General features: G+C 46.7%; 3 protein-coding genes and 1 long non-coding RNA gene across 5 annotated transcripts; 2 read left to right on the plus strand and 2 right to left on the minus strand.

Moving 5' to 3' along the window:
* Positions 1 to 3,113: 3,113 nt before the first annotated feature.
* On the minus strand, positions 3,114 to 9,479 carry LOC119374359 (protein yippee-like 5). Of its 2 annotated transcripts, none has more exons than XM_037644442.2 (3): positions 9,408 to 9,479; positions 9,105 to 9,271; positions 3,114 to 4,275 (listed from the first exon to the last, which is right to left on the minus strand). In XM_037644442.2, exons 2-3 carry the CDS (start codon positions 9,263 to 9,265, stop codon positions 4,080 to 4,082), a joined length of 357 nt encoding a protein of 118 aa, XP_037500370.1. In that variant the 5' UTR covers positions 9,266 to 9,271; positions 9,408 to 9,479; the 3' UTR covers positions 3,114 to 4,079. The 2 variants fall into 2 exon arrangements, with proteins under 2 accessions (XP_037500370.1, XP_049266716.1); XM_049410759.1 differs by having other exon boundaries at positions 9,393 to 9,460.
* On the plus strand, positions 9,365 to 99,070 carry LOC119374357 (eukaryotic initiation factor 4A-III). The gene is made up of 11 exons (XM_037644439.2): positions 9,365 to 9,376; positions 9,685 to 9,880; positions 16,436 to 16,508; positions 17,983 to 18,245; positions 20,594 to 20,674; positions 27,666 to 27,807; positions 38,028 to 38,166; positions 55,831 to 55,946; positions 75,342 to 75,449; positions 98,760 to 98,887; positions 98,977 to 99,070. Exons 1-11 carry the CDS (start codon positions 9,365 to 9,367, stop codon positions 98,991 to 98,993), a joined length of 1,275 nt encoding a protein of 424 aa, XP_037500367.2. The 3' UTR covers positions 98,994 to 99,070.
* An 8,412-nt stretch (positions 99,071 to 107,482) lies between these two features.
* On the plus strand, positions 107,483 to 119,788 carry LOC119373600 (uncharacterized). Its single transcript, XM_049420296.1, has 9 exons — positions 107,483 to 107,528; positions 109,479 to 109,533; positions 109,920 to 109,973; positions 114,820 to 114,873; positions 115,703 to 115,756; positions 116,587 to 116,641; positions 118,234 to 118,288; positions 118,455 to 118,508; positions 118,675 to 119,788. The coding sequence occupies exons 2-9, from the start codon at positions 109,508 to 109,510 to the stop codon at positions 118,689 to 118,691; spliced, it is 369 nt and encodes a 122-aa protein (XP_049276253.1). The 5' UTR covers positions 107,483 to 107,528; positions 109,479 to 109,507; the 3' UTR covers positions 118,692 to 119,788.
* Positions 119,789 to 125,500: 5,712 nt separating this feature from the next.
* LOC125760344 (uncharacterized) lies at positions 125,501 to 131,070 on the minus strand. Its single transcript, XR_007417893.1, has 3 exons — positions 131,042 to 131,070; positions 128,861 to 128,892; positions 125,501 to 126,199 (listed from the first exon to the last, which is right to left on the minus strand). It is a non-coding gene; the product is annotated as an uncharacterized LOC125760344 (long non-coding RNA).
* Between the last annotated feature and the right edge of the window lie 13,109 nt (positions 131,071 to 144,179).

Genomic DNA, 144,179 nt, shown 5'->3' on the forward strand with positions numbered 1-144,179 from the left:
CTGCCATGTCACCGATGCGATCGATCGTGCGACAGAAAACTTCCCGGTGTGAACGGGGCTCTATAATGTCATCGTCCAGCTCTTTGGTTGCGACTGCCTGAGCATTGCAGGACGTAAGCTATTCTAGCTCTAGACATCACTTGCAGCATCTTTAATATATCACAGCATGTTCTTCGAGATTTGCTACTTTTAATCGGAACCAGTGTCGCAAAATATTTTTTGGGTTGCTGGAAGCTGCCTTCACAAGGCCTTCAAGATGAGCTTCTGGTACTTCGATGTGTGGACGGCCTCATGCCTCATGGCCGCGGTACAGGAACAGATACTTAGGCAAGTTTGTAGGGTTCCATGATGATACTCAGAAACTCAAAAAGACGAGAAACACAAGAAAGGATTACCAGACAGGACAAGAGGGCGCAGCGATGTTTTTGCGTGCACGACTTGAATGCACGAAGAATGCACGGCACTTGTTTTCTGCTGAAACGTTTCGTGTGAACAGATGTGTACAGGCGACTTCTGTTTCAGCTGACTTTCTTTAGATTTTTGATAAATCTGCTGGCCACAGAGACTGCAGGTACTTTTGAAATATTCAAAAGCTTTGTTGAATGAACACTGTGCGAGAAAATTACTTTGTTAAATAGTGGAAAAAACATGGTCATCACTGTAGCCATGGGTAAATAAAAATAGTTCGTCGCTTAGATGATTTTATCGAATTGAGGTTTGTTATATGGAGGTTTGACTGAAGGTAGAGGTGAGCACAATTTTATTGTAAATAAGCCTGACTCAGTGTGTGCCCTTGGTAATATATCGCTCATTGCTTAAAGTTTATCTCTTATCAACTGCAACTCGTTTATTTAAATGTTCACAGAAAATGTACAGATGCTTTTATTGCTAGTGCCAATGAGTCACTGAGGTTGACTGAAAAATGTCATATTATAGTCGCTGCCAGCAACAGAATCTTGCTTGCAATTTCTACACTGAATATTGAATCAATGTGAAGAGCCATTATAAAGATTTCATATGCTTGTGCAGTTAGGATACGTGGGGCACAGGCACCTTCACTTTGTGCAGCATTTTCTTGCTGACCGTGTGCAAAACTATGTTGTCGCGTTAAGTGCTGTACAAAGTCACCTCTGGTGCCTTCCAAGTGGGACAAGAGTTTCGCTATTGCTTATCAATAGAGATGCTATTTCACATCACGAGTTTGATCACCATTCGATAAAGAAGTTTTTAGATCGGAAGTACGCTCCTCCCAGTCACAAGGATTAAGCGCAGTGTAGAAGAAACAGAATTAATAAAAAATAATCGCTTGCTACAGAACCAAGTGAAGACGACGGGCCTTTGTCCTGTCCAGAGCACATTCCTTTCATAATGCACCAGCCAGCGGCAACAAGCAATTTTTTTGCATTCCCCGTGTTATTGAGTTATAAAATGGCAGGAGGTCAGGCTTCATATCGAGGAATACAGGCAACATTGGTAGGCAATATATTCACTACATCTTCGTTGCGACAAGCAGGTTTCTTTACAGAATGTAATCACAGTGCCCATTATTGTGGGCATTAGTAATAATATATGTCAAGTGCCAACATTTAGAATATAGGTATATTCATAAGCTGTTCTTGTAAATATCTTTGCTCATACAATGCAACTGAATGCAAATCACTTACAAAAGCATTGCAGTATCCTTAGTTCAGCATTCTGCCACTTGGTATGCTCTTTAGCCGCCTAAATGAAAATGGACCAGAAGTTCGTCAATGTGGTGTGCTAATACAGAAGTCTAAACTGGATGCAGTTTGTTCATTAAGAAAAAGGCACATCAGAAGCTCATTTGCGTGCGTGCCTTTATTTCTAGAATGGAATTGAACATTAATTAAGAAGGGACATAGTGAAGATGACATACTTGTATGCCTTTAAACGATCATTAATACCTGAAGACTGCAGGCATATGCCAAAAGAAAACTGGCATGTGTTTTTATTATCAATGTCATAGATGGCTCTAAATGAATGTTTTTAGAGTTAGCGCCATCATACTGGTATTTGTTATTATGTGAGGCGTGTACGTGTAAGGAACAAAATGTGTTGTGTCCCGCGACAGCTAGTAGCCCCTTCCCAATCTCGGTATGCTTTTCCACATGACAGCCCAGTACCTTAAGATGCCTTCTGCACGCGACAAATCAAAGTCGTTTTTCCTCCTCAATCAGCATGGGATTGTTAGTGCACACGTGTTGTGGCACGGACTAGCAAAAAGGTATGCATAAGCCTAATTAACGTGATGGAGCAGTTTGAATTAAGCGGCTTTAAAATATGTTGAAAACATACTGGTCCAACCAAAAGTTTAAAATTTGTTTGATTTAACCGAAAGCTTGGATTATTAGAGTTTGAATTATTGCGAGTCTACTGCAGCTTGAGCTTACGACAAATAGTACTACTCAAGAAATTCTTGATTGTGGCATGAAGCCACCTTTTCACCTGTCTCGCTTATGGCTGCAGGGTAGCCATAAGAACTGCTGAGAAGCATCACAAATGTGCACATACACACAAATTCAGGATAAGATTGAGGAAATTGCTTTAGGCTCTTGCACAGCTAGTGTTTCAGTGTGTGCTATTACAGTTTAATGTGACATTTACTACTTGCAATATGTAAGCGGATACGAGTTATGTGCAGTCTAGTGATGCCAGAAACGGAGTGTTGTGGCTACAACTTCACTTTCGGTGTAACTGCGCTGGCAGAATAAACGCATGGACCAACAGGTACCTTACGCTCCATAACCCGTTTCCTTGTTCGCAGGATATTCTTGCAGCATTGCTGGAGAATAAAACAGCAGAAGGGAATGGCTGCCTACTCACATTACCATCAGGCCGTTAAGATTTCAAAAGGCCATGAGAGATGCCATAGCGGGGGCTTCTTTATAGTGCAACCAAAACACAGTACATAAACTATTTTGTATTTCTCAAAACATCAGGATGTGTGATTGCCTAACACTCTCCTCGGGAACAAATTGTGATGGCAGCTTACATCGCATGCACCTGTTACACTGCCATGTGTCTTAAGCAGGCTTTTCCTGTTAGTCAAAGTGTGTGCGTCATTAAACACTCATGGAAAGAAACAAAAGGTGTCATCGAGTTGTTTACTATTTATTATATACACAGACAGCTTTTGCTCAAGAACAAAGCAAAATTCAATTTGCAACAATGTTCAAGGCAACTTTCAGGGAGCTACAAACTTGACCAAACCACAAAAATCAAGCGTACATTCTGATAATTTCACGGTAACTATGACTGACCTGGACTGATGTAGATGGTGACAATGAGAACTATGCAATGGTGTTTGAGAAAGTGAGAATGTCCACTGCTTCAGTTGGTGTACCAGTGGCTTTTTCCAGTTGAGCCAAAGAATAGGGGCTTCGAACAGTTACAACATAGGCTTTGACATTGCACAGATTAGCACCTGTGAACATGACGGTCCTAATCCGGCTGTGAACCAAGGCAAGTACATTCACATGTGACTAGCACTTTCTCTGCACTTCTACTTGTTTGTGCTACTTTATCCTCTACTCGCATCACCAATAGGGTTGGGAAATGCTAAATTGTGTAGCTGGGTTTTGTTTGCTTCTTCAGAAAGCTCCTAGACATTTTTATTCTACCCAGAAATTTCTAAGCTAGCACTTCTCTTCAGTAAAGGAATTTAGCTATAAAAAGATGCGAATATGCACAAAGTTTGTGTTGCTGCTCTATTCCAAGATGAAGTGTTCACAAAGTTACAGCCTCAACAAAATATCTGCATGGAGGCAATTTATGTACAGAGCAATACGCACGGTAAGTGATCCCCTTTTTATCATCGAAGTAGCCCATAACAAAATATGGCATTGCACACTTTCCTCTTTTTTCACCGGTCTCTGCTGCAAGTTGCCGGAATCGTCCAATGCACGAATGAAATGATGTCTGCAGATTTTTAGACCACAGTATGTACAATTTTCCTTTCTGCATATAAAACCTCATGGCCCTTCCAATTCAGAAACAGTGTTCACTGCAACCGAGGGTAGGGGCAATGTTGTGTGCATGACAAGTGGTGCCGAAGCGGGTCAGTTGGCCATGTGCTCCTCGATGCCATCGCTCTCGGTGACGAGAGCCCGCTCGAGAATGACGCGTCCCTCCTTGTACCGTTGGCCCTCCTCGGTGGCAAACTCGTACACCCAGCCCAGTTTGGTGTCGCAGTTCTTGCAGGACACGTCACGCACCATGTGGCGGCCGGTGAGCATCACCCGGTCCTGCACCTCACTGCACGACAATGGGTAGCCATTACACCACATTTACTGTACTCCGATTGGTCGAGGCAGTCATCTCCAGCGAGCCTTCACAAGGGGCACTGCAGTGAGCTAGTTTCATGTCGAAGCGAAGCGCGAGGAAAACAGGACACAGTAAAGAACACACAGGGCAGGTGCAAACTGGGGACTACAGTTTAATGGAAAAAATCCGCGTCTCATAGTTGGCAATGACAACAACGATCTGACATCACGTGACCGTCCTCGGAAAAAAAACAAACAAAAAAAACACTGAATTAAACAGTCTGTAACCACTTGTGCAAAACCAAAAAACATGGGTTATCTATAGAACTACGAACTGAAGTTATCTCACGTTTTTTTTAGGGGCGAAGCTCCTTAAGGAGGCACCCGTTCGTCCCTCGTCGTGGTCGTAGTAGTGAGTAACAAGTCTTACGCTTTGACCTCCAAGGTGGTGCCGGTGGGAGATTTCTCCTGTGCGTTGTTGAACAATAAAAAATTCGCAGCGTGCGCGTTAACTAAAAGCCGAATTCTTCTGTCTCTCATTCCCCATTAGCAGCCATTGGCATGTTCCAGTAGGAAACGTTAGTAGAAGTAGAAGTGTAAGTGTTAGCTAAAAGCCGACTTCTTCTGTCTCTCATTGCCATTAGCAGCCATTGTTTACCTCCAAGGTAGTGCCTGGTGAGATTTCTCCTGTGCGTGATTAAACAATAAAAATTTTGTTCAAAACGCCGTTGATTGATGAAATAAACCAACGAAAGACGCCAGATGTTTTGTAAAAGCAGAACGAAAGAACGCCAGATGTTTTTCTTAAAGTGTAGTAGTTCTATGTAGCCACCTCGCCCGATCGTCAACGGGCGAGGTGGACCGGCAACGGCGCGAGGACCCTGCCGTACGAGAGTTAAATCACACTAAAAGACATACTTTGCGGGCGATACACTCTAGTGAGCTTTCAACTTTTCGTCTTAGTGTACATGATAAAGAAATTATTTCTACGAAAAGCGCAAGGCACACCTTGAGCAATATGTTTGGTTTTGGGACGCTAAATGGAACCATGAGGCGATGCGAAGCCGGAGCACTTGCACGATCGCGTTCCGTTGGCTTTCGTTGGGCATGCTACCGACCTCGCGTCGTGGAACGCGCGTCCTGTCTTCCCTCTAGCCTTGCCTTTAATTCGCACAGGGCGAGCGGGGAATGCGGTCGCTCTTGGCGCTCTTTCGCTCGGGAGCGGACTTCTTCCTTGCATTTCACCGATCACAAGTGATAATGAAGGGACCACGTAAACCAACAGTACAATAAAAGTTTGATGTTTAATATATACACGATGTTTCACACTCTTTATATTATGTACTGGGCGCATTTCACGGAAGAGTTTCACGGTTTACAGATGATTCCCTCCGTAGCTTCGCCCCACTCATCATCATTCACCCCGTGGATATGCTGTGATTTTTTTTTAAGGTAAGCGTACTCCGATTCTATTACATGTATCGATGGGTGGTGAACACACGTGTCTTCTTCCTGTTTTATCGAGGCAGCCTCAACCATTTCCCTTGCCTGCTTGTGAGCGAACATCCATTACAACCTTTGCAATGCATCGCCAAGTGTGTGTACGGCGTGCCTTTTAAGGAGCTCAAGTGCTCTCAGGGATGTACATTCAGGCAGCGCCCCGTCTGACCAATGTATGAAGCACCACATGAGAAGGGCACACGGTGCACCACCCCCGACTGACACTCAATGAACTTCTTCCAATGATTCACGCCACACCCGTTTGTTGCTCATTTCCTTTTCCTTCACTTTTTTGTCAATGGCTGCACACACCTTACCAACCCTGTTTTTTGCTGAAAACAGCACGCGTACACCATATCTTGCCGCGACCTTTTTTAACCGGTGTGACACTCCATGCAAATATGGAATAACCAGAAACTTGTCGGTCACCTTCTGTCGCTCAACGACATGCGCACCACCAGCCAGCTCCATTTTTATATTGCCCAAGATTCTGCTTGACGCCTAAACTAGAACTTCATCCGGAAACCTGGCTTCACGTAGCCGGTTCACCTGCCTAACGAAACTGCACTCTACTTGGTGAAAGCATGATTTAGTGACAGCCGCGTGTAGACAATTAGTAGATATACCACTTTTTACCAAATGCGAATGAGCCGATGAAAACAGCAACAGCGATTTTCAACAGCGGCAAGATATGGTGTACGCGTGCTGTTTTCAGCAAAAAACAGGGTTGGTAAGGTGTGTGCAGCCACTGACAAAAAAGTGAAGGAAAAGGAAACCAGAGCAATAAACGGGTGTGGTGTGAATCATCGGGAGAAGTTCGTTGAGCGTCAGTCGGGGGTGGTGTACCACGTGCCCTTCTCATGTGGTGCTTCATACATAGGACAGACCAACGTTTTTAGAACCAATACAGTTTCGCAGCTCCACTCGCGTGCCGGCACAGGCGGCCGATGCGTGAACTTATGGTGCTGCTGCTCCATTTTGCTTCACTTGCTGTGGCCCCCGGGATCGGATACGGCAACGCACCGTTGCTCTCAATGGCGCGTTGGCCAAGCTAATCGCGGAGGTGATGCATCTGCCGCAGCGATCTCAGACGCGCGAGGAGTAGCCGCTGGCGACGCGTTGCGCGTTTCTCTCTGCTTGCTTTGTCCGTACTCCGTGCGTGATTGTTTGCGAACGGTGATCCCTTGGGAAGCAGTTCTTTCGATTTAGCACATGTGAAAGGGACAAAGCTGAAGAATGTCATCTTGATGCGCGTGTTGCACGAGCGGCTCGGAAACAAACACTGCTCATCACTTCTACAGAGTCAAGGCTTGCAAGAAATATCTTCTGGACGTCAATCCCACCAGAATCATGAAGACTAACTTCGCTGCAAGTCGCTAAACCCGGCTTAGGGAATAAAATCGGGTACCTTGATCAACCATAGTTCGCGTTGTATGCCTTTCTGAAGAAATCGTAATTAACTCGCACGAAAATTACCAACGGTCCTCTGTTTTATGACTTGCTTATTATGACAAATCTAAGTACATGAGCCAGTGTCATTTTCGCTTCTACAGAAAAAATGCGACCGCCTTAGTCGTGATCGATCCCGCAACCTTTGGGTCAGCAGCCGAGCCACTGTTCCACCGTGGCGGCTAAACACAGGTTGACGGCAATGGAATATTTGTGCGAGAGGACAGCTAGATGCGCGAGATTGTACCATTATTATAGGTCACGTTTGATTATCTTTTGATATTCCTGGAGCTTAGTTTGTGAAATAATCGCTTTTTAAAACAGCCGAGGTTATTGAAAAAGCTTAAATCTCGGCTGTCACGGCCGCCGAACGCTGCAGCGCCCATAAATCACATGGGTGTTGTAGCAGACGACGCGAGTGGCATGATGCAAGATGGAACTGCAGCGCCGCTAGTTCTTGCGTCGGCCGTCACGTCCACTTCGGAGAACAAGCGTCTATGGGGAGCTGCGAAACTGACCTGGTTCTAGAAACATTGGGACAGACGGGGCGCTGCCTGAATGTACATCTCGGAGAGCACCTGAGCTCATTAAAAGGCACGCCGTACACACGCTTGGTGATGCATTGCAAAGGTTGTAATGGATGTTCGCCACTTTTTGAGGCGACGCAGGTCTTGTTCGCTCACAAGCACCAGAGGGCAAGGGAAATGGTTGAGGCTGCCTCGATAAAACAGGAAGAAGACACGTGTGTTAGCCACCGATAACTTCGGTTCGTAGTTCTGTAGACAACCCATGTTTTCTGGTTTTGCGCAAGTGGTTACAGACTGTTTAATTCTGTTTTGGTTTTTCTGTGTTTTTTTTTGTTTTGCAATGACGGTCACGTGATGTCAGATCGGTGTTGTCATTGCCAACTATAAAATGCGGATTTTTTCCATTAAACTGTAGTTCCCAGTTAGCGCTTGTCCTGTGTGTTCTTTACTGTGTCCTGTTTTCCTCGTGCTTTGCTTCGACATGAATCTATACCAACTCGCCCAGTACTCTACGTTACTTGCGTTGAGCTAGTTGGTAATTATTCATCATGAAAGAAGGCGGGCGTCCACATGCGGACACAGCTGAAGAGAAAGAGGGCTGCCCCGTTCTCTTCCGCTGTGTCCGCATTTGCGCACCCACCTTCTTTAGTGATGAGTAGAACCTTGTTAAAGGGCTCCTAAACCACCTACGATATTTTTTTCAACATTTGAAATAAACGCGCGCATTTAGTTCAGAGTGTCATCACGATCAACAGTGTGAAACGAGGCAGCGTTACGCATCGTGCCGCAAAATAAGAGACCTTCCCCCACAGTCGGTAGTGACGTCACCAGTAGAATTTGGTCACGGCAACAGCAGAGCGAACCTGGTTGTGTGCCTGCCGGTACGCGCTCTCCCTGCTTATCCACACTCGGCCACGGAGCCAACAAACGGAGCGTAGCAAAGGAAATTCACGTTGCTACGTGTTTGTTGTAGATTCGTGCACACCACAACTAAATTTTCACCTCTGGGTGGTCCAGGGGCCCTTTAATACATGCTTGAAAAAAAAAAAAAAAAGCCCTAATATCTGGAAAAACGTACACTCTAGATTCACTAAAACATCGTTCAGTTTCGCTTGATAATTGCGGACCCTACTTCATGACAGTGCGATATATGTGTAAATAATTATCGCTCTACAAAAGCAAGGCGGCTGATGGCAAAACTTCGATTACGGACGCACGATCGCCTTGGACGAAGATCGAAAATAGCCACGTGACGCGGTGAACATTTTGCAAGCCGGAATGAGAACAATGCGTACGAGCAGGTACTCGAGACAGCGCCCATTCACGGGCACGCAAATGGGATCACCTGTAGTTGAGATTGACCACTTTGTTGAAGAGGAATGCCCTTCCCGTGGCGCCAGTGAATCTCGTACTGATGAGCTCGCTGCGATTCGTCAGAATGGTGTCGCAGCTGGCGCACGAGAACAGTCGAGAACCTCCGATGTGGTCGAGGAAGATGCGACCCATGTTGACCTGCGAAACGAGATGCAGCTGAGAAGATAGCGACGCAAATGAAGACATAGTGGTCACTCAAAAGCCAATTTCGCCTTGTAAAGATTAGAAAGCATGGCTAGAAAGGCACGCACCAGTTAACAGGTTACCAACTTACCAATGCCTTGTTCAACAGCTGTAGCGGATGAGTTGTCTGGCTGTCTGGCTTGACAACAAACCTGACGTTACGTCATTTGACATCATCAATGACGTCACTAAACGCTAGCAAACTTCTTATTCTCATTTATCTAACTAAATAATATAATGTTTTGCTCTAAGTACGTATATTATCAAAATGTGATATTGTTATGTGCCTTTCCATAATTTTTGTGAAAGAAAAAGCCATACAGAGTCAAGCAGGTGGCTATGTAGCCGTATGTTAGGCCGGTCTGCAGGTCAAGACTAGGGTGGCTAGTCAAGACAAGACAAAACGTACTACACAAACGAGCAAAATGGCAGCCCGTCGCCGTGTTGTGCAGGCAGAGGATTTATCGAATGTAGAGTTTGAAACCAGTGAAGATGTCGAAGTGATACCGACGTTCGACGCCATCGGCCTCAGAGAAGACCTTCTGCGAGGCATTTATGCATATGGTGAGCCCACATCCCGGCTGGCTAGAGTGTTCTGCTGTTGGGCCTAACGTGTGTTTGTGAGCTACATTGAAAGTTTTGTGTACTTAAGATTACTCGGTCTGCGTGGTTTTCTCTCGCTTGTTTGGCCCTGCGAAGCGGAGGAGCGTCAGTATAACGTGAATTCCACAAGCGCGTGTGCCTTCGCGCGCTGTTTTTACCATTTACAAATATCACGTGAATTGGTTCTACCTTTTGTTTGACATTTTCTACGTGATATTTCTGATTGCTGGTATTCGAATTTTTATAAGATGGTAGTGGGTATATTGCCGGCAACTGGCATCTTCTCGTTTGGGGATATTGTGCTGGTATTGTTGTCCAATTAATCCGGCTTCTCAAGTTTGGTGGCGCAGTAGGCTAACGCATCGCTGGTGTTGCGACTTGCTAAGACGTCGGTTCCAATCCCGCAATTGTTCTTTTTTGAGCGCTTTCAAATAGACAAAGCTGCTCAAACTAACTGAGCTTAGTGCATGATATATATGTCGATACGCTGTTGTAGTCTGCTAAGATGAAAAGTAGCCTGCAGCATTTTTAACCCTTATCACTCGAGCGTCGACCGTACGCAGTATGGGCACCGTACATACGTTAGGAGCCGCCACAGTCGCGCGCTGCCCGTTCTTTGGTGCTTCGCTTGAGGCGTTTTCTTTCCCGTTTGCTTCCAAAAGACGTCAAATTGTTAGCAGCTGACAGACAATGTAGCGTTAGCGCGTGTGCTTCGTTTCGCAGCAATTATTCGTGGAGTTCGGCATTCCTACGAACAGCGCAACCGACAGAAAACGAACTGCCCGCGAAAATACCTCGCGCCGTCACAGCGGCAGCGTGGAGCGAGCTGGGGTGCAAACGCGGAGCGATGTTTTATGCTATATTATTCTTATCGTCCACCATCTGCAGCTGACTGATCGCGTTGATAACGCGGACGGACCGTCGCTCTCTTCACTGGCGAAGCGCGAAAAGCACGAAAAGTATAGTCATCGTAAAAGGCATCGTTCCTCAATTTCACTCCATTGCGAGCGCTTGAGGGCATCCCGCCAAATCTGCGCTTCTTGCCGCTAGGGAAGCCTTTGCTCGGGCAGTGGAGTTACGTCTGCACGGAGCCTATCAGCGCCTTACAGCGGCGATAATCTGGTAGCACCAGTGCTGCTTTGTGCGGCTGCGTACAGGCCTAGTGCGCTGCAGCTTTGGATGGATGTATACGGCTGTGCCCTTTAGATCGGGCGGCGGCTCACGCCACCTAGCCATAAAGTTAAGTACTATCACTATGTATTGAAGGATTACATTTCACTCGTGCCTTGATTGTAGCCACCAATCGGTTAGCCTCCTCCTGGTTATTTCTACTCGTTTAAAGTCTATTTTGCCTTCACTGTCCCTAAACCCCAATGCTTTGAAAAATTCCGCGCCATTATCTTGGACTGTAGGGTGAAGCCCTTTACAGAACATTATCAAATGTTCAGCTGTTTCCTCCTCCTCTCCACACGCACTACGTAACGTGCCTGTGCCTTCGTATTTGGCTCGGTACGGCTTGGTCCGCAATACTCCCGTCCTGGTCTCAAACAGCAGAGAACTACCCCGAGAATTATCGTAGATCTTTTCTTTTGCAATTTCCTGCTTGAAAGTTCGGTAAGTCTCCAGTGATGATTTCGTAAGCATCCCCATTTTCCACATGTTCCTCTCTGTTTCCTTCACCTTCTTCTTAACCGATGTTTCCTTTTGGCTTGGTATTCTGCTGTTGTCTAAATACTTGCTTGACAGTTTTCCTCCATTTAGTATCAACATTCTTCATGTACAAGTAGCTGAAAACTTTCCTAGCCCAACGCTCCTCTCCCATTTTTCTCAATCGCTCCTCAAATTCTATCTTGCTGCTAGCTTCCCTGCCCTCGAACGATGTCCATCCCATGTCACCCTGTACCCCCTGATTTGGGGTATTCCCGTGTGCTACCTATGCCACGTTGTTTAATTTCCAATCTTGCTTGAACCTCTGATCTCATGCACAAGACCGCATTGCCGAACGTCAAACCTGAGACCATTACATTACCCCTTTCCAAATCCCTCTCACAACGTCATACCTATTGTAGTTCCACAGTGCCCTATTTTTCATTACAGCTGTATTCCTGTTGCCCTTAGTCATTACGTATCTTTCGTGCTCCCTTAGGTACTCAGCCCCATTGTTTATCCATACGCCCAGATATTTGTATTTATCCACTATCTCCAGCGTGACTTCCTGTATCTTATGCTCACTGCCTTCATTATCATTAAGAATCATGATTGCCAATTTTTCCCTACTGAACTTCAAATTTAACCTACCTCCCTCATGACCGCAGATGTCTATCAATCCCTGCAGATCTTCCTTGTTGTCGGCCATTAATACTATATCATCTGCATACATCACTGCCGGTAATGACTTAGAATAACAAAGAGCTGAGCTAGTTGGTAAGTATTCATTCTAAAAAGACAGGGCGTGCAACCGCGGACACAAGAAAGAAGTCAGGACACCACAAACGCCGACTAACAACTGAAGAGACGCACAACAGCTGAAAAGAAAGAAGGCACGAAAACTTATCTGCGCATGCCCATGCAACAGGCGAACATATCAATCCGGCACGCGTGGCGGTCTACGTGGAAGATAACTGTTAAGGCATTTGATTTCATCTTTATGCAAGTTAATCGACGGTTGGCTCACGCATGCGCTACCACTATTCTCGATATGCCATGCTTCAATCATCAGGCGCGTTTATGGCGTTAATGTTGTTTTCACGGCTGCCAATAAGCTAGGTGAGATTTGTGCCGCTGTGCAGAGGAAGAATGAGGGAGTAAAAGACAAGAAGCGGACCGATATTTGTTTCGTAAAACACACCAAAAAATTCACTGATTGCCGTACGAGTGTGGTATATAAGATCCCTTTCAGCTGCAGCCGCTTCTACGTAGGACAGACGGGCCGATGCATTAACCAGAGATTGTTGGAACATAAGAGATCGCTAACAGGAGGCTCACCTTCTAATCTATCTTTACATTGTTGAGATTGTAAGTGCACGCTAAAATTTGATGAATGCGCAGTATTGTACCGGCATAGAAATGAAGAAACGCGCCTGATGATTGAAGCATGGCATATCGAGAATAGTGGTAGTGCATGCGTGAGCCAACCGTCGATTAACTTGCATAAAGATGAAATCAAATGCCTTAACAGTTATCCTCCACGTAGACCGCCACGCGTGCCAGAGACCGCCACGCGTGTCGGCGGCTCCTGCGCTTGCAGCTGCGAATACAGTGTTCTTCATTCCTTTTAACACACTCGTCAAAATTTGATCGGAAAAAGGAAATCTTAGCACCAAATTATTGCCCGCAGAGAATCCTCAACTGGTTGGGCACTACAAAACGACGAAGCGTTTCACACGTACCTCACGTCGTCTGCTAGTTTTTGCAACCCTGTGCTTCACCACCAAAGCGAAGTACAAAAGTCACAATTAATATACTACGACACACCCAACTTGCCAGTTGAAAACAATCAGCTAAGGTTGACACGTTAGACGCAAGAAATCGTGTCATAAGGATGGCTCACGGCAATTTTGATCACAATCAAGTCCGACTCGGATTCTTCGCTGCTACACGTGAACATTCGCTGGCAAATTTACTCACAGCAGAGTGCTTTGAAGGGCCACTTGGTACGTCTCATTCTGTTGAAAACAGCACGAAGACGGGACGAAGGCTAAGGAAGAGTGCTTGTGTTCCTTAGCCTTCATCCCGTTTTTGCGCTGTTTTCAACGCAGCGATTTTACTCGAAGTCGATCCAGTCAACTGCAATTCGCACCTCTCAGCCGTGGTCATATTTTATTATATATTAGCAGCGCATACTCGGTATGATGCACCATCATGGACTTGCAGAGGGTATCGTGCGCCGAGGTAGTCGGATCAGTGGCTACGATAATTCTCAATTGCGATTAGATATTTGACCCGGAGCGGGTCGTCAGTAATCGCAAATTCCGTGTAACGCCAGTATTACACACATACACTAATATTTCTTGCAGACATTATGACACTAGCTTACGCACTTTCTTCGCTTTCACAGATGATGAATTCTGCTCACCCAGTGCTGCAGATATCAGCATAGGCCCCATACTTTCGGATCAGTTGTTTTGATGTTTCTGCAGTTCAGCTGTGCCTACTGCATTGTTGTACTACATGAGCAAGTCTGTAGTTAACAGAGCATTGTTTATACACAAATGTAGGGTCGGGTGGGGTCACTTTCACTGTTCTGCGTTTTCCAGCATGGCATCCATATTTTCTTGACCACATGCGATGAACGCAAGCCAATCTGAATAGGATTCACTACTCATGTATTTTATTTGAAAAGCACTGCTCACTTCACAAAAAAACATTACGAATGTGTCTGGAGCTTGAATTTCATTTTAACAGACGGAAAGGTAAGTGCAAAGAAACCGAACAGGGGTCATTAGTCAAGATCGACATCTCAGTTAGATAATTTCATGAGTCTGGCATTGTGATTGGCTGAAATATCGCCTGAAAAAATCAAGTGCAAGGCACCGTTGTGAATATGAGCTCTTGTTTTTAACTGTAATGAACTAACAGTTTAATGGGGGGAGAGACTTCCTTTGGTAAAAAAATTAATGTTGGGATTTCAAAATTACCTGATACAGCATTTCTTTATCTTTCAGAAAGTATATCACATTTGGGCACTCACTGTTTCAAAAAAGATTTTTGGGTCGTTCTTCTTTGACACATTGACGGGTAATGCGCGTGTACCCCTACGTTATTTCTGCGATTTTCGCAAAAGAACATTTTTTCTAATTTCTGTACCTTTTTTTTTCAGAACTAGTGGGCTTAGAAAACAAGAATTTCCACGTGTTAACTCATGGAATCTGCATAACTGGCCCTAGAACAAGCAGCCTATGCGCATTTGTATTTTTAGTGTAGAAAAATCAGTTATAAGTGGCAATTTTCATAAATTCACTGTAACTCTGAAGCTTCTTTCGACCTAGATATCCTCAAAATGTTTTTTGCAAACCACACACGTGAGAGTCAGCGGTCCTCTCTTTTTATGAGCCGCTCCCACTCGGCAAGTCGCGCAGCGTCCGACAGCACAGCGAACATTGACACCTTGTCTGGGTTTGAGCGATAGCCGCTCTGACACAGTGGCACGAAGCATGTTTTCTGCCTGCCCTGATGCTTCTCCCGTTGCATCATTACTCTTTGCAGTTCTCATTTACACGTGCGTACACAAACAACAGTGCAGACACGATACAAACAGCGCAGACATCACCAAGACAACTTTGGACACGAGGCACGGAGCACTTATAAAGCTGTGGAAGCAGCAGATGCACTAAGACACACCGGCCAAACTGGCGCGCGGGCTACACCTTTGCGACAAGCATTGCCGCCTGCCGGTGAAAGTCGGAAGGCATCACTGGCCCTGCCACCTCCTCCCATAGAAAACCCCCTCCGCTCAGCACACTAGCCAGTATATTCTAGGCACTATACTGCTGCCGGCCTCACAGATTATCGCCGCTGTATGGTGCTGCCACTGCGTATGGTCGATGCTGGAGTGATGTTAAAAATGCGGGAGAAACTTGGGCATGTTGTTAACTCGTGTCGAGAACAGAAGGAACACACACAGCGCTGCATGTCATGTCCCTGTGTTCTTATTTTTAATGTGGCTTTACTATTTACAGAAACACGCGAAGTTCTTACCCAGCGAATGCGCCAGCACAAATCGATACCGTACCACCACGATTTTTACATATGTTGTTGAAATATGCTGTCGCTTGCAAATTTTTAGGCATGAAGGCGCCTTTTCTGTTACAGTGAGCGATGCTACACTAATGCAGAGGACGTTGTTGATGTTTTCCTCCCAGATGGTGTGTTGCCCAGCTAAGAATCGTTGCCGAGCTGAAACACGTGTATTGCGGTGATGAACTCTTCTCAGCTACCAGTTTACTACCTGAGCCACGTGTTCATACACATCACTCCTATTTCACTTGCGAGGCGCACTTAAATAATAGCTTACAAAGTAGGGAAGCAGCTTTCTATGGCTTGGCTAAATTGCTCCATCGTCGGATGGTATTTCTGTCAGTGTTTTCTGCATCACCAGCAAATGTTTATGTGGCTGCAAGTTGGGCTATTACACGCAGGTTTAACTTAAGAACCAGACAGGGTGAATCAGAATTGAAAACTAAGTCATTCACTGTGGTGTTGCAGGTTTTAAAGTGTCTGCCAATGTATTGAAGTGCCCTACTGCCTCACAGAAATATTTGTGTTGTCTTCACCGTTGTTGAAGTCACGAGGCGTCTTAAAGAAAGGTAACTTACTTAAACATGAGAAATCACATGCCGCACGGGCAACACTACATGCAGGCAAACGCGCGAGTCTCTCTGCATCAATGCCTTCTTCTTCGACTGGCTATACTAGAGAACCACGTTCTTCATCGAGGCGCTAACGATGTGCTGGCATTTGTAATCATTTCCATTAACAGCCTGTATCGGTGTGCCTGTAACTGTGCTTTTGTTTCAGGTTTTGAGAAGCCATCTGCCATTCAGCAGCGCTCTATCAAGCCAGTCATTAAAGGCAGGGATGTGATTGCTCAGTGAGTGTGCCCAATGTTTTTATTCATTTTAAGACAATTCTTGCTGTGCATCTTTACCAACCATTGTGGAACATTTGCATGTAATGTTTCTCAGTATCATGGCTGTGTATTGGGACAGTGGCAGTGCATAAAAACGGGGTAGTATTTAGGGTGTTGGAGGAGCCGTGATATTTAGAGCCATTCATGTTCCTGTCGAAAAATTATTTTCAACATATCGAAGATTGCCTGTCCTCATAAGAAATGTTAAGCAGATCATGCTAAGCTTAGACGTTGGTGAGTTAGTACGGTTTCATTTTGATGATTTGGTAGCACAACACTAATGGAGAAGAATAAAGAACACACAAGGGCTAGAGCATACTCGCAACTGAAATTTTATTGAGAGGAAAAACAGATGAATAGACAAGTGCAGCGTCAACCATAGGTGCCTATTTGTGTTTTTCCTTTCAATAAAATTTCAGTTTCGAGTATGCTCTTGCCCTTGTGTGTTCTTTATTCTTCTCTGTTAGTGTTGCGCTACCAAATCATCAAAATGGGATCATACTAAGTTGTGATCAACCAGTGCAAGTTAGAAGGTACGGTAGTATTCTCTGCACCCTCTGGGGCTCTAAATAGCCGTCTTTCTTGCAAACATTGTTTAATGCTATACGATGCGTTTTCAGCATTAGATCAAAATGTTAGGTGTCTGAAAAAAGGGTGCCGCATGGAGCGGACACTGTTCTTTGCGTTTGTTCCTGCATGTGCTATAATTAGTTGAGAATTATGCTATTGTTTTGTGCTGCGGGTGGAGTTTAGCCTCTAAAATGCACTGAATGCCCAAGATCCACGGGAAAGTGAGCCGCTCAGCAGCAAGGGTGTGCGAACAGCAAGTGGTTGCAGCCAGTTTTTCAAAGGAGTAACTCTGCTGTAGGAGAGCTCATTCCAGTCCACAATAGTGATGGCCACCTATGCGGTCTCATTATGCAAACAAGCCAGCTGCATGCCTGCCGTGAAATTCCGAGCAAGTGCCCTCCCCCTCACTGGAGTCTGCAGTAATAACCAAGTTAAAGGCACTTGTTTTAACAAAAGTGTACTAATCTAACTAAGACAACTGAAGACTTGAGCAGCAAACCATGCTTCTTTAAGGCAGGCACTTGCTCGGGCTTGCCATAACATTTGAGATGGCATAGTAATATGGAATGTCCTGGTTTTAATTTGTTACCTGTTGCACGGAGATGCTGAAACGCTGCTTTCCACCTAGCACTGCAATGTGTTCAAGTGAGAAATTTTTTTTCTGGCTGCAGAATGAGAATGAGCCACTGCACTCTGACCTAGTGTCACATTTGTTTTGGAAGCACAACAACTTCCAGGTTTTTTTGCTATATGCACCAAACAAGGTGCGCAGAACTCACCAGTATGTGGCGTGAAATCAGTTGACTGTGCAATTGTTTCGGCAGGCACAGCACAGTGCTCTTGTATCGTTCTGAAATGCTTGCAGGGCCCAGTCGGGCACGGGCAAGACGGCCACCTTCTCCATCGGAGTGTTGCAGACCATCGACACGCAGGTACGGGAGACACAGGCACTGATTCTTTCACCCACCCGCGAGCTGGCCGTACAGATCCAGAAGGTGATTCTGGCATTGGGCGACTACATGAATGTCCAGTGCCACGCCTGCATTGGGGGAACCAACCTGGGTGAAGACATCCGCAAGCTCGACTATGGACAGCACATAGTGTCTGGCACTCCAGGACGTGTCTTTGGTCAGTACCTTTGGGATGGATCAAACTTGGATGGTAGTAGCCACAGGTGGAACCCCAATTGTACGACTTTGAGGGGACCACGGAAAACAGTGATCTGTAGTCGTACCCATTTATAACGGACTTGAAAGGGCGACAAAAAGTGGACGTTATATCCGTAGTTCATTGTGTATAAACTCTCCCTTTAACATGTGTGTAAATTGGCAACCAAATCGTTTTTCTAACAACCCTTCTGGTGGCAAGCTACGCCTTTTTGCTTCGTGAAGTGACGCCCGCTGCATGCTTATTGTGAACTAAACTGCCTTTGCAATGAATCACTGTGCCGCTACTGGGAGAATGCACAGTTCCCGTGAATAAATTCTCCCAGATGTCTTCAAAATCTCCACTGGCCGTAATGGCTTTTATAGCTACGCATCAGCCACACTAGGCTGATTGCTCCAGGAGCTGTGTCGCTTTGGTCGGAGAAGTATGATGTTTAAAAGATGGTGTAATGAGTAGTTTGTTGGACGAACGTGGCGACAACGAGCTTCATGTAAACGATGTGCACTCCTGTGTCCGCAATACTCTGGCGGTCCTACACGATGAGGCAAGGCACGTCTGAGTTGTAGCCTAATAAAAGCATGCACTACACTTGCTGTCGACGCAGCGAGGTGTTTTTGGTGCCAACGCCACTCAACTCGGCAACAGTGAGCTGAATTCGTTTCTATGATCGGATCTGCACTTAAAAGTGTCCTCACAGAACATGATGACGGCGCAGTTGCAAACGGCAGCGTGACATGCTTGGGTTGTCGCCCATTAAGGGGTACTGACATGAAAACTTTCAGTTGTCGTTTTCTTGCGTCTATTAAAAGGCCAAGCTCTCAAGAGTCTAGAAAATGTACTGCTGAGCATGAGTGCACCCTGAAAAAGTAATTACAGTATGCTTTTTAAAGCTAATTTTGGTTCCTACTGTACCCTGACATGCATGGTTTCGCTGCACACGCATGGAGTAGCCCGTGACGACGTGCAGCTTTTGTGATTTTTTTTAATGCCGACAACTGAGGAGGTGTCAGATTAGGCACTGGTGGAAACTGTTCACGGCCACGGTGACGACGACGGATCTTAGGAGGTCGACTCTTCACTGTCGTCACGCACTTTGCCGTTTTGCGCTGCACCATGGGTTCGCGAGACCGTGGCCTCCGAGATTGCCCCCAGCAATGTGCCGTTGTGTTGCCGGAGCCAGTCTTGGAGGCCACGGCTAGGCAATGACAGAGCAACGTTGTATTGATGTCCTCTGAACGTTCGGTATTGCCATCCCTCACAAACAAGCAATAGAGCAAAATATGCAGTTTTTTGCCACTAGATAAATGTTTTGGGTGTGCTCTGCCTTCAGTTCCCCTTGTGTTTAATTTGTGCGTTTATTTTCCGAATTTTCGTGCTAAAACTGGATATAACGAAAACCTGTTTATAACGAACTTTTTTGGGAATTTGTCAATTATCCAGGTTTAACTACTGGCATGTTTGTCAGTGGTCATCATCTTGCCTTCTTTCTTTTGTGGTGCTTATCCGTAAAGGCATCCCCTCAATTGCACGGAAGTCGCTATGGTTGATTGACCAGTTGCTCAAGTTACAGAAGAGCCGAATACCTTTTGCCGCACATTGTGGCATCAGCAAGTAGAGATTTCATGTGATAGAGCCAGACCGAACTGTTTTGGGTTTTTTTTGTTTCCATCCTCCCTCGGTGAGCATGTGATTGTTGGTGCGCACTTCTTGGCTTGTTTGGCCATTTTGTAGACAGGCAGTCGGCTTTATTTGTGACTCTTAGGGACAGAAATGCAAATGTTGAGCTAGAAGCAACAAAGGCAGCAGATACTTTTAGGCATGGACAAGCAAAAAGTTTGAATTAACCAAATTTGTGCAGTGGGGCAGTTTGAATTAAGCAGCTTTAAAATACATTAAAAAACGTAGCGGACCAGCGATTTGTTTGAATTAATTGAAAGTTTGAATTATCCATAGTCTACTATAGTATGTAGATTGCTGGCCCCAGTGAAAGCTTGTGATAATTTTCCACCTCAATTATTTTTTCTTACTCAACTCCATGCCATGTAGTGAAAGCTGGGACTCTCTTGTGAGCCAATCGGTAAGACAAATGAGCTGCATGTGATGTACCCTTTGTACACTAGTATACTTTCACTATTCAATTGGAATTGGTGGGGCACAATGAGAAGTGGGTAAGGTAATGTTCTCTGTTTCACTTGGCTAGTGTGACCCATAGTTTTTGCTGGACTGCATGGAAGTGGTGTAATAGAGTACAGCATGTGCAGAACAGAATCTGTTGTGTTATTCGATTCTCCATTTCTTTAATCGTGCAGACATGATCAAGAGGCGAAACCTGCGCACTCGCGCTATCAAGATGCTGGTCCTCGACGAAGCTGATGAAATGCTGAACAAAGGTCAGTGACAGCTGCTTGCTCCTCTCATTCTGTGTGAGATCCTGACTACAACATTGGTACAGTAAAAGCTCGTTAATTCGGATTTCTAGGGACCGGAAGAAATGTCCGAATTAACCGAATGTCCGAATTATCGAATGGTCGAAATAAACACAATAAATGCACTAGTTTTTTCAACATACCTTTACTTAACAAAGTAATCGCGGATGCTTGTCTGTTTTCGAGCAGATATTCGTGCGGACACAATTTTTCTGAGCCCTTCAAGGTGCTCAGCAGCTCGCATGATGTCAGCAGTGTCCGCAAAAGTTTCACCCGTCATCCACGCTTTCCGGTTGGCACGGTAATCCACAGGAAGATTGTTGATGTTCTTAAAGCAGCGTGGCTTTTGAACCTTTCCTATAATGAGAAGCAGCAAGCGCTCTGTTCCCGTCACGTTGGCGGCTAAAAGTACGGTTACTCGTTCCTTGCTTCTTTTGCCGCCGATACAAGGATCCCCTTTCATCACTCATCACTTCTTGTCGGAAGAGCCCATTATTCAGAGCACGCAAAATTTCTACTTTGGTGGTGAAGTCCTTGGCCTCGTACTTGGGCTGCTTCGTCGGCGTTGCCATCGGCGTGGAGTGCGGTCACACGAGAAGTCAGCACAAAAGCACCAGCAACGATCAAGCTAAAGGAGCCGTACTGAAACGTTCCTCGATAAATCGGCGATCAACGATGCAGCACACCAACGGGAACAAAGCAACAAAACCCACACGCGAAAAAAGGCGTTCAACCAGTCTCAATCCAAGCCAAGTCGATAATTGATGTCCATGGCGATGCTGCGTTTGAGCTTCACTTTTGTTCCGAATTGTTCTTTTTTCGTTTTCGAGCCTCGCCAGTGGCCCGAAAGTCGCCGAATTATCCGATTTGCGGTCAAATCTGTCCGAAATAACGAGCGCCCAGTCTCATAGAGTGATGCGTATATTTACAGGGACCAGGTGACGTGTCCGAATTAACCGATTTTCCGAATTAACGAGAGTCGAATTAAGAGCTTTTACTGTATTGCCCTGTGAGCTTTACCCCCACTGTTACATTCCTCACGTCTGTGTTTTCCCGGCTATGACGTAGTTTTCCACCGGTTCCATCATAACTCCCATAGGATCCATTGGTTTAGGAACCCCGCTGTTGCGTTGCAACTGTGGGACCATTCCCGTGTGGTCTGTTGTGAGGTGTGCTTCAAGCCAACCAAGCGACCACAAAAGAGGGCGGCCATGTTTACTCTTCAAGCAGGCTTGACCTTAATAAGGGGCAGACTCATCTCAGACATTTTTTATTTATCTCTTCAGCGATCATAACGAAACTGCAGTATTGTGCAATTTTTTCTGCTGGTTTCAAATATGCAATTACTTTTCCTGTAACTCATCTTGTTCCTGAGATAACTTTAGTTCAGCCCCCAATTGTTTAAGGCCTTGATAGAAAAAAAAGCTGCTTAATTAAAAGCTACATTTAAAATACGGCAACATAGACTAATGACTAAAGAGTGAAAATATGCAATAAGTTTTTCTTTTTTGCCTTTCTTAGTTTACAGCGGAATGAACTTTCCATTCTGAAAAGCATTGGCATCCTGTTGCAATTTTGATGAGTAATTAATTAAAAACGCTTGTGCTCTAAATTCTTCTCCCATACTTTGATTCTGTACACATACAGGTTTCCATTCTAAAAAGAATTATTGTTGTAGCTACCCTAGCAGAAAAATGGGAAAAACGAATAATATACTGTTTATTCAAAAAACGACTGGGATGTGCATATTTCGCAATGCAGGCGCCAACAGACACCTGAAGTATAATGTGACTGCTGCTTAGCATTGTAGTGACCCTTGTTTAGTGCCAGCTATGACACTCTGGGCTATGACATGCTTGGGATTTTGTCTGTCCTTCTCGCTCATCCATCTGATGCTTAGGAGGCTTGGTTTTGGATTGAGTTCCACTTAATGAGGTTCTCAAATTTTCACAATTGAACTTCGCTACTGCCTCGGCACCTGCAGTTTCAACCGTAAATAGTGAAGCATGCTGTTCCTTAGTTGCCAAAGTCCACATAAGTCAACAAAGGCCTTTAACCCCTTCAGGGTTTTCGCCGTACATGTACGGCAGAAGCTTCCTGGTACCAAAGGGTTTTCGTCGTACATGTACGGCATAGCGTTTATTTTTAAAACGCCCGCCTTTTTCGATCATTTCTCTTGTTTGGCCTGTGCTTCCACACTTCGGGAATACGTGGAATTTTTTTCATGCGCCGATGTCTCTCCGTTGTATTTTTTTTTTCGCTTCCCAAAACGGCGCGCCGCCTATCGCTTGCCCATCCGAGCGCGTTCGCGGTGCAGCTGGTTTAAAGTGCGCGCCTTTTTCGATGATTTCTCTTGCTTGGCATGTGCTGCCACGCTTCGGGAATACGTGGAATTTTTTTCATGCGCCGATGTCTCTCCGTTGTTGCTTTTTTTATGCTTCGCAAAATGGCGCGCCACGCGCCGGCTGTCGCTTGCGCAACCGAGAGCGCCCGCGGCGCGGTTTGGTTTCAAACGCGCGCCTTCTCCCATTTCTCTTGCTTAGAATGTGCTGCCACGCTTCGGGAATACGTGTAATTTTTTTAATGCGCCGATGTCTCTCCGTCTTTTTTTTTTTTTCTTTCCAAAGAGGCGCGGCGGCTTGTAGTCTCGCATCAGAACGCGCGCACGCGGTCCGGCTCGTTTCGGTTTCGTCCTTCGGCTGGTTTTCGCTTCTTGCGCCCGCAAAGCTGATGGCTGTTTGGTTTCTAATTTCTCAAAGGGTGACCGCTTGTTACTCTCTCATTTATTGCACCCCGGCGCGCGATTACATCAGTTTCCGTGCGGCGCTAAATTACACAAACGACGCCGCCGTGGTTGCGTTTCCTGTTTTGGGTTCTCGGAAAAACTAACTACGTCTTGTTGGCGATAAGACGAAGTGTTACTGTAGCTTTTTCACTCATTTTGCTTTCCGGACGGGCGCAGAACCACAGTTTTCTTCCGTGCGCTCACTGACGCAGTTCGCTCACGCTATGGAAGCGCGCGTCGGTTGCGCTGCTGCCGGTGAGTCGAGCAGCGATTCTTCCGATGCGGACTATTCCCCAATTGCCGATCAGAATCTGATTCATTGGATTTCAGTTCGCCAGACAAGGATTTTTTGACGAGTTCAGACTCCGATGATGATCAAGGAGCGACATCTGAAACGCGTGCGCGGGGAGCCATGCTTCAAAGACTATCACACGCTGAAAAGTTTTTAGTGTTAGAGCACGAGCGTTTTTAACCGGAAACGTACTCTGGTGCGCTTATTTTTGTATGTTTGTGAGCTATGTTCAATACAATGCATAATTTTTATTCATAAAAACTGTGAAGCTTTTTTTTTAGGATTCTGCTTGATTTTACTACGAATAAACCATACATATGTAACAACAAAACAGATTTTTTTTGTCACTTTACGGTCACGAAAAAAAATTTTAGACAATTTTTTTCCTAAATAGAATCGTCTGAAGAATTTATTTCAGCAATAAAAAAATTACACATTTTTGGACTGGATTTCGCGAAAAAATTCGACCCTCAAAGGGTTAATTATGTCATTGGCACATTTATAGAAGCTCTCTTTTTGACAAGGTGCTCTTAAATTGTTAGCAGAGTTTCGAACACAGGTGCTGACAAATTATAAAGATGTCTCAAAGTAGGCTCTCCATTTTTTGCTGATGCTGCATTTTGGCAGCACCAAGAATCAGGGCAATTACAGAAAAATTGTTGCTTCCTGGGGTGTGAAAGTTATCAGGCAGATAGAAAAATGATTGCATAAATCAAAAATGTCATTTAAAAAAAAGGAATTTATTGCCATTTTTTGGTCAGCCCCCTTAACATTAACCACATGAGTGGCGCAAGCGAACGAAAGCCAACCTTCAGTTGGATTATGGGAAAAAGAGTATAGCTACCAGTTCAGCAGAGGCGTAAGGTGAGGGCACGACACCTTAAAGCTTTCTGTGAAGAGTGTGCTAATATTGCGGTGCCACGTGTCAGCGATTGTGCCCTGGCTTTCCTTCTTCTTTTCTTCAGTTTTTGCTTTTTAAAATAAGCTTTGGTTGAGAGTCAGCGCCTGTTCTTGTTGTTTCTTCCTTCCTTTGACCTATTCATGAGCATTGCATGAAATGTGATTGTGAACACCAGCGAACTAGCTCAGCTTACCATCTTAAGTCAGTTTGATTTTAGAGACAATTTTACTGTTTGAAATACTCAAACATGGCAAAATATCTAGATGCGTCCAAAAGTTGTTTACACTCAAGCCTCGATATAACGAAAACGGATATAACGAATTATCGGTTATAACGAAGTAAATGAAAAATAGTCTTGTCATAGATGCAGTGTTACTATAAACGTTTATAACGAATTTTCGGATATAACGAAGTTATTTTCGTGGCAGATAAAATGAGGTTTGAGTGTATTAGAGTGCAGAAGTGCTCTAAAAAGCCTGTTTTATCCAGGGTGTCGGAACGAAATGTTTTTCGTTTCGGTTTTAGTTTCGTTCGACCGCAAAAAGTACCGTTGCGTTTCTGTTCCGGAACGAAAAAAAAAACGTTCCGTAACGGTTCGTAATGGTTTTTTTATGGAAAAATTTGAAGTTAAGGTAATCATAACGAACATTGGATTTGTGATGTAGTTACTTGCCTTACTCTTAGGAAAGTGGGACAAGGGTAAAATACGTTCTTCAGAGCAGCGGAAGTAACTGCACCACGAATTTCTACCAACTAGCACAAACCAGTATTAATTTCAAAGTCATAGTATTTATTTTCTCAAAAGACAAATACGAATTTTTTAGTGGGCTCAATGCTTTGTGTCAAGGGAGTGAGCATGATCTCAGAAGCAGCACGACATTGAGTGTACTCTCTGATGTGCGAGACCGCTGTTCTGATAAAGAGATCGCCAGGCGTGCGCGACACACGCAGCACAGTCACAACGAAAGCTGGAAGAGCGGACTTCGTAGAGCCCGCTGGAGAGTCTCTTGGGGCAATAATACAAGTACACATGCAAGGTACCCATTACGCCATAAATCATCCCAATTCTTCTGAAGTAGAGAAGTTCCCACTATGCCATTTTTCGTCATTCTTCGGAGTCTCGTGGTACACGCTACACATCTGTAAGGCATTATGTGCACTTTGCGCTGTGACTGATGATGATAAAGAATTATGGCGGAGCACTTTGCAGTGGGTGGGAAGCAGTGTGGCGGAATGGGCGCCTCCATTCCATTTCAATTCCATTGCGGGGAATTAGAACTTGCCGCAATTCCATTCCTTTCAATTCCTCGGAATGAAAAAACTTAGCCCATTCGCACTCCAGGAATGGCCGGGCAGTTCAATTCCATCAATGTAATTCCTCCACGTAAGAAAGGAATCTTGATAGTTTTATTGAGTTAAGAATCAACGCCCCATAAAGCTGATGTCATTAGATGCATTAAGAACTGCAAGAGTACGCAAAACAGGTTACCAAGGTCGAGGGATAGAAGCTTGGTTACATATCTCGTGCAGCACAACCACCCTACTAATTCCCATAGGGGCAGTTCTCCCGCTACCTATAGTATTTGCATGGTCAGCATGTTTGAACGAATGGTGGTGTTTTAATATTGTTTATGCTTAAATGTGTTAATGCTAAAATGACGACGTAACCTATTTTTATGCTGACAAAAGTAGTACTCAAGAAGACTAAGCAGTTTTGCCACGCGTCTGGAGCGGTTGTGAATATGGAGAAAAATAAGATTTGGTTAATGAGGAATAAGACCCTCTAGATCTGCTGGTATTAGTTGGAACAGTGCACCGCTCGGGCACCTTGTGCCTTTGTATCGAATACGGCACACTGGGCCGCACTGCTCGTCAGCACTCACGTTTGTCAAGCGCTCCTCGCAAGCATAGAAGCACTAGCGTGGCACTGTGGTGGAAGACCCGACTGCCACGCAGAGGGCGCGGGTTGAAATGCCATCCGATCCTAGAAATTTGTTTCTCATTAATTTTTTTTATATCACGCGATAGCGGTCACGGACACCGGCGGCGGTGGACAACTATGGCGCCAAAATCAGCCGTTATGATCTCATAACAGCTTTCGCTGTAACAAACTTCAGCGCCGACAATGCCCTCTCTACGCTGGCCTGCGTGACAGGCGCGCAAAAATCCACTTGCGTTAATATAAACATCTCTGGTTGCCACTGTTTTCGTTTTTCGCACAATTGCAACATATGTTTGCTTTGGAATTCCTGCCTGAGATACGCGCTAATACCGTACCCTGAGATATGCTCACATTGCATGAGCTCAGTTGCGCCGGATTGCGAAGTTTTCTCGTGAACCGAAAAACGATTGAAAAAATTTCGTTTTCACTCCGGAACGAAATAATAGATAAAGTTTCGGTTACGTTTTCGTTCCAGTCCAAAATATCGTTTTTTTCGTTTTTCGTTTTCGGTTTTCGTTCCGTTCCGACACCCTGGTTTTATCAGCCATTGTGGCAGAATGTTATGTGGAACTCCTGAAAAAAAATTTTTCCAGGTCGCGATATTTTCCAAGTGGCCCAACTAAACACCCCCATGTTGGCCTGGTGAGAAAGTGCATTTGTCAGTCTTTAAATTTGCCACTTTGGCTAGCCCCGCCCCACTGAAACAAAAGGTCTGTTCAATTCACCTCCGCCTCCTGCACTGGTTCACGGTGTAAGGCACTGCAGTCCTTGATTCAGTGGTGCAGAGAACTCCTGCACCCTCTTTATGGTGGTGCGTCCGCTTTGCAGCTTAAAAGCATGCAGACAACATGTTGAATGTGGCATCAATTGTGAATGTAGCGCTGACGGATTGGAAATGTGACATTGATCATTGAAATATAAGAACTTGACCAAGATGCACAGGAAATTCCATTGTGAGGGGCTGTGACTGGTAGCTTTCAGTTATTTGGACGGAAACATGCGAAGCACAAGGAATTATGCCTGGTCTCATTGCAGGGTTCAAGGAACAGATCTACGATGTGTACCGGTACCTGCCACCTTGCACTCAAGTGGTGCTCATCTCTGCTACTCTCCCCCATGAAATCCTGGAGATGACCAGCAAGTTCATGACAGAACCTGTACGAATTCTTGTCAAACGGTGAGTCCTCTTCGAGTGCAAAATGAGACACAAGAAGAGCTGCAAGCAAGCCATTGTGCCATACCTCTGTGCTTGCAAAATCTGATGAGTCAATGCCTTTGCAACATAAATTTTTAAAAAGTTCCGCTTTGTGGTACAGTCGTACAGTATAACCTCGTTACAATGGATCTGCCTACAACAGACATTTGGATACTACAGACCAATTTGTGGCGTTAAGCCAACCTCCCTCTCTGTTCTATTGATTGAGCTTCGTTTACAGAAGATTCTGGTACAACAGACATTCGGATGTAATTGACTAAAATGTGAGGCTAGCAAGGTGGTCGGGGAACCCCTTTACAACAGACTTTTCTACCACGGACATTCCAAATTCAATAACTTCCGACTTCAAACATCACTTGGCATACTTTCGGGACGGGAACAGCGCGCCGGATATTGACGTACCGATTTAAGAACAAAGGCCGCCGATCTCAAGTCTGTCAATGATCTGTTATGCCTAGCCGCAGCGACAAAAAATCTGTGTGCAGCATGCTTGGTCTTGCGTTCTGGGGCATCGACGCGCGAAATTGCTAGCCACTGCCACCGCTGCTCCGAGCAGTCGCTGCATGGTGAGCTTCGCCAGGGCGTACGCTGCTGACGCGTAAATTGCCCATCCGTGGTTCCGAGGAGCCAGCGGGCGATGTGATTCGTTGCTTGCGACGGAGCATATTGTGGCTTCTTCGTTTTCGCAAGTCCCCTAGCGTGGTGTTCTTGCTCGCATAATCCTTGCACTTTTTTTTCCGGAAAACTGATGGAAAGTCGGGGGGTGCGAGAATTACGCGGGGAAAAATTTCCGCGAAAACGTAGAGCACTAAGAAAAAAAGGAAAAACGAAGCGGCCGCAAATCGGGGTTCTCCCGCCAGCAACTAACTACAAGCTTTTAAAAGTGCTAATACTGTAGAAGCTCGTTATAACGAAGCGGGATATAACGAACTAATGGATATAACGAAGCAATTGTAGTTCCCCTTGAAATTCCCATAGACGCCCATGTATTTAAAACCTCGTTTTAACGAAGCTAAAATTTCCTCGCAATAGATATAACGAACCTTTTTTTTCCCCACCGAGCATTTACAGACCATTTTGGTAGCCGGCAAGTCAATGCCTTATAGCGCGCGACGGTTTACGTCCCATCACGGATGCGGTAATTCAAAACTCGCGCCTCGCGCTCCCGAGGAGCCGCCTGCCAACACGCGCGAGGGTGCGCGTCTGCCTGCCTCCCCTTCCACTGAAACTCGTGGACCCACCCGCGCACGTCACCCGGCCTCCCCTCTCCCGCGGAACTCGTGGACCCGCCCGCTCTCCTGTTGCACGCGTGGACGGTGACGCCGTGACGCGGCAACTGCGCGGCGTGGGTGCGGGCCTTTTTGCTTGTCGTTCGCTGCGTGTGCATCAGAACAGCGTCTCTCTCGGTTCCCGCTGCTAGACAGGAGATGGACGACGCAACGGCAAGCGAAAGCGCAAAACGATTACAATCGAGCAGAAGGCGGCTATGTTGAAAGCCGTTGAGTCCGGCGTCAAGAAGAAAAAAGGTGCCGAAGATTTCGGCGTAGCGTTGAGCACGGTACCGCAAGCATGTAATCGACCGAATTCTACTCAATATGAGCATGAAGCGCGAGACTACAATCGATCTCTACATGGCGATCGAGATGCTACAGGCCGCTTGGATGTCTGTAGCAGCAAGCAAGATCGCCAACTGCTTCCATCATGCCTCATTTGGCGTCAACAGCGGCGGTGACAGCGAAGATATCGGTGCTGCCGCCAATAAGGGTGCCGCAGGTGACCAAGACCTGGCGTGGTGGGACGCTCTCCTTGACGCCGGAGTTGTGCCCGACTGCGACACCTTCTGCACGTACGTCAGTGCCGATGCTGACGCAGTGACAACCGAAGAGCTGACAGAGGCTGAAATTGTGTGCGCGGTGACAGGGGTGGTGAATGACGACAGTGACGAATGTGTCGACGACAGCCCGGAGTTGGTGAACCCGATGTTCCGTCGTCCGCGCAAGCGCTGGATGCGGCAGGCCTGCTGCGCCGCTTCTTCGGCGCTCACGACGACGGCGAGGACGGACTCGATATAGCGGCAGCGGCCGAAAAAGCCATCATCCGTCTGAGGAAGACACGGCAGAAGTCTATTAAGGACTATTTTTCTGCTAAGTGAGCAGCCAGCTGGTGTGCTGAGTTTGGCGTGAATAAAGTAGCAGTTCTTTGCTGTTCTTTCTTTTTTTTTCTTTTGCTAGTTTTTCTCCGTGCGACGGCCGTTTTTCGTTTGCGTGGCGGGCTGCTGTGGGATTTGGTGGTCAGTACATCCTCTTTTGCGTGCTAATTGTCGGTAGAAATGGATATTGGCTATAACGAACTAATGGTTATAACGAAGTAATTACGACTCCCCCTTCAACTTCGTTATAATAAGGATTTACTGTACAAGACTTACCTTAAGAATAAAACTACAGGTTTAACACAAATCAATGTTTATTTGCAGACACTAAAGCCACTAGCAAATAAAGTGTCTCTTGGCCGAACTACTCGGAGTCAGAGTCAAGGCTGCCGTCGACGTCACTTGTAGCGGCGTCATTGGAGTCGTCGCCAGGTCCAGCATTGTCTCTATCGTCATCGTGAACCACGTCGTCTTCTGTCACGTCCAAGGCGTTGGAAATTCCAGTTTTTTTGAAACTGCGGACTATGATTTCTGGGGAAATCATGGCCTATGCCTCGACTAGCCACGCACAGAGGAGCTCCACTGACGGCTCTTTTATCTTTCCCCCGGGAGTCACGGCATGGTTGCCTTCAGCCATCCATTCGGCATACAGCCTCTGAACATTATCCTTGAACGGTTTGTTCAAGGATACGCCAGAGGCTGCAGCATCGATGTCAGACTGCCTGGAATGACGGCGAGATCAGTCCGCAGCTCCTTCAGCTTCGTCCGAACGGAGTCGACAAGGTGACCGCGGAAGCTGTCGACGACCGGCAGCGATGGGTAAAGAAGTGCCCCTGGGCGGCGTCCCCAGACAGTCTTTACCCAATCGACCATAAGGTCAGCGGTCATCCAACCTTTTTCCTGTACCCGTACATGAATTCCAGGGGGGAACTTGGCTTTCGGGAGGGTCTTCCGCTTAAAAATAACAAATGGTGGCAGCTTCCGCCCATTCACTGTTACGGCGAGCATGACGGTGCACCTCTGCTTCTCGGCACCTGTTTTTCTGATGTGCACACTCCGCACACCTTTTTGCTCAACAGTTTTGCTCGAAGGCATGTCAAAGTTGAGCGGTGTTTGATCTGTGTTTCTGATCTGCGAGAGCAGGCAGTTCTTTTCCTCCCGGATCCTAATCACAAATCGATGAAAATCGACGATCTTGTCTTTATACGCCGAGGGTAGCCGCTGACACAAAGCCGTTCGTCTCCCGAGTGACAATCCACTTCGGTGCATAAATCGTGTGGCCCACCCATTGCTCGCGTGGAAATCTTGCGCCGGGATGCCTTCCTTCCGGGCAATTATGTGCACCTGGTTTCTGATCAACTCGATTGAAACTGCACACTCGTCCGCGCGGAGACCCTTGATGTAATCAAGCAGTGCCTCCTCAACCTGTGGATATTTCCCAGTATTAGGCCCACGGAAGGCCTTGCGTGTCTTGTTCGTGGCTTTCAGCTGTTTGTGCTGCCATCGCCAGTAGCGCACACAAAATTCGTCCACGCTGAAGTGCCTGCCGGCGGCCCTGTTGCCATTTTCCAGTGCATGATTGATGACCTTTAACTTGAAAGCAGCTGTATAGCTTCCGTATTGGCCCATTGTGTTGCTGCAGAATGGACACTACTAAACGCGCGACACAGAAACTGAACACTAACAATAACACGGCGCTCGGTACGCGATACAGTGTACTAGAATGGGGCAGTGGGCTCACTGCCGTATCCCTGCGCCGCGCCGCCATGGCCCTCTCCGCGTCGACAGCCTGGGCGCCCGCCAGGGGCGCTGCCGCCAGTTTCTCCTGAAAACTTCTCTTGCGGAGTGCGAAGCACGTCCCCTGGTCGGGGTTACGCTGGTTACGATGTAGTTCCGGGGGGATCAACAAACGCGGAGTTGAAGGCGGTAAGAGGGCCACCACAATGACACATAAAAGAGACCACAAAAAAAATGGAGGGAGGAGGGGGTCGAGCATTTTATTCTTCTTTTAAGCTGATTCCCCTGCAGCGCATGTTCACGCCATTCATTCGTTTGAAGGACATTTGTCGATCGGCACCACGCGTGCCGCTTTGCTGCACTTACGTAGGCTTGTTTTTCTGAAGGATCGGCATTTGTGTCTGTCCGCAAACTGCAACTGTCTCAAGGACGGTCCGCCGCTGCATCTGGACGGGAGGGACGCGCTACAGCCTCCGGCGGTCGTGCACATAGGGCATGCAGCTTACGTGCAGAAAAATTTCTGGGGCGGCGTTTGACAACAAAAACAGCTGGACCCAACGAAGCTAGGAGTGACCGCGCAGTCAAGTGCGGCAACAATAAAAGCAAAAAAAAAAAAAACAGGAGGGTGGTGACAGCAAAATCATACTCGTGTGCAGAAAAAGGAGAGGAAAAGGGGAGACTGAAGTAGCTGTCTTTAGGAAGCGGGAGACCCGTAGGGATTGGGCTCCTTTTGGGATGCTCCCGTGCCTGTTAGATCAACGTCGTCGTCGGCTGTTTATTGGTCGTGACCATTTCTGCATTGTTAATCATGGCAAGCATTTGCGCATACATAGGCAGGGGTTTGTGTAAATAAAATCAGATCAGACGTCTATCGATCAGGTCAGGAGGAGGAGCGAATCTGCCTGCTCATTGCCGGGTGTGCGGCTGTTCTCCTGATCTGAAAGGCACGCAAATTATTGGTAAGGGAAGCACGCAATTAATACGAACGGGAAGTGATTGAAGCGCAAATCTGGAAACATATGGTTCGAACAAATGCATTACTGTATCTGTCACTATCAAAGAAAGAGATTGCTTATTTAAAAAAAAAATGTGGTTACTGATGTCATTCTCTCTTATTGTGAATCACACGTGTTATGTACGACGCATGCGCACTTGGCTTATCAGGGAACTTTATGTGGTTTCATTAAACCTGTTGCTAGTTCCAGCGAGTGTCTTCTCTTCTTGTGTAAGCGTCCGTAAGCTGGTTTTTTTCGTTTCTTCAAGTATATATACCAACAGGTCCAGCAACAGATTCTCCTATTACACAGACCAGCTCATATATGCGAATAAAAAAAAGAAAAGAAAATGAAGCGTTGTTGTGGGGCTCGAAAGGCGAGAGTGAAGTCGCTATGATCGTTACAGTGGCGAAAGGGCATTGAAAATCGTATCGATCAGCAGGACCAAATAAAAAAACTTCAACCCCCCAACTACACGCCCTATCTGTTATTGCAGCGGCTACGTGGAGGAGCATTCATCTATGCAATAGCCACTTAAAACATCGCCCACCCTTCGTAAATCAGTCACAACGACAGTAATTTATTTCACAACTCACAGAAACGTTGCATCAAAAGAAGCTCCGTGTGTTGCGCACCGTAACTTTGACTTTTCTTGCGCGCAAAACAGCAACGCGCGCTAGCCGCGCCCAGCAATCCTCCGGAAAGTTTCAGGTGACGCTGGGAGCCGCGCCGCCTGTCGGCGGCGACATGAAGTGCGTCACGCTCCGCCGCTCAGTGAGCGCACTACAAACTTCTAGAACACTGTAGTACGCGAACTTGCCACTTGTGGCTTGGCCTGGATTGGATTAGGGCTCCGTGTGCTGGTAGTACAGTCGAACCCGCTTATAACGAACTCGAAAGTGTCGCGAAAAGTGGTCGCTATATCAATAGTTCGTTGTATATGGACTCGCCTTTAAAAATGTGTGATTAGCGGCCAAGCAGTTTTTTTTTCTGTGCACTTTTATTGAAGTGCACCCAACCCCTCCGGTGACAAGCTAAGCCTTTTCGCGTCGTGAAGCGACGCCCGCTACGTGCTTACGAGTGAATTACCCGCCTTTGCTGTGAACTGACACCGTTTCACCGAAAAGCGGTACTGCCACGTGGAGCGGACTAGTTGCGTGCTAGTCCCTGGCTAGTTCCGTGCAGCGCGACCCCTACTCGGCTCGCAGAGTCACTGTCGGGCCGCTTGCTGTATGCCCTATGCACACGTTTGTACGTTCTTCGTGCCTGCTTCACTCCGGACCGTGCACGGGTGTGGCGAGTAGCCTGTTCGTTCAACGCGGTGAAAACAAGCATTTTGCAAGCAACGCGCACTCTACGTCTCCGCAATGCTCTCGTGGCCCTGCACGACGATGCGCGGCGCACTTGAGTTGTCACCTAGTCAAACACACAGTATACGTTCGCTGTCAGTGCGTCGACGTTTCTCGGTGCCCACGCCACTGAACAACAGCGAGCTACTTTCGTTTCTACAAAGCAAGGTGCACTTTAAAGCGGTCTCGCACGACGCGGCGGCGGCGGCGAACTTGCGAACGGCAGCATGGCACGCTCGTACCGCCGTCAATCCGCACAGTGTACGGCATACGCCACACGCAGCCGAGCCGATATCTACAGATGACTGTGATATAAGGTTGTCGGCTATAAGTCATAACTGCACGTTCATCGACCGCCGCCACCTCGCCTTCGCTCTTTTCTGGTGCTTATCCGCGAAGGCATCGCCGCAATCGCGTGGAAATCGTTATCACCGATCGACCGGTCTCTGCCGTTACCGAAAAGACGGACGACCTTTTGCGGCACATTGTGGCGTCGACGAGTTTAGGAACGCAGTGAACCTTCATGCGATGAAAGTTATCGCGGTTATCACTTCTTGCATTTATGCCTTCTTGCGTTCCAAGGCATTGTTTGGTTCATCGCAGGCGGTCGTAGCTACAGAGAACGGCGTCAGGAAAGGTTACCGTGCGAAAGCTGACCGCAAGGCTTCATGCTGCCTCCTTTTTTTTTTTTCCCTCACTGCCATTCTGCCACTGAAGAAAAGGCTCGAAAGTGAGCGACCTCGCTCGCAGCATCTGAAATCAGCGTGCGGTGCTCGCCGATCAGGAATATCTTAGTCGCAAGTGAACGAGCGGGGCACGCGCGAGCGCGCGCCCCTCTCACGCTTTAGAAGGCCTGTTTTAACTTTTTTTCGCTTCGTATGAGCCATATTTTTACCGCGACCGTGTCTGAAGTGTTTGTTGTAAAAGTAGGAGGCTTTGAAAAATGTTCGCTATATGTGGACGCAGCTTCAATGTTTAGCATTGGAAAATCGTAAGTGCACCCAAGTATGGTCGTTATAACCGATAGATCGTTATACGTGGGATTGTTGTAAGTGGTTTCGACTGTATGCATGATGCGTAAGAGATGGCGCTTGGCTGCCGCGCGCTATCATCATCATTGGCTGGAAGAAGCAGGCGACATTTGATGCTACGATTTTTCGGGGTGCGATAATTATCAAGGAAAAAAAATCGCATTTTTGTTGGGCGATGTGGGGGGTGCGAGAATTACGTGAGTGCGAGGGTTATGCGAGTAAATACGGTACATCATGCTCGATCGCTAGTACAAAAAGTTGTCCTCGAATGGTCTTCATTACGAGGTACAAAGTGCTGATGAGTGAAACCTCTAACCGGGGGTTCGACGAGTTAACGCTACAGTGAAATCTCGGTATAACGAACTTCAGGGGACCGCGGAAAAATGTTCGTTATTCTGAAAGGTCGTTATAGTGAAAGCCCAAAAATTTACCATAACAATAGAATTTCAGTAACGCAAATGCCCTACCTTTGCAACGGTACGACCTTGAACTCGTTTCTCACAACTATGCACACGTGAACATCAGACAAGGCACGTTTATTTGAAACAGTCCGTGATCGTTTTTTGACGGGTGCAGCACAAACTCTGCGTCATGAAAGATTCTAGACCATCCGCATTTTTATGCGCCGCTTCGGTCGCTGTTCCGCTTTTTTCTATGAATATGCGGAGTTTCCTCAAGTAGTCCAACGCATCTGTGGCCGACACGGACTCGTCGCGATCTTCGGGTGCTACCGTGACATCGTCGTCCATGTCATCGCTGCAATCCTTTAAGGCCCAATTGCATGCACGCAAGTTTGAGCGACGGCCGTCAGGATTTGCTGTCACGGAGGGCCATCCATCGCCGTCGCTTGTCGCGTCGCAGGTTCCTGGAAAGCCAGAAAACATCGCTTGTCGCCCGGAAGTGAGCATGACGATATCTGGCAACATGGCAGCATCTCTGACCCTCGCTTCGGTTGCGATTTGCTCGTGATGCTTCCAATCGGCGCGTACTTCAAGAAATGCAAGTTATAGACTACCTTCTTTACAGCCCCATCTCACGCGGAGAGCGAGGCAGCGGCCGTATTTTGTCGTTAATTTTGATCGACGGTTCGTTTTGACGTTTCGGTGGTAGCTTGCTGCATGGGTGGTAGCTTGCTGCAATGTCAATATCATCGTCGTGTGAGGTAGCCCTTCTCCCTGCGAAGCAACTATGTGAGGCGCTGCGGCTTTTCTTAAACGTTCTATGACAGCAAGAGGAAACGTTGTCGAGATGCACCTCGTGGACTAACCCCAACATAACGCAGTTTGCAAAGTGCAACGTAGCGTAGGCAGCGTACGCTTCCGGGCGCTCCATGGGATCACAGCAGATGCTACTGTCGCGGTTAAACGTAAGATTGCGAAAAAAGAAAGTCACGATACGCTTTTATGGCATCCTTATCTCAAACAAGACAACAATAAATTTGGCATGTTGTCATTCATCTATTCTGTAATTCTTTTTCGTAATTTGCCTGCGTGCACACAATAGTTTTCAATCGAGCAACCGTGACACTTTGTCGCGAACATGTGGGTGCTCCCGTCGCGACGGAGCCCGTTTGTCGCAGTCGCCTTCGCTCGAAAGTCGTGTGCAATGCATGCGGTTGGGCCTTTACAAAACAGTCGCCTCCACAACGGAGGGGGGGGAAAAAAAAGTTCGCCCGCGTCTTTCTCCTCCCGTGCCATCTCAGGCTTTTGTGGGAGGGTGTCCGCTCTTCGCACTGCGTCGTCTGCTACCTTACAGCTCCGACTGCCATGATCGATGCACTGAATTCTAAGAATCCTCGCATTTCGGGATATAAGTTCGTAGTACTGAGGTGTTGTTAAGATTACATGGGAATTAAATAACGATCGTTATTCTGAAATGTTCGTTATTCTGAAGTTCGTAGTAGTAAAATATTTTTACATTGAAACTATAAGCAGTCGGCACGGGATTTCTTAAAAGTTCGTTAATTTGAAATGTTCGTTAATGTGGTGTTCGTTGTAACGAGGTTTGACTGTATTACAGTCGGTCCGAGAAGCACGTCTGCGATGTTCATTACGAGTGCGGCGCCATATCGTAATTTGCCGATTGAGCTTTCGCTTGAAGCTGCCAAAGTTAAGCGTAATTATACGCTCAGACCTCATTTTAACAAAGTCACATCTGCCATGAAAGTAACTTCATTATAACCGATAATTCGTTATATCTATGTTCATTATATCGAGGTTTGAATGTACCCTAAATGATCGTCGACCTGTGAACACAGAACGCGTCACTTACCCCCGAATGCAGAGATGTTACTTGTCTCGTACTTGACTCGTACTTGACTCAAGACAGCTTTGCCGCGCTCCATAAATCGTTCTCGAACTTGCGGACGACTTGGCTCGGTCGAAGTCAGGACGAGTTTCAAGTCTGCTGCGGGGCTAGCTTGAAACAGTCTTGATGCGTTATTCCAACATGGCCGCCTCTAGAATGGATGTCGTGCGGAGGTTGTCCGCTTTTGAATTTGCTTGCCACGCTATGGACGTAGCATCTTTAGAGGTACATTGCCTGCCGAAGATTCCGCGACCCTCCTTACGTGACCGAGGAAATCCGATGGAGTTGTACGACGAGGAACAATTCCACGCTCGCTACAGGTTCACCAAGAATGCCGTGCGGCAGCTTCTGGCTATGGTGCCGCCCCAAGAAAGCGGGGACAACCGAGGACAGCCTGTGCCTCCCATGTTGCATCTACTGATGGCGCTCAGGTTGAATTTCGAATGATACGAATATTTTTGGTGACCCCGCAAGATTCGTATCACGGGGGTTTTTAGTATTTACTCTAATTTAAATTCTGATCGGTCAGTGTGGGATTTTAGCAAAAAAGTTAGCTTAAATGTGGTGTTATGAGGTGTAACAGTTAATTTATTGCTATATTCTTCTTTGCCAGTGATGAGTTGACCCTGGAAGGCATCAAGCAGTTCTTTGTGGCCGTAGAGCGCGAGGAGTGGAAGTTCGACACCCTGTGCGATTTGTACGACACGCTCACCATCACCCAGGCCGTCATATTCTGCAACACCAAGAGGAAGGTAGGTCACCCTGATGCTTTCACCCATATCCTGTGAGAAATGCTGATGGCCATGGGTTGGGTCGCAAGCGGCAGTTCACGTGCTTTTAGTTGAAGGGATCCGGACACCGACCAAACGATTTAAGGGGAGATGCTCCTCGGAAAATTTTTTCTTTAAGTATTTGTCACAGCTCAATGAAACTTTCACCATTTATAGAGTTTGAGCTCCTCTTTTCAAATCTGCTTTTATTATTTTTTTGATAGCTTATTTGGTTAATATTTTGCAGACCATGCATTTGTGAAAACAGTGCATGGACGTAGCATCTTTAGAGGTACATTGCCTGCCGAAGATTCTGCGACCCTCCTTACGTGACCGAGGAAATCCTCGGTCACGTGCAAGCTTAGGCAACAATAGTGAGCACCAAAAACACTAAAAAAATAGCTCATGTTGCTCCTAATGAATTGAGGAATTCAATAAAGCAAGAAAACATAGGGTAACATATGTGTGTTAGCCTAGAAAAAAATTCCAATGCCGAGTTTCAGTTTTACCATTCTCAAGGAAGAAATTTATGAAATCATCTTGCTGAATGTGTTTGTGGAAAACTGTGAAAGTTGTTTCTTTGAATTCAGGACATGTTAAACTATAAGCACGCCAAATTTCATTACGATCAGACTACATAAAGTGCACAAACTCTAAAAATGCAGCAAAACGAAGAACTGAAAAAAACATGTTTCAAAGCTAGACTACGGTGGACCCTGCGCTAGACTACGGTGGGGAAACGATTTTTTTTTTCTTTATTTTCAGCAAGAAAGCCGCGTTGTCGAAGTGGGCTCTGGGAGAAGAGGGTTAGGCCTACATACCCGCGAAAATTCAAGAGCTGGCAACGCCGCGGAGCGAAATGCTGCATGCATGAAATTCGGGTAAATTCGCGCTTTCACGAGCCACCACGAGGGCTTTTATTGCATTTTTTGATAACTTCTAGTTGATTCTTAGCTTTGATTCTTTAATATATTAAAGAGGAGGCTTGGGGGAATACAAAACACAACAAAACACAAATTCAACTTCTTTCGACCCGCAATTCAACCCGCATTTCGCCTTAAAAACGAATGTATTTTGATGTTTCAGCTCCCCCACAGGAACCATGTTCACAATACAGTAGACTCCCGTTAAGACGAACTCGAAGGGACCGCGGTCATCTGTCCATCTTATCAGGAGTTCGGCTTATCAGAAGTGCCCCTAAAAAGAGATGCCAACATGCCAAGTGCATCCAAATATGTTACTTGAAACACTGACTGGTGTAGACTTACAATGGGGGCAAAAAGACATGAAAAAGCATTTATTTGGCTCACCTAGATAAAAACTACAAGTAGAGTATTTACACGAAACGTACGAGCACCTGATTTCGCGGGTTCAAAAATAAAAAAATCCACGAAGATACTGCTACCACATTTTAATGATAAAACTATCGCACGCTCCTATGTTGACGATTACAAAAAAAAAAGAGAGAGAGAAGCACAAACAATTTTCCTTCAAATAATGTATTTATTGTCCTGGCAGTTCCTTTTCTTCTGTGAGCCTGTTTTGCTGGCTCTAAGATCACTTCTGGATACGCCTCGGTCGCGTGCTGTTGCCTTGACAAAGTCATGATACGCTAAGTTGCTTAAGAAAGTCTGCAAGGTTTTCTTCGAGGACCGGATATTTTCCCATTTTCGGCCCGTAGTAACTTTTCCTGATCGACGTGCAGCTGAAGATATCCCATCGGGCTACTCACGGTCACAAGCCTCGCACACACGGAAAAGACATGACACAGCTATATTCAGTGTACAAAATAGCCTTCCTTTGTCGTGCACTTCCATAGTCAAAATGGCTCATCACAATTTGCACTTCACTGGAAACAGATACACCGCACACAGGTCCTACGCCATTGTGTGATGGCGATGATTGTAATGCGCAGACAAGTTTTTTCTTTATTTTCTTTCCTTCACTCCCCTTGCCTTTGCCCCTCTGGACAAGGCGGAGGGGCCCCAAGCTCTTGTGTTCTTCTGTTCCCCTCTGTACTTGGGGGTCCCAGTTGTAAATCCCCCTACTCTTTTTCTTGCTTTCTTTGCTGATAAAGCCCGCACATTCCCCACCCAAAGACTGGGAGTGAGGGGGAATACCGGCTTTATCCGTGTTCGTTTAGCTCCTCCGCGTCCCTCGCGATTTGCTTCGCGTCTTTGCTCGGGGAAGCGATTTTTGTTTGCTTTTTTGCTTTTTGTCGGTCGCCTGAATGCTCCACCAAGACTGCAGTGTTTGTTTCGCAGAATCGCCAGCGTTGTCAATCACCGTGAAAGTTCGTCTTAACAGAAGAGTACAGTTGGGCGGTTCGTCTTAAGCGAATTTTTTTCCTATTGAGTCTATGGGAAACCAAACAAACGTTTCTCTGTTGTTCGGCATAAGCGAGAATTCGTGTTAACCGAGTTCATCTTAACGGGAGTTCACTGTATAAGATCAGCACAGCAATTCGCCTTTTTAAGGGTCTTCTCTGGTCTTCTAAAACAAATTTTTTTATTTTTATGCTATACAAATGAAACTTTCAGGCAAAGTATATTTCAGCCTGCTAAAAGCAAATATGCAATCCATTTTGTCATATCTGAAGTAGTTTTTGAGATACTTAATATATTATGAAAAATCAGTTTGCCTAATTTTTCCGCAATTTTATCATTGAATATCCTATAAAGTTTTTTATGGGCATATTCTGGAGCAATCAGGTATTACAACGATACCATCACTGTAATTTTAGCTCCATTTGTATAAAAGTTATTGCCATCTGTAATGTAGTGGTTGTGAAACCCAGAATTTTTATCAGTTTTATCAGCACATAAAAATTTTTTTCATGACTGATGTTATAATTTAGTGGTTTTATTGTGGGTAGGAATTCATAAGCTTTCAATTGCTACAACAATCATAGAAATCTGACAACAACGTCAAAGGATACTGTGGGCAACAGCACAGCACATAGGCAAAAAACGACTTTTGAGAAAATGCAAAAAGAAGTTTGAAGACTTGATATAGGTTTATTCATGCAAATATAAAGCAACAGATGGGAGTCCTCCTTGCTCTAGAAGCCACCAGGCACATAATCACTATCATTCTCTTTCACACGCCTCCTCTTCATGGCATTCCTGAAGTTTCCTGCTCTGGTGTGCTTTTCACATGCCACTAGCCGCCGCTGGTCCTTTTCCACACACCTTTCAACATCTGTGCTGCCTTGGCTCAAATTCAGCTCCTTCAAAATGGCCTCAGAGGCACGTTTCTTTCCAGCATTGAACCGTGTGATCGCTTCGGCAACAGCAGTTTTGACTGTGAAAAGCGAGGTGTGTTTGGTTTTTGGCACAAGCGACCAGATTATGAATGGAGGCTCTCATTTGAATTTTGAGTTTTGCCTCGTTGACAGCGCTCCAACAGCTTTTGATCTTAGAGGTGAGTGTAGACTGGAAGGAGGGCTTCAGCAACATGTTCGGGAAGGTTGTACCGATGCTTAGGTGGAGCCTGCCTTGCCACTGCCTTGTTGCGTGCACACCAAGATTCTTCGCCCTTTGGGCACCGTGAATGTTGCGGCTTTTCATCTGTAGAAGTCATGTGGTAGTACAGTAAAACCTCATTAATTCGAACTCGGTTATTTTGAAATCCCATTTAATTCGAAGGGTTTCTGTGGTCTCATATATTGCAATGTAAATCTGAGTGGGTATTTTGAAGCGGCGGTCAGCGCCAGCCCGGTTAATTCGAAAACTTTGGGTGCCATGTGCCAATTCCCGATCCCGATTTTGCCGCAACTCCGCAGAAGCGATGGCCATTAGGAGCCACAGGGCAATGCAGTGTAGCGATATTAATGAGTGAAAGTTGAAGCAACACAGCCTCGCTGGTGCTAGCGCAAAAAAAGTAATAAAGAAAAAAAAAACCGCGGTCTCGTGGTCACCTACAACGTGCGCCTGCGGAAAATAAGACGTGCTTCACTGCAACACCGGTGACACACGCCAGCATGTCGCATGCTTCTCACAACGTCAGCGTGTCATGATTTACCCATTCTTTTTGAGAAAAGAAAAGATAATAAAGGACGACCTGACGGAATTCATGAGGTATGCGAGCCTTTGACTGGCGGTTGCTCCGGCAATTTGTGCACTTGCACTGCTGGTGGAGTTCTTGCCTGTAACGCCTATTTCGAAAACTCAGTTCGAAAACTTCTGTGATCATGTTTTCCAGCCAGAATAGATCGCGGATTCCGTAACACTGGCCATTATCATATTCTTTATTTTATCAGAAAGAATGGGTGAATGGTCGCATCATGACGCGCTGACGCTGCGAGGAGCAGGTGACATGCTGCCCGCGTGTCACCACTGTGCTGCAGTGAAGCACGCCGGTTTTTTTTCCGCAGGCACACATTTCAGCTGACCACGAGACTTCTTTTTTTCTTTTCTTTCTTCTTTTTTTTTTTTTTTTTTTTTTTTTTGCGCTGACAGCAGCGAAGCCCGCCGTTTTCCCGGATTTGCGGCAAAAATGGGACCGGGTATTGCTGGAAAACAACCCTTGGAGCCGCAAACTAGAAGGCCAAATGACCACCTCTGATTACTTTCAGTAATTCAAAGTTCCTTGCATCCCGCTTTTTGTATGTTTCGTTAATTTGGGAACCCGCTTAATTCGAAAGTATTTCACAGTCCCAGTGACTTTGAATTAACGAGGTTTTTACTGTATGTGGCAAGGACAGCATTGTCCATCTCGTCAATGTTTCCTTGGTGTGCCTGCCAAAGGAAAGCTCAGTGGTGAGCTTTCCTTTGCCACCGAGGCTTGGCCTACCTTCACCCTTACTTTTCTCTAAGAGATTTCTTAGCGCAGCAGCCATCCGTTTGTGTATGTGGTTCACACAATCCTCCTTTTTGATGGCCACAAATTCATACACCTTTTCCTCCTGGAGGCTATTGAAAGCGCGGCTATCACCATCGCACAACATCGTTGTGTCCCGCAAACCATGTTTTTCGAGAGGCCGGCCAAACAGAATTTTGGCAGCCTCCACCTCCATATGGCCAGGCTTGCTCGAAGAGTTTTTTTTGACATTTATGTCGAGCTCGCCATTCGCTGTATCGAGGGTCATTGTCCTTGGGGCCTATCTCGCATCCCAAACAGAAGTTCGACAGAACTTTGAAGTCCAGTACATAGCCCGAGAAGAGTTCTATGACAGTTCTCACACAAATGTGTGACAGGTGCCCACGTGCGAGAAGAGTTCTATGAAAGTTCCCACACAAATGTGTGACAGGTGCCCACGTGTGAGCCATGTCCCGTCGAATGAAACTGCGATGTTTCCGGGGTTCCCGAAGTTTATTTCAGAATAGATGGCCTTCACAGCTGTCGTGCACTCGCTCATAACACCCACGGATGCGTTCATGGCGGCGGGATTCATCTAGTTTTCACATAGTCTTGGTATGTTTTGGTATGCATACCACGACGGGAAATGTTGAGGGCCGAGAAAATATCATTGAGCACGGTCTGCCCATTGCCCGTGCTCATAACCGCGCGAGCCGCAAGAACATTCACCTCGAAAGGGTTGCAGGTCGTATTCCTTCCAGCTCTCGGCGAACTCCATCCGGTGCTGACGTCACCACAGATGGCACAGTTCACCACTAGTTTCACTGTCACTCCATACTCCTGGTCGCCCCTTGAAACGTTCAAAGGGCCACATCAGAATTTGCATTTCGCGCACCGAAGCAGTTGGTTTAGAAGCGTAAACTCTGTCCTGCACTCCGCCGCTTGTGGGAAATCTCCGATAAGCGCCTGCTTTCGGCGGGTAGCTGTGATAATGAAGACAGCTTCTGTTGTTGCTCTTCCGCGCGATGTTCAATTGCCGCTCTCTCGGCTTCTGTGACGAGAAGCGTGTCGACACGCTTACGCGGCGGCAGCTTCGGTAGCTGTCGTACACTCGCTGGCGCAAGTCGCTGAGCTGGTCGCCGTCGCTGTTGATTCACTTGATGCCACTTTAGGTATCCGAGACCGACGCTTCTATTTTTTTCCGAAGGCATGAGCCGTCGCGAACTTGCGTCGCCCACCAGCCATCGTCGTGTCTGAACAATGTCTGACATGACAAAATGGCGTCTCGCATTGTCGGCCAAACGAAACTCCCGGTCGTCCAATCGGAGAGCAGCATTTACCCCACATGGTACAAACAAGCCAATACAATGTGAGTATTCCTCTGTTTTCGAAATTGTGTAGCTCCATAGTCGCCAGGCTTAGAGATGATTTCCCACTAAAAACGGAATGTAGAAAAATTCAGCTCTCGAATGACTTTAAAATGGCCGTGCTGCGGTTACCGGTTGGCGCAGACAACGGCATTGAATTTGCCTCTTTGCAGGGGGCGTTTCCGAGCGAAAGCGGTCCTGAAGCTGTCTTTAGAGCACGATAACAAAATAAGTACTAACTAGAACGAGTTAAAGGGGCCATGAACCACTTTTCCAAGTAATGATCTAATGACCTCAGTATCGGAGTGTACTGCCTCCCGAATCGATTGCCGCAAAAATTTCTCGAATCCGTCAAGAATCAGCGGAGTTACGGGGGTTTGGCGCACGCTCCCAGCGCTTTCTCTCTTTTCTCGTGCCGACGAGCGCACTGGAAGCTAGACAGGGAGGGATGGCATGGGGGAAAGAAGTTACGTCAGCGCGCGTCATGAAACGCGATCGCTCTCCCGCTGTGATTCGTTTGCGCGAGTGCGGCTACCGTGTACTGAGGAGTGCGGCGCCGGCAAGTGGCGGCACCCCGCGGCAAGAAGCGCATCTGATCTGAACGCCGCTCTCGATTTACGTCGGCTATCGGCCAATAAGCATGCTATGTCTCTTGCGACGTAAACTGACAGATCCGCGACGTAAACGGACAGACGCCCGCCCACCGACGAGAGTGAGAACTGGCCTCCGTTTGAAAAGAGGGTGCCTGGGGAAACGGCAACTTTGCACTCCGCTTGTGGCCATTACGCGGCGCGCACGACTGTAATATTTGGCAGAGCAGTTCATAGCCGTGTCAGCTTTCCGCAGGATGTGTTTTTTCAACCAGCCCAAGGGGTGCTTCATGACCCCTTTAATATTACAGCAACAGGTACTCTTGGACGTCTAGAATACGAAAAAAAAATATTTCAAAAAGTCTACTTTTAATCTAGTATTTGGTCTAGAAGACCCGTGTCTTCCCTTAAGTGCAGCGCATCACATGAACAAGACACCTGGCGTAGATCGGAGGAAGATTACCCTCGTTGCGATTAAGGGTATGCGGCGTGGTTTGGATGATCAGGGACTCTAGATAAAGGCGTGTAGCATGATTTTTCTCCCTGGCAATCACACGGGAGTCTTCCCAGCTGATAGCGTGTGACGTAGCTGCGCAGTTTTCGGCCACGACATTGGACACAACATGTTTATTCTTGACGTCATTCTTGTGCTGCTGAAGTCTTGTCTTGAAGTTGCCGGTTTCCCCCACGTAGACGTAAGGGTAGTCCGCACAGTGGATGACATGCACAACACCCGGGCACCTTTCCTATTCAAGAGGGTCCTCCACATGTACAAGTTTGTGCTGGAACTTCCTGGACGGGATGTGCGCAGCTTGCACGTCATAAGACCACAGAACTCGTGCGAGGGGCTCGCTTACACCCGGAACGTACGGAATCGTGGCCCGTCTCTGTGTGGGCCCAGATTGGGCGGGCACTGCACGAGCCAACTGGCGAAGTACTCCGGGCAACCACACGCCATCAGATCCTGCCGCACCAGTGCATTGTCACCCGCACGGTCTTCCCCTGTCGTGCATACCCTTTCCGCCAGGGGAAGACCAAGTCCACAGTTGCTGCTTCAGCGACCCCCCCCCCCCCTCCCTCGCGTTCCGTCGTGCTCCTTCAATACGGGCGGCACGTTTCCTCTCTGCATGAGTAGCAGTCAACGGCAGGCCTGGCATGCCGTGTTATGTTATTGCATGCGCTGTCTGTGCAACGGTGATCGGTTGGTTCTTCTCATCTCTGCCTCAACCGAGTTTGTCGCCCTCGCTCTCGCCCTTTTACCCAAGGGTAAAACATGATGTGCGGGTGATGTTTTTTGATTTGGATTTTATACGGAACATGACTGCGATGCCGATCGCAAAAACCTGTTCAGAATGTGTATATAATTGTTATCGCAATAAAAGCCAAAGCAGTAATCTGCTAAATTATATCACTGATCTTAAAAAGGCATACTGCTATGTAACTGCAATTCTTGTGCAGTCACATTCTTTTTGTTGGGTTTTTTTTCCAAATTTTTATGAAGTGAACCTAGCTTGCAGAACTTTTTTTTTTTCAATTATTTGATGCGTTTCTTACTGGGGCTAGATATAGGTCACATGAGGTAGTATAGTTCATACCTGGCGATACTTTCTCAAAAGGCTGCTCCAATGTTACGTCTATCCTAGGCCAATTTAAATATGTGCTTGTCCCCCCAAGTTGCTACAAATCTGTTTTTCAAGCTCCTGAGATCACATAAAAAGTTCCGCTAACTGCTCCAAATCGAGGTTCTTCTGCTCCAAAATCGAAATTTTGCTGCTCCAAAAACTGCTCCCAAATCAATTTCAGCTGTCTCACCCCTGGTCATCGACTATATTGCGAAATGTGTTTAGAAAAAATGAATTTCGTTATGTTTTGTTATTGGAAAATAATTGCACCAACATGAGGAAAAAGGTTTTGAAAAATCTGATTTCAAAGAAAATAACTCAAGTTCCACGTTCTTCACTCTGCCTACGTGTTATTTACTTATTTTTACAATCTTGGCCAACAACTTAAACATTGTTGTCAAATGTCTTTTTCTTTTAGTTAAGAAAGAAGGAGAGCTTCACTTTTTTTTTGTTTTTTAGGTTTATAATGAAAGCAAGCTACGAAAACAGCATGTGTAAATGCAGGTACGTTGCTGGTCAGTTTGCTTTCAGATCACTTTTTTTTTAGGTTGATTAAAATTGCCCAGGATGGAGTGTGATACAGGAGATGTGGAAAATAAGAAAAATATTTTGGGTATATTTTTTTACCTTGTTTTTACAAAAGGTGATGTTTCCAGGATTGCTTCCACTCTGAAGTTGAATTGATGGCGGAAATGCGCGGACAGGGATGAAAAACACAGGACATGGACAAGCGCACTTTTTTGCCACCTCCCCAGGAATAAACCCATTCTCCAGGCAGTAGGAGATACCATATGTACTCGTGTCATGACCGCAATTTTTTTTTTCGAGAAACCGAAGCAAAGTTAAGGGGTGCGTTTATTATGCGGGGTAAATTTTATGAAAACTTTTTCAGGATGAGCAAAAAATGCGGCAAAAAAAATGTTAGATAGCTTACCTTTCGCAGTAAACATATGTGTACACTATTTGGAAACAGCATTTTTATTACCCTTCATTCTTCGTCAGAATCGCTTGACCCGTCGTCCAGGTTGCTCACAACTTCGTCATCTTGCTCCCATAACTGGTCGTCCTCACTGCCGTTCAACGCATTTGCAATTCCAGGCTTCTTAAAACTGGCAGCGAGCGCCATGCCAAATCAGCTGCCAAATCAGCTGGCAGCGAGCGCCATGCGTCCAAGGTCCAGGAGCACACCAGCTCGACAAACTGCCTTTTAATCTTGCCGGTCGGCGTTAGGGCATGCCCTCCATGGGCCATCCAGTCTGTATACAACTGGCGCACACTCTCTTTGAACGGCTTGTTCACACAAGCATCAAGGGGCTGCAGCACTGAAGTGAGTCCACCTGGAATGATGGCGATCTCTGTGCGCAGCTCCTTCAGTTCCTGGCGTACGTTTTCTCCCAGGTGGCCGCAAAAACTGTCGAGCACAAGGAGAGACGGGAGAAGCAGGGTGCCAGGGTGTCGTCCCCAGACTATTCGGACCCAGTCAGCCATTAGATCGGCCGACATCCATCCTTTCTCTAGGGCGCACACGTGTATGCCGGCTGGGAAGTTTGCCTTCAGCACGGTTTTCCATTTGAAGATAACGTACGGTGGCAACTTCCTGCCGTCTGCCGTGATAGCCAGCATTACCGTGAAACACTGCTTTTTGGCACCTGTCGTTTTAATGAGCACATTGTGTGCTCCTCTCTCATTGACCATCCTGCTCATCGGCATGTCGAAATTGCTGGGCGTCTGGTCCGCGTTACAGATTTGCGAGAGAAGAAATTCTCGGTCCCGCTGCAGGCGTATGACAAACTTGTGAAAGTTCACTACCTTTTCTTCGTAGCAACGAGGTGGTCGCTGACAAAATGATGTGCGCCTCCTCAAGCACAGTCTGTTGTGCCGCATGCAATGTGTCGTCCACCCATTGCTCGCTTTGAAAACGGTGGTCACGAGGCCATGCTTCTTGGCTGTGGCTCGCGTGTGCGTCCTGGTCATTTCGTGCGAAACGACGCAGCCTTCCTTTCGCAGGCGCCGGACATATTCTAAGGCCTCTTCTTCCACAGCAGGAAACCTTCCGGTCTTCAGTCCCCTAAAGGCACGCCGCTCCCTATTCGTAGCGTGCAGCTTGTCGTGCTGCTTCCGGCAGTAATGCACACGGACTTCGTCAATTACGAAATGCCTACCGGCAGCACGATTCCCATGCTCAAGAGCGTACTCCACAGCCTGTAGCTTGAAACCGACCGTGTAGCTCACATTTCGGCCCACTGTCCACAGCAAAATGCAGACTAAAAACGAACTCACAACGGAGTGGGAATGGCTGGCGAGAACAAAAAAAGTAGGGCTACAATGGCTAGAATGTTAGAACGCATGTCACTGTCTAGCGTCGTTTTGATTAGCTGTCCCACCCAGCGTCTGAAACTCCGTCGCTTCGGTGGTAGATGGCGCTATCTTCTACAAGCTGTCTCTGCGCGCTCCCGCTGCCGGCTCCTTGAAGGGGTCGTGAAACGTTTTCCGAAAATTTTCAACTACGTGTGTATTCGGAATCCTAGCCGCCCATTCAACACTTACCTCGACTCGTTTCATCATCCGGGTTCATTTAATAACTATAAAATCACAGTTACAATTTCCCAGCTCACGTTCCCCTCATCTGTACAGCTGACATCACTTTAAGTCAGCCAATGAAAAGTCATCTTAACTCTGTTACAGTGCAATGATAGAGAAGCACAAAAGAAGGAAACGAACAACACGGCGCTGACTCTCAACTGCGCAGACGCGGCGCTGACTCTCAACTGTGCAGATGCGCAGATGCGTTTAGGATGGCCTTTGCCAACGACGCCGGCTATCGCTTGCGCAACCAGGTGCGCCCGTGGCGCGGTTGGTTGGTTTCAAACGCGCGCCTTCTTCGATCATTTCTATTGCTTGGAATGTGCTGCCACGCTTCGGGAATACGTGGAAATTTTTTAATGCGCCTATGTCTCTCCGTCTTGTTTTTTTTTTTTTTTTCTTTATTTTCCTTTCCAAAGAGGCGCGGCGGCTTTCAGTTGCCCATCAGAACGCGCGCACGCGGTCTGGCTGGTTTCGGTTTCGTCCTTCGGGTGGTTTCGCTTCTTGCACTTGCAAAGCTGATGGCTGTTTGGTTTCTAATCTCTCAAAGGGTGACTACTTGTTACTCTCTCGTTTATTGCTCCCCGGGGCGCGATTACATCTGTTTCCGTGCGGTGCTAAATTACACAAACGCCGCCACCGTGATTGCGTTTCCTGTTTTGGGGTCCCGGAAAAACTAACTACGTCTTGTTGTCGATAAGACGAAGGATTACTCTAGCTTTGTCACTCGTTTTGCTTTCCGGACGGGCGCACAACCATAGACTTTTCTTCCCTGCGCTCACTGACGCAGTTCACTTACACTATGGAAGCGCGCGCCAGTTGCTGTGCTGCTGGTGAGTCGAGCAGCGATTCTTCCGATGCGGACTATTCCCCAAGTGCCGACTCAGAATCTGATTCATTTGATTTTAGTTTGTCAGATGAGGATTTTTTTACGAGTTCAGACTCCGATGACGATAAAGGAGCGACGTCCGAAAAGCGTGCGCGGCGAGCCATGCTTCAAAGACTATCACACAATGAAAAGGTTTTAGTGTTAGAGCACGAACATTTTTAGCCGGAAAATTACTCTGGTGTGCTTATTTTTGTGTGTCTGTGAGCTATGTTTAATACAATGCATAATTTTTATTTATAAAAACTGTAAATTTTTTTAGGACTTTGCTTGATTTTACTATGAATAAAGCATGTGTATGTAACAGCAAAAATGATTTTTTTGTCACTTTACGGTCACGAAAAATATTTAAAACAATGTTTTTCTTCAATAGAATTGTCTGAAGAATTTATTTCAGCAATAAAAAAATTACACATTTTTGGACTGGATGCTGGTTACCCTGATGTGGTAATTTCCTGTGTGTGAACGTATGGTACGTAATGTCAAGCACATAAAAGGCACAGATAGCAATACTAAGTCTGATGACAAAAGAAAAAGTGCAGTATTTCCTCACAAACACCGTTTGGCGCATGGGCTGAAGAACATAAGCCCTAGGTACGGTGCCGATGTTCGTTTTTCTGCAAAACATAAGGTAGGCTACATCTGCCCGATTATTGACAATGACCTGGCGAATAAGCAGGTAAAGGGCAAGTGCACTGTGTATGTCATTCTATTACCTTGCAGCAGAGAGTATGTGGGGCAAACGAAATGGTGTGTGAATGTCCGACTAAGAGCATGAGCTATCCTGAGATGCAACAGCTGTGCCAATTGCACCAATTTGATACAATTCCTTATTTTTGATCCAAGTTGAGCCAAAACCGTGATATTTGTTAAAATTGCGCCACGCTGCGCCAAAATGCCCGACCAGCTTAAAATTTTCTCAGTTGCGCAAATTCGAGCGAGAAATGGAGGCTGCGTTGGTCATCTGCAGTGTGGGCATCGTCATCCAATACAGACGTGCAGACCGTAACAATAACCCCCCGCGAAAGAAAAGAAAAAAAAAGTCAGTTACGATGAACCACGGGACAGTAGTTCTCAAATTTCCTGATGCTTGTTTTATTGTGTGCAGAACGCTTTTTAAGCCACTTTTGCCTCAGTACACTGGTGTCCTGCGCAAAAGCATACTGAGATTTAGAAGGGGCTATTAGTACTAGCTGTCAGGGACACAACACATTTTGTTCCTTAATTACTCATTTGTGCACGCGCCGTGTAATTACGAGTACTAGTATGATCGCTGAAGTAAAAAATTATTGGCAATCATTTGGAGCTGCTGCGTATGGCGTTTCTGCGACCTTGAGAAACAATAGACAAAAGCGTATGCCAGTTTTTTTTGCTCCGCCAACTTGCTCCTGCTTTACGAATCTACCAAATTTCCAGGTTGCCAGGTTCGCAGGTCCACATTAGCATTTCCAGTGCCTGTCGAATTATTTGACAGGTCCTGCAAATGCTAATGTGGACTTAGTCATTGTTCGCACTGTGGGGTGGCTCAACACACTGCTTTTATTGAAATAGCAGTGTTCACGTGGACTGTGCATGAATTAGCTGATGTTGAATGGTTTTTACGTATTTTTGTTTTCCTTTCTCAAAGTAAGCCTTCTTTGTTATACTGCTCCAAATTTGGGATTTCTGGCTAAAAAATTCAGTTTTTTTTTTTTTCGCAACCTGCTCCAAATTTTGATTTTTGTGCTCTAAAGCAACATTTTGCTGCTCCAAAAATTGCTCCAAATCCTCTTTCGGCTGTTGCACCCTTGGCTATCACTTCAAGGGGTTGCGCAACTTCATCTACCGGACTTCCCTTCACATGACGTCACAGGTTAGTGCCTATGGCAACCTGTAATGCCGCATAGTCGTTTGGGAGCCCAAGAAAACTGCTGCGATTTGAAACTGGCGTCATTAATCAGAGGCTGAATATAGTGGTGAAATATTTCGGAATGGCATGTCTAATCCTTGTTGAAGCAGGGAAAATTACAACCAGGCAGCTTCATTTTCTTTTCACGACCCTTTTAAAGTTTTGTATTTGCAGAAAGCGACCGTTAGCTGGTGTGGGCAGTTTCGTGACCTTCACCCCCTGTTCTTATGAGCCACAATGTCTCTAGCTTGATTCCACGTCGGATGACATCGCCAGCTTGCTTTTCGCGTGATAGAAGAAGTGCGTGTGCTATGTTTACACCCTGGCCAGACGTGGCAGCGTGTAGCGCACTTCGTGACGTCATCGCATACCCAGCACGGTGCAGCTGAGCTCCCTGTTTTGGTTTCAACTCATCGTATATTGCTTATTTAAAATTATTGACTAGTCTCTCAGCAAAATGAACCACCCTTGCTGTCACATGACTGTTAATACTACAGTAAAAGCTCGTTAATTCGGATTTCTAGGGACCAGAAAAAATGTCCGAATTAACCGAATGTCCGAATTATCGAATGGTCAAAATAAACACAATAAATGCACGAGTTTTTTCAACATACCTTTACTTAACAAAGTAATCGCGGATGCTTGTGTTTTCGAGCAGAAGTTCGCGCGGACACAATTTTTCTGAGCCCTTCAAGGTGCTCAGCAGCTCGCATGATGTCTGCAGTGTCCGCAAAAGTTTCACCCGTCATCCACGCTTTTCGGTTGGCACGGTAATCCACGGGAAGATTGTTGATGTTCTTAAAGCAGCGTGGCTTTAGAACCTTTCCGATAGCGAGAAGCGGCAAGCGCTCTGTTCCCGTCACGTTGGCGGCTAAAAGTACGGTTACTCGTTCCTTGCTTCTTTTGCCGCCGATTGAAGGATCCCCTTTCATCACTCTTCCTCACTTCTTGTCGGAAGAGCCCATTATTCAGAGCACGCAAAATTTCTACTTTGGTGGTGAAGTCCTTGGCCTCGTACTTGGGCCGCTTCGCCGGCGTTGCCATCGGCGGAGAGTGCGGTCGCACGAGAAGTCGGCACAAAAGCACCAGCAACGATCAAGCTAAAGGAGCCGTACTGAAACTTTCCTCGATAAATCGGCGATCAACGATGTAGCACACCAACGGGAACAAAGCAACAAACCCACACGGGAAAAAAAGGCGTTCAACCAGTCTCAATCCAAGCCAAGTCGATAATTGATGTCCATGGCGATGCTGCGTTTGAGCTTCACTTTTGTTCCGAATTCTTCTTTTTTCGTTTTCGAGCCTCGCCAGCGGCCCGAAAGTCGCCGAATTATCCGATTTGCGGTCAAATCTGTCCGAAATAACGAGCGCCCAGTCTCATAGAGTGATGCGTATATTTACAGGGACCAAATGACGTGTCCGAATTAACGAGAGTCGAATTAACGAGCTTTTACTGTATTTGAAAACTGCATTATCTCAATATGGTCGAAAATGTGCCGGAGTTCCCCTTTAATGCATTCCTCCAGGGCCTACCAATGCTTCAATATATCTTGCTGAATCATAGAAATACAAATGTAATGTTTATTAGACTGCTATAAAAGTGGAGCCAACACTGAAACCACAGACGTTAATCTGATATGACCTCTGTATAGTAGGAGTACATATGCAGTGTTTATTGCTTTCTTGTAAAATTAGGTAGCCAGCACCACAACCACAATTGACGTTGCACCGACATCACGCCCACATAGGCTGTTATTCCAAACCAGTTTATAGACCTGGCGTGGCTCTGTCGTAGAATACCCGATTGCCATGCAGAATGCTTGGGTTCGATTCCTGCTGGGATCCTAATTCTTATTCTTTTCATTCGTTGGGTCAACGCTGCCGATGTTGGTTTTTCGTAACGCTCTCGCATTTAAATTACCAATGTCTGTTCTCGCCGTTCCTGGGTGGATATAAACTGTCAATCACCTGTGGCGTGTACCCGTACATCGCGGCCCATGGTAAACGGGTATGGCCCACACGTGTCTGGAGGAAAGCGTTTGACGATGTACGTGACAGGATTTTCACATTATTCATGTCATGACCCGACAGTCGTATTCATCAAATCCTCTTACCCTCCCATGTCAATTTTGGTTTGCACCAAGTTAAGGAGGCGATCATGAGAGCACCCACACGTAGGCGGCTAGATAGATATATGGATATGTAGATAGAAACGCTCTAAGTGTCCAAGGTTCGCTAACAAATGCTTCACATTTAAAAAAGAAAGATCTGCGGGCGAGGAGGTGCCATGCGTCAGTTCGGGGGACTACATCGGATCAAAGTAGGAAGTGCGTTTATTACGCGAGAGAAAAAAAATCCAAATTTCGACGACTCAAGTTGGAGATTAGAATAACAGAGAGCTGAGCTAGTTGGTAAGTATTCATTCTAAAAAGACAGGGCGTGCAAACACAGACACAAGAAAGAAGTCAGGACACCACAAACGCCGGCGTTTGTGGTGTCCTGACTTCTTTCTTGTGTCAGTGTTTGCACGCCCTGTCTTTTTAGAATCAAGTTGGAGATGTGTTTATTATGCGAGTGCATTCGTTACGCGAGTAAATACGGTAATCCTCACTCTGCATGTAGTGGTAGCGATGAGGCTCACAATATCAGAAGCATCCGGAAGAGAAGGAGACCTCCAAAAGAAAGTCCCCGTTGCACGAGAAAGATAGCTTAGTAGCGTTTGCTGTTGGGCTAGTTGGTGCATGGCTGAAGTTGATGGCGCAAATGCTCGGACAGGGACGAAGAACACGGGACGCTTGGAGTGCGCATCTCACCACTACCGTTCAGCATTACCAAAGCAATGGGGTGTAAGCTACCCACATGCTTGCGCAGCAAAACAGTTCCAGACAAAATTGCCTTACAATTCACAGGGTTGAGACACCTGCGTTTAGCAGGTGCTGCTTCACATAAAGAAGTGATGTGTTTATTCTTCATCGCATTTGCGTCATATTTCTTTAATAGTTGTATCAGTAAGTGCCAGTAATTGTGGTTACAAATCAATATGGCAGCGCCCATGCAGACGCAACCGCCCGCTTCAATCTGATCTTGCACTTGCTACTCGCCCTCAGCACTCACAGCAACAAATAAATGGTGAAATGAGTCATCACTTTGTGCCATCTCAAAACGAGGACAAAGTGTCAGGTAGGTTTTTTGTCATTGGAGAGACCAGCTGTTTGTTTAGCCACACCTGCTAAGCCTAACATGCCGACAATTCGATAATGGTTCATGAAAATACAGCAATATAGACATGAATACGCGGCTGTTGATGCATCAGGACATAAATCTAAAGTAAATGCAAGCGTCCGTTTGGAACTTAACGGGCCACACAGTGCATGACGACGACAGGATAAATTCGAGGCGGAAGGCACCACTGTCGATGGGTGCAGCCATATTTTCTTTTTCAGCGCTGCCGCCTGTTCGCTTTACTCAACCAACGCGTGCATGTAGACGCCAGGGGGACGGTGAGCAGACGACGCGGCGCGTATGAATACATCGTGAGGGATTTTCGCCTTTCCTATTGGCTAAGGGGCCCTGTGGCCTCCACAGCGCTGAAGGGAACTTCTGAGATGGAGTATAAGCTTGCTTCAACTCCTTTCATAATCATATGCAGCCTTTAGTTTATCAGTTTCGTTAGTTCAAATTTCATTAAATCAAACTCTTTACGCATCTCCGTAAAATTTAAATTAACGAGCATTTACTGTGCTTGGACTTCTACGGAGCCTGGCCTGGCTGTGCTGCTTATCGAATTTAAAAGAATGGGGTGTGAATTAACGACCTTTTAGTGTATTAGGGAAGGGTGTTACCTTTGTCTTTTGCAGCCATTGCAATAGGGTTTTTTTTTTTTTCTTCTCTCTTTTTTTGTCTTGTCTAGGTGGACTGGTTGAGTGAGAAGATGCGGGAGGCTAACTTCACTGTCTCGTCCATGCATGGTGACATGCCTCAGAAGGAGAGGGATGCCATCATGAAGGAGTTTCGCTCGGGCCAGAGGTAAGCCAGGCTCTTCTGGGTGGGCTTTGCAACTTCACTTGTGGGAATATATTCCATGTTTTCGAAAATTCGTACAGATATTATGATTGCTTCAGCTCAAATTTTTTAACATGACTTCGGGGCACCTCTCAACATTGAGCTAATGATCACCACGACATGACATGTATGATGGAGCCAAAAAGAGACACACAGGTTTGGGTAGAGGATGCAAAAAAAGAAGAGATGTTGATTTTACATGTGGGAGAAAGTTTGATTTTTCATTTTACTGACACTAGCAGGTGCAGGATTAGTGCAGCACAATATTGAATAGCTTTGAGTTCAGGAATGTGTGTGTGCAAGTGAAAGTACCAAATGGTCCCTTGTGCCCTTAAACATTGTCGGTAAGGTTGAAGTCTGTGTCAGTGGTACTTAACACTTACGGCGACTCAAAGGCGAAAGCCATCTTCTTCTTAGTCAGTGTTGTATTGACCCTGCCCTACCAACCTTTGAAAGCTTTGTGCACTGCCTCCAGGATAGGAGACACCTCACCTAAATTTCCATTGCCTTTGTGATCGGACCACCTTTGACCAAGCTACAATGTCCTGTGATGATGTCATCAGGTGATGTGACGTCATAAATTTTGGCAATGTGACGTCATCACGTGATTATGATTTTTTGCATCACTCGTCCCGGGTGCCGCGGGACGCTGGTGCTGACGGTTAAATTTCACATTTGATGAGGCGTCTAAATCTTTTGCCTTAATAAACCAATCAAGAAGATGCACACACGACTGGGTGTGCCAACACTTGTGTGTGCCACTTCTCACACTGTCCGTAGTCTTCTTGAGTGGTTTATTCTTTCAGTGTTTAAACATTATCAATCAATCAAAAGTTCCAGAAGGATGATGTGTACTCTAGTTTTGCCTGCTTTTACCACAGCTTCAAAATGGTCTCGGCCAGTGGTGCTGGGTCTGATGCATCCAAGGATGGACTGTATTCTCAAGTACAGGCTGCACCCCTACTCTTGGCCTACATATTTCAGGAACAAATTATTTGTGTGTCGACCGCACATTGTCAACCATGGGTGTGTAGGAATGTGCGCATGGCTTTGATGTGGTACAAAGAATTTGCCGACTTTACTGTTAGAACCAGCTTGGAAGTACGTTTCTTGATGCACCATAGTATGGTATCATCACACTTTTATATGGGGCTACTCTGAGGGGGTCCGCTCTATGTACGGCTGGTGCAGAAGCCTAGCTCCGGTCCCAGCCGCAAATAGTCGTACCGTGTCAACGTCCCCTTCCCGTAGCGCGCGTCATCGCAGCTACGACGGGTTCGGGCGAATAAGGCAACAGGCTAGCACAACAAACAACACTTTATTGCTACGTTAGCAATAACGCGTAAATGTCGCGTAGAGGGATAGTCCGCTCTCGTAGAAAAACAAAGGGTATGGCTTACACCTTCGGTCGATGATCGGCTCGCGGGTCTCGGGGCGGTGAGATGTTCCTTCGTCTGTCAGCAGGGCACGAGAGACCGTCTCCCTGCCTGGTCGGCAGTTTTGTTCACCTCCCGTGTCCCTCCCCACCGCGAGGGTTGATTCCCTCGCAGGGCGAGTTCCCTTTCCCGCGAGCCGGGATGCGAGGATTAGCGCGAGGAGTAGCGGGAAAGAAGGGGTTGTCCGGAAAGGGCGACTGTGCTCCTCTCCTAGTGGTTCCTTCGCTCCCGCTGTCAGTTCCCGATCGCGCCTGCCTTAAGGAAAGGAAATGGGCGCGCGTGCTCTCCCACATCCTCCTCCCCTTAAGAAAGCCCTCGGACGACAGAGACTGCACCATGAGGTAATATTTTGTTATTCCTCATCGAGAAAGGCTAGGACGGATCGGTCCAGGTCCGTGCCCTCCTGCGGTCGGCCCTCTGCCGTGGGTGTCGCCGGTGCCCCCACTGGCGTCGCCGCTGCCTCCGAAGTAGCCACCACCGGCCTCGTTACGGTCTTCGCTGCCGTGCCACCTTGCGTCATGGCTTCCCCAGTCGTCGCCTCCGCCGTCACTGCTGCGGTAGGTCTGGCCTGCTCCTGCAGCCCCGTGGTCCGGACCGCGTCTCCTTGGGTCCCGCCTCTCTGGTCGTTGGTGGTGATTGAGAGGAGCGAGTCAGCGAGGCGTTTCATTCCAGGCGGCCTCTCCAGCATGGTTCGGGCTCCTCCGGTCTGGCGGGGCTCGGGGTTTTCGGCGTGCTGCGCCGTGGCCTTGAGGGAGCATAGGCCATCGGGGTGTCCACACAACCCTGGCATGTCCTGGTGGCTGCGGCCCCCAGGCAGCTGGCTCTCCCTGTTGGGTTGGCATTGGTCTTCGGGCCCCTTGTGTGGAGGCCGGGCGGTGAGGCGATGGGGTAGCGTGGAAGTGGCGGCGTGATGTACCGGTCGATCTCCAGTCAGGCGTCCATGCCGATGCTTGCCGGTGGTGGTGGGGCTGCGACAACGACGACGTAATGTGGGTGTGGGCTCGCCGTGAGGAGGCGATCTCCTCTCCGAGCCGCCCCGGCGGCACCTATTTCCCTTTTGCTTATCAAACATGCAGAGTTGTCTCCGCCTGTTTCGCAAGAAGTACCGCGGCTCAGGGCTCTTCACTCGGTGTCGAGCGTTCTGAGCCGCCGCCTGCGGCTCGGAGGGGGACTGATAGTCGTCCCCATGCTCCTCCCGTGACACGTAGCGTTTCAAGTCGCGTACGTGCACTGGTCCGCCGCTCGGTTTGCCTTTCATGTTCGCGAGCCGATAAACAAGCGAGGAAACCTTCTCTCGCACTCGGTACGGCCCGGACCATTTCGGTGCCAGCGAGGCTGCAAACTGTTTGCTAGCGTCGCTAAGAACATGATGGCGTCGCAGCACCAGATCGCCCACTTCGTAGTGTACGTTCCGATGCGAGCGGTCGTACTGCGCCTTCTGTTGTGCCCTAGCAGTGCCGAGATTACTGCGTGCTTTACGTAAAACTTCCGCTAGCTTCTCGCGCAGCTGCGCTGCGTATTCAGCTTGTGCTCATGACGCCACTGGCACTCCACTGCGATCCGCGAGTACAGTCTCCATCGGATTCGGCAGTTCTCTCCCCAGGTTTAGAAAAGAAGGCGCATACCCAGTCGAGCGGTTCACAGTCGATCGCAACGCAAACCCGATCTCTGGAAGGTAGGTATCCCAGTCCTTGTGCCTTTCAGAGAACGCGACAAGCATGTGCTTGATGTTGCGATTGACTCGTGGGGTTCGACTGAGCATGGTAGGTGGTTGTTTTCTTGTGCTTAATGCCAAGCGCGGCGCACGTGTCAACAAACACCTTCGCAGTAAAATAAGACGCGTTGTCTGTTATCAACTGCTCAGGGAAACCAAACCTGGTGAAAACCTCCATCAACTTATCCAAGATCACACGAGCCGTCAGCTTTCTAAGGGGGAAAAGTTCTACCCACTTAGTGAAGTGATCCGTGACCACCAGCAAGAATTTGTTTCTGCTAGGAGTTGTGGGGTACGGTCCCATTACGTCACATGCCGCGATTTGCCAGGGAGTCTGGCTGTTGATCGGCTGCATGAGGCCGGGCGGTCGTCCGCCTCGGGGCTTGACGCTTTGGCACACGTGGCATGAACGGGCGTAACGAATCACATCCCGCTTCATGCCTGGCCAGGTAGCGAGGCGACACAACTTAGCATAAGTCTTAGGGCCGCTCGCATGCCCAGCAATGCACGAGTCATGAAAGTAGCGAAGCAGTGCTCCTCTCAACTTGCGCGGTATCACGACTTTGAATGACTCGCTTGTGTCATCGTCGGATGGGATGTACCTCAGCAAAACGCCGTCAGAATCCAGCAGATAAGAATCCAGTGCGCTCACAGCATTACCAGCTGTTGCCGAGCGCTTCGCACCGACAGCAATACCAGCTGCCCCCGTGTGCGCGGTGGCCTCGCCACCCGGCTCCCGGAGCCCGTCGAACACCTTTCGACAAAACGGATCTTTCTGCTGAGCTTCTAACAGCTCCCTTCTGCTGAAAACAATCCCCGCGCTAACAACAGCCTCTACGTGGTTCACGCTTGTGCCTTGAACTGACGTTTGTTCTACTGTTTCCGTTAGCGCTACTTCGAGTGTCTCGCTCTCAGTCCGTTCCGGGTCAGTCTCGTGACGGATTGGAGCACGCGATAGTGCGTCGGCCGCGGCATTGTTCTTGCCCTTGCGGTAGCGTACGGTGAAGTCGTAACGCTGCAGAAGCAATGCCCAGCGAGCCAGGCGGCCACTTGGTTCGTTCAAGCGCCTCAACCACGTGAGCGCCATGTGGTCCGTCTCAATAACAAACGCCACTCCGTCGATGTAATAGTCAAACTTACGGAGAGCGAAAACTATCGCGAGACACTCTTTCTCTGTTACCGAGTAGTTCCTCTCCGCCGGCGTTAACGAACGGCTCGCGAACGCAATCGGTCGGAGGGCACCTCCATGCTCCTGAAGCAAAATTGCTCCTAAGCCCAGGTCGCTTGCGTCTGTTTGAATCACAAACTCCCTGTTCAAATCGGGTAGCTGCAGTTCAGCCGTGTTAGCCAGCAACTTAGTGAGGCGACGCAGTGCGGCCTCCTGCTCTTGACCCCAAGCCCAACGCTCGCCTTTCCTCAAGAGCTTTGTCAAAGGCGCCTGCACTGTCGCGCAGTCTGGAATGAATTGGCGATAGAAGTTCGCCATCCCCAGAAAGCGCCTCAGTTCGCCGATGTCTTTCGGCGACGGATAGCTGACTATCGCTTCAAGCTTACCCTTATTCGGCAAAATGCGACCCTCGTCAAGCGTGAATCCCAACAATGTTATTCGGGTCGCCGCTATCTGAGCTTTGTTCGGGTTCAGAGTGATGCCCGCAGACCTCAGCCTTTCTAGAACGTCTCTTAAGTGGCGCAAGTGCTCATCGAACGTTTTCGAGTAAACCACTATGTCGTCTAGATATGCGAGGGCGTGCTGCCACTTTGCATCTCCCAGAACTTGGTCCATTAGCCTCTGATAAGTAGCGGGAGCCCCCACCAAGCCAAAAGACATTCTCCTGAATTGAAAAAGTCCCCTGTGGCATGTGAAAGCTGACTTCTCTCTGTCCCGCTCGTCCATTTCGACCTGAAAATATCCGCGACTAGCATCGAGCGTCGTAAAGTACTTCGCCCCGCCTAGGTTGGATACTAACGATGAAATGGATGGAAGAGGGTATGCGTCCTTCTTCGTAACCTCATTCAGCCTGCGGTAGTCTACACAAAGGCGATATGTATCATCCTTCTTTGGAACTAGAACCACCGGGAAACCCCATGGGCTGTTTGACCTTTCGACCACGCCTGTGTCGATGAGTTCGTCCAAGGCGGCGTCAAGTGCTTTCCGCTTAGCCAAGCTAATCGGTCGGGGATTGCATTTCCAAGGTCGTGCGTCACCCGTGTCGATTGTGTGCTTGACCAGCGTAGTGCGGCCCGGGCGGTCAGTGAAAATCGCGTCGTACTCGTACAACAGCGACGACAGCTGCACCTTTTCCCTTTCTGGCATGCTGTGTGCATCTGCCAAAAGCGGGTGCACTGACCTTCCCTGTACCGCGGCACATTGTTCTGGCGGGGTTACTCGCTTACTCCGCGCGCTTTCCTGCTCTCTCACTCGCGCTGCTCCCTGCGATTGGCATGCCGTTGTCAATGCGGGTGCTTTCGAGAAAAGCTTTAGCGCGTCTCCGTCGCGCTCTCGGTAACCTCCTCTTGCAATGTCAATGACAATACCTGACTTGGCGAGAAAGTCTCGACCCAGGATTAGAGGCACTGACAACCCGGGAAGATGGACGAAGCGTTGTCGCCTCACGCGTCTTTCCCAGCGGATCACAAGTCTAGCCGCACCGCTCGATTGCGCTGTGCCCGAAGCAAGGCGGAAGGTGGTGCTGCTTTGTCTCAAGCGGATATTGTTCTCGCAGAGATGGTGCAACACCTCGTCCCCAAATAATGAAGCGCTTGCCCCAGTATCCAAAAGTGCTACAAACTTCTTTCGAGCTATCGTTAACTCGATTAACGGTGCGGGCGAGTCTACGGCATCACCTGCGCGACAGACTGTAGGTGCTAGTGATCCGAGCGCATCGGTAGGACTACTGATCGCCGTGCGGTGCCCGACGTGGTTCACCGGCGGCGTCGTCCGTTTCCCGAACCGCGTGTTCGCTCCTGAACCGGCGTGCGGTCGCATTCGCGGGCGATGTGCCCCGGTGCGCCGCACCGGTAGCAAGGACCGCGGAAACCACGCCGGCCCGGGCGCTCGTCGCCACGATCCGGCGGGCCTCGCTCCGCGTTGCGCCGCTCGTCTGGGCTCGTCTCGACCACGTGCTCCTGCCGCGGAACGTCACGTGCAGGCGCAGCACGGGCCGTACGAAGCGCGTAAGCGTAGGGGTCCAAAGCGCGGTCTGACAGTTCCCAACCGCGCGGTACGTGCTCATCAGCGAACGATGCTGACACGTTACCCCTAAACGCCTCTGAACCGACCGCGCCACCGTTCCACGCGCAGCGAGGCTCGAGTGACTGCGCTGCGGGTGGAGGCGGGCGGTACGCTCGTGCCGCGAGGATGTCCCCTTGTATGCGCTTCGCTTCGGCGGCGAGCTCTTCTAGGTCTGCGAACTTGCATCCTCTGAAGTGAGCCGCAAAAGTCGGGTGCACTTGCCGTGTAACGCGCTCGACTTTCTCCGCGTTGGTGGCGAGAGGGTTAACGAGGCGATAAAGTTCATCCATCGCCCGTACGTACTCCAGCAAGGATTCGTCCGGATGCTGGGTGCGTAGCTCCAACTCCCTCCTCAAACGCCACTCGTAATTCGCCGGAAGGAATTCGTCGCGGAAGCTCTCGCGGAACTCTTCTACCGTGCGGGCGCGATGTCCGGTCAGTCGGAACCATCGGGCCGCTTGCTCTGTCAGCGACACCGGGACCACACGCGCGAGAAGTTCGGCGTCGGGAAGCGCCATTGCTTGCTGATAGTAGAGCAATCGGTCGAGATACTCATTTGCGCTCCTGCAGTCGTGGTAGCCACTGTAGGTAGGCATGTCTACCTTGACACGTGGTCCCGCACTTTGCGAAGGAGGCTGCGCTGTGTTTTGCAATGCGCTGGCTAAGCTCTGCATAACTGACAGCGCATTCTGCAAGAGTACCTCGCTCGAGGGCACACTATTGCCCGAAGACGCGACCACATCTGCGGCTTGTGCCGAAGCAGCATGTGGCGGCATCTCGCTGTGCGCGTCGCGAGGTGACGGGGCGCCCGGCGTGGCGCTCTCCGCCGTAGGCCTAATCTCTCCTAACGCGGTCGCTGCAACACCTTGGTTGTCCCGCGTGAAACAACCAAAATTTACGCTGTCGGAAAGTCCAAACAATGCCCCCGCGTTAGCCATAGGATCGACATTCTGCGACGCGACATCAGACAACATGAACAAATCCTGGAATTCAGACATGCCCGTTGTCCTACGTTGACGGAGCGTCGGTAGTCGCTCGCGTCCACAAAACTAGCCGCGTTGCCAAATTCGTTAACGTTGGGCGCCAGATGAGGGGGTCCGCTCTATGTACGGCTGGTGCAGAAGCCTAGCTCCGGTCCCAGCCGCAAATAGTCGTACCGTGTCAACGTCCCCTTCCCGTAGCGCGCGTCATCGCAGCTACGACGGGTTCGGGCGAATAAGGCAACAGGCTAGCACAACAAACAACACTTTATTGCTACGTTAGCAATAACGCGTAAATGTCGCGTAGAGGGATAGTCCGCTCTCGTAGAAAAACAAAGGGTATGGCTTACACCTTCGGTCGATGATCGGCTCGCGGGTCTCGGGGCGGTGAGATGTTCCTTCGTCGGTCAGCAGGGCACGAGAGACCGTCTCCCTGCCTGGTCGGCAGTTTTGTTCACCTCCCGTGTCCCTCCCCACCGCGAGGGTTGATTCCCTCGCAGGGCGAGTTCCCTTTCCCGCGAGCCGGGATGCGAGGAGTAGCGGGAAAGAAGGGGTTGTCCGGAAAGGGCGACTGTGCTCCTCTCCTAGTGGTTCCTTCGCTCCCGCTGTCAGTTCCCGATCGCGCCTGCCTTAAGGAAAGGAAATGGGCGCGCGTGCTCTCCCACAACTCAAACCTCTATATAACGAACACGGATATAACGAATTATTGGTTATAACGAAGTAATGAAGAATAGTGTCATAGATCTAGTGTTTCAAATAAACGTTTATAATGAATTTTCGGATATAACGAAGTTATTTTCGTGGCAGATGTGACTATTATGAAGTTTGAGTGTATTTCTTTTTCTAATCAGGTACAAATTGTTCAGTTTTTGCCCATGTGTAGGACTGTGCCCATGAGATTTGGCTCCAAGTTTAGGAAAAAAATGATTAATAAATGTTCCCTATATATATATGATACAGTATAACCTCATCACAACAGACCTTTATAGTGAAGAGGATTTTGGTATGTTGTAAAGAGAGTATGTAAAATCCAAGTACTGTTACAACAGACCTTTATGTAAATGCTGAATGGCTTTGTTATAACCGGAGAGAATTAAGAGTCACAAATGCCGTCAAAGAACGGATTTATTCTTAAGGGGGAACGTGGCTTTCTTACCGCAGAAAAAACGATTTTCTGAAAGTCACATTTTCAGTTTCTGTAGCTCTTTTTCTATTTGACTCCAAAATATCTTCACTGAAAACTACATAGAAGTGCTGTAAAAAATTTGTTGCACCTGCCAAGGTAGTGAAAATGAATGCAGAAATCGCAAAATGAAAACTCTGTTTTTCAAAAAATTACAGCGCTGCAACGGCGCAACCGGGCGCCGCCATTCTGGGCTTGTCGGAAAGAGCATTTCTTCGTATTCAAATTCCGTGCTTAAAGGGATGCTGAAGTGGTTTTACAATTCGGTAAAGCTTTGTTGTCAACAAGGACCAACATTATTGTCGACGATGGCGTAATTTTTTTCGCTGTTGTGGCAGCAGGAGCTTTAAAATACGCGAAAGAAAAGTTCGTCTTGCTCCGCCCACGCGAGGGCGCCGAAACTGTGGGCGTGACCGGAACTACGAACCATGGGACGAAAATGCTTCGCTCCAAATTGCAAATCTGGCTACAAAATGTGCAAAGAAAAGCTGCGTCTTTTCTCCGCGCTGAAAGACGAAAAGCGACTGCAGTTGTGGAGAAATGCAATTCCATGGAAAGACCGCCAGCTACAGTCCTCCGACATACATACGATAACGTGAACACCAAATGCTTTTTTTTTTACTCTGTACACTCGCCGGTAGGAATTTTCACGCTTTCGAAAAAAAAAAAAATGATGCGCACGTCTCTTGCAATCGGCACCCTGTGACAGTCATATCGGGACTACCCGCGTCGATTAAAAAATTTTAAGCTTCATAAAGCCTAGCGCTCTTACTTCTGCGGTCGAAGCTGGCAGACAGCCACTACAACCTAGTAAAAGCACAAACAACCGTTTAAAGCCACAAAATTAGCTAGAGAAACCGGTTTTTACAGCACAGCGAGAGCTTGCGGTGCGCGTCTTTCCGCCCCAATACTCGTCGCGTACCTAGCGGCGGCCGCGAGCAACTCGAGCAGTACGGCGACGCGCTCGTGGCGCTCGATGGGCCACCTGTTTTATTCTACCACCGTGGTTTTGGCGGAGTGGTGGCCTCCGTGACTACTTCTGGCTGCGCGTGATGGTGGAACTGATCGCGAAGGCCATGCTTTTACAGAGCTGATGGCGCCGATGACGCGGCACACCGAAGTTGACGTCACCGCCTTCGCTCATCAGTTCAAGAAGCCCTGCGGCTGCGGCCGCTGTTTTTTTGCCAAGAAATGCCATTTGCGTTCACTTCTGTGAACTCTTACATTGGTTTTCGTATTCAGCAAGGATCAAACTATGATTACACATTCCCAAGTCATTTTTTTTTAAAAGTGCTTCAGCTTCCTTTTAAGCTAGCTCCTCCATTCAGAAACAAGCATACAAAAAGCAAACGTTTGACGTTCGTTTCGAGGCCTCCGATTAGCTGCTTCTGCCACGTTGCTCCAGCACGTCTCGCCATTGGACCGATGCTCGCTCCGGGAGAGTGTCGTCTGCTGCTTGTGCGTCGCGAGGTCGCGGCTGTCGAAAATTGCGCTACTAAATGACGCGTTCTGTGTGTACGGGTCGACGATCATTTAGGATATAATTAGGCTTTACTTTGGCAGCTTCAAGCGGAAGCTCAGTCGTCAAATTATGATATCACACCGCACTTGTCACGAACATCGCAGACGCGCGTCTCGGACTGACTCTAACAGTGTTGACTCGTCAGACCCGCGGTTAGAGGTACTGCTCATCAGCACTTCGGACCTCGTGACTGAGTCCATCCGGGGACAACTCTTTGTACACGCGATCGAGCATGACGTACTTTGAAACATTGGGAACCGCGGCCATGCAGATCACAGCCGAGCTTTCTCCTAGAAGTCGTGGCCATGCCTAACTACGCTCACGGTACTCACGTACGAGATGAATCCGAACTTTGCGGGCAAGAACATCATGCTAGGGGGCATGCGAAAGCAAAGAAGCTGCAATGTGCTCTGTTGCAAGCAATGAATCACATCGCCCGCTGGCTCCTTGGAACCGTGGATGGGAGAGACCACTCGGAGCAGCAGTGGCAGCGGCTGGCAATTTCGCGCGTCGGTACCCCAAAATCAGTGGGGATCTTTGATTTTCGGACTTCTGGCAGTTCGCTGGCAGCCAGAGATAGCCAGAGGGTCAGCCAGCTAGTTCCGGTTGGGACAGGAAACGGCGTCTTGGTCACATGTGTGTGTGGGAAGCCCGGGACAGCCAGCATAAACGTAAACAAACTCTACCGCCGTGGCAGCAAACGAAACTTTGCGCCACGTGCGTGTTGGTTTTTTCTGCATTGCCCACTTGAAAATATGTATCTAAGTTTGCTGAAGAGCTGAAGTGATATTCTTGAGCAGACGCATTTGGGATACGATCACGTACGTTTGCAAGATCATGCGCAACTCGCCCCGTCCGCAAACAAAACAGCCATCTGACGCACGGTGCCACGAAAGCGGTGCAAGGTGAGCTGCTGCGCCGCTGACGGCTTAACCAGCTCACGTCTGCTTAGTACATGTAACAGTCGCAGCACAACACGCCGCGAAAATCTCGCGAAAGCGATCATGTCCCCAAAAGAGCTCGAGGATCTGTCGCGTACTACGTCGCACACACGCATTGACAAGCTTGCGTTTTGTAATAACTTGAGACTTGCGGCGATGTCGGTACCACGAGTATGTGTTATATCTAAAATAAACTTCCGTGTGACGCGTCTTAGACTCGTTTTGGCAGATGTTGCCTGAGCCTCTTTACCAGTCCTAAGTGGCACTCCGAAAACCTCATGCAGCTCAGCTTTTATTTGAGCTACTAGGTGATAACCACATACATACTGCATGGCATTATTACCAAGAGGTGGAAAAAGACAAAGTGGACGATGAAATAAGCAACAAAAAATGTATACATTTCTGAATTCATCTCCGTTTTTTCACATTGACGCGCCTTAGCATAACATAACACCGTGCCTCATATACTGGCCCGTAGATTGAAGCACGTTCGCACGCCGTTCGCGACCAACGAGCATCACACAAAAAATAATGTCGCGATCGCTTTTATTCAATCAGTGCATTTTATCAACATCGAAGACCTAGTTGAAATAGTAAAGTTCTGACGGGGTTCACGCACGCAAACATACGACGGAGCGAAAGAGCTAGTTCGATCACAATCGTCTCAGCTAAATGCGTATAAAGCACACGACACCACAACCGAATACTGCTACGAGAAATTAACTCGAAAGGGCCTCCATGCGTGCGTACGAACATGTACCTAACTTTTGAAACATGTGCACAACGCAATTAGAACGCAACAGTTCGCCGTGTTGTTCACGGAAGGAAGCCTCACGAGACACATAAGAAAAGCAATAAACATTAGGTCCAAATGCTCGTCGCCACTCGCAATAGCGCCATCTCGCACGGCGGAACGGCGCCGAGCTTAAGGACAAGCGAAGGTGTAGTCCGCAAGTGCCCGCATTGCAATCCGTAGAGTCCTCACAAAGATTGCGGCAGGCGCATATCGTCTCTTTTCGGCGTCTGCTAGCCCGAAACCTTCCAGAGAGCTTCCATGATTAAATTGTCCTGGAAGCTTCTGGCGACCCTCGGGCTCCCCGCGGGTCGCCAGAACCATCCAACTCGAGAAAAACGAACGCCAACTGGAAGTGCGCCGTGGGGGGTCGGAGCAACCAGAGAAAAACGAGCGCGCTCTGGCTGGCTCTGGCAGCCCGCGGGTAGCCAGAAGTGGAAAATTGAAGAGCCCCAGTGATTCCACTTCTGCACCAACTGCGCAGAAGTGCGCCAAATTGGATTTACTGCACCATCCTGATACAATCAACTTCAATTGCGCCAAACTGCGCCAGAGTCTTGGGTTTGGGGGCATCCTATCACTGGCAGTTGCACCGCTGGCTCGTCAAAACATGTGCAGCTTGATCTTGGAGTCGCCAAGTCACAACCACACACCAAGAATTATTCCACTGAATAAACAGCGCTTGTGCGTGCGTCCCGAGTAAGACATGCTAATAAGGTGGCAACAGGGGCTAGTTCGTACTTCTTCATGCTTGTAGTGCGCTGCCAGTGGACACGACGTTGCGCATCACCCTGTGCTGTGTTGTTTTCCTCATTCCTTTTTTTTTTCTTGTCTATGTCCACTGGCAGCGCATTACAAGCATGACTAAGACCTCACGCCATGCTTGGTGCCGACGTTGGTTGGTCAACAAAACGCTGGTTTAAGGCAATATGGCCACACCAGGGCCCGAAGCGGTTTTCGGGCTATCAGTTGTCTAAACGCAAAATAAGCGTTGAGAGTGCAGCAAGTTTACGACCTGTCTCCTGATGCATGAATAGGGCCCCTAACTTTATGCGGTGGAAAATTTGGAATTCTGCAATTCTATATAGAGAAATCTGCAAAATTCCGCGGCAACCTTAAACATGCAAATTTTTGCGGCAATATTGAACAGACGCAAAGGAACACGTAACGTTTATTCATTGCACACGATCAGGCTCAAAACATGCCTGCAATAATTAAAATTGCAGGAAACTGTTGTGGGAGAGCATCAGGTGATACTTGGTATTGCCAGGTACTTCAGGGCAATTGACGAAAAGGTTGGGGTGAGTTGCTGCATCCCTGCCCAGAAAGCCAGGACATCGAAGTCAGCTCCTGGGTTTTCTTGTTTGGAAAGAAATGGAGCCAAGTCTCTGTCACTGGTCTTCAGTTCTTGGGCACTCTTCAGGTACACCTCCCATTCGGCAGCTAGAACTAGCGATTCGCCTGCAAGCTGAGGCACACCTGTCAACTCGGACCTTTTCTTGGAAAGGCACCCAACTTGCAGAGGGTCCAAGCACCTAACATCTTTGAAGAACTTCCAGGTGTCTGACTTCTCTAAGTATATTAGTGCTTTGTTAGCCGCTTTGGTCATTGCAGCCGTCATCTTGTTACCAATCTGATGGGCCTCATCATGTGCGACATCTTCTCTCTTCAATTGTGCTGCAAAATCTTCCTTTGCAGCTGCTTCAAGGTAACCCCAAAGTGTAAACAAAGCATTGTACGCTTTGTGGCAGGCTACGCGCTGACCCTCTGCTGCTTTCAGCAAGCTTGAAACTTTTTTTCCAAATACTGCAATGCATCGCATGCTGTACTTAAGCTCAGTTGAGTGTTCACTAAGAAGTTTCAGAAGGGAATCAACGCACGCTGCTTCTCCATACTTCTGGTGGACTTGCTTAAGCAAGGTAGGATAGTGCTCAAAGTAGGCAGAATGCTGTTCAACAGCCTCAATCCATGAATTCCACCTGCTTTGGACAGGTGCTGGGGGTGCCCTGGCACATTGAACTCCACACTCTTCCAGATATGATTTGTAGAAAGCTCTCTTTTCTACTCGAGAGACGGAAGGCCTTCTTCATACAGGCGACAAACTTGTCCACTAAGGGAAAAGATGCCTGCAGTCTACTGCCAACAATGTTCACTGTATGGGCTACACAAGTAATGTGAACAGCACCCTCGCAAAGTGGCTTTATGCACTCCTTAAAGGACTTCACCATATAGCTAGCGTTATCGCTAACAAAGCCCGATACATCCTCAAATTCAACTCCGTACCTCGTCAGTGTTCTTGTCACAATGCGGCCTATCACGGACGAGTTCACTTCATCCACGAATTTCACTTCCACGAGTACAGGTTGCAGCGAAGTACTCGCACTTCTGGCCGACTGAACGAACAGCACGTTCACAACCGATTTTGATCGGTCATCGATCGTTTCATCTGTAATCACTGAAACTGTGGTGCCTTGAAACATAGCTTTCAAATTTGCCTCGTGCTTCTCGAACAATTCTGGAAGTCGTCGGCGGAGCGCATCAGATCCAGGCACCGACCCGCCGTTCCGAACGTGTGTCTGTAGAAACGTTCTCAGTTTCGGGTTGTCCACCTTCTCAAGGGGAATATTCGCAGATATCAGTGCATCCAAGAATTTGAGAACGTCGTTCCTCGCTTCACCAGCCGTGATTGCGGATTCCAGCGTTTGCAGTCGACTTTGCTTTTTCGGCGTTCCTGAACCCCCAGCTCTGTCTTCTGATTGTTCTTCGCCACTTTTTCGCTTAGAGGAGTCCCTTGTTCCGGCATTCTTACGATGACGGTTGCTCCCGATGTGCTCGTCAATAGTTGACTTGCAGCGATGGTCAACTGCTCTCACGCAAGTCCGGCAAAAAAGCACACCTCCATCTTCGTAAAAGTCAGCGTGCTTGTATTCTCGAGCGCGTTCCTTGGCTGTCTTTTTACTTAAATGAGATCCTGAAGGTGCCATCTCGATTTGCGCATCGATCTCGAACCAAAGCAAACGGGAACACGTGCACGTGGAGTCGCAAACAGCAAGTGCGTTGGATGGATAGGCGGCTACGGCCCTACGGCTACGTACGGCTACCGTTAAGCCTTGTGATTGGTGGCGGCCACTGGCGGCTTCAATTTCTCTCGCTAGTTAAAGACGATAGAGCAAATGAACCATTTTTCCATGACTTAATAAAATACACTAGCGCATTGATTTGCTCATATCTAGCGCAAACTTTTTTTCTTTTTCGTAAAGAGAGTACAAAAATATTACCTCCGCGTTGCCATCGAGTACGTAACGAGCGTGGTTGCGAGTACGTCACACATCCCGATAAACTGAATTATTAGGAGAAAGTCGATCGGAACGCCGTTTCTCGGCAGAAAAAAGCAACCACATATTAGCGATAATCTGCAGCAATTCTTGAGAAGCGCGGCGTCATTTTCAGTCGAGCAGCGGCGCTATGCTCAACTCGGCCAAGTGAAGGACGAAATTCGAGTCGAGGCTTGTTTGAGAATCCCGTCACCTTCTACTTTTATCTGTCGTTTTAACGGCGTGTAGCGACACCTTTCAGAAGCTTTGGAGAAACAGTGTTCCTCGGTAGTTCACAAAAGCGTGGCCTGTAACGTTTTTTTGTTGTTTTTTTTTGCATTTCCGCGAGAAAAAAAACGTAAATTCAGTTATTTTTCGCGGAATCTACATTTTTTTTTTTCACTTTTCCGCGAAAAGACGTCAATTCCGTGATTTTTCGCGGAATCGCGGAAAGCTAGGGGCCTTATGCATGAAGCAAAACGGAAAGGCGAGCTAGTTGGTACTGATTCATAATGGCGTAATAGTAGCGCAAAAAAAGACGAAGACAAGAAAGTGAACACCACAAGCACTTACTCACAACTGAAAGCTTTATTGCTTGAACAGAAAATATATCTAAATCATGCGCATTGTGGGCAAGGCAAAAGGCAAAAACCAGAACAAAAACACACCTCCTTCAACCCCCCCACTCCCCCCAACAGGCTACCCCCTTTCCTTGAGTAGTATCACTTCCCTCTCCGATATGGCTAAAGAAGGATGACTAACACGCGTAGATGCCCTCGTGTTAATATGAAAAGCTTCAGCAAGTTCTCGTGTCGTGCGATCGTGGTGTTTAAACAAGATCTCCATCGCGGGGAATTGCGCTTCGCACCGGCACTCAGCGCAGTGCATGGCCAAGTGCGTTGGGGGTCTCCCCTGCAAAGAAGACTGATGCTCTCTTAGATGTATGTTCTTAGACGTATGTCGTGTACGTCGGCCTGTCTGGCCGACGTAGACACGACCACATGACAGAGGGATACAATAGACGACGTTGGCCCTGCACGACACGAACCTGATTTCGTGGTTAATGGAGCAACCGCGCGTCCCGACGTTGTCAAGCCTATTGCCAACCATTGAACATAGTCTGCCTAGCATGTTACTAGCAGAGAAAACCACGTTCAGCCGAAATCGCTGGGCTGTCTTCTTAAGCCGATGTGAGAGTGAGTGTACGTATGGCATAACAGCCATTTTATCATTTTGATTTGTGTTCTGGCTGCGTGCATCAATACCTTTTATCTGTTTGATGAGCCGCTGGCAGGTGATTTGTATCGCCGATATAGGAAAGGCTGCGTTCTTTAGACGATCCACCTGCTCCTGAAAACTGCGAAGAGCGAAATGCGTGCACGATCTGTTGACAGCGGATTTCAGACATGACGTAGCAATCCCGTCCTTCACTAGCTTAGAGTGGAAGGAACGGTAGCTCAAAAGCAGTTTCGTAGACCGGGGTGCGTACATCCAGCAGACGCGCTGTGAAGAAAAATGCAGTGATAAGTCGAGGAATTGTAAGGTGTTGTCAACCGGCATCTCACAGGTGAAGTTCAATTCACCGCCCCTGTCGTTAAAAGCCCGGAGTACCACATCCGCATACGATTCGGTATGTGCACTTCTCGTCAAAACCAAAAAATCGTCGACATACTGAAAAACTTTTATGGTTATGTCCTGCAAACCTTTCAGCAAGTCCCTGTCAACCTTGCTCAAAAATTTGTTACTAAGCATGGGGACAACTCGTGGCCCTATGCACACACCTGTCTTTTGCACGAAGACCTTATCCTTAAAACCCACCACGGTGTTACTTAGGTAGAAGCTTAACAACTCCAAAAAGGCCTCTACCGTGGTTCCACAAGTATTCCTGAATTCCACTTCATCGTTATCATCCATAATGCATTCCTTCACGCGTTGCATCAATAAGCCATGTGGAAGGGAGTAGAAAAGATCCTCTACGTCAATGCTGATAGCCGTACATTCTACTCCCTTCCACATGACTTATTGATGATGAGAGCCATACTCAAATAATCGATGCTGTAGGCTTAGCAAGTCGAGATGGGCGCTTCCAAATGCTCGGAGGACATAGATTACGTGTTTGTTAGTTCCTAATCCTCCATAGCTGGCGCCACTTGACCAGGCACCAGCTTGGGTGACACGTAATTTGGTTTTACGTGACGCTTTTTTTAATACCAGCCAGACTAAAACATTTCATTGGATGCTACAACCATGCCTGGCAACGACACGGAAGACATCCGCACTGCTAGCATGAAAACTGCGGAGCAAGAAGCAAGCAGCTCAAAGCGTCCCGTGGCAGACGCAGATGACGGGGACAGCCGAAAGCAGACGACGCGGCACGCCGATGTGGCTCCTCCTTTGCTGATTGGCCACGTCACTCTGCGGCAGCCGGAGGACGGCGCGAAAATGGGTCTCGGACCTATTCTTCGAACGGCAAAGAACGGCTGACGTGCGCGAACGAAATCACTTGCGCATGGCAGCCTGAGCACGGCAAGCATGAGTGGGCCTTAATGCAACTGCCAAATCGCTAGCGTACCAGCACAGTCACGCCTAGCGGTCTGATAAGCTGCGCGGACTGAATCGACAGTGTCTTGCGATGGCGTTCACGCATCGGTGTGCGGTGCTTTGCTGCAAAAGTGCCGACTTGAAAAACAAAAAGACGCGACATGTTACCTCGTGATGTCACCTTGCGAAATGCCTGGCTTGAGTGCATCGGAGTTACGGCACAATCAAAGCACAACAGTGTTGTACGTGTTTGTGGGCGCCACTTTGCTGCCGAAGACTACGATTACGACCCACGCCTGCTGCAGGAGTTCAGCTCCGGTTTTCTACCATGTTGGCGATCCTTTGAAGGCGTGCGCGCAACACAGGGTCCATACCGGCACGATTCGTAGGAGCATGGGCTGGCACGGCAACAACAGCGGTTAGCCGAGAAGCACGAAGTTGACGGAGTCGCGGTCACGGCGACCGACCGGAAGTGCATGCTGTTTCGAAGAGCATGTCAGCGATGACGGTATGTCACGTGAGATTGGAAGGGGCGTTCGACGAGGAGGGCAAAGCGGCTTTGGGAGAGGAGACCAGCCGACGAGCAGAGGGTAGCGAAGGAAAGAGTGAAAGGATTGGTAGCCGCATTTCAATCATCAAACGCGCCTAACTCCGCTATTACGGCACTGTTTCGAAAAATTTTCACGGCTATGTGTTCATTGTAGACTCGTGCACAACTTCCCCACCACAACTAAATTTCGACCTCTGTGTGGTTTAGGGGCCCTTTAAGTCGTCTTGGGGGAATGCATTAGCGACAGTGCGACTCCTTAGCATTGAGCCACAGTTGTATGTCGCAGTGTTTGTCTACCACTTTTGCTGATAACCACATAGATGTATTTAGAGTGTTATTTCATAAAGAACAATTTTCATTATCCAGTATTCTGTTTATTTCCTAGTCTCTAAAAAAATCGCTGAAGAGGTTATTTGAGAACACCCAAGCGCATGACGCCCTTATTTTTGCATTATCGAGTGAAATATGGAGTGCTCCTTAGATGATTTTCTCCATGAGATTTGCAATGAATCGAAATATTTTAGCTCTTCATAAAAGCCCCATAATAATTATTCAGGTGCTTGAATGTAAATGCAACTTCCTTCTTCACTGTACTCCAGGATGTGTAATTAGCTGCTCCAAAGTGCTCCAAATTGGAAGTCCTTGGTAGCATCACTGCAAAACGCAAGACCAAGCATGCTGCACGCCATTTTTTGTTGCCGCGGCTAGGCATAACTGATCATTGACAGACCGGATATCGGCAGTTTTTGTTCTTAAATCCATACATCGATATCCGGCGCGCTGTTCCTGTCCCGAAAGTATGCCAAGCAATGTTTGAAGTCGGAAGTTATTGAATTTTGATTGTCCGTGGTAGAAAAGTCCATTGTAAAGGGGTCCTGACCACCTTGCTGGCCTCACATTTAAGTTAATTATATCCGAATCTCCGTTGAACCAGAATCCGTTGTAAATGAAGCTCAATCAATAGAACAGATGGGGAGGTTGGCATAACGCCACAAATTGGTCTGTAGTATCCGAATATCTGTTGTAGGCAGATCCGTTGTAACGAGGTTATGCTGTATTTGTGAACTCAGATCAAGTGTCTCTTCTTGTATTCATAAAAAGTTTGCAATCCTTTGTGTTGTGTACTCAAGCCGGCTTCATTGTCACCTTTCAGCCGAGTGCTCATCACAACAGATATTTGGGCACGTGGCATTGATGTGCAGCAGGTGTCCCTTGTCATCAACTATGATCTGCCGAACAACCGAGAGTTGTACATCCACAGGTATGCGCACTAATTTTCTCACACATTTCAAGTCCACTAAAATTGAATGCTCATTTACGACAAACCATGTGAAATTTTATTATATAGCAAATAACTGCCATTTTCATGGTTTCTTCATTGCATACAGAACAGAACCCGTATTTTTGTTTATTCACAATGCACGAGGCTTGTGCTGATATCACATTTTCTTTTGTTCAAGGCAATGTCAAAGTGAATGGTAAATAATAGGCTTGTGCGAATAGCGATTTGGTCAAAGCGAATTCGAGTTTATATCACTTACTATAAAGATAAATGAACATATCTGTCATGACCCAACTAACCAGCGCAATATTTTTAAAGTTGAAACAAGGCATATGCATATGCCATTCTTTTTGGTTCAAAGGGAAGTGGAAGCAACTTTGAGTAGTAGCATGATTTGACTTTCGGTAGAATGCAAGTGATAACCTGTAAAATACGTTAGGTTTTAAAATTTACTATACTTAGAGCATATAAGCCTGGGTATAACAAGCTTCTAAACTTGAAAAATGATGAATCGATGTGAGGGTAATACAGTAAAACCTCGCTAATTCGCACTCTTGTTATTTCGAAATCCCTCATAATTAGAAGGATTTCTGTGGCCCTGTATTTTGCAATGTAAATATGAGTGGATGATTTGAAGTGGCGGTCAGTACCAGCTCGGTTAATTCGAAAACTTTGGGTACCATGTGCCAATTCCCCAATCTCGATTTAGCCGCAAATCTGCAGAAATGATGGCCCTTGGGAGCCACAAGGCAATGCAGTGTAGCGATACTAATGAGTGACAAGTGAAGCATCCCAGCCTCGCTGCTGCCAGCGCAAGGAAAAAATCTAAACAAACGGCGGTCTAGTGGTCAGCTGAAATGTGCGCTTGCGGAAAAGACATGCTTCACTGCAAGACAGTGGTGACACGCGGGCAGCATGACGCATGCTTCTCTCAACGTCAGTGCGTCATGATTTACCCATTCTTTCTGGGAAAATAAAGAAATTAATAAAGGGCGGTCTGATGAAATTCGCGATGTATGCGAACCTCCGATGGGCAGTTGTTTCGGCAATTTGTGCACTTGCACTGCTGGCGGAGTACTTGCCTACAATGCTTACTTCGAAAACTGAGTTCGAAAACTTTAATGATCACTTTTTCCACTCAGAACACATCGTGAATTCCGTCACACTGGTCATTACTAAATTCTTTATTTTACCAGAAAGGATGGGCAAATGGTCACACTGTAATATTCGTTCGAATATTCAAAACGCTCGAATATTCGCACAAGCCTAGTAAATAATATTGAATAAATTTTAGTTTTCTTTTTTTTTTCAGATTACTATAGTTAAAGCTAAGAATGTTTGGCATGTCAGAAATAATTGCATTATTTGTTACCAATCAAGTTACAATGTGTCAAATGCGACCATTTTAGTCTAGCAGCAGCATCACTGCTATTGTGCTGCAGTTCGGATGCAGGTCGTTCAAACATAACTGTAGCTGCCATAGTTGCAAAGAAGGTGTCAGAAAAAATGTGCCTCCAGATTGCTTGGTGCAGTACAATTTGTGTTCTGATCCGCTGTTTAGAAAACCTGAATAGATTATCCATGGTGGCGTACACTCACGTTTCATTGGTGACGCTTCGACGTAAGACGTGAAATGCTGTAGTCTCTCAGGTCAGAAATATCTACTTTTACTTTTGTATGTTTGCTCCCCATATATTTATGGCCATTAGTATGTTGTTAGACGCTGAAGAAGAGGGAAAATAATATTTCTTTTTTTTTAATAGTTTAGCTCTAAAGGTGTGTGGAAAGTGGCTTACTCTGTAACAGGTGGACAATCTAAGGCCAATAGAAAAAGTCAATAGCCAATAAAGTCAATAGAACAAGAAAAAATAAGAAATTTAAAAAAAAGAAAACATAAGGCACATTTGTCAAAGTACAAACACATTGGCACTCTTACTTAAATAACAAAAAGGATCGCATAACACCATATTAAGTTTCCAAGGCTGTCAAGTCGCCTTCTACTAGTTTTGAGAAAGTGGCTAAGGATGTGCTAGTGGTAATGGAGGGGGACAGGTTATTCCATTCTCTGATCGCAAGCAGGAAGAACGAGAATTTGAAAGCATCTGTGTGAAATCTGTGAGGGGCACGGGTATGAGAGTATTTGTGGCGGGTACTTCTAGCTGCGGATAGCTTTGTGTAGCGGGACTTGTCTATGTTTAGGTGACCATCCAAGTGTGTAACTTTTCTTTGGCTGACTGTTGTTGTACAAGAGTAAACTGTCGTTCTCTTCTATGTACACCACATGTAACACTCAGGAAGGCTTAAAACACATCCTGTGTGATTGCTCCCATTATGACGCAGAGTGACAAATTTTGAACGCAGCACTAGAATTGCACTGCATATTAGTAGGCTTGTGCGAATATTCCAGCAGTTTGAATATTCGAATGAATATTACAGTCTTCGAATTCTCTTCGATTCAAATTTATATTACTGGAAATTTCATAGTACCGTATAAACGCGTGTAAGGGCCGCACTTTTTTTTCAAGAAATGAGGGCCAATTTTCAGGGTGCGGCCCATACACGCGAAATTTTTTTTTTTTAGGAAAAACGCACCAGTTAGCGAACGAAGAGCGTTTATTGCAGTATACGACATTTCTTGCGACATACGTGCTCAATCGTCGTCACTCGGCGAGTCCTCAGACTTGGAGTCCGAGATGAGACGGTGTGCTGCGAAGCGCCGTCACCCCACAAGCAGTCATCTTCCGTGCCATCCATGCTGTTAGATATCCCGGCGACTTTAAAACTTCGGGACACAATGTCCGTCGACACCGAACAGTCGCCAAGGCTAGTCCCTTCACACGCAGCATGTCCGTTGTGAGTGCAAGACCATCATTCCGCACTACAGTCACATAGCGGAGCAAGTCTTCTTCGAAATCGGGAAACTTGCACTGCTCTCCTCGGAAAGCGCGCTTAGTGCTGTTGGTGTTTTGCAAGGCTTCTTTTTGAGCACACCAACGTAGAACACACTTCTCGTCAATGTCGAATTTTCTGCCGGCGGCACATTTTCCATGCTCGAGAGCATACTCGATCACCTTCAACTTATAGCCAGCAGTGTAGCTATTCAGGTACTTGCCCATCTTGCCAAAATGTGAACGCTGTGTAGAAAACAAGCTAGCACGAAGGTCATCGAACAGTGCAGAAAACTACAGCAAATGGCTGGCTGAACTGCACAAACCGAACAACGCGAACGCCATGCCAAAGTTGGTGATGCTAATGCTGATATGGATAGCGCCGATAGCGCGTTTGTATAGAGATGTGAGAAGCTAAAGATAAAATCCTGCTTTAACCTTTAGTTGGCGGGTCTATGAATACTAATAAAAAAGTTAAAATTTTTTAGCCCACTTCACGAACATCTTAACACGAATAAAATCCAAAAATATATACTCTGGTGACGATGATGATGGTTGTGTTTCCTTGTGCCATCTATCGACTACGCCTAGAAGCTTACGCGTGCGCACATTTTGAATACGTATTGGTTGAGGAAAGTGTGGGTGTGGCCCTTACGCGGATTTTTTTTTTTTTTAGAATATGCACTTCAAAAAAACGGGGTGCGGCCCTTACACGCGTTTATACGGTATATAGGCTTGTGCGAATATTCCAGCAGTTCGGATATTTGAACGAATATTACAGTATCCGAACTTGCTTCGAAATTTGCAATAATGTAAATTCGAATCGAAGTATTCAAAAAAAAAGAATATTTTTTTCGTTTTGGTTTTAGTTTCGTACCACCGCAAAAGTTGCGTTCCATTTCTGTTCCGGAACGGAAAAAAAAATTGTTCCGGAACGGTTCGTAACGTTTTTGTTTTTTCCTATGCGAAAATTTGAAGTTAACGTAATCGTAAAAAAACATTATATTTGTGATATAATTACTTGCCCTCCTCTTAAAGGAGTACTGACATGAATTTTAAAATTTTTCGGGTTGTTGCTCTAAATGAAAGCACGGGTGTCGAGAACCCTAAAAAGAGTGTCGTGGTGCCTGGGGATGCATTGCATATATTTTTATTACCGCTTCTTTCAACCAGCAGTTTCGGTTTCGGTTTCGAGAGGGCGGCTTCATAGTGACGTGTCAAGTCTGCCCGTGACGTCACGGGCAGACTGCAACCCACGAAATATGCACCTGCTGTCCTTTGCTGTCAGTCGAACGTGGTTCATGATGAGTGAACTGTCGTCCAGTGCCTCCGACAGCGATTTCTGTGATTTAGGCTACATGCAGAACCCACATTTCGCAAACCAAGTGAGCTGACTTGAAACGTCATAGAGCTCTCCATGCGGTGAAGCTGCCTTGCAGATGCTGGGAGATGAAAACTTTAAAATCAAACTTAAATATTTATACGTCTTTCCCGGATGCGGTGTGGGGAGAGCGTTAACACTACATGCCAAGGAAACCAAAAACGTCTGTTTTGCTGCACTTCAAAATCGTGTCAGTACTCCTTTAAGAAAGTGGGACAGGGGTAAAACATGTTCTTCCCATGTTCCTCAGAGGTGTGGAAGGAACTGTACCACGAATCCTACCAACTAGCACAAACCAGTATACCCTTCAAAGTCATAGTGTGTATTTTCTCAAAAGTCAATTACGATTTTTTTTTTTTGCGAGCTCAATGCTTTGTGTCAAGAGAGTGAACACAATCTCAGAAGCAGCACGTCATTGAGTGTACGCTGTGCTGTGCGAGACTGCTGTTCTGATAAAAAAATCGCCATGCCTGTGCGGAACACGCAGCACAGTCACAGCGAAAGCTGGAAGAGCGGCCTTTCTAGAGCCCCTTGTAGACTCTCTTGAGGCAACTACTAATACAAGTACACATGCAAGGTACCCACTACGCCATAAATCATCATAATTTTTCTGAAGTAGCGAAGCACCCAAAATGCCATTTTTCGTAATTCTTCGGAAAATCGTGGTACAGCATAGACCGCTTATAACGTAAGTCGCCGGAGTCGCGAATATCTGCACTATAAGCGATACCACGCTATAAACAAAACAACATTTTTGAAAGATTGCACGTGTGCAAAACATGACCAACAGGCAGGCGCGCGATTCCGACTATCGAGGCATGCGACTGGGGCGCAAGTTTGCATCTGCTTGCATTTGAAAACGTTGAACGGTTAGCGTCCGCAGGCCTGCGGTGCCGACATAAAGAACGCGGAAAAAATGCGCCGTCACGGGAAGTCGCCGCAGTAACACTCTGCGCGTGCGCGATGTCGAAAACGATGGCGACCACAAACCACCACTCGAGTGTTTCACACGCATGCCCGCGTTTTCGTTAAAGATGTAAGTCACCCCTTCTAAATGCAACAGCTGCAAAATGTTTCATTGACTCGGCACCGAACCGCAACTTCAGTAGTCCGCGGCCGCCAACATGGCAGCTAGCGCTTGTTAGGCCTAGCGTGCGCGTTGCAACTTGGCATGACATCGCGAGAAGCTTGCCCTAGACAACACGGAGATCGGGCATAGAAGAGATTGCACTCGCAAGCTAAACCAAGGGCATCACGCGTGAAACGAAGTTTCGGTTTGCGGTTGGGAGAACAGCCGTGGCAGCTATCCTGAAAAAGTCTTTCAAGCTTGTGAGTCCGCCTGTTGGTGGCAAAGGCGAACGCTCAATCGCATCTCAAAGCATTGTCACTTGTGGGGGAATTGAGGTTGCACGCACGATATCTGCGCTCTACGACGAAGCAACTATTTTCCCGACGGAGACAAACAGCGGTAACGCGCTCTTGATGCGGATGCGGGCGCCCGTACGTTAGCGGAGTGCGCATGTCAAGCGGCCGAAGCTCCGAAGCGGGCAAAGGCTTCTCCGTCGGCCACGCAAACGCTCCTCCTGGCTCCCCCTCCTCACACCATGCACCCGCGCCGGGCTGCTGCCTCCCACCATCATCGCTTTTAGATGTGAAGCATCTTATGGCAGAGTCCAGTCCGGTGGTGACGGTGTGCGGCGTGACCGCCCTTACTTCGCATGCGCAAACCCTCTCCCCACACCTCCTTTCCCCTTTCCATTTGCCCTTTCCCCTCTATTTTCCCTCTTCACTCCCCCTCTCCCCTTCCCCCTCTGAAACGCGGGCTCAACATGCTGAAACGCTGCCGCATGGTCCCATTTAGCGGGAGATGGCGTGAGTTTTTCTTCTCCTGCTCCTTGTTCGTTCGTTCCGCGTCTCCTCCTCCTTCGTAACGCCGTCCCCGCTCTCTCCCTCGCCGGCACATCTCCGCTGAGAAGCACGCTCGCTCCCTCGCATCTCTGAGAACGTTCCGGCAGGCGCATTATAACCGGTCTTTCATCTCGGGGGACTGCACAATAAGCGCTATCCGTATACATGGAGTTCTAGGGGAGGGTAAACGGGAGTCAGAAAAAACCTCATTATAGCCGGTACTGCACTGTAAGCGGTTACAGTAGAACCCCGCTGATACGTTTTTGAAGGGACCGTAGGAAATAAACGTAAGAGACGGGAAACGCAAGAGCCGAAAAACGAGAAAAACGACAAAATATTTAGTGGTACAGAATTTTATTTCAATGCGTACGAGCAGCACGAAAATTGGCGCGCTCAGTCTAGTTGACGGATAGAAACGCGGAGCTGGGTACGGCCTCACCCACAGAAATGTAATCAACGTACAGTCGATCCCGGATATATCGAACTCGGATATATCGAATTATTGGCTACATCGAACAGTTGAGAAATCCCCTTGAATTTCCCATGCAAAAGTATGGGGCTGGTGCGCACATATATCGAACTCCCGCACAGCGAAACATCCGCTATATCGAACGCTGCGCCGCGCCGAAGCCCAGAAAGTGCATTTTTCCTACCAAATATTGATCATTTTTCGGCCACGTTCTAACAAGTTTCGATGCCTTGTCGTGCGCAGGTGACGAAAAGGCGGTATTATACCATTGTGTTGACCTAGTTCGTTGCGCAGCGCTTGTCACTGCACCGGTACATTTGATGCGCGATCCGCAGGTTTTAACGCGCGGGCATAGTGTTCTTCAAAATGAGAATGCGAAGTGACTCAGCAAGCCTCGTAGTAATGTTTGCATTCCCTTCCTTGTTTGTTCGCGCATGATGGCATGCGGGCCCGAAAAGCATGGCCTTCGAGATCCGCAATCTCGTGATGTATTTTTGGTGTTTTCGGTTTTAAAATGCACATCTCCGAGGCTACGCTTTTTTTCGTATTTCTCGCCAAAGCAACGGCTGCCTTCTACAAAGCCGGAAGTGGCATCGCTATCGCCAACATGTCAACGGTGGAGAAATGTTTCTTTGTGCAGTGCACCCTGGTGCAGCGTTTTCGTTGCCTCATGTGGACTTGTGTACTTCTCGCTTCGTTCTTGATAAATCGTCATTCGGGAGTCAAACTAAACATTGTCCCGCTCGTAGCGATAAAAATGATGCGCGGTGCTTGGAGCGACGTCAAGTAGAGCACCGTCGTGCACAGTTTCCTTGCGGGCCTTGGTGCCAGGCATGGTGCCAGGTGACGACTTTGGGTGCGTCATCACCGCTGACTACGGCGTACGGTGCATCAGTGAATTTTGCGACATATCGGACGGAAGCACAGCGAGCGACTCTATTGGTGCAGATAATGACGTAGCTGTTTGCATCGATGCTGAGATCATAGCTGACGTTGCCGGTGCTGCGGAAATGGACCCGTGCAGTTTGAAGATGCCAATGCCGCCGCTGCCACCGCTAAACCCTTTTCGCGCTACAGTGCTTGCATCGGCGTCCAGCGTCGATCACCACTGTTGTGGTCGGAGGTGCTGAATTTGCTGATTTGGAAAGCTTCAATGATATTGACGATAACTTGATGAATTCACGGCGCGCAACAGTAAGACAAGTTTGCCGACTATTTTCATACAAAATAAAGTGCGGTAACTTGCAAAAGAAGAAGTTGTCACGTTGTTCTTGAGCAAATGTGAGCGAATCATCATGTTCGCGCTTTTTACGATTTCCGAAAACTGTGTCGAGGCCATTCAATGCTTTAATTTAAGCCTTAAATATGCATATTTTGTATTTCGAATTCTCGATATATCGAACTATTTAGCGGTCCCCTTCGAGTTCGATATATCCGGGATCGACTGTATGTGATTTTTTTTTAACACCAGCAGCTGTAGGCATGAAAGAACTAAGCACACGCAATCACGACCAGCGCGGTGAGACCGACCACGAACCGCGCGCACGACCATGTGAGCTCCAACCAGCTCCGACAAATAATGATGATGGTGAGTCTATGCCAACGCGATGGCAGAAGTGAATGCCAATCTCGAAGGCCTTGCTTTCGCGGACAATTACGTCATAGACGCCATGTTTGTGCAATACAAATCTCAAAGGCTATGCTTTTGTCAGTAGTAAATGCCAATCTCAAAGGCCTTGCTTTCGCGAGCAACTACGTCATAGACACCATCTTCGCAATACGAATCTCGAAGGCGATGCTTTTGTTTGCATCAATCGAAAGATCCTGTTGTTTGCGCCTCTAATGCGGCTAATGTTACGGTCAAACCAGGAAAAAACTGCGTGAAAATGCACCATGGCCGCTCTCTTCAGTAGTCACTCGGTCGGCTCCGAGCGCACTTCGCGATGTATCATACGCGAACGGTCCGACAGTCGCGACGTAACAGCGGGGTTCCCAATACATTGTATCCTATGGGAGCTATGCCGGAACCGGCGGAAAACGACGTAACAGCCGGGAAAACGCAGCAGTGAGGAACGTAACAGTGGGGTTCTACTGTACTTTATAAGTGGTCTGAGCTGTACCAGCTACACATCTGTCAGGCATCATGTGCACATTGTGCTGTGGCTGATGACGATGAGGAATTATGGCTGAACCCTTTGTAACGGGTTGGAAGCATTCAACGAAAAACTTGTTGCACAATTCGCATTTTGGGACGCCAGGTTGTTATTTCACTTTTCTGCCACGCTATATTACATATGTTAAGGGGGGAAGAGGGTTTTTAGAAATCATCAAGATACCCTTTACCAAATTTAATGAAACTGCACAGTCTTGTTTAGTTTTCTTTGCTGATTCCAAATATGCAATTATTCTTCAAATATGTCCGTTAGTTCCAAAGTTAATTAAAATTAATTAGCATTGTTTCCGGGAACAATGGAGCAAGAACTACTCATCGAAATCTTGCTTTAGGCACATAGCCGGATACTAGGAAACATAAGCTTCACAGGGGTAGGAATACTTTTTTGATGTGCAAACTATTAAGAATTATACAGCATATCAAAGCTTTCTGTTCAACTAGGGTGGCGATGCGGGCTTGTTGGTTCATTGTACTTGAGAAAGAGGTAGCGCCCTTAATTCTTAATAGTTTGCACATCAAAAAAGTATTCCTACCCCTGTGAAGCTTATGTTTCCTAGTATCCGGCTATGTGCCTAAAGCAAGATTTCGATGAGTAGTTCTTGCTCCATTGTTCCTGGAAACAATGCTAATTAATTTTAATTAACTTTGGAACTAATGGACATATTTGAAGAATAATTGCATATTTGGAATAATTCAGTTTCATTAAACTTGGTAAAGGGAATCTTGATGATTTTTAAAAACCCTCTTCCCCCCCTTAACACGATTCCTTGCCCAACATGATGCCTGCATAGAGTATGGAGTATTTTTTTGTGAAGGAGTTACAAGCACCAGCGTGGCACTGTGGTGGAATACTCGACTGCCAGGCAGAGGGTGCGGGTTAAAATCCCATTCAATCCTAGCAATTTGTTTCTCATTTCATTTTTTCTTACTTCACGCGATAATGGTTACGGACACCTGCGGCGGCGGACAACTATGGCGCCAAAATCGGCTGTTATGATCTCATAACAGCTTTTCCTATAACTAACTTCAGCGCCCACAATGCCCTCTCCATGCTGGCCTGCGTGACAGGTGCGCAAAAGTCCACTTGCGTTAATATAAACGTCTCTGGTTGCCACTGTTTTCGTTTCTCGCACAATTTCATCGTATCTTTGCTTTGGAATTCCTGCCTGAGGTACGCGCTAATACTCTACCTTGAGATATGCATAATTGCTCACGTTGTATGATCTCAGTTGTTCCAGATTGCCAAGTTTTCTCGTGAACCGAAAAACAATTTTAAAATTTTCGGTTTCACTCCGGAACGAAATAATAGATAAAGTTTCGGTTACATTTTCGTTCGGTCAAAAATATCGTTTTTCTTTTTTTGGTTTTCGTTCCGTTCCGACACACCGATTCAAAATGAACAAACAGGTGTACATTAATCGCATGTAACCCTCCTGTAAAAGTGGTTTCACTGCTGTGGAGGGGTGCTATACCGTGAATACACCTTTCCAGGAAAAATCTGCACTGCCATGAAGCCCCACTTTAAAGGACCCCTGACACAAAACTGAAACCTCGAGATGCTTTTGTTCTTTGACTTTCCTGTATATGGGGATACATCTGACTGATTATTAGTGACGAACATTGCCTTTAAGATATATTAATTTGGTTTTAAAAGTAAGCGTGAGTGCTCATTTGAGTTGGCTGCACCTCGCGACATCCTGGTATGACGTAGATAGAGGCCCCGTGTGACGTTCCACGAGTAAAGCAAGTATTGTGGACGTCACAGAAGGTTTGCGGGGTGCACGGCGAGGCCTATTGTTCCGCACCCCTCTCGCTTTATCAGGCTGCTCTCCAGGTAGTTTTCGTGCGCTTAACAGGTTTAACCCATACCGAGGCACCCACATACTTTCAATCTCTACGGCGCGCAGGGCCCCGATTTGAAAACCGCGCTTTCAACGTCACCACAGCTTGAGTGCACATACGCTCCCCCGCATGGGGCGCTAGTTTCTTGTGGTTTTTAGGCGGGCGTTTTGAAGTGACGCTAAAATGGTCACAATTAACTACGCTAGAATTAGTTATACGATACGCTATGGCATTTACGATTTAACTTAGGGACTACCAGACACAAAGCTACAAATTACAGTAAAAGAGTCACCAACAAAAATTTTGCTGTCAGGGGCCCTTTAAGGTTAAATGAATAACCCTCACATCGATTCATCATTTTTAAAGTTTAAAAGCTCGTTACACTGGCTTATAAGCTCTAAGTATATTAAGCTTTAAAACGTAACGTATTTTACAGGTTATCACTTGCATTCTACCGAAAGTCAAATCCTGCTACTACAGTCGAACCCACTTATAACGATCCCAGATATCTCTTGGTTATTCGCCTTGAGATCTTTGAGTAACGCCCTCTCGCGTGTGACGTCAGAAAGGGGACTCTGGTACCGCTCTTCGTGCGCGCGTTCGCTACGGGAATGCTGCTCAATGCTACTGGCCAGTCTCTCGTGCTCGAGTTATTACATTAGTGGGCAAGTTCATAAAACAATTGGTACTGAATGACCAAGCGAAATGCCCAGCGAAATCGATCGGAGTTGCCATTGGGAGCACGTTCAGTGTCTATTGCTCCTGGTGTCGTCTGCTAGCCATCAATGTGTACATCTGCATGTATGGCAGTGATTTCTTTTCGCTACTGACTTATGGCTGTGGCGCACTCAAAATGACTTTCCGGCCCATTTTCGATCGCTGATTTCAGCGTTCAGGCTTTGGCTACTGTGTCTGCGTTAAAGCGCAATATACACCGCGTGCTGTGCTTGTTCGGTTGCCAAGCCTGCTCCTTCTATTCACTTCCTTTGTTCAGAGTTTTAAGCGTATAGCAAGCGACGTGTGGTGTCATTCAAATAAATTAAATGGTCGTTACAGGCAACAACCTTTGATTAAATCTAAGCTTTCAGCAGCTGCCGTGTAAGCGCGTCGTAAGTACTTGAAGATTAAACAAGAAATAAAAAATGTTTACAGCACGTGTCAAAAGGGGGTGCACGACGGTGGTACGAAATAATTTGTAGGTTGTGCGTAGTGTTTTTTTTTTATGAAGCATATTTTAACCCATACATTAATAGGTCAACATTTGCTGACTCGTTCCCAATCATTTGAAAGTATGCTGAACAGAATTAGTGTAATCATACTAACGTAGATAAATACAAAGCGTTCGCATCAACAGTTGTAGTAAGATGTATTTGCAATAAAATAGTGTAGATCACTCTCAACGGTTGACTCCTCATAGGGCGTGATGCGGTAACTGTACTAAAAAGACTCGCAGAGTCCCTTGTGCATTTGCTTAAGATGACACGAAGGCAAAATCCATCTTCTTTTTGTTCATCGGTGTTCAGTCGATGTTCCCCGCATCCTTCAGAATGCTTTTTGGACGTAACGTGGTTTGCACTGCCTCTAGGATTGGAGGCATTGCAAGCTTTTTACTTATCGCCTAGTTTTGCATTGCCTCCGTGATCGACTCACCGATCATGGAGGCATTGCAAGCTTTTTACTTATTGCCTAGTTTTGCAATGCGAACCGACGATGTCATGTGATGACGTCATGAGACATGACATTATGACGTCACAAATATTGCCGGCCTGTGATGTCATGAGGACATCATAAGGTGACGTCATCGTGTGATGATTTTTTGCATCACTTGTGTTGACGCTGCCGACTAGGGATGCCGACGGTGAATTTTCGCGTATGATCAGGAATCCAAAGCTGTCACCGTAAAATATTCAATCTTGTTACAGAGCGGTAAAGAATAGCAATAACCAGCCAAAGGGGCCAAAAGAGTGGTGGGAAAGAGCTCTCTTTCTCCTCTTCTTGGACATATTCGCCGATTTTTCCTGCTGTTTACCAAGCTGTATTATCGGTCACAAATGAAACATGAACAGCGAAGCACATTCCCCAAGCATTAGGAACTGTGTAATGCGCACCGTCCTGTCATCACCATCGACACGCATGCACACCCGATTAGGCAGCACTGTACAATCGAAAGCATGACTCGGGTTCACGAGAGGCGAACCGCAAGAGCGTATCTATCTCTAATCGTACGGGTGCGAACTGTACCATGTGCATCACTACTGGCGTTTCATCCGGGGCCGATAGTACGTGTAACAAGCTTTAATGTGCATCCAACTCGCCCAATCTACGCTATACCTGGTGACAGCTTTCTGTGGCAGCACATCCAAGGCTACGCAACTGAACCACGCACTTTTTTAGTGCACTTCTGTATGTAGTCCACGAATGCTAGCTTTTGTAGAATACATAGCATAAAAGAAAACATAAAAAGAAAAGAAATAGGTATTACGTTCAAGATTGCTTGCATTGAAAGCAAGAATGGTTATCCCGTAAAGTATTTGCGATTTTTGCTCTTTTGAGTTTTCAGGTTTTCTGGTGTCCATTTCACGTTTTCCTTCCCCACTAAACAACAATGGCGTTGCTCGGCTGCAACAGGTGCACATAAAAGCTTGCAAGTGAGCATGAGCGCATGTTCATTAGGTGATCTGTGTTCATCGACCAGAAAGAAACAAAGACAGCGTTGCGTTGCAAATTATTTTGTTGATTTGCCCATACTATCACCGAGAAAGAAGTGTGCAAGTGATACCACCATCGCAAGTGGGTCTCTCATTGCGATAGCTTCCTTGACAGTGACGACGGCGACCTGCAAGGCTTCAGCAAGAAGAGCCGCTTGAAAGCAAAACTGCGATTGGAACCAGTACGTAAAATAAGTGGCCTATTTCATAAATTGCGTTGCATACATGGTCGGTATTTCGGTTACCTACTATTACTGATACAATCGTGCCAAAGATTGCGTCTAACACCGTGCCCGTCGGCATCTACGGCGGGAGGTGTTTTGGCGCTTTGCAATGAGAGCGATTTACGGTGACAAAATCACCCGTGCACAGTTTTGCCTCGGCAACAGACGTGTTCACGTCTATTATGCAACTGACAGCGTTATTTTCAATGTGCAAAAACATTCTTGACCACGGGAGTAAGGAGTGCATTTCACCCGCTTGTAATCGCAAACGTGAGACGCCTGCTCCTGACCGGCCGTGGCCAAGATAGCTGCTGCCTGACAAATTAACGTGAGCGTCTCCAGAAAGTTATTGTGTCTCTGAATGTAGGAAAACAACGATGTCGGCCCTGTGTGCACCGAAATTCAGAAAATGGTTTGTTACCTTTGCGTAAGATATTTAATTGTGCAGTTACTTCTCGGCCGTGGCTTTTTTTTCTTTGAAAATTAAAAGTGCCCGCTTTAATAAAGCTGATTCCTGCATTCCTTCGCAATACAAAATATTCTATCACTTTCCCAAAAAAGAATGTAAACAATACCAAATGGTGCTCGCTTTGCACGTGGATTTGAACCGCTAGCACAGCGTTATATTATTTGATTTGCAGAAGAGCTGAGCAATGATTCCAGGTATCTGTGCTGCATCCTTAAGTATATCAAGTAGTGATGCAGAACTATCGGTAAATTGACTATCGATAGTATCGATAGTTTTTTTGGAACTATCGATAGTGCAGACAAACTATCGATAGTACTACTATCAACAAACTATCGATAGTGCACTCGGTAGTACCATGGTAAATATTACTAGCGATATTACTGCCACGCTTGCTTATTGCTTTGTTTTGATGTATTCGGGTTTCACCCGGAAAAACTGTTAGCAACGTTTGACGCAGGCCACGCCGTAATGTTTGAAAAGCTTCACGATTGTTTGACATCATTCTGTTAAGGTTACGCGCCGGACGCGAATAGTCAAGTTTATTCGAGAGCTTACGCGAGCACCAGCGATAACGCTGTAAGGTTCGATGACTGATCTATAAAAGACGACGCTTTCCACCGGTAATCAGATTACTCGACGGCCGACGACTGTTCTCGCCGCTCTCAGCGCGCAGCCTGTATCGCTTGTATTTTGAGTTTTGATTTTCTGGTCACAAGATCGCCCATATAAAGAGCTCCATATTTCCCAGTCTTGTTGCAGCATTCTTTACCGTCACAACACGACAATACTATCGATAGTGGTGTGAATAATTATGCTGTTGCTGGCCAGCCATATTGTAAAAATATTTTCGATAGCGTACTATCAGCTTCGCTTAATTTATGAACAATTTTTGGCGAGAAAAATAAGTGATTGCCGTAGTGAAAAGGGCAGAATATGTCCATCAAGAAAGTCATATCCAAAAGCTACCAGTTACACCTTACAATTAACAAAGTTAGTTCTTCATAATTTTTTATTCTGAAATCATAAAATGCAACACAAATTTGAAGCCGCGCAGTTCCACCACATGTAACGGCTTCCTTTCCGCTAGAGCTGAAGAGTAACTTTATGACCATGTGTCAGCAAAGCACTTTGGTGAAGAACTCAAGCATGTCAACTTTCTTGCCTTTCAGCCTGCTCCTCCGGCTCTATGTACCGCGTGCGCGGGGAACCAAGTTTATTCTGCAATGAGTTCGTGCTGTTGGTTTTATACTATCGGTAGCACGCCATCGAATTTTTTACTATCGATTGCGCTATTGATAGTATTCTTTATTATCGATAGTTCGATAGTGACTCGGCTATCGATAGTATCGATAGTGCCATCGATAGTTCTGCATCACTAATATCAAGTCATGTGGTAGATTTCGATTATATCTCTGAATAAATTATATCTGCATAGATTCCCAAATAACACCATGAGCCATGAATACTCGTATGAAGACTCACATGTTGTATGCGCTTGCGAAACCAAAATCGAAATCGGCCGCGAACGGACTACTTGGCTACTCGTATGAAGACTCACATGTTGTATGCGCTTGCGAAACCAAAATCGAAATCGGCCGCGAACGGACTACTTGGCGTAAGAACACATGTGCAGACACGCCCACGTAGCTTTGGCTGTGCTGCCACAGAAAGTTGTCGCCAGGCGTAGTTGTCCGCAAAAACCCACTGGTCAATGAAGTTATCAATTTTATTTTGTCGGCAAACGTTCCTTGTACGTGACTACAATTGGTAGTGGAGTGTGAACTTTCATTCAAGTCTGTTTACATGACGCTAACTTTTGCGAATAAGCCGTAAAATTGAACGCGCTTCGCTTCCAAAGCAGCGCAGACTCTCTTTAACTCGCTTGGCGGGATGTTCGCGCTTTCATGTAAGCTATATCAACACCATCCTGCCCAATGAGTGGTGCTGTGAACTCGGTGGCATGATCCTGACCGCGATGGCTCTGCGTATGTAGAAGATCGTTAAATGTTAACGTTTCTTAACCTCCTGTAATGCTAGCAGCCATCTAAAGAACTATCATTACAAGAAAATGCAGCTAGTAGTTGAGGAACGCTATGCGACGTGAGTGAACTATAATGAAAATGCTGCTGTTCTAGCCACAGCCTAGCAGACGACAAAACCGAATCCCCGCCTTTGCGTCACCAAAGCGCCATTTGCAGCGCCGCCATCGGTGGCGCACCAGGCGAATAACGAGCATATTTCGGGGCACTTATGATTTTCCTAAACTGGAGTGAGGCACGCGCTCATGCGTGCCCCACTCCAGTTTACTCGCGACGAAGGTATTCTAGATCAGCGAGCATTTCATGCAAATTTCGGGCATTGCAACCGAGGTCACTCACTTTCTAGGCGTTTCTTCAGTGGCAGAATGGCAGTTACGAAAGAAATCGGAGGCAGCATGAAGCCTTGCGGTCAGCTTTCGCATGGAATCCTTTTCTGACACTCTTCTCTGTGCCTCTGATCGCGTACGATGAACCAAACAATGCCTTGGTACACAAGAAGGCATGAATGCAATAAGTGATAACTGTGATAACTTTTCGCCGCATAAAAGTTCACTGCGCCTCTCAACTCGTTGACGCCACAACGCGCCGCAAAAGGTCTTCAGTCTTTACGGTAACAACAGAGACCAATCGACCAATGATTACGACTTCAGCGTGATTGCGGCAATGCCTTCATGGATCAGCATAAGAAAAGAGCGAAGTCGAAGTGGCGGTCGGCGATGAACTTGCCATTATGACTTATTGCCGACAACTTTATCACTGTTATCTGCAGCTGTCTGCTCAGAATGCGCGTGTGGCATAAACTGTGCGAATTGACGGCGGTACAAGTGCGCCATGTTCCCGCTTGCAAGTTCGCCACCGCCGTGCGCATCGCTTTGTAGAAATGAAAGTATCTCGCTGGCGTGGAGTGGCATGGGCACCGAGAAATGATGCACTGACAGCGAGCGTGTACTGTTGTTCTATTAGGCGGCGACAACCCAAGCGCACCGTGCCTTGTTGTGCAGGGCCACCAGAGCATCGCGGAGTGTGCGTTTTCAGAATGCTCGTCTTTGCCGCGTTGAACGAACAGGCTACTCGCCGCACCCGTACACGGTCCGGAGTGAAGCAGGCACGAAGAATGCACAAGCGCGTGCATATGGTATACTGCAGCAAGCAGTAGCCATGGACGGCGTGAGCCGAGCAGGCGATGCGCTGCACGCAACTAGCCAGGGATGATCGGCTCCACGTGGCGGTACCGCACTTCAGTGAAACGGTGTCAGTTAATTACAGAGGCAGTTTAGTTCACTCGTGAGCACAATGCAAAAAAAGCGTAACTTGTCGCTGGCGGGGTTATTAGTACTTTTTAATAAAAATGCGCAGAAAAAAATACGGCCTGGTCACTAAGTGCACGTTTTTAAGGGCGAGTCCATATACAATGAACTACTAATATAACGATGACTTTTCGCGGCACTTTAGAGTTCTTTATAAACGGGTTCGACTGTATTCTAAGTTGCTTCCACCTCCCTTTGAACGAAAAAAGGAGACATTTGCACATGCCTTGTTTCAATTTAAAAAAAATATTGCGCAGGTTACTTGGGTCATGAAAAATATGCTCATTTTTCTTTATAATATGTCATATACAGTTAAACCTGGATATAACAAAATTGACAAATTCCTGGAAAAATTCGTTATAAACAGGTTTTCGTTGAAAAAAGGTAACATTTGCACATGCCTTGTTTCAATTTTTAAAAATTATTGTGCAGGTTTGTTGGGTCATGACAAATATGCTCATTTTTCTTTATAATATGTTATATACACAGAGTAAAACCTTTGAATTTGAAAATTTCGTTTTCAAGGCCTTGGAAGTCCTGGAATTTCGTTCCGGTCCTTGAAAACCCTTGAATATTGGGGATTTTCTCAGGGTCGGCTTGCACGACTTGCAATTCACGGCAGTTGAGCGTGGTGCCAAGCAAACTTCATTGCTTATCGCGTTCCGCGACACTGCGATTGCGAAGTCGAAGTCAGACACAGTCAAACCGCCTGTATTAGATTGGCGAGATCGAGGCATGCGCGCACCCCCAGCGCCATTTTTTTATCTGGCTTGGTTTGGTTTCGGTTGGCCAGAAGCCATAAGCTGATGGCCACAGTGAGGCTGCAGCATCTTGAGCTCTCCGGAAAAAAGAAAAGTTGCACGAATGCGCTTTTACTAGTGTTTGAAATGTTTTCTTTTGGTTTCGGTTTTAGTGGTATCCCTCAGCAACCCGCTAAAAAAGATACAGCACACTCTCACTAGCCTCAGCCATCTCAGCAGTGTCTGTTGGCCACATTGTGCGCTGTGTGGCTTGTCAGTGCTTGCTCGTGCTCCGGTGGTGTTTTGTTTTGCACGTGTCGGTTGCGGCGCGCGTTGAATTTCGCATGATCGTGCATGCAGGTGGCATAATTTGGAGTCATGCCTGGGAAATGTAACTTCCAGGGTGCTTGGCTCAGCAACGATGATTATAAGCGTTGGATTGCTCTGGATACACCTGACCCCCACCATGCTAAATGTACATTGTGCAAGAAGACCTTTGACATCACTTCTATGGGTGAATCTGCTCTCAAGAGCCACGCAAAAAGTACAAAGCACTGTGGAATTATGAAAATGGCAGCTGGAAACTCGATGTAGACCTACCTGACAGCAGGCACAAGTGAACGGCCCACTAGGTCGGCTCTATCCCAAGCGACCGATCTAAGCAGGGCCTGCAAGTCACACGATGTGGTTACCGATGCGGAAAGTCTGTGGACAATGAAAGTGATTACCTCCCACTACTCGTACAGATCGTCGGCACAAACCGGCAACTTGTTCAAGTGGATGTTTCCTGACAGCGAGGTGGCCAAATCATTTTCTTGCAGCGAGAAAAAATGTGCGTATGTTGCGTGCCATGGACTTGGGCCATTTTTCTTGTCGTGCTTGCAAGAAGAGGTACAGAAGTCCGAATATTACATCGTGCTTTTTGACGAGTCAATGAACGACTTCCTGCAAGAAAAGCAAATGGACGTGTATGTGCGGTATTGGGACTCCTCACACGAGGTGGTCACTAGGTACTACACTTCAAGTAGAAAACCAGCACCAACCAGCCCAAATTCGTACCCTACTGCAGGTACTACACCTCCGCTTTCATGGGGTACTCCACGGCAGACGATATGCAGGAGATACTTCTGAAGGCTTTGGAGCCTTTGCCACTTGGCAAGATTCTTCAGATCTCTATGGACGGGCCGAATGTGAACCTAAAGTTTTTCAGGAACATGCAAGCTCATTTTCAGGAAAACCATCAGGTCCAATGTGTCGACATGGGGACGTGTGGCCTCCATACTGTCCATAATGCCTACAAAGTAGGCGTAGCAGCCTCTAAGTGGGGCATCGACATTCTACTGTCAAGCATGAGTGCACTCTTCCATGACTCGCCTGCACGAAGGGATGATTTTTCAAGTGTGACTAACCAGAACAAATTTCCTCTGCCGTGTGTGTCCTCCCGATGGGTGGAAAACATAATTGTGATTGAGAGAGCTTTGCTTCTTTAGAATGATATGAAGAAATATGTGGAGTCCGCAAGAAGCAAGCAGGTGAGCTTACTGAAGTGTGCATCCTTTGAAAATGTGAATAGCTTTTGTCGCGACTCCTTGACACTGGTAAAACTGAACTTCGCCTTCTGTGCTGCATCGATTATTCAGCCATTCTTCTTTCTTGGGAGAGACCTTGAAAGTATTGTGCGGATGCTCCTTTCAAAATTCATGAAAGCCTCAGTGTTGTCGTCATTGGGAAGAGTTGGTAGTCTGCTGAGGGTGGAGGTTGATAACTCCATTAACCACACTCCACTTGAAAAAGTGGATATTGGTCCCAAGTGTGCACAAGCACTGAAGGATTCAAAAGCTAGTGTAAAGGATGCATTTCAATTCAGAATGGAGTGCAAACAATTTTTGGCAGCTGTGACCAAGAAAATGTTAGATTGAAGTCCCCTGAAGTCATCTTTGGTTAGAAACCTGTCCTCTCTAGACCCACGGCTCATGTGCTCAAAGCGGGATCAGTGCCTGGTGGGCCTAAAGAAGGTGCTAGACACCTTGACCATGGCAGAAAGACTGAGCGACAGCTGGCGGGAATGTGTACTCGCAGAGTACACCGAAATGCTGGAAGAGTTCAAGCATGAGCTTCGCCTCTTTGAGAGGAACGTTAGCAGGCTGGATGAGTTCGTTCACAAACTCTTGAGCTTCCATCCCTCCTACAAAGAGCTATGGAAAACAGTCAAGCTCCATCTTGTTCTTAGCCATGGACAAGCAAGGGTTGAACGGGGGTTTAGTGTCAACCGCCAAATCTCCGTAGAGAACTTGAAGGGCTTGTCCTATATTTCACAGCGTGTCATATGTGACTCAGGGGAGAGGGCAGGTGGCATTTTAAATGTCATAACAAAAGAGCTCAGATTGGCTGTGTCTGCAGCGAGGCAGCACTATGGTGCACACTTAGAATCAGAAAAGAAAAAGGGCCAAGAAAATGCTAATCAAACAAAAAGACACTTGAATGTATGCATCTGAAGGGGAAGAAACTGGAAGCAGTTGTTGCTGATTTGATAACCTCTGCTGATGGCTTTGCCTAAAAGGCAGAAGCGACCTGGGACATCAGGCATGTAGTGAAATCCAACAGCCTGCGAAAGACTGCAAAAGTTAAGACCGATGAACTTGACAGCATTAAGACACAAATAGAAAAAAAACTGAAAGACCTGCCCTGAGCCTCAGAGCTTCTAATGTAGTGAAACTGTGCAATAAGTGAAGTGAACATCATTTGTGTTGTGCAATAAAATTTACCGTTACCTACAATCACGTTCCTTAAATTTTTTGGAAGGTCCTTGAAAAGTCCTTGAATTTTTCTCTTGGAAACCTTTACGAACCCTGATACAGTTAAACCTGGATATAACAAAATTGACAAATTCCTGGAAACATTCGTTATAAACAGGTTTTCGTTATATCCAGTTCCAGCAGGGAAATTCGGAAAATAACTGCACTAATTAAACACAAAGGGAATTGAAGGCAGCGCTCACCCAAAACATTTATTTAGCAGCAAAAAACTGCGTATTTTGCTCTATTGCTTGTTTGTAAGGGATGGCAATACTGAACGTTCAAGGACAACAATACAACGCTGCTCCGTCATCATCTAGCCGTGGTCTTTGAGATTGGCTCGGGCAATGCGACGGCACGATCGTGCCGTCGCGTTGCCGGAGCCAATCTTGGAGGCCACAGTCTCACGAACCCGCGGTGCGGTGCAAGACTGCAAAGCACATGACAACAGTTGCGAGACTACTTCTGAAGATTCGTCGTTGTCACCGTGGTTGCAAACAGTTTCTACCAGCGCCTAATCTGGCACGTCCTCAGTAGTGACGACACAGTTGTCGGCATTTAAAAAAAATCGCAAAAGCTGCACATCATCAGGGCCTGCTCCATGAGTGCGCAGTGAAACCACGCTCGCACGCATTGGGCCGAAAACGAAGAACTCGAAGCGTAACGACACGGAGCAAGGATATTTTTTTAGTGGCGTCACCTGGTGTCATGTTAATGAAGTGCAGTTCAGAGACTACTGCAACAACCGAAGAGTGGCACTGCCATCAGAAGAGCCGATTTTCTTTCTTTATTTTTATTTTATTTTATTTATTTATTTTTTTAAAGGAGAGCCGGCGCGGTTAGCGTGGTGGCACCCACGAGTGACTGGATGAGGTTTCAATGGAGGGAGGAAAGGGGGTACACCTGCACAGGCGCTTGCGGCGGCACCTGCCTGCTCGCTTCACTCACACCCACACGCACAAGCTCTCGCCTCGCAGTCGCCGGGGCTTCGAGCGCACCATGCATGACGCCGACGCTTCGCGCTCTCGTCGGCGGGGTAACTGCAGAAGATGCGTGCAGCCCCTGCTCGTGCCAAAATGACAAAATTGGGGACAAAATCCTTAGGTTGTCCACGACAAAAATTCGTTGTGTCAAGGATGTCTCCCGCTGCCACTTTGTTACATAGAGGTCGCAAATAGTACGTGTGCTTCTATGGAGTAACAGCAGGAAATAGAAAAATTTTTCAGACATGCTTGAACATTTGGACACTTTTGCGGCACCGCCACAAGCCCCATAGAGTCTTAGAACATCTGGAATTTTGTATGCTGAAACTATTTGGCATGCAATCTTTCTGACTTTCTGCTCAAATCGCAGGTTTGAAACGTCATTACTTGAAGCTACTACCACTGCCACATCGATCATCTTGCGGGCTCAAGCCAGAGCTTTTGAGAGTCCATCCATTTGCAGCTGTGACTGGTTTCGAAATTTAATTTTTTGCAACCCCAAGGTGTTATGGGGTCAAGCATGTTAAGAAGCTCAAGGGGCCACTGTCACTGCGCAGTGCAGCGATGCCTTTACAAATAAGCGCTGGAAATGCACAAAGGTGTGGTGGTGGCAGGCAGCAATGGCACCACTACGATTTAATTGCTGAAAACCCTATTATAAGAATTTTCAACTAACTGCTTGATAGGGCATGTGGCCTAGTGAAATTGTAAGCGTACTGCACACTTTTAATAGACGACTACCCAAACGTGCTGCATCGCCATTTATTGCTGCGTCTTTCTACGACACCGCCTGCCTCTTAGTGCAAGACGACTAAGTGTGCTGCACAGACGCGTTGCTTTCAGGAACAAAAACAGCTTGTCATCGCCATGCCCATCATGAACTGGGTGGGCACACTGAACACTTCAGGCAAACGTGCGCACAGGGCAGCAAGTGCCCCAGCAGTGGCGGCGTGCACTTAGTAAGTAGGCGACAGGCTGTATGCAACTAGGATGGATTGGCTGGGTTCCCTACAGGTACTGAATGTATTCACAAGATCCTGTACATGCACCGAAATGCCTGATAAGTGTACTGGCGGGCCTTGAGAGCTATTTCAGACATGGCTGTAGTGATTTGACTGCTTGAGTGAAGTAAAACAAGCTTGAATTCATTTTTTCGGACAGCCTGATTTTTTGGGCAGTTTCACGGCCCCTAGAGTCCGACATATTGGACGTTGACTGTGTGTACTATTTGTGTCTATATGTTATCCTTGTACATACCAGTCATTGCTTGACACGTGAAGTAGCAAGCCAGGCAATGAACCAGGCTAGAAGCTCTGGGGTAATTGTTAATAATTGTGAACTATCTGTTCTTGTTTATTTTCAGGATTGGACGGTCCGGTCGTTTTGGTCGGAAAGGTGTTGCCATCAATTTTGTCAAAAATGACGACATCCGCATCTTGAGAGATATTGAGCAGTACTACAGCACCCAGATTGACGAAATGCCCATGAATGGTAAATGCTTGGTTCACTTGCTTTTGTTTCTCTTCCAGTTGCCAGTGCTGGTCAGCTAAGTGCAACCTTTTTTCTTTTATTTTTTTCAGTTGCTGACCTCATCTGAAATCCTCACTCAAGCCAAGCACATCATTAATTCATGTACAGAGCTAAATAAAACATCTTCAGTCTTGCCCTTGAAAATATTGCAATTTTGGACTTAAGTTCTGAGAATTTGTTGTGCGTTGGTCTGGGGAATGGCTTAGCTGCAATTATCACTTGCTTCAAACAATGTTTCAGTGTCAAGTTTCCATGATCACACGTTCAGAAGCTGCATCACAATGCAGTTAAACCTCCGTGTAACCTAGTACAATTGAGAGCAGTAGTTCAGCCTTGTGAACATAGCATTCCGTTTTGTAGCACTCTGGGTGACCCTGGGGTTGTGTTGTCCAACTGTGGTGTGGATGCAATATCTTTTTTGACTGATTCCCACTATCGGACTTCCCAAGTGCTGTGCAGCTGCTATGCAAACACACTTTTTTGTTAAGAACTGTCATTATATATAAGTATAAATATATGTTACATCAGCGCTCACCCTAGGTCTTCACTCGTCTCCCGTTTCAGCCTTTTTGGTTGTTACTTCAAAAAAAAGGTTCAATATTTTTTACTAATTTGCATGCCAAGGTTCATGAAAAGAAAACTGGTACTTCTGGGTGCTGCTGCATGCAAGTTTGGCACACTGCTTAGTCTGTTGCAGAAATGACAGGGTACCATGTAAAAGCTGCCAAGGATGATCGCTGTTGCCTTCCTTGACAAATACCTCTTCGTCAAGAAAGTTGGCACTGGACTGAGGCACACCTTTCCTTCTATTAGTGGGGAGCAGAAAGTTCCATATCAACATTAGGAGGGGGAAATGTGGGACAACTAATGCACAGGCAATATGGAGGTCATGGCTAGTGTGTTTATCCAGTATGCCACGATTGCAATGCAGGCACTCCGTTTTTTTGCTTTAGTTGTTATGTTCTTTTAGGATGGCTAAAACACTGTTGCTTGTAATTCATTACATAATAACTAGTACATATACAGTGACGGCTTTGATATTCCTAAATGTAGGCGGTATCTAATAAGCATCACTTGCTGTGCTTATTGGACATTGGCATTTGCTCTTATTTTCCGTGTTAAAAACTATTCAGTCACAGATATCTGAGGTTAAACGAAACCTGGTGAAGATTGAGGCTTGAAGTGATGAACAAGCAATGTCTCTGGAGCAAATGTGTGTCATTATCAGGGATGCAACAGCTGCACCGATTGCGGCAATTTGATACAATTCCTTATTTTTGCGCCAGGCTGAGCCAAAACCGTGAAATTGGTTAAAATTGCGCCAAGCTGCACCAAAATGCTCGACCAGCTTAAAATTTTCTCAGTTGCGCAGATTTGAGCAAGAAATGGAGGCCGCGTTGGTCATCTGCTGTGTGGGCATCGTCATCCGGCAGCACGGACGCGCAGACCCTAACCCCTCGCGAAAGAAAAAAAAAAGTCAGCTTCACCGCAAGGACGAAGCAATGAATGCGATAGCAACAAATTGTAATGTTATACAAAGTGAGGCTGGCAGCAAACTCCTTTGTATCCGATCTTGCGTAACTCTACAAAACGTTGGTGTAAGAGAATATGGCCGCTCCGGGAAAAGATGTTCTTTCTGCACACTGTCTTCGCATTGAGAGCGCAGCACGTAGCAGGATATATGAGCCGCCCGCTAATGGCTGCCAAGATAGCACGCGCGCCAGCGATCGCAACCGCGCCCTTAGAATCAAAGTTCAAAGGTGCTACACGGGCAACAGCCCCCCCCCCCCCCCTTCTCTCCCGCCCCTTCTCTCATCTTTTCATGCTCGTTCAAGACGGGCGGGGCGTTTCCTCTATGCTTTGATGGCAGGCTTCCCGAGTGGAGTTGTGTTATCGCATGCACCCTCCGAGCGACGGAGATGGGCTGGCTCATTTGATATCTGCTTCAGCTGCGTTCGTCGCCCGCATTCGCGGTAGAACATACTATGCACAGGGATATGTTATCAGTTTGGACTTTATGTGGGGGATGACGGAAAAAATCCGTCGAGAGTGTCCATATAGTTGCTATCGCAATAGAAAAGGACAGTAGTTCTCAAATTTCTTGATGCTTGTTTTATTGCGTGCAGAACGCTTTTTAGGCCACTTTTGCTGCAGTACACTGGTGTCCTGCGGAAAAGCATACTGAAATTTAGAAGGGGCTATTAGTACTAGCTGTCAGGGACACAGCACATTTTGTTTCTTAATTACTCATTCGTGCATGCGCCGTGTTATTAAGAGTACTAGTATGATCGCTGACGTCTAAAAAATTATTGGCAATCATTTGGAGCTGCTGTGCATGGCGTTTCTGCGGCCTTGAGAAACAATAGACAAAAGCGTATGCCAGCTTTCTTTTTTCGCTACCCCGACTTGCTCCTGCTTTACGAATCTACCAAATTTCCAGGCTGCCAGGTTCGCAGGTCCACATTAGCATTTCCAGTGCCTGTCGAATTATTTGACAGGTCCTGCAAATGCTAATGTGGACTTAGTCATTGTTCGCACTGTGGGGTGGTTCAACACACTGTTTATTGAAATAGCAGTGTTCACGTGCACTGTGCACGAATTAGCTGATGTTGAATGGTTTTTACATATTTTTGTTTTCTTTTCTAAAAATAAGCTTTCTTTGTTATACTGCTCCAAATTTGGGATTTCGGGCTAGAACATTCAGGTTTTTTTCTTCGTAACCTGCTCCAAATTTGGATTTTTGTGCTCCAAAAGCAACAGTTTGCTGCTCCAAAAATTGCTCCAAATCTTATTTCGGCTGTTGCATCCCTTCATTATTCAGGCAGCAAGTGCTTTGCTTAAAAGTAGGGGTGTGCAAATAGTGAAATTTAATCTCGAATCGAATAGTGCCATATAGTGGCCAAAAATATCGAATAGTATATTAACACGAAATGTGTGCCACCAGTTACGGCAAGACAGAAAAATCAGGGATGCTACAGGGTGCCGACAGCTTCATTACGCACTTGTTCGGGAGTGGCTTTTGTTTCAGCTTTAATGGGCGTGCAGGCATGTTGATAGAAGAGCTGCCATTCGAGTCAGCTGTGGCATTCCTCACCTCCTAACAGAGGGGGGTATAGTAGCTAGTTTTGTTTCCCCATGGTCGAGCAGTAAGGCTCATCTGACAACGGTAATGTTGTGCTTCGTTGCCATGTGTGCTCCGGGCCCAAAAGTCTTCGGGCGCCCATTCACAGCAGCGTTTTAACTGCGCGCCGCAACGATGTGAGTTTCTGAACTAGCGGCGCGGCAGTGGTGACTGCCCAAATTTTTACATGCAAAGCCAATCACCGAGGGTTTCGCAGGCCAAAGTCGGGTCATTTTACGGCGCTTGCGGCATATGCGACCGAACTACGCAAGAAGTCCATGCCTTCGTTTCGTGAGGGAAGTTGTGAAGGACTTGACAGTTTTCTCGTGTGTTTATCTATGTGCAGAAATGACATAATCTTCTTTAAGATCAACATGCGCTCGCTTTTGAACCAGGATGTCAGTGAAACTTTAATGAACGGCGACGTTAGCGTTAGTTTTAGCCACCCTACCCTAACCAAGTTGCACCATTGGCCTTTGTCATGTTTTAAATATTCGTCCTGTCAAATTATTCGAAACTTCGAATACTAGCTATTCGAAAGTCGAATCGAATTATTCGATTAGGAACTATTCGATTCGTATTCGAAACTCGAATATTCGCACACCCCTACTTAAAAGCATTGTTATGTATGCCTATCTCATTCTCTCCCCTCTCCACTGGGTGGAATAAGCTGGTGCATAGAGCGGCACAGCTAACGTACAAGCCTTTAGGAGACTGTGTGCACTGGAAATGAAAGTGAAGGGAGGCTTGGTGTTGTCCTGAAGAGAAATCTTCTTGTCTCCTAATCTTGTAACGAGCTGTTTCAACGAAATCAGCCACCAACTTACACATCTTCATTCATTTGTAGGGGGAGGCACTAGTGTTGAGCTTTTTAAGAGCGATTACAAAAAACAATAATTTCTTTGTAAGTAGCCACTGCCAATCTACTAAGCATAGTTCACCAAAAAAGCATGGGTGGTGCCTATAATGGCACAAGGCAGAATGCAGAGGTAGTGGCTAAGGCAAAATCTAGTCATCATAGCTTAGTGAGGGCAAAGATCACACAACATGAACAGAACATGACAAAATTTAGTGCTAAGAAGCGGGCCCACGTAGACATAGTCATGATAAAGAAAATTAGGATTGCCCTTGAGAATAAATATGAGGTCTCGGAACAAAGAGAAAAGGACAACATGGAGGGAATGAACGAAAACACAACTGCCAAGATTTCTGAAGCAGCACTTGGAGGCAGAGCACTAAGCCCAGAAGTGACCAAGCTCTCTCAAACTGCTAAAGACCCAATTAATAAACACATGAAAATAACCAGCCAAGACATGAAATAGAATTAACTGAATTTTCGAAGTTTGATAAGAGAAAAATTAGCAACATATGGAACTATAACAAGACATAGAGCCAGCAGCATCAAAGCAGCTGAAATGAGACTATAGGGAGAATCAGATGTGTGTAATGAAAGATAGGCTGGGCAGTGTTAGCATGCCTGCACCCAGTGCCTTAAGACTTCAAATATACTACCAAATTGGAAAAATACCTATATCGTATTAATAACGAGAAGGGAGACAAAAGAATCTAAGAACATGAGACCATAGGCCGGCAAATTCGCTCATGAGTCGACTCACTCACACTCAGATCGAGCCGCGAGTCCAGGTGAGTAATATTTTGGCGAGTTTGAGTCCGGTTGAGAAAAATTTTAGTAAGTCTCAGTGAGCTTCGCACCTTTTTGCCGACCTATCGTTCTATCTACACCACTTCAGCATTACTATCGGCCTTATGTCGGCTCACGGTTATACAGTTGAACCCCTTTATAAGAGACATGCACCGGGGAGCAATTCTTGTCTTTTATATGAGGTGTCTCTTATAAGCAGTGTACCACGTATGCCTTTTCTTATCAACCTTTATTTTTATGTAGGCCCACTGGTGTCTCTTATACCCAGTTGTCTGTTACATCAGTGTCTCTTATAAAGGGGTTCGACTGTACTCCCATCGATTCACACATACTTCAAAGCCCTAGAGTTCATACGCCAGCTCAATATTAATTGATCAGAGGCATGAGTTACAGGGGGGAGGGGGGGGTGTAGTAGGTGCCTTGACCTGCCCTGGCAAACTTTCACAAGAAGTACTTGATAAAAATATACCGTATATCATGCGAGTCGATCTCTTTCAATAAAGATGACCTTAGTGGGTTGCAACCACTGATAACTCGCATTTGAAGGTACGAGATCAAAAGGCGCCAAGTAGAGCACCTATACTGCGAGATTGGTGTGAAAGAGCATTGACACTGGTCGATAAAGCCAATTATATGCCAACGGACTCATGAGTTGACTCATGCAAACTCTGATAGTCTTGTGTGAGTCCGAGAGAGTAATAATTTGTTGAGTTTTAGTCCGAGAGAGTCCGGCTGAGAAAAGTTTCAGTGAGTCTGAGTCCGGTTGAGGGAAATTTTCATGAGTCTGTGAGTTGTAAGGGCAAAATATATTTGATGAGTGAGTCTGAGTGAGCTCCTCACTTTTTGCCGACCTGTGCATGAGGCTAATCAGCCTACATTCAGTATTATACAAAATATCATGAAGGTAATTTGGAATAGCTTAAGAGACCCACTTCAGTCAATCTTGAAGCTGGCTTCAGAAAAGGGTACTCTACAGTGGATCACAGTCATGTGCTCAACCAAGTAATCTGCTGAACATGAGCCCTTTCATGGCCTTCATAGATAACAAAAAAAGCACTCAACATGGTGGAGATGCCAGCAGCTTTGGAGGCATTCCATTGTCAAGAAGTACTTTAACCCTTTGCAGTCCGTTGTCTGCCCCTGCTCTACAACGTAACACGGCCGCAGGGGTCCGTGGTCAGGCACTGCTGGACAAGTTTTCGCGGTTGATTCACGAGCGCATTTTCTCACTACATTATGCGCCGCCTGTAAAATAGTAAGTAAACGTCTTTTACTTGAGCTTTGAGGACCAGAACAGACTGAAGGAGGGAAAAGTTTTCGGACCGCAAAGGGTTAAGCATGTGGATACCCTCACCAATGTTTGCATAGATTCTACAGCTACCTGGCTTTTCCACAAGCAGGAAAATTTCAATCGAGAAAGGCGTTAGTCAAGGAGGTGGGGATCTCTTAAATGTTGTTCACTGCATGTTTAGAGCTATCCAAATGACTGGATTGGGAAGAAATGAGAATATACATTAATGCAAAATATCTCAATAACTTGGTCTTGATGTGATCTTCACCAGTGATGGGGACTAACAAAAGTGATTGAAGACATAAATAAAAGCGTGCAAGCGGGGTTCAAGATAACTATGCCAAAGACAAAGGCAACCTTAGGAAGCCCGGTGAAAGAACAAGTTCACGGTTGGCAACTGGACCCTGGAAACCGTACGAGAGTATAAGTCTGTTACTACCAGGTTAGCCTGTAGCACATACGGCAGATATTCCGAAATCATGACCGCCAACTTAACGTTGTCCTTAAAGGGGAAAGCATTCAAGCATTACATACTGTTAGCACGTACAGGGCTGAAACTTTGGAAGTAACAAAGAAACTAAAGAATTAACCCTTTCACTGCCGGGTTTCTTTGGCACTGCTGTACACGTCATGCCGTTTTTTTTTGTTTTTTTTTTTTTTTTTCGGCGCATTATGTGGAAATTACGTGTTATCAAGGCACTTGGATGCTGTTAAGTGCATGTAAACATTTTTATTGGGGATTATCTCATCAAAATAAAGGTAGCATTCACTACAATACATAACAAAATAATTAAATGTTAATGCTAAATTAAAAAATAATTACCTGTTGTTTCAGATTCGCTGAGACACAAATTATTCATCTTATTCGGAGTCGGAATTAATCAAGAGCTCCTGGATTTCTTCTGTGAAATACCACGTGCATGTGGCACGCTGACTTGTCATGGCTGCGCTGCTGAGACGCTGGCAGCACACCCGCCTTATTTTTTATTACAAGAGTTGTCTCGCAAGTGGCCGGGAGTGATTTAAAGAGGCAAAACGAACATACTTGGGATTGACAGCGAAAGGGTTAAAAAACCATGCATCGTGTGGTGGAATTGAAAATGACTGGTGTAATATGAAGAGAGGAAGACGGAAGAAATCAGGATGTAAAAAGGACCGAAAAAGGTGATGACATACAATAACTATCACAGGGTGACGTGTTCTTTGTCACTGTCTTTTTTGCACCTTTTTTATATCACGAGTCCAAAAGAACTTGCTGAAAATTCCATTAGGCAGAGGGGATTGGAGAACAAACGGCTATCAGTCACTCAAGTTGACTAAATAAGAAAAAAAAAATGGACCTCAGCGTGTAACATAGCCCGACAGATAATACATGATCAGTGAGAACAATGAAATGGATACGAATAAACGGGAAATGCAGAAGAGGACAGCAAGAGGTTGGGTGGGCTGATGAAATTAACAAATTTGCAGGCGTAAAATTGAATCAACTAGTGCAGGGCAGGACAAATTGGAAATCGCTGGGAGAGGCCTTCATCCTACGGTGACATAGAGATATGATCATGATGAAAAAATGGCATTATGCCTGGGCTTTCCAGCTACTTCAGCAACAAGGAACTCCTGATTCCTTGGTAAAAGGAAAATGAGTAATTGCAGCATCTTAGTGCTCTGTTCTATTGCCACCAATTAGTGGCTTCCCATGAGGAAGACACTTCGTTTGACTGTACTACTAGAGGTGATCTGTTATCTTCTTTTCAGGCTTATTTACTAGCTCATGTATAGTGCTGGCTGTTTCAACTTGGGCTACCTAAGCAGTCACTTTTGCATGATCAAGGTTATTGTAATGAGCACTGGATGCCAATACTACCACCTACCGTGGCATGAATAGCTTTTCTCATTGCACCAATTACTTAAATTTCCTTTGGGGAAAATACTTGTTTTTATTGCATTATGAAATCTACTCTATTCTAACGTTTACTAACTCTGTAGCAGTGCTGGCTGCATCAACTTGTGTTCACCTGAGCTGCCACATTCGAGGAGCAGCGGTATCATAATGGTTGCTATAGATGGCAATGCCTTCACACATTCCCTGGTAAGAATGAATTCTATCATTGCACTAGTTCCATAAGGTTTTCTATAAAGAGAACACTTATCTTGACTACATTGTGAAAGATTGTAGGCTATTCTGACTATATTAATGGCTCTCTCTTAGCGCTGGCTGCTTGAACTTGTGTACACCTAATATGTAACATTGCCAGTGCAGGGGTGTCATAATGGTCACTATGGATGGCAGTGGTTCCACCCATTCCCTGGTAAGAATGGCCACTTATCATGTCACCATTTACATAAGGTTTCTTATGAGAACACTTAGTTTGACTGTACTGTGAAAGATTATACGCTATTCTGACTACATTAATGGCTCTGTATTAGTGCTGACTGCTTGAACGGGTGTACACCTAATATGTAACATTGCAGGTGCAGGGGTATCATAGTGGTCACTATGGATGGCAGTGCTTCCAACCATTCCCTGGTAAGAATGGCCTTTATCATTCCACCATTTACATAAGGTTTCTTATGAGGGGAACACTTGCTTTGACTGCACTGTGAAAGATTATACGCTATTCTGACTACATTAATGGCTCTGTATTAGTGCTGACTGCTTGAACTTGTGTACACCTAATATGTAACATTGCAGGTGCAGGGGTGTCATAATGGTCACTATGGATGGCAGTGGTCTCTATGGTCACTATGGATGGTCACTATGGTCACTATGGTCTATGGTCACTATGGATGGCAGTGGATTCTGTGGGCCTCGAATATTTCCCTTGTCAGCTGGTCCCGGTGGCGGAAAAGAACCCTCGTTCTCGAAAATTCTGGCGTGCACCCGCAGTCCCGGCAGTGTATGGCCAAGTGTGTCACGGGCGTTGTACTTCTGAGGGAATTTTGGTGCTCCCTCAGTCTCGTATTTGCACAACGCCCCGTCTGACCAATATAAACGTTTCCGCACGCGAAGGGTATGTTGTATACAACTCCAATGGCACATGGGACGAACATATTCTTGTGCTTGATGGGGCATGCATTGTTTACCAACGGGCCTTTTTCGGCGCGTTTCCGCACCGCCGAGCAAACATTGCCGACCTTATTCTTGGCCGCGAAAACTACTTCAATACCATGACGTGAGCCCACCTTCTTAAGCCTATGTGACAGTTGGTGAACGTAAGGTAAAACGACGAAGTTCTTCTTTTCCTTTTCTTTAGCTGGTACTGGGTTACCTTTCAAGTCACTCTTCAAATTTCGCATAAGCTTATCGCAAGCTAACAAAACAACACCTTCCGGATAATTAGCTTCTTTTAGCCTCAGGATTTGTGTTTGTATGCTCGCTTGCATCTAATGATCACATGACTTAGTTAACGCAGACTTCAAGGTGGAAAAGGCGATACCGTTCTTTATGATTTTCGAATGAGCAGAAGCGAAGGAAAGCAGGGGCTTGGAACTACGAGGTTGGTATTGCCAGCATACTTGCTTATCATGGAAGGATAGGTTCAGGTCTAAGAATTGCAACGCACCTTGCAACGGCATTTCAAATGTAAACTCTAAACCAAGAGCCTTCTCCCTGAAGATTTTCAGAATGTTAATGGCGTTGTTCGTGAAGTTGCTCCTGTCTACCAAAATGATATAGTCGTCTACATACCTGTAAACCTTCCTCACGAGCCCATTCATGTTAGCTTCAATAGCCCTGTCGACCTTGGCTAAGAAGATATTGCTGAGAACCGGAGCCACTTTTGACCCGATGCACACCCCTGATTTCTGTACATAGACGCCCTTTTCCCACCCTATGATGCTGGACTTGAGGTAGAACGCCAGAAGCTCAAGGAAACCTTCCACAGAAATCCCGCTTTGGTTTCAAAACTTTGCTCATCATTGTCATTCACTATACACTCTTTCACACTTTCGAGTAACTGGTCCTGAGGCAGCGAATAGTACAGGTCTTTCACATCAACACTGAAGGCATTGCAGCTATCTTGATGATGATCCACAAGATAGTTCACTAGAGTCTTTGAATTTCACTAGAGTCTTCGTTTTTTGCGCTGTTTACCTCGACCAACTATGTATCATGTCACCATTTACATAAGGTTTCTTATGAGGAGAACACTTAGTTTGACTGCACTGTGAAAGATTATACGTTATTCTGACTACATTAATGGCTCTGTATTAGCGCTGACTGCTTGAACTGGTGTACACCTAATATGTAACATTGCAGGTGCAGGGGTATCATAATGGTCACTATGGATGGCAGTGCTTCCACCCATTCCCTGGTAAGAATGGCCTTTTTTTCATTTCACCATTTACATAAGGTTTCTTATGAGACCACTTACTTTGGCTGCACTGTGAAAGATTATACGCTATTCTGACTACATTAATGGCTCTGTATTAGTGCTGACTGCTTGAACTTGTGTACACCTAATATGTAACATTGCAGGTGCAGGGGTGTCATAATGGTCACTATGGATGGCAGTGGTTCCACCCATTCCCTGGTAAGAATGGCCTCTTATCATGTCACCATTTACATAAGGTTTCTTATGAGGAGAACACTTAGTTTGACTGCACTGTGAAAGATTATACGCTATTCTGACTACATTGATGGCTCTGTATTAGTGCTGACTGCTTGAACTGGTGTACACCTAATATGTAACATTGCAGGTGCAGGGGTATCATAATGGTCACTATGGATGGCAGTGGTTCCACCCCTTTCCTGGTAAGAATGGCCTCTTATCATGTCACCATTTACATAAGGTTTCTTATGAGGAGACACTTACTTTGACTGCACTGTGAAAGATTATACGCTATTCTGACTACATTAATGGCTCTGTATTAGTGCTGACTGCTTGAACTGGTGTACACCTAATATATAACATTGCAGGTGCAGGGGTGTCATAATGGTCACATGGATGGCAGTGGTTCCACCCATTCCCTGGTAAGAATGGCCTCTTATCATGTCACCATTTACATAAGGTTTCTTATGAGGAGAACACTTACTTTGACTGCACTGTGAAAGGTTATACGCTATTCTGACTACATTAAAGGAGCACTGACACAAAATTTCGAAGGCGAGATAATGAGTTAAATGTATGCGGAGCCGTACACAACGTCTACGAAATATCAAGGGCCAATATAGCCTAGAACATATTTAAAATCAATTTTAAAGTGCATGCCGCGCGACTGAGCGAGATGCGAGCGCTTCGCGACGCCAACATCAACGAGGGGGATGTGTAAACAAACCTACGTCACGAGTTTGTGTTGGCTGGTAGCTGGTTGTGCCCTTGCGCTTGTGCCGTGCTACCTGCCATTTCTTCCTCCGTGCCTGCGGCTTGGCGTGTTCTAGTTGTGTTCTCTTCCGCTGTTCACTCGTCGTGCCCGTTGGCAGATGTTATGGCCCGCTCACGTTAGTGGCAAGCCTGCCGCAATGGCGCGGTGCCGCAGAACGTCGGCCGTCGCCGCACGCGCGAGAGCTGTCCAACTTGCACGGCAAGCTTCGCCGGCGAGGCATTCACGCCTCCGAAAAACATGGCAGCACTGCCAAAAGCGGTTGTCGTCCACTTCAAATCTATCAAGTGGCTGCCGTGCGCTCTGTAACGTGTAAGTTCCGAACTGATGCTTCCATTTGCTTTAGATTCATGTCCTTAAGCTTCAACAGCAATGTATTCGTCCCGATTCGGCGCCGTTTTTGAGAGCCATAGTCAAATAATCGATGCTGTAAGCTTAGCGAGTCGAGATGGGCGCTTCCGAATGCTCGGAGGACATAGATACCGCGTTTGTTAGTTGTTTCTAATCCTCCATAGCTGGCGCCACTTCACCTGGTTCGGCGCCCACCGCACTCACGCTCGCGCGTCGCCTACGTCACAATTTTGCGTGTTCACGTGGCCAGCTGTGGCTACCCGTCCTCCGAAAGTAGTGCTGCCCAGCTCGGTGCTTTGAAACCGAAACTGCGACTGGGCGCTCTAAAAACGTCTCTAAATAAATAACCGTCGCGCACTCGCGCAAACGAGGTTTGCAGCCGTGATAAGTGGATCATATGCTATCTATTGCAACAAAAAAAAACAAGGTGCAAAATTTTTGTGTCAGTGCTCCTTTAATGGCTCTGTATTAGTGCTGACTGCTTGAACGGGTGTACACCTAATATGTAACATTGCAGGTGCAGGGGTGTCATAATGGTCACTATGGATGGCAGTGCTTCCACCCATTCCCTGGTAAGAATGGCCTCTTATCATGTCACCATTTACATAAGGTTTCTTATGAGGAGAACACTTAGTTTGACTGCACTGTGAAAGATTATACGCTATTCTGACTACATTGATGGCTCTGTATTAGTGCTGACTGCTTGAACTGGTGTACACCTAATATGTAACATTGCAGGTGCAGGGGTATCATAATGGTCACTATGGATGGCAGTGCTTCCATCCATTCCCTGGTAAGAATGGCCTTTTTCCTTTCACCATTTACGTAAGCTTTCTTATGAGGAGAACACTTACTTTGACTGCACTGTGAAAGATTATACGCTATTCTGACTACATTAATGGCTCTGTATCAGTGCTGACTGCTTGAACTGGTTTACACCTAATATGTAACATTGCAGGTGCAGGGGTGTCATAATGGTCACTATGGATGGCAGTGCTTCCATCCATTCCCTGGTAAGAATGGCCTTTTTCCTTTCACCATTTACGTAAGCTTTCTTATGAGGAGAACACTTACTTTGACTGCACTGTGAAAGATTATACGCTATTCTGACTACATTAATGGCTCTGTATCAGTGCTGACTGCTTGAACTGGTTTACACCTAATATGTAACATTGCAGGTGCAGGGGTATCATAATGGTCACTATGGATGGCAGTGCTTCCATCCATTCCCTGGTAAGAATGGCCTTTTTCCTTTCACCATTTACGTAAGCTTTCTTATGAGGAGAACACTTACTTTGACTGCACTGTGAAAGATTATACGCTATTCTGACTACATTAATGGCTCTGTATCAGTGCTGACTGCTTGAACTGGTTTACACCTAATATGTAACATTGCAGGTGCAGGGGTATCATAATGGTCACTATGGATGGCAGTGCTTCCATCCATTCCCTGGTAAGAATGGCCTTTTTCCTTTCACCATTTACGTAAGCTTTCTTATGAGGAGAACACTTACTTTGACTGCACTGTGAAAGATTATACGCTATTCTGACTACATTAATGGCTCTGTATCAGTGCTGACTGCTTGAACTGGTTTACACCTAATATGTAACATTGCAGGTGCAGGGGTATCATAATGGTCACTATGGATGGCAGTGCTTCCACCCATTCCCTGGTAAGAATGGCCTTTTTTTTCATTTCACCATTTACATAAGGTTTTTTATGAGGAGACCACTTACTTTGACTACACTGTGAAATATTATACGCTATTCTGACTACATTAATGGCTCTGTATTAGTGCTGACTGCTTGAACGGGTGTACGCCTAATATGTAACATTGCAGGTGCAGGGGTGTCATAATGGTCACTATGGATGGCAGTGCTTCCACCCATTCCCTGGTAAGAATGGCCTTTATCATTCCACCATTTACATAAGGTTTCTTATGAGGGGAACACTTACTTTGACTGCACTGTGAAAGATTATACGCCATTCTGACTACATTAATGGCTCTGTATTAGTGCTGACTGCTTGAACTGGTGTACACCTAATATGTAACATTGCAGGTGCAGGGGTGTCATAATGGTCACTATGAATTGCAGTGGTTCCACCCATTCCCTGGTAAGAATGGCCTCTTATCATGTCACTAAGTAGAATTGAAAGCTGGGCAAGTTGGTAACGATTCATAGTTGGTCGAGGTAAACAGCGCAAAAAACGAAGACAGAGTAAAGGAGGGACACACCACGAGCGCTGACTTTCAACTGAAAACTTTAATGAAGAAACACCAAACATATACATTTTTTTGTGCATGCTCTCACAAGGCAAGGAAAAAAAAAAGAAGAAAACACTTCTGTGTGGCACGAGGCAACTATCTTAACAACGTTAGCGGTTACTATAATCTAAAAAAGATATTTCATTGTCATGGAGGGCAATTGACTGCTGACTGACGCAATTTTGCCCTGCCTTTTGAATTCTGTGGGCCTCGAATATTTCCCTTGTCAGCTGGTCCCGGTGGCGGAAAAGAAGCCTCGTTCTCGAAAATTCTGGCGTGCACCCGCAGTCCCGGCAGTGTATGGCCAAGTGTGTCACGGGCGTTGTACTTCTGAGGGAATTTTGGTGCTCCCTCAGTCTCGTATTTGCACAACGCCCCGTCTGACCAATATAAACGTTTCCGCACGCGAAGGGTATGATGTATACAACTCCAATGGCACATGGGACGAACATATTCTTGTGCTTGATGGGGCATGCATTGTTTACCAACGGGCCTTTTTCGGCGCGTTTCCGCACCGCCGAGCAAACATTGCCGACCTTATTCTTGGCCGCGAAAACTACTTCAATACCATGACGTGAGCCCACCTTCTTAAGCCTATGTGACAGTTGGTGAACGTAAGGTAAAACGACGAAGTTCTTCTTTTCCTTTTCTTTAGCTGGTACTGGGTCACCTTTCAAGTCACTCTTCAAATTTCGCATAAGCTTATCGCAAGCTAACAAAACAACACCTTCCGGATAATTAGCTTCTTTTAGCCTCAGGATTTGTGTTTGTATGCTCGCTTGCATCTAATGATCACATGACTTAGTTAACGCAGACTTCAAGGTGGAAAAGGCGATACCGTTCTTTATGATTTTCGAATGAGCAGAAGCGAAGGAAAGCAGGGGCTTGGAACTACGAGGTTGGTATTGCCAGCATACTTGCTTATCATGGAAGGATAGGTTCAGGTCTAAGAATTGCAACGCACCTTGCAACGGCATTTCAAATGTAAACTCTAAACCAAGAGCCTTCTCCCTGAAGATTTTCAGAATGTTAATGGCGTTGTTCGTGAAGTTGCTCCTGTCTACCAAAATGATATAGTCGTCTACATACCTGTAAACCTTCCTCACGAGCCCATTCATGTTAGCTTCAATAGCCCTGTCGACCTTGGCTAAGAAGATATTGCTGAGAACCGGAGCCACTTTTGACCCGATGCACACCCCTGATTTCTGTACATAGACGCCCTTTTCCCACCCTATGATGCTGGACTTGAGGTAGAACGCCAGAAGCTCAAGGAAACCTTCCACAGAAATCCCGCTTTGGTTTCAAAACTTTGCTCATCATTGTCATTCACTATACACTCTTTCACACTTTCGAGTAACTGGTCCTGAGGCAGCGAATAGTACAGGTCTTTCACATCAACACTGAAGGCATTGCAGCTATCTTGATGATGATCCACAAGATAGTTCACTAGAGTCTTTGAATTTCACTAGAGTCTTCGTTTTTTGCGCTGTTTACCTCGACCAACTATGTATCATGTCACCATTTACATAAGGTTTCTTATGAGGAGAACACTTAGTTTGACTGCACTGTGAAAGATTATACGTTATTCTGACTACATTAATGGCTCTGTATTAGCGCTGACTGCTTGAACTGGTGTACACCTAATATGTAACATTGCAGGTGCAGGGGTATCATAATGGTCACTATGGATGGCAGTGCTTCCACCCATTCCCTGGTAAGAATGGCCTTTTTTTCATTTCACCATTTACATAAGGTTTCTTATGAGACCACTTACTTTGACTACACTGTGAAAGATTATACGCTATTCTGACTACATTAATAGCTCTGTATTAGTGCTGACTGCTTGAACTGGTGTACACCTAATATGTAACATTGCAGGTGCAGGGGTGTCATAATGGTCACATGGATGGCAGTGGTTCCACCCATTCCCTGGTAAGAATGGCCTCTTATCATGTCACCATTTACATAAGGTTTCTTATGAGGAGAACACTTACTTTGACTGCACTGTGAAAGGTTATACGCTATTCTGACTACATTAATGGCTCTGTATTAGTGCTGACTGCTTGAACGGGTGTACACCTAATATGTAACAATGCAGGTGCAGGGGTGTCATAATGGTCACTATGGATGGCAGTGCTTCCACCCATTCCCTGGTAAGAATGGCCTCTTATCATGTCACCATTTACATAAGGTTTCTTATGAGGAGAACACTTACTTTGACTGCACTGTGAAAGATTATACGCTATTCTGACTACATTAATGGCTCTGTATTAGTGCTGACTGCTTGAACGGGTGTACACCTAATATGTAACAATGCAGGTGCAGGGGTGTCATAATGGTCACTATGGATGGCAGTGCTTCCACCCATTCCCTGGTAAGAATGGCCTCTTATCATGTCACCATTTACATAAGGTTTCTTATGAGGAGAACACTTACTTTGACTGCACTGTGAAAGATTATACGCTATTCTGACTATATTAATGGCTCTGTATTAGTGCTGACTGCTTGAACTTGTGTACACCTAATATTTAACATTGCAGGTGCAGGGGTATCATAATGGTCACTACGGATGGCAGTGCTTCCATCCATTCCCTGGTAAGAATGGCCTTTTTTCATTTCACCATTTACGTAAGCTTTCTTATAAGGAGAATACTTAGTTTGACTGCACTGTGAAAGATTATACGCTATTCTGACTACATTAATGGCTCTGTATTAGTGCTGGCTGCTTGAACTGGTGTACACCTAATACGTAACATTGCAGGTGCAGGGGTGTCATAATGGTCACATGGATGGCAGTGGTTCCACCCATTCCCTGGTAAGAATGGCCTCTTATCATGTCACCATTTACATAAGGTTTCTTATGAGGAGAACACTTACTTTGACTGCACTGTGAAAGGTTATACGCTATTCTGACTACATTAATGGCTCTGTATTAGTGCTGACTGCTTGAACGGGTGTACACCTAATATGTAACATTGCAGGTGCAGGGGTGTCATAATGGTCACTATGGATGGCAGTGCTTCCACCCATTCCCTGGTAAGAATGGCCTCTTATCATGTCACCATTTACATAAGGTTTCTTATGAGGAGAACACTTAGTTTGACTGCACTGTGAAAGATTATACGCTATTCTGACTACATTGATGGCTCTGTATTAGTGCTGACTGCTTGAACTGGTGTACACCTAATATGTAACATTGCAGGTGCAGGGGTGTCATAATGGTCACTATGGATGGCAGTGCTTCCATCCATTCCCTGGTAAGAATGGCCTTTTTTCATTTCACCATTTACGTAAGCTTTCTTATAAGGAGAATACTTAGTTTGACTGCACTGTGAAAGATTATACGCTATTCTGACTACATTAATGGCTCTGTATTAGTGCTGACTGCTTGAACTGGTGTACACCTAATATGTAACATTGCAGGTGGCGGGGTATCATAATGGTCACTATGGATGGCAGTGCTTCCACTCATTCCCTGGTAAGAATGGCCTTTTTTTCATTTCGCCATTTACATAAGGTTTCTTATGAGGAGACCACTTACTTTGACTGCACTGTGAAAGATCATACGCTATTCTGACTACATTAATGGCTCTGTATTAGTGCTGACTGCTTGAACTGGTGTACACCTAATATGTAACATTGCAGGTGCAGGGGTGTCATAATGGTCACTATGGATGGCAGTGGTTCCACCCATTCCCTGGTAAGAATGGCCTCTTATCATGTCACCATTTACATAAGGTTTCTTATGAGGAGAACACTTACTTTGACTGCACTGTGAAAGATTATATGCTATTCTGACTACATTAATGGCTCTGTATTAGTGCTGACTGCTTGAACTTGTGTACACCTAATTCAGTCGCCGACCGATAAATCGGACACCGATAATTCGGATATGCTCGGTAATTCGGACAGTCACGCGGCACCGCCGATGATCCCATAGAAGTAATGTGTAAAGACGACCGATATTTCGGACAGCTGCGAGATCTACATTCGATAATCCGGACCCTGTCCGAGACTGTCGCGCACGCCGAATCGCCAGCCATTATCTCCTCCGGCACCCGTACCATACAAAGTATGGCCTCAGAGACCAAAACGAAAGCTAATTGTTGATACTTTACGCCTCAGAGATTTGTGATTAGAAATGCCGATCTTGGAGGCACTGGTCCACTGTGGGAAATCGTATCGACATCGCGAACATCCTACATTCCGGTTCCTGCATCGCTGCGCTGCCGGCGCTGCTATCACAGCCATTTTATCGAATGCGTCTGTGGTAAAGCGTTTTGCGCGCGCGTTCATTTTTATCTTGAGACTTGCTTTATTTTACGCTCTGCTGTATCAAAAGATCTGAGTTAAATGGCGCCAACGGTGCCCTCACAGCCAGCGCCGAAGGCCGCGCCGACGACAACGAAACGCGGCAGATACAGTCAATGCCGATTTTTCGGACGCCCGATTTTCCGGACATGTTCGAAAATTCGGACGCTTTCGTGGCACCGTCACCAGCCCCATAGACGTCAATGGTCAAGAACGTTGGAAATTTCGGACGCTAGAACTTTTCGGCGTCCGATTTTTCGGACTTTCTGCCCAAATTGCAGGTCCGAAAGGCAATAATTGAAGCCCCCACCTCTGCCGCGTCTATCATCTCGTAGGTTCGAACTAGCGCTTTCGTGAGTAGACTTGTTTACGACAGTAGCAGAGTCCGAAAGTCAGCTTTGTCGCGATGCCGAAGTGTTATGGGGTGAAGCGGACCGGAAATTTAAAGGGGCCGCTATCACGGCGCCGTGCGGCGATGTCTTCGCGGATAAGCAGTGGAAATGCACGGAGGCGTGATGGCGGCAGGTGGCAAACGCGCCAGTACGGCTCAATCGCTGACAAGCCTTACGATAAGCATCTTCAGTCAACTGCTCGATAGTGCATGTGGCCTGGGGCAGTTGCATGCGTAGTGCACGCATTTAATAGGCGAGAACCCAAACGCGCCGCGCCGCCATTCATGCTGCTTCTTTGTGCGACCGCTAAGTGCGCCGCACAGACGCGTTGCCTTCACGAACGAAACCAGCTTGTCATCGTACAGCGATCACATCACACTGGCGGAGATACAGGCGGACTTGGTTGCACGTAAGCGGAAGTGCGGGCAGCAACGCATTGACAACTTTTTTTCGGCCACCGGGACCCTAAGTATCAATAAAAGTATTTTTTTCTGACGCATTCGTTTTTTCGGACATTCGATAATTCGGACTTATTTACGTTCCCCGTTGAGTCCGAATTATCGGTCGTCGACTGTATTTAACATTGCAGGTGCAGGGGTATCATAATGGTCACTATGGATGGCAGTGCTTCCATCCATTCCCTGGTAAGAATGGCCTTTTTTCATTTCACCATTTACGTAAGCTTTCTTATGAGGAGAACACTTACTTTGACTGCACTGTGAAAGATTATACGCTATTCTGACTACATTAATGGCTCTGTATTAGTGCTGGCTGCTTGAACTGGTGTACACCTAATATGTAACATTGCAGGTGCAGGGGTATCTAATGGTCACTATGGATGGCAGTGCTTCCACCCATTCCCTGGTAAGAATGGCCTTTCTCCATTTCACCATTTACGTAAGCTTTCTTATGAGGCGAACACTTACTTTGACTGCACTGTGAAAGATTATATGCTATTCTGACTACATTAATGGCTCTGTATTAGTGCTGACTGCTTGAACTGGTGTACACCTAATATGTAACATTGCAGGTGCAGGGGTATCATAATGGTCACTATGAATGCCAGTGCTTCTTAGAGCACTGCATAGGCCATGATTCTTGGCCTAGGCCAGGAACTTGTTCAAGTTTACCCGCCCAAACCCAGCCCGGTGACTAAAAGCGAGACCCAGGCCCAACCCAAACCCAAGAAAAAGTTTCGCCTACCCAGCCTGGCCCAGCCAGACCGCAATTCGGGCCCGACAGGGGCTCGAACCACTAATATAGCTAGTGTTTCCCGAACATGGAATCGACAGCAAGGTGCGTTATGTAGCAAATATCTACACTTTCTTGGCACATGTTTCACTAACAAATATACATTAACCTACGGTAATTTCTCGTAAAAGGGGGCTCACGGTGGAAACAGTTGAGCTGAGATGCTGTGTGCAGTGCATGTTTTTCAGCAGTGGTATACTGTACCTATTTTCTGTGCAAATACGATGAGGATCAAGGGCATTTTGTAGCAGATAATATTGCAGCAAGGAAAGTGATATGGAGCACGAGTTCAGTTTCAATATGGAGCGCATTAACAGGAGACAGAGAACAGAATGCCCTCTTCACTTTCTTTTTATTGCACTCTCTGTTGAAATTTAAACCATGCTCTAATGACAAAGCCGATCGTGCACCCTTATGGATATGTAGCACCTGTCTTCAGCATAGTAGCACCTTGCCACAGGAAGAGAAATAGAGGGAAAAAGCAAAATACAGTAGACTGCCGTTAAGACGAACTCGAAGGGACCGCGGTCATCTGTTCATTTTATCAGGTGTTCGGCTTATCAGAAGTGCCCCCAATAAAAGAGATGCTAACATACCAAGTGCATCTAAATATGTTACTTGAAAACACTGAACGGAGTAGACTTACAATGGGGGCAAAAAGACAAGAAAAAGCATTTATTTGGCTCATCTAGATAAGAACTATGTCTTCAAGCAGAGTATTACACGAATCGTACGAGCACGTGATTTCGCGGGTTCAAAAATAAAAAAAGTTCATGAAGACATGAAGATACTGCTACCACATTTTAAAGGGACACTAAAGAGCAAAACGATTTTTCTCGCATTAGTAAAGTAGTCTTCCACGATACCAAAAACACCACGCTTTCTGCGTGAAGACGCTTAATAAGCGAGAAAACGCGCAAAAAGAAAATACAGGTGACGGCGCCTGCTTAGGCCTACGTAGTTCCTAATCAGTTAAATCGAAGTATATTGTGCTCTGAGGGGGCCAGAGACTTGACTTAACGAGTTTGTGGAAATGTCGTCGAGCCAGTGGGGCCAAAATACGTTAAATGCTCTTTGAAGTCTTTTACGTCACGAATTACAAAGTTCGGCGCGAAATTTAAAAATGAAACTTTAAACTTGGTTTTCTCCTCTAATAATAAACCTATGGTGGTGAAATACACTACACAAGACTTCTCCGAGCACACTTTATCAATCTAAACCAATTCATTGTTTCTCTTTAGTGTCCCTTTAATGATCAAACTGTAGCACGCTCCTATGTGGACGATTACAAAAAAAAAAAAGAAGAGAGGGAGAGAGAGAAGCACAATTTTCTTTCGAACAATTTTCTTTCAAAATAAGGCTCGCGCACATGAAAAAGACACGACGCAGCTATATTCAGTCTACAAAATAGCATTCCCTTGTCGTGCACTTCCGTAATCAAAATGGCTCATCAGAATTTGCACTTCACTGGGAACAGATACAACGCGCACAGGTCCTACGCGAACTGACTACAAAATGTGCTTGGCCGCCATTGTGTGATGGCGATGACAATGCACCTGACACCTCTGCCGAGAGTGCTGTTAGGAATGGGGTACGTCCCGTCTGGTGCGCGGCGTAGAATACGGGGTCCTGGCATCCCACCGCTGCCACCACTGTTAGGAATGAGGTTGCGTGGCCCATCGCTACCGCCACCATTATGGTCCGATGTTGTCCCTCAGGCTCGTTGCTGGGAATACGCGTCGTTGTACCCCACCTCTGGAACCGCTGTTGGGACTCGGGTTGCATGGCCGGTGCGAACACGGGTGTGCATCGTGCTCGGAGTAGTCAGTAAGGGCAAGGTGAAGAAGGAAAAGATTTTATGTGCAGACTAATTACATGATGCAAGACTCAGTCAACATGACTGCCAGCCCGACCACATCGGCTGGTTCGACTCGGTCGACTCCGTTCGAGTCGTTCTCCTTCTCCCCGATCGACGGACCGGCACGGCCTTAAGGCCAACTCCGGCGATTTTTCGAGGTCGATGGATCTCAGTGAAATTCGCTGGGTACGTTCCTTTGCACGTTTCCGTCATTTATGCCAAATTACAGGCTTGAGACATGCGCAGATTGTTTGCAAGTGAATTTTAAAGATTGTCTGCAAACGCCCTCCTGTCTTCCCACAATTATTGGCAACATTGCGTCTGTGACGTCACTGTTGGCAAGGCGGAGGAAGTGACGCAGCCGAGGGCACCGCTAACTTCGGCGCTTAGGCCGCTACAGCGAGCGTCTGCTGTGCACAAGGCGACAGACAGCGTTGGTTTGGCCGGCACTTCGCTGGTCATCCCGGCTGTCACAGTTTTCATACTCCGCGCCGGCGTGACCGGCATGCCTTGCACGACTTCCGGTTCGTTCGTAACAACGTCTACGTCATACGTAGACAGTACACTCGGTTGGGTTTCGGTTGCGGTGTTGCGCTTTTTTGCTTATTTAAAATTATTCTCCAATTTGCCGAGTATTTCTGCTATCGGGCCCGTAACAGGAGCGTCTCAGGAACATAAAAGCACCATTACTTTGACATGGCCAAAAAATCGCCGGAGTTGGCCTTTAAATCCTCTAGCCGTCCATTGTCCTGTTGATCGTCCGCCGGTCGCAGGTGTTGACGTTCTTTTAGTATTTTGACCGTCCGCCAGTTGCAGGTGTTGACGTTCTTTTAGTATGTTGACCGTCCGCCGGTCGCAGGTGTTGACGTTCTTTTAGTATGTTGAGCAGCCTTTCCATAGCTGGGTAGCTTGGAAGAACGACTGTCGTCAGTTGACGGGGCCGGCTGGACGAAGACGCCGTTTTCCGGGGATTGCAGACAAAGCATGCAAGGGTTCGGTCAGGGGCTCTGGCACAACAGTGCGCAGCAAACATGGTTTCCGTTTCGTACTCTATTGTAATGCACAGACAATTTTTGTTCCCTTTGTCGCTTTTTCTTAATTTTTTTCCTTCACTCCTTGCGTTTGCCCCTCTGACCACTGCGGAGGGGCCCCAAGCTCTTGTGTTCTGTTCTCCTTTGTACTCAGGGGGGGGGGCGATACAAGAGGACGCAATGGTTTGGGGTCCCAGTTGTAAATCCCCCTACTCTTTTTGTTGCTTTCTTTGCTGGTAAAGCCTGCACCTCCCCCAGCCTGAGGGGAATACTGCTTCACCTCTTTGCTACCGGAAGCGCCTTTTTTTTTCGTTTTTGCTTTTTGTCGGTCACCTGAATGCCCCACCAAGACTGCAGTGTTCGTTTCGCAGAATTGCCAGCGTTGTCGATCACCGCGAAATTTCGTCTTAACAGAAGAGTTAAAGTTGGGCGGTTTGTCTTAAGCGAGTTTTTTTTTGGGGCGGTTCAAGCGAATTTTTTTTTTTTGCATTGAGTCTATGGGAAACCAAACAAACGGTTCTCTGTTGTTCGGCATACGCGAGAATTCGTCTTAACAGAGTTCGTCTTAACGGGAGTTCACTGTATAATACGCAAACCTATAAATAAAAATCATAATGAACCGTGTGCACCATGTGTACTTGTAGAAATACATATAAGCAGCCAAAGAGACGAAAAAACTATTTGTTGTAGCATTATTTGCAAATATCACACCACTGCTAGTATATACAGTCTATTAAGTTTTTAACATGAAAGTGTTTTATGCCGGGGTCCACCACGGCTCCACTGGCATATTTTCGTCATGGGTATGACGTTGTAAAATATACGCTAACTGATGGCAAAGAAAAAAAAATCTCGAAGAAAAAGTTGCGTCGCCGGGAGTCGAACCTACGATCCCTTGCTCTGCAGTGTGTGGCGTGAACCGACTAGGCCCACAGCCGGCACGTTCTGCAGCATACTAATGGCGAGCTATTTATATACACCATTTACCGTTAACGCTACTCGGAGATCTATTGCACTTCAGCGTGTTTTCGTTATCACTAGCGAGATGGTGCTATGGGCTCGAAGGGTGCGCTTTAAAGGTCGTTGCTCCGTGCATTGAGATGCGCGCGCGCCGCCACATGGCGTGGTCGCTCAAGCACGCGCGCTTATCTCGTGATGGTGGGTGGTTTGTACGCCTTGTGCTCTCACCGCAAGTGAAGTTACAGAGAGCACAAAGGTCACTTCGCTCACTGCAGCGGCCGCTTTTGCGGAAGGAGCGCGCTGGTCACGCACAAATAAGTCACAACTGTGACAGTTACTTCGCACTCATCCTGTGTATTCTTATGCGTTCGTTTCGTGCGTCCTGCTTTATGTTTGAGTAGGACGCTTTAACTGTCGAGCTGTGACAGTTGTTAGTGCTCATCCTTGTATGTTCTTTTCGTGCGTCCCTGCTCGAGCAGCACGTTGCGAGTTTCTAGATGCTTGCCGTTCTTTGCGTGAGTAGAATAGAATAGAGAAGTAAAATAGAAAAGACAGCTGAGTCTGCCTCAGTTTATTTTATAAGTAAACGAAGAAAAAAAGACAGAAGCACAACAAAAGGGTGTGGACACTGACGGGTTGGTGAGCGCTGGTGTAATTGTGTTTACCAACACCTTTATATGTATTGTCACTGCATCTTCTGGTCCCAGAAAGCTGTTCATGAGGTGGGTAACTGCTGGCTAAAATAAAGCAAGGACGACTTTAGAAGCAAGCCTTGCATGTCCAAAAGAAAGTCAGTTTTGCCGCAAGAGCGAAGCATTGAATGCGATAGCAACAAATTTGAATGTCTAACGAAGAACGACAAGCAGCTCGAAACTTGCAGTGCACTGCTCAAGCACAAGAATGCACAGAAAGAACACACACAGTACAAGTGCAAACTAACAGCTGTCACAGCTCGACACTTGCAGTGTGCTGCTCAAATATGAAAAAGGATGCACAAAAAGAATGCACGGGTAACTCTACATAGGACGAGCGTGAACTAACAACAGTCACAGTTGTTACTTCAACTAGCACCTATTTTGGCTCTTCTACCTCACTCCTTTCGCAAACGCGGCTACTGTAGCGAGCGAAGTGATCTTCGTGTAGTGTATAGCTGCAACGCAAAATCTCAGCTCCGGTGTCCCTTTAAAGGGACACTAAAGCAAATAACAATTTATGTCAGAGTGAAAGGTCAGTGTGTGAGAACGTCTAAAACGTCAATGGTATCAACAGCAGTGCTCTAGTAATTGAGAAATTAAGGTAAATGTAGGACACGATGTGCGCCACGAGGGGGACGTTTTGGAAATGATCCCTATGACGTCAAAGAGTCCCGAGTACAATTAACCACTGCTAATTAAACTAGTTGCAATAAAAAAAGGACCTCTTGGCTCTACCATGGGGAACGGCACGAGTGGTTCAAAAGTTCCGTTTTCGCCAAGCTGTGCATCTCAGTGGTAGTTTCGGTATCGCGTACTGCTGCGTGTGCTTGGCTCTCGCTTTTTTCGCCCTGTCGATACTCTACTTCTGCTGCTGCTGGCGAAGCTAAGCTCCGTTACAGTGAACTATACAGTTTCGGAGTGGCCCACGGCTGCGTCTTGGCAAGGTTGATGGCCGCTGTTGCGCAAGAAACCGTAGCTTCGGAGGACGAGCAGTAAAGGCGGACAACGTTGAGCACGGCAACTGCTACGTCAGAAGGTTTGTTCAGGCGGGTGATTTGAAATGCGCTAACGCAGTGTGGACCACTAAAACTTGATTTTCTTTCAAAATAAGCGTTTCCTTGGCACGAAACAAGCACTACGAGGTTTCTGTAACGCTATTGCAACAATCAACGTCGACTTAATATTTGCCTTTAGTGTCCCTTTAAAACGAACCCTTCGCGCCATCTCCCGGGTGCTAGTGAACACGGTGAAGCACATCCGAGCTTTGCGTACAGCCAGCAGTAAATGGTGTATATAACCTCCTGAGTCCCAGGTTAAAGTTAGGTGCACGATTTTTTTCAGAAAGTTCAGTATAGCTCGAATAGACCACATAGGCAAAGAAGTGTTAAAGCTTAGCTTAGTAAAAGTTGGGGTTTGTATGTGGTGCAATGTCCAATATTTTAGAGATCAGGACTTGAATTGGTCCTGATGGTCAATATATTGGACATGAGGACCAAATAACACGGCGAAAATAATGTCGGAACGTGCCTCATGTACTTAAAAATGATAAGCAAGCAAAAAAATTTGAGAAATGCAAGGCAAATGTATTTGACTAAATACGTAGTTTGACGAGAGTGGCCGTAGAAGACGTCACTGCTGAACACTGCCATTTTGGACTAAATTCCAGGCACGCTGCTGCATTGATTTTGCCCACACTTGACAGAGGACGCTAGTAGACGTTGAAAAAAAATCTAAAGTTGTTTTCAACGGCAAGTAGTTGGTGCTGGGGATGGAGCAGGCGACAACGAGTTGTCCAATATATTGGACAATTTTCCGTAGCCGAAACTCAAGAGGATAAATAGCTCGTCATTAGTATACTGGAGGACGTATGATGCGTGGCGGAGTTGTCTAACGCTGTGTGCTGCGGAGCAAGGGGTCGCAGGTTCGAATCTTTGGTCATGCACTTCAGAAAATATTTCTTCTGAATTATTTTTCTTTGTAGCTTTTATATATATATATATATATATATATATATATATATATATATATAGTACATACATGTACGGAACATGACGCCGACGGCAAAAACCTGCCGAGAGTGACCATATAATTGCTATTGCAATAAAAAAAAACGTGCAAAATCACATTTTACGTACTAAGACATGTCAAATGATGTGGTTTTCTGAACTGGAACGATGGACAAGTTGAAATGAGCAGTCAAAGGCAAGTCATGTTGCAAGTCACTTTTATATGCACATTTAATATTGTGTACTCAGTCATCATGTAGGCACACATCACTAGTACATCACTTAGTACAGTACCAGATTTTCACAATTGCAAGTCAAATGATGTGGTTTTCTGAACTGGAATGATGGACAAGTTGAAATGAGCAGTCAAGGTAAGTCATGCTGCAAGTCACTTTTATATGCACATTTAATATTGTGTACTCAGTCATCATGTAGGCACACATCACTAGAACATCACCTAGTACAATACCACATTTTCACAATTGCAAGTTAAAGTTCTCTCTCTATGTATATGTTGTGCATTACAAAGTCATCATTCAGGCACCCCATGCTCGGATATAGGGATTTTGGTGGCAGTGTGTCGCTTCATCCCGCAGTGTTTCTGGCAGGATGCCCAGTCTGGGTGTGAGCTTGATGGACACTGAGACATCCCAGCGCCTGCACATGTGGCCGTCCCGGAAGACACGGTGCCGTTGATCCTCCCAGCTGCAAGGCTGTGTGGACGTCGCCGTGCCACACCTTGTGCTCACCCAACCTACGGTTTAACATTAGTCTCTAATTTGGAAAGCTCTTCATGAATTCCGAATTCATGTACAGTCAGAACACGATCTAACGAAACCTGATTTGACGTAGTTCCTGATCCAACAGAAGAAATTTTCATTCTTTTGCAGGTACCATAGAGTTCCTGTTTAACGAAGCTTTTCCCAAAATAATTTATTTCTCTCTTATATTGACAGAGGTTTTGAAGGAATCCCATCTGGTCGGGAGGAGGCATTGAATAAAAGGAATAAACAGAAAAGAAAAAAAGGAATTTTGACAGAGGTTGTTCTTTGGGTGTGTACTCTTAACGCTGATGGAGCCCTACTGACGACTGATGTAACTGCCTTACTCATGACTGCAGTTTTATTTTGATGAGGCCAGAGCCACGTTTTTGCAAACATTGGACTGAACAATCGGTAGCGCTCTTATGTACCAGGTGGTGCTAGGGGCAGCAGTCCTTTATTGCCCCTGTAAATGCTCCCACAGGAACACCATGGCGGTTACTTTCGTTATTTCATGGTTTATGCGACGTATGACACCGATTGTCTCCTCACAACTTTTTTGCTTGTCGGCCTGCTTGAATAATCACTGCTACACTGCTTGTCTTCGTATGTCGGCAGCCTATCGGAGCTCAATGTGACCGTCTATATTGTCTGCATTGTCCTGACATGGGAGGCTTTACACATTAAAAAAAAAAGTTGTGTTATTTACTAACTTTGAGGTAGTAAGCACTCGTCTTAACATTTACTACCTCTGTAGTAACTGCCATGTTAGTAACTTTACTGCTATGTCACTTACTACTTACAGTTACTACCTACAGGGAAGCAATAATACGAAGTTAAAACATTTTACTACCATGAGGAGCTCGAATAAAAAATGGGAGACCATATGGTATTAAGGGCTTTTAGCTTGTACGTATATACTTCTTTACGTTATCGTGTTACCGAATACCGGAAGGAATCTGAGCATGCGCGGCCCTTTACGGAATGTAGACTTTCGTGGAACGTAAACTATTCGCCAGATAGGCTTTGCGCAGACTCCAGCCGCCTTGTCAAAATAAGCCAAATTGCGAGCGCCAATTCCAATTTCCTTGTATCAGCTGGATTACCAGAGTTAGACGAAGATAAACCAGGCAAGCACAAAATTGTTATTGCGGAAACATAGTGCATTCTACTTCCAGTGTAAATGCCTTGCAGCGACACAATTATGAATGAGTTGCCTTTTTAATAATTTTTTCCCTCGAAAACACTAAATGAAAACAAACGTGTCCATGACTGGTTGCACGAAGCGTCACATGACGTCGACACCATCGTCCGGTATTCCCGATATTCCTACACCCTTTTGTGTATACCAGGATACTGCACACGCTACAAACCTCTCATATGCCGTTGCCACAGCACTAATTCAATATTATCTACATTAAAGGGACACTAAAGGCAAATAACAATTTATGTCAGAGTGAAAGCTCAATGTATGACAACGTCTAAAACGGCAATATTATCAACAGCAGTGCCCTACTTCAGAAATTAAGCTAAATGTATCACACGATGAGCGCCACGAGCGGGACATTTTGGAAATGATGCCAATGACATGGGAGAGTCCGACTACAATTAATCACTCGTAATCAAACTAGCTGCAATAAAAAAAGAACCTTCCGTGCATCAAGAGACGTTATAAAATGCTGCTTGTTCGTTTCTGTTTGATTCGTGGAAAAAAGAACCTCTTTGGCGTTGCCATGGGGAACGGCGCGCATGGTTCAAAGGTTCCGTTTTCGCGGAATTGCGCTTTGCCCGGCGCCCTGCTTCGCTCGCGCGGTCGCGTCTCAGTGGTAGTTCCGGTATCGCGTACTGCCACGTGTGTTTTACGCGCAGGTGAAAGTCGCTCTGACAAAAAAGTTCGACAAAATGCCGCATTCATGTGATGTTGCCGGATGCCCGAATGGTCCACGCCACCACTGCAGCGCCGCGCAGTAAAGGCGGGCAACGTTGAGCACGGCAACAGTGACGTGAGAAAGACCGCTTTCAGGCGGGTGATTTGAAGTGTGCTAACACGATGTGGACCACTAAAACGTGATTTTATTTCAAAATAAGCGCTTCCTTGGCACAAAATGCTATTTCAACAATCAACGTCGACTTAGTATTTCCCTTTAGTGTCCCTTTAAATATATTTTGAATGCGGTTGCCATCATCATTTAGTGGTTTACGCAAACGTAAAGGTATACGTTTACATATGGGGAGCTAAAACTATTCTAAAACATGGGTTCCGGTTATGGTGGTGTCGTCGTCGCTCCCGGCGCCGTACGCGCCAAACACCACCGCGGGTTCGAGCACTGGGAGCTTCATGCAGGTTGCCGCGTCCTCGTTCGTCCCGCGCCCGTGTACCGTTCGAACTGCTGCGCGCGAGAACTCGGCCCATCACCGCGAAGGGACGGCGAGCCGTCGCGCGCAGCGAGGGAGACCCTAGGCGACACTCTCCAAATCAGTTATTTATTACGGGGGATTTTAATACAAGAGAACAATAATTCGTTACAACCAATCGCACGTAAGATAGTTACACAGAACACCAATTAGCTAATACAATTGTTACCAAATGTGGCCGCAAATGGCACACCCACAGAACAAGCAAACAAAGAACCCGGTTTGGAGAGCCGACCTACCCTTCGGCCAGCGCTCCCGCGATCTCGCACCCCTAAGAAACGGAACAGACATACGGACACTTGAAAGAAACACACGGTGCACGATCGCGAGGCGCTGCCTCGGGACTTCGAGACCGCGGAGGGTGCGCGCGCCTGCTGAGGCCGGAGCCCCGACAAAACGACGTAACCGCCGGCCGGCGGCGAAGAACAAAGAACAAAGGATCGCCGCCGGCCGGAGCGGCCAAAACGCGTACGCACCCTTCGAGGTCCCCAAGTGGTCTCTCTCGAACCCGGTCGCGCGCCCGCCGCTTCTAGGCGAGCGCGAGCCAGGTTCAAATCCCGCCAAAATTGGGCCAATCGGCCACCGTGTTTAACCTTCGAGGGCGGGGTGGCAGCAAAGTGACGGCGATTTATGACCAGCTGCCACCCGTCCGGTCGAGAGGAGAGGGACACGAGAACTCTCCAAGGGAAGATGGCGTCGAGCCACTGGCGCGGACGCCTGAATTCCCACACGGTAACACGGTAACGTTAAAAAGTATACTTAAAAGCTAAAAGTCCCTATTGTCTCTTCACGTGATTATGCTGGTAAATACACACCACAATGAGATCCTTAGGTAATGTATACATAAAGGGTGGGGGGGGGGGGGGGATAACGTATGCATAGAGGCATGAACGAACCATAAGCGTGAAAAAATTTGGAGACCTTTACAGGAGTTCTGACAAAAATTTTCGCCCTGCGTTTTTTTGCTGCAATGTGTTGCTGGGGGCCTGTTAGTCGTAACACGGCACATCGTTTGCTGCAGCGAGCGACAGATAATTAATTATAAGCTCCTCATTACCGACACAGCCTCAGTTTCGGTTTGACAGAGCTCCAAAAACAAGCCGCCGGGTGCAACTATCACCACCTAGCGAGTGAAACGCTCGGTCACGTGAGCACACAGAACAGTGACGCATTTCCGAGCGGTCTGTCGTCGTCAGGCTCATCGTCGTCTGATGGCGACGATTTTCTTGCGGCGGGGATGGAAGAAATTTTCGACGTGGCGAATCACTTCAGGTTTTACCCGCTGGCGAGGAGCTATTCGTCGGGAAGCGCGTCAAGACAAATGGCGGCTACGACGTCATCATAACTTGTACCGGCTGCAACGGTTACGTAGAGGAAGTAGGGGGGTCACCTCGGGTCACCTTCGAGGGTGTCAATGCACCAGGTGCGGCCTATAATGCTGGATCGCGCTCGCGAACTTCAAAATTCATATAAAATACCTTCCAAGCTTTATTCGCTGTCGATATTTTGAAGATGGTACACGCACGCACATGGGAATCGATCCAGCAGGCTATCTCGGCCGCGAAATTTTGTGTTAGTACCCCTTTAAGCTTCGCCTTTAAGAGTTGAACGCGATAGCGAAATCCGGCCCCTAGTGCGCACTTCAACCACTAAGTGCATACTTATTAATGTGTATTGTTACACACACACGCACACAGACACGCGCGCGCGCGAATGGTACAGGTTTTCGATCTAAAGCACTTCCCTGTGCAAGAGTCGCATGGCCTCCGAGATATACGCCGCGCGCCCGCCACCTCGGAGGCCATGAAGAGTCGAGAGATATTTCTCACAATGCCTCACAGATGGCAGCACATTATCTAGCGTTTGCTGTTTGCTTGATCAACGCCTCCTCTAGAAAGCCGGCGTTGGCTTGATATGTTTTCCGCTAGATGGACATAGTTGTCCATTTTTAGAGCTGTTTGAAAGTTCGTGTGTGTTTTTAGCGGCGATGGCTGCACTATCCCGGCCTTTTCCGACGTAGTTTGATGGCCCCGCCACTGCGCCTACAAATCGCCGAATGGGCTCGTTTTCGTCATGACACCTGCCGAACAAAATGCGTTAAAGGGGAACTCCGGTGCATTTTTGACCATATTGAGATAATGCAGTTCTCAAATAGTATTAACAGTCCTGTAACAGCAAGGGTGACTCATTTTGCTGAGAGACTAATCAATAATTTTAAATAAGCAATAAACGATGAGTCGAAACCGAAACAAGGATCTAAGCTGCTACGTGATGGGTATGCGATGACGTCACGAAGTCCGCTACACGCCGCCACGGCTGGCCAGTGTGTAAACATAGCACACGCGCTTCTATCACGCGAAAAGCAAGCTGGCGATGTCATCCGACGCGGAATAAAGCTGTGCCAGCCCATCTCAACTTACCAGTGATGAGTTCAGCGATGATTGCAGCTACTATACGAGCGCGGGGGCATCGCCTTTTGATTTCTACCCGCCGGCGCGTGAAGTAGCTCACGTGCCCCGCATCGATCTCCTTGTTGCTCATTATTGTGCGTGCTTACTGTGAGACCCGATGTCAATACCGACTAAGACGCTATGCAGCTAACAAAGCCGAACTTTGCTCGCGTCGTCGCCGCCTCGTAGAAGAAAGCGCGCGCTGCAACCGTCTGCTGGGCGAGGCGGGGTCGGAAAAGAGTAGGCACGTTACGTCACTTACACAGGGTGGCCCGCGCTAACAGGCCTGATTCCAAAATTGTCTACCAATTTTAAAATTTGTTTCCTAAAAAACTAAATGACTTACGGTTGTATAATTGGCACATGTCATCAGGGTACCGAAGAGAACAAATGTTGAAAGTTTAATTGAAATCGGTGAATATCGAAAAATCCCCGGAGTTCCCCTTTAAGGAGACTCCTTTCACTACATGGCATTTATGTAGTGTTTTTTTCCGAAGCAGCTGCAAGTAACATCGTGGCTTTGTGGTAGGACACCTGCTTGCCACGCGAACAGCCCGGGTTCGATCCTCAATGGGACCGGTGATTTTTATTGTTTATTTTATTTGCTCATTTCTCAATTTTTCGGTCATGGACGATTTTTCGCTCACAAGCGACTACTGATTTTAAATATGTAATCACGTTTATAGTAAGTTGCATAGTTTTCGTTTTGTACCATGACAAGTGTAAAATATAGCTCTTTTTCAACACACTTTTTTCTGTCACTAAACTTTTATGGTTATGAGCCATTAACGGCTCATATTGCTCCACATTAACTGTAGAGTGCAAATAACTAACTAGAAAGTGTGTATAAGACATTTTAATGAACAAGAAAAGTTATAATATGAGGTCTTAAAATGATCAACCAATGCTAGTTGCTTACTTTAAAACTGTAATAATTATATAGGTGATATCAGGTTTTGAAGGAGATAACTGTGCTCTTCACATGTTAAGGAATGTGTGGGGAAAATTTCGTTCCGATCTGGCCATCAGAATTACGAAAAACATGATGTCCAAACTCAAGAAGTTGCCCAAATTTCATCGTGAGAAATATGCATTTGAAAGGTGGAAATGAAAGCTCATCCATGTGGCAAAGATATGCTTTTTACAAGTATTTCTTTCATCATGAGAGATTGTGAATCATGGTTATTTTGAGCGTGTGGCTTTGGTAAACTCCTCATGCGAAATGCAATGGGAAGCAGCCAGGTGACATTTTCCAGGGCACTCTAGACAATAAGCTCTGTTTAGTTTTTTCGTTTTTAATAGCCACCTTGTGCTCTTTAAAAGTGATTTTAACCTATTTTGAGCTTAAATACAACGTTGATTTTTTTTGTCATGAAAGCAGAGAAACTAAGCTTGACAAAACGAGTAAAAACAAAAAATATGTAATTTTGGAAAAAAAAGCTTGCATTTTTCGAGTAGCATCTCCCCTTAATGCTTCTAGGCGACACACACTGAAACGGCAACCCTTTGGAGTAGCAGTAGCACACGTTGTACAGGTGAGCTAAGGACGAACTCAGAACATTTGATGTTTTGGAACTGGATTTTGCATATGCATGTGCCGTGTTGTAGCGCAAAACTGTTATCACAGCATACTTGAGGGAATTATTAGAGCTGTGCGAATAGCAAAATTTTGGGGGCGAAGCGAATTCGATTGTTGAAGTGTGAGTGCGAATCGTATATTTTTCGAATATTTCTAGAATATTTTTCGAATACTTCGAAGCGAAATTGCAGAAAAAAAGTTAGAGAGATTCCTAATCATATTCTTATGAGATAGCAACATGAAAGTGTTGATGTGTTGGTTACCTGTGTTGGTTAGAAAGAATTTGGTTACCTGTGCCACTCTTGATTATCTCGATTTTTTACTACGCTTCCTTGATGCATCTCTTGTTCTGCGCATGTCGAGTTGAATGCAATTTGTACATATATGTTTCACCTTTTTTCAATAAAATATCAGTTGCGAGTCAGCGCCGTGTTGTCCGTTTCCTTCTCTTGTCCTCGTGTGTGTTGCGCTGTCCCCGAGTGAAAAAATGAACAATCTATCAGTGTGAGGCAAATGCTTTTTTGGAAACCGATGCTGTACAGAGGGCTAGAATCTCTTGGGAAATGAACTGTTTGGAATACTTGTAAAGTGTGACACTTGATGAGTCAGTAAGATCTGCAACTGGGTCCCGGGTGGTCTGAAGGCTTTAAAAAACTAAATTCAATCGTGAGTGCTCGTGTAGTCGTCTTGTCTTCTTGTGTCCCGTCCATTTGCGCTCAATCTATTACTCAATCGCAAGAGCTTAGTTCGATGTACTGTAAGATACCAAGTGCACCGTCTGCCTTTTCTGTGACCAAGTATGTATTCAACCCTTGGATACATCTGCCTCCCGAGGGATTTTCAACATTCTTAAACTAATTTGAGCACTTCAATCCGAACGTCTGTGTAACAATGGCTGATTATCAGTGTACAGGACTTGCGTATAACTGCACTTTTGTCTCGACAGCCATAAATGTTTTATGACGGTTGTGGGACTGACAGAGGCTATGCGCAGTACTTGAAACTGACTGCTGAACTATGCGTTATGTCGGGTTATTTCAAAGCAATTATGTACTTCATTGTCAACCTCCTGCTTGACGTGATTGCCTTATGTATATACTAAAAGTAAAACCAGTTCCCTGCTGACCGTTGGCTCTATGACTGCCACACTTGCGCTGGCAGTGGGCGAGCGTGGTGAAGGCAACCGCGACCCGCCTGGTGCACGTAGTTGGCCGTGCGGTAGTCGCCCCGACACGGGTACACCTCGCCGATTGCGCACAGTTCACTGCCTGCACAAAGTATGCTTGTACAGGCACGGGCACAAGCTACAAATTGCGACTACGGTACTCCCCAATGCAATATGAGTGCGCTACAGGATTCGGGCGTCGGCGGCACTGAGGCTCTGCTCGACCAGTCCGTTGAGCATCAGCGGCAGATGACTATATATGAAGCAAGGTGTGTGACCGGACCAGTTGGTATTCCATAGTGATGTGAACAGCGCGTGAAACACACAAAAACGATTGACCAACGAGGACTAGCGCATATATGTATGAGCGTGTGTGTACGTGTACATACAAACTGAAATATTGGGGGCTACGCCTGTTGATGCGGAAATAACTAGAGGAGTTTTCGTTTAGAATCGCTGGAAAATTCTCGGAGTGCCGCAAAGGTAGGCTGCCATATTTCCCTTCCGGTGTTGCTAGCATGCGTTGAGAAGAGACTGATCTGTGTTTCTTCAAGAGGGTATTGGAAGTGATTTCGAGTCAGCGATGGTTATGAATGGACAGCGCAGTAAGCGGCATATGCAAATGAAATGTGCGGTGATTGTTGGCAAGTGCTCGCAAACTCTCATCATTTTCTGTACAAAATTTGTTGGAAAATTACACAATTGAAAAAGAGTGAAAGTCCAGTAGGCAGTAATGAACATTTAAAAAACTTCCTGCTCAAAGATGGTGGAGTATCTTATATAGCGGCCGTGAACCAACATATCACGACATTGGTCAACGCTACTACTAGCCGACTTCACTTAGCCAGCTCATCGACGTACTGTGCAGTGAGGGAGGCACACTATTTGCCAATGTTGCGATTAAAGTCGCAAGGTTCATTTGAGTACCTCCACCAGAAAAGTTTGCAGAAGAGCGCATTGTTACCCCCCACAGAACAGTGTCGACCATCGCTTATGCGAGTAAGTGCGCTACGCCAGTGTCTCAATACCACACGCCAGCGTGCAGCAATGCAGAAACGCATGCACTTTTTTGCAACGTGCTCGGTAATGGACACAGCTTGGTTGGGCATATGGTCTAACCACACTTTCAAAATATGCGCACGCCTGTTAGCGTCCAGTGTATTGTGCCATTTTCTTGGCCAGACGGTGGCACCACATGCAAACTGCCGTAACTGCGGTCAGCACTGGATCCCCATTCCGTAAACTGATGTGCCTAAAAAACATCTAAAGCGCACAAAATTGATTTATTGTACACATACGTCAGCAAACTCACTAAGACTCGGATCGAACCGTGAGTCCAAGTGAGTAATATTTTAGTGAGTTTGAGTCCGAGCGAGTCCAGTTCAGAAAAATGTTAGTGATTCTGAGTCCGAGTGAGTCCGACTGAGGAAAATTTTTGTGAGTTAAAGGACCCCTGACAGCAAAATTTTTGTTGGTGACTTTTTTACTGTAATTTGTAGCTTTGGGTCTGGTAATCCCTAAGTTAAATCGTAAATGCTCTAGCGTATCGTATAACTAATTCTAGCGTAGTTAATTGTGACTATTTTAGCGCCACTTCAAAACGCCCGCCTAAAAACCATAAGAAACTAGCGACCCATGCGGTGGAGCGTCAAAGACCACGTGCACTCAAGCTGTGGTGACGTTGAAAGCGCGGTTTTCAAATCGGGGCCCCGCGCGCGGTAGAGATTGAAAGTATGTGGGTGCCTCGGTATGCGTTAAACCTGTTAAGCGCGTGACCCCTCACGAAAGCTACCTCGAGAACAGCCCGACTACAGAGCGAGATGGGTGCGGAACAATAGGCCTCGCCTGGTGCCAGTCGTCGTATTGTGCACGTGCGCCCCGCAAACCTTCTGTGACGTCCACAATACTCGCTTCACTCGTGGAACGTCACGCAGGGCCTCTATCTACGTCATACCAGGATGTCGCAAGGTGCAGCCAACTCAAGTGAGCACTGATGTTTACTTTAAAACCAAATTAAGATATCTTAAAGGCAACGTTCGTCGCTAATAATCGGTCAGATGTGCCCCCGTATACAGGAAAGTCAAACAACACAAACATCTCGAGGTTTCACTTTTGGTGTCAGGGGTCCTTTAAGAGTCCAAGTGAGTCCCAAGTGCAAAATATATTTCTTGGGTGAGTCTGAGTGAGCTCCACATTTTTGCCTACCTATGGCACTAATTAACTTGAGCATCACAGTCAGCCTTATGTCGACTCATGTTTGCATTCACATCTACTCACACATGTTAGAGTGCACTAGAGCTGATACGCCAGCTCAATATTTATTGATCAGAGGCGTGAGTTGCAGAGGCAAGGGTGCCTTGAGATTCCCCGCAAATCCTTTCAGTCGTGTCTTTCAATAAACATGTCCTTACTGCATGCATTGCAACCACTGATAGCTTGTATTTGAAGGTAAGAGATCAAAGGCGATGTAAAGCACCGATTATGCGGTGTATTGGTGTTAAAGAGCAATGATACTATGGTCGAAAAGGCTAATTGTGCGCTAACAAAATCATGAGTCGACTCAATGAGACTCACTCAGACTCAGATCGAGCCGCGAGTCTGAGTCTGAGTGAGTCCAATTGAGTTAAATTTTGGTGAGTTTGAGTCCGAGTGTGCGACGAGGAGGCAGTATCGAACCGCAGGGTACGCTGAGAGGAGGCTCTGCTCAGCTCCGCAATCGAAGAACAACTTTGGGCCGTCCAGCGAGCCGAGGAAGCCGCCCGAGCCCAAGGGCTCGCGGCCGATGCCTTGGCCGGGGTTGAGGCCTACCCCAAGTCAAGTTCGTTAGACTTTATAAAGTTATTTCTCTCTCTCTTGAGTCCGAGTGAGTCCAGTTCAGAAAAAAAAATTTAGATTGAGTCCGAGTGAGCCCTAAGCGCAAAATATATTTCTTGAGCGAGTCTGAGTGAGCTCCACATTTTTTGCCGACCTATGATTACACATAGTTTTGAATTGTGCCACTAGCAGCATTTCTGTAACAGCCTATGCACGCTGTATTAATTTCCTATGTATTTTATTTCCCGCTCGATACACTCCAATGTAGTCAGTTTAAAAACTGATGTCTTTTCATTGCAGAGTTACAAATTTCTAAAATGTGTGCTAACGTTTTCATAACTTGGTGATATTCGGCAAGTTGTGTACATGTCTCTAGGCCCTAAATCAGAGTTTGCGTCCTGTATTGAGGGCGAGGAGTTACGGAGTCACCCTCTATCGGACGCGCCTCGATTGCGTGCTAGGCAGGATACCGCCGTCGCGCTCCCCATAGATGTTGCTGTCGGCGCTCTACAAAAACAGCTCGCGGAAGCCCACCATGGTATTTCTGCAAGTACTTTCGAAAGGAACTGTGTTCTTTACTGTCAAAATAATCATTTTCGATTAACTGAAAGCACAATATAGTCTACAGTCGCTGTCTCTGCAGAAAACCGAGCACCCGCTTCACGCGTCACCGCGTTGGTGACCCCTGAACCGAATTCTTGCGTGAAAGGTAGTCATTCGCTGAGTGCAATGTGAAATATCTCGTTAGAGTAGACTGCCTGTATAACCAAACGGAGCATAACAGAAAGAAGCCTCAAGCCAGCGATCGCACGGGTTCGCGACGACCGACGGTGCCTCTGCATGTATGGGCGTCTGCATGTATGTTCGTACTGATGGTTTCGATTTTGCTACGTGCTCGTTTTGGCACCGCACTTTGAACTTTAGGCCGCAAAATATGAGAATTTGTGAGTACACGAACATCTATACTGTTGCGCGGACGCTATCAGAGCAGTCCAAAAACAATTTCGTTACAACTACGGCTTCGGTGCGCCTATGGCAACTTTGTGATGTGCCGTCCCGACGATTCAGTGTTTTTTTTTTTTTCGGTCTAAATTCGTGTGCGTTTCAATGTCATTTGACGAGTTGTCTCGCAGTAGGTGTTGATCGGTCTTCTCAGCGGGCAAATGCCGCTGCTCTGTTTCTTTATTCTGTTCATTCGTTTCGTTTGGTGCTCACACAAAACGTTAGCAAATGCGACGCCTATTTTTAATGCTCCTTAATTATCGTTCCCCTTGTATTCCAGTGAACTTGCCGCTCTCTGTCATCAGCAAATTCATAGACCAAAGCTTTACCGCTTCGAGATTGCTGGTGGGACGAGAAGCAGCCTACGAGACCGAGCATGTTGTAGCATGCAACGCCAAGGAAAATAAAGTATGCATGTTAACGTTCGCCGGACTTGTTCTGCAAACGTGAGCTGTGAACTAGGACCCACATGAACTTGAAATAGCGGTGAATAAAATAGAAGTTATTGCAGCAACCAGTTGCCGCAAAACAGGATACTCATTTTTCGGCGAATACCCCAGCAATTTTGGCAGCAGTGTCGTCTAACGCCAACAGGGTGGCATCTTTCCCACGTAAATAAATGAGGCTCCAAGAAAATACATGGGGTTGGAGAGGCCCAACGGGGGTTTGAGAGTGGCACAAATAAATTTGGGCTTTTTAGCACATAGTGTTTGCGCCAGGGGAACGCAAGCTTGACTGAAAAAAATGTTATTGCCAACATAAATGCAGCGCAAAGCCGCAGCATTTGACTCTTGCTGTAGTGTCTGTTAAGTCTTGGAGATGGCGCTGGCGGGTCTTGGCGAATTCCAGTGACTCTATTGGCGAACAGGAATAAACCGGAGCTGGGGAGGCTCCGCCGGGGATTCGACTGGCTGCCGTCGTCGAGTGTAGTCTCTCTCTCTCTCTCTCTCTCTCTACATGATGTCAGAAGTGGGATACGGATGATTTGGATACCGACTAGGCAGCGTCGCGGGTCGAATTAATTAAGCTGAACTGCGTCGGTCGCAAAGGCGTAGGTTCCTGCTCTGAGCTATGAACGACACCAACGCTGCGACGTCTTCACCTACGGTGAGCTCGCCTACTGGGCCCAACGCAGCCGCTCCGCCATATTCGACAAGACATGCACAGCTGCGTCCACCGCCACCGTTCGACTTCGAAAATCCCGGATCATGGCCAACGTGGCTTCTACAATTCGAAGACTACTACTACGCCACGGGACTATATGCTGCGGAGCAGCAAGTGCAGGTGCGTTCCATGCTTTACTGCATGGGCCCTCAAGCAAGAGTCGTGTTAGCGTCCACGCCACTTGGAGACGCCGCCCTTCAGGACTTGTCAGATTTAAAAAAGGCCTTCGGTGATCATTTCATGCATCCGCCGAATGAACTTTATGAGTCTGCGCGTTTCCATCGCCGCGTTCAAGAGCCCGGTGAGTCCGTCGACGCCTTCTTCACGGCTCTGCGTGCAATGGTTAAAGGCTGCAACTACAGCTCAAGTAGTGTCGAAGAAAGACTTGTTTGGGATCACTTTATTGTCGGTTTGCAAAATCAGGTCTCGGACCAGCTTTGCCGCAACCCGAAGTTAACGTTGCAAGAAGCGCTCACTTACGCTCGTCAAGACGAAGACGCCGAAAAGGAACGCCAACAACGTCTGCGTGAAAACGCCCCTCCGCTGGACGTTGACGCCGCGGGCGTTCGTCGACAAAAGGAAGCATCAGCAACAAGGCAGAATAACACCTGCGGTTTTTGTCGTCACGCTTCACATGCACGTTCCGACTGCCCGGCTCGTCGCGCAATTTGCAATTACTGTCGCAAATGCGGGCACTTCGAGGTTGTGTGTCAACAGAAGAAAAGAGTGGTCAACAAGCAGCAACGCAAGCCCTCTGCCAGTTCAATCGAACTCAGTGCTGTGACAGAAAAGCATCTGAACGCCAAGTTCATCGACGTGCTTGTAAACGGACACTCAGTTTCTTCCAAGGTGGACTCAAGTGCCGAGGTTTCCGTGGTTCCCGGCTCATTCCCTGGTGTGCCCACAAGGTTACAACAACCAGAAGGTGAGCTCAAAGGTCCCGGAAACCATCCCATCTCTGTTTTGGGTACTTTCAGTGCGACTCTATCCTGGAAGGGGCGATCTACCAAACAGCTGCTTTATGTTCTCGCCGCCAAGACGGTACCGCTGCTTGGTTTTCCGGCCATTCAAGCCCTGGGCGTCTGCAAGTTCTTGGATGTCGTGTGTGAAGAACAAGGAAGCCTCCAGCAATCTGCATCTAGATCCCAGCCTTTTTCGTGGACTTGGGATGCTGCCAGAGCAGTATACTATTCGGCTTCAACCAGACGCCACGCCATTTTCATTGAGCGTCGCTCGGCGCCTTCCTCTACCTCTGCACAGCGTGGTAAAAGCAGAACTAGATAAATTGGAAGCTGATGGAGTAATTCGCCGCGTCGACGCACCAACAGAGTGGTGTTCCGGATTGGTCGTCGTACCCAAGGTGTCTGGCAAGTATAGGCTCTGCGTCGACTTGACGCGTCTCAACAAGGTCATCCTTCGTGAACGTCACATCTTGCCGACGGTCGATCAATGCCTCGGAATGCCGGGAGATGCTACCATTTTTTCAAAGCTTGACGCCACGTCGAGTTTTCATCAAGTGAAGCTTTCCCTCGAGTCGCAAGAGTACACAACGTTCATAACTCCGTTTGGACGCTACTGCTTTCGCCGACTGCCATTTGGGATAGCGTCTGCACCCGAGTACTTCCAACGTCAGATGTCACGGATCCTTGAAGGCCAGGCGGGAGTTGTCAATATGATTGACGATATCCTTGTTTTCGGCAAGACACGCAAAGAGCACGACCAGCGTCTGCAGCAAGTTCTTGATCGGCTAAAAAAGGCAGGCATCACACTGAATCGGGAGAAATGCCGCTTCGGAGCTAGCAGCGTCAAGTTTTTGGGCGTGATCGTAGGCGCTCAAGGAATCTCTCCGGATCCAAATAAGATTGCAGCGATCCAGCATATGCCACCTCCCGAAGATGTCTCCTCAGTTCGTCGTCTGCTTGGACTTGTCAACCATGTGGGCCGCTTCGTGCCACATGTCTCAGAGACAACTGCTCCAATTCGCGCTCTGCTACGCAGATTCGCATTGAACTTGGGGACCACAGCAGACTGCCTTCGAAAGCCTCAAGCAGTTGTTGTGTTCCGACCTCTGCGTTGCGCGCTACAATACTGCCTACAAGACGACTGTGTCCGCTGACGCAAGCTCTTTCAGGTTGGGAGCCGTATTGTTGCAAGAGCAGCCTACTGGCTAACGCCGAGCGGTAGCATTTGCTTCAAGATCGCTGACGTCCACAGAGCAACGTTACAGCCAGACTGAGAAGGAGGCCTTGGATGTTACATGGGCAGTGCAACTATTTGAGGAGTTCGTCCGTGGTCTGCAATTCTACATTGAAACAGATCATCAACCTCTCATGGCATTGCTCGGCTCTATGGATGTGGACATGTTGCCACCCAGAATTCAGCGCTTCCGCTTGAAGCTGATGCGCTTCTGCTATCAAGTGCTCTACGTACCTGGGAAACAACTGGCCACGGCGGACACACTCTCGCGCGCTCCTACAAGACAAGTTCCAAGCCTGGAGTCTTCTCTAAGCCAAGTTGACAACACCGAGCTTTTCGTCCAGGAGACCATTCGCGCTCTGACAGATACCCTGTCAGCACACTTTCACGAGCTTCGTCAGGCACAAGCTAGTGACGCGGAATGCCACTTGCTCCTCCAGTACTGCGTGAAAGGCTGGCCCAGGAAGTCTCGTGTGCCGACACACGTGAGGAAGTACTGGTAGTACCGAGGCGATCTCAGCATCGGTGAAGATCTACTTCTGAAGGGTGTTCGTGTCATCATTCTGGCATCATACCAGCAGCGCATATTGCAGCTTCTTCATGACGGCCATCAAGGGATAGGTCGCTGCAAGTCTTTAGCTAGGGAATCTGTATGGTGGCCTGGCATCAATTCCCAAATCCAGACTATGGTGATGAACGGCTCTAAATGTGCTGAAACCAGAGTTCAACGCGCCGAGCCTATGCTTGTTAGTGAGACTCCTACAGAGCCTTGGGCGGTCGTCGGTATTGACCTGTTTCATCTCAACGGCGGAGACTACGTGCTCATTGTAGACTACCGATCCCGTTTCCCAGAGGTCCTGAGCCTGCGCTCAACAAAAACGCCCGCCGTCATATCTGCAATCAAAAGCGTGTTCACACGTTACGGCATTCCAAGGGAGGTTCGCAGTGATAACGGGCCACAATTTGCAGTGAAGGAATTCGCTGAATTTTCTAGGACCTACGGCTTCCGTCACGTTACAAGCAGTCCCGGCTTCCCGCAATCCAATGGAGAAGTGGAACGTATGGTGCGGACGATCAAGGGCTTTTTAAAAAAAACTGAAGATCCCTACTTCGCCTTGCTGTCGTATCGGGACACCCCATGCATCAACGGTTTGAGCGAGCCCTGCACAGCTTCTTTTGGGCAGACGCCTCCGCACTCGCGTCCCAAAGACTGTAAAGCAGCTCCAGCCTGCTTGGCCCGATGCCTCAGTATTCGACCAGCACGATGAAGCCGCCCGCAGAAAACAAGCGGAAGACTTTGACATCAGACATGCTGCTTCTCCTCTTCGCCAACTAGAGCCAGAAGGGCAAGTTAGAGTGAATGATATGAAGTGCCCTGCCGTCGTCTTGTCACCCGCTCAACGTCCGCGCTCATACGTGGTTGAAACTGCGAAAGGCGTCATTCAACGAAACCGAAAACATCTTGTTCCAAGAAATGGAAATACACCGCTTGCAGGGGAGCCGTCAGAACCCAGGCAGCACGCCGGCGTTGGTCCAATCTCGGTCCAACGTTGTCAAACATCGGCACCGACATTGGGCTGACGTCGGCATTTCGGTCAAGTGCAACTTCTTCCGACGTCGGGCCGGTGTTCATGCCGGCGTTGGGCCGACGTCCTGCCGTTGTTTTTGCCGATATGCAGCCAACACCGGGCCGCTGTCGATATGCCGGCAATGGGCCGTCGTATCGCCAACGTAGTTGCCGATGTGTGTCCAGCATCAGGCCGTTCCAGGGCCATGTTACAGCCAATAAAATGCCAGCATTAAGCCGATGTTCGCAGTACGACGAATATTGGCTACCAGTGGCTTGCCGATATGAAACCATTATTAATATGGACCTTTTGCTACTGGCATTCTTTTGCTAGTAGGCTACAATACGCATCGAGAACTTGGCCTGGTAGCTCAGCAGCCCCGTACAAGCTCTGCGGTGCAATTTACTTGAAGGCGACAGACTATTGCATGCCCCAGTGTCTAAACGCACTGCACCATGCTTTTAAATCATCTACTCATGCCTTTTTTGCTTGCATTACCCTTCCCCTCCCCACACGTAGGGCATCAAACTGCACGAAGTCCAGTTCACCTGCCTGCTTTCCTCCACATATTCCTTCTGTCTTGCTGGCAAGTGCCCCCTATGTTGTTCCATCAAATAGCTAAAAAAGCATTCACTAAAAAACTGCTGGATGCAGATGTCCTGCACACAAGCAATTTATAAATGAGAATGCTAGAAGATATTTTAGAAAACTTTATTTATAAAAGTACAAGCCAGACCATTTATTTTCCAGTGCAGTTTTTCAAGTTACTGCAGTTAATTAAGCAACAGCCAAAAGTAGGGGAGTCCAGCAAGGCTCCATGGGCATAGGGCTGGCCAGGGCTGCAGGGACAGCGTGCTGATGACTACTGGCTGGCCGGAACCTCACAGGCAGCAGCAGGGGATGAGGTAATGATGGTGGGCTGGCCAGGGTCCTGAAATCAGTGATTGGGCTGCTACACTATGAATGCGTCTGTGAAGTGCCTCTCCATGCCTCCATTCAGGTCAACAGACTTTGGCAGCCACTTTTTGATGGAGTGCGGTGCTTCTGGCAGATTTTTTTCCTTTTTCACAGACACCTGCATACAAGAATAGAAATAAAGACCATAAAATAAGTATTAAGCACTGCTGCAGAACACACATGCAAGATAAGACAATGAAAAACGACGACTGCAGAAGTTGTACTGCACTATCAAGAACAAATGCCACATGTCCATTTAAAAAGAAATGAACAGCTACTTCAACAGTCCTTGTTAAAATAAAATCTGCCACAGCACAAAATAATTGGCAGTAGGTTTCAATTAAAGTTCGTTGAAACAAGCTTGCGTGATTAATTTACAAGTGGACACAAGGGCTTCATGATTTGGAAACGTGCCTTACGGTGTTGCAAGCCTGATGAACAACCCTGTAGCTATTGCTCATGGCTCTATACATTTACACAAAGGACAACAGAATGCACACAAGTGCACGAACTTTCAACTCTGCGTTATTCACTGGCACACATCAATACACAACAGGATGACTGATCAGCAAATACAAGAACACGAGATGAAAGAATCAATGCAAATTACATTTTTGCATTGACACTTGTGGCTCGATGCAAGGCTCCTCTATGAATCTTATG

Source organism: Rhipicephalus sanguineus, chromosome 11 (genome assembly GCF_013339695.2).
Source record: "Rhipicephalus sanguineus isolate Rsan-2018 chromosome 11, BIME_Rsan_1.4, whole genome shotgun sequence".
In the NCBI taxonomy this organism is placed as follows: Eukaryota; Metazoa; Arthropoda; class Arachnida; order Ixodida; family Ixodidae; genus Rhipicephalus; species Rhipicephalus sanguineus.

Coding starts and splice junctions, on each gene's coding strand:
- LOC119374357 (XM_037644439.2), top strand. Junction 20,675..27,665: donor TGATGAAATGCTGAACAAAG/GTCAGTGACAGC, acceptor GTCTCATTGCAG/GGTTCAAGGAACAGATCTAC. Junction 38,167..55,830: donor TCTGCAACACCAAGAGGAAG/GTAGGTCACCCT, acceptor TGTCTTGTCTAG/GTGGACTGGTTGAGTGAGAA.
- LOC119373600 (XM_049420296.1), top strand. CDS start 109,508: ATGGCAGTGGTTCCACCCATTCCCTG. Junction 109,974..114,819: donor GTGGTTCCACCCATTCCCTG/GTAAGAATGGCC, acceptor GTAACATTGCAG/GTGCAGGGGTGTCATAATGG. Junction 114,874..115,702: donor GTGGTTCCACCCATTCCCTG/GTAAGAATGGCC, acceptor GTAACATTGCAG/GTGCAGGGGTGTCATAATGG.
- LOC119374359 (XM_037644442.2), bottom strand. CDS start 9,265: ATGGGTCGCATCTTCCTCGACCACATCGGAGGTTCTCGACTGTTCTCG. Junction 4,276..9,104: donor GTGGTCAATCTCAACTACAG/GTGATCCCATTT, acceptor ATTGTCGTGCAG/TGAGGTGCAGGACCGGGTGA.